This window comes from Triplophysa rosa, linkage group LG5 (assembly GCF_024868665.1).
Source record: "Triplophysa rosa linkage group LG5, Trosa_1v2, whole genome shotgun sequence".
NCBI classification, from domain to species: Eukaryota; Metazoa; Chordata; class Actinopteri; order Cypriniformes; family Nemacheilidae; genus Triplophysa; species Triplophysa rosa.
Window position 1 is genome coordinate 14,580,558 of NC_079894.1, and position 144,042 is coordinate 14,724,599.

The window sequence follows — 144,042 nt, forward strand, 5'->3', positions numbered from 1 at the left end:
TTTCACATACTTTCTCTAAAAGCACATCTACAAAAAGAACAAAGTCGTCCCAAGCATTAAATTAGATTCTGTACACAAAATCAGTCTCAAATCCCTCTGTTGACATTGTTGCAATTGCAGTAAATGATGCTCTTTGTAGATATTTTACGAAAAACCTTAATGACATTCATGTCATCTTAAGAGGTGACTTATGTTTGGTTGCATGCACGATGGGATGAGGATTACAGGTGCACTCACTCATTTTTCTGTTTATGTTGCGCTGGCTACTATAACAGCGTGTAATTTCAATATGACATCTACATGTACTACAGCATAATTCCCTATGCACAGTCATCTATGATTCTTTCTTTCCCCTTTTCTTTTAAAAAGACACCACAGGGCTTTCATTTCTGGTGGTTGCATTGTCCATTGCACTCATTTTTCATTTCCATTTATGAATTAACTTACAAGTTGAAAGTCTCAAAAATGAAACCAGCAAGAGCTCTTTAATCCTTATCCTATTGTGCATGCAACCAAGACACTCCCACGAGTCACTTCTCGTATTTAAAATGGCAGAAACATGAATGCATTGAATGTTTTTGTAAAACATCCACAAAGAACTCTATTTACAGCAATAACCACCCTCGACTTTAAGGTCATCTATTCATATGGATTTAATTTGGCAAGCATTGGGCAGCACCTTTTTTCCAACAAAAACACCTCTTTATGTGGTTGTTGCAATATGGTGGCCATTTGAAGTGATACAAGACTCCAAAAGCAGGACGCCTTCCTCCCCTGAGTCTCAAAACATGCGTGTAGTAGTTCCTGAAGACACAAACAGACATTGTAAGCAGGTAGGCAAGCGAAAGTGTTACTTCTTTAGGGCCTTGGCATATTCTAGCTCTTTAAGCCAAAAACATCAAATCGAAAAAGAACACGAGACCACATTTGTCTAAAACAGCTACGTTATGTTTTGTCAGGAGATTGCTTTTAACAGCACTGAGCATTCCCCACAAAATCAGCAGGTCCTCTGAGAAGACGGGATTTGGACCATGACTTGAGCATCGTTGATTGTAGAAACTCCCACTATGGTGATTTACGTATGTTTATTTTCCTACACAACGAGAGGCTGTGAAAGAGGCAGGAGCCATCTGGAGTAGTCCTCGGATGGGTATTAATTCAGTCTGCCCTGTTAACGAAATGTTATGCCTTTTACTCATGCATCAGAGGTATGGGAAGAGACTCGGCCATGCATGCTGCAGTGTTCTGCCTGACAGCTTAAGACATCGGTTTAATAAAGACTTACAGTCAAGTAAAGGTCTGAAACATCTTTATGTTTGCTGAATGCCATCAAGTGTCTCAAGGTAAGTGACAGCATATAGTTATTTCACAAAATCTATGGCAATTAAACTGTTAATATAAGAATGAACTGTCTTTACTTTAATAATTGGTTATATGAGGAAATGTCAGTGAACAGTCTGACATAACAAAATCTCAATTTAGTCAGTATAATATATATTTTGAAAAGTTGATCATACGTAAAACGGAAGAGTGGCGTTATAAAATATACTGGATTGCTAGCACTTTCAAAAAAATCATACAAAATTCCTATGCATGCAGCCAAATTTTATGTTATTCCACCATGATGTGAGATTCATTTTCCATTGCAAAATATCCTAATTTGTGTGTCTGGTCTTCCATTTTGGATGGTCTTTATGGGGGATTAGGCCTTGAGTTGTTTATCTTGGTAGTCTTTGGAATATCGGGAGTATTCTTAAATCGTTCTAAACCTACAAAAATGAAGATGATATTTAACTCATTTAAGGCAGGCTACTACTTTTTCATTTGTAAATATTTTTTTGCAAGACAATATTAAGAGTTTCGTGTCGTGTGGTGGCATTTGATTCATGCTACTGTTTTGGGGTGTTTAGTCAATACAACTGGGCTATTATATCTACACAATATTTGCATGTTTTTACATGGAGATAATTTGATTAAAAAATAAATTCTGTCATCATTTATTCACCCTTAAGTTGTTCAAGACCTGTATGTGACTCTTTCTTCTGAACACAAAAGGTGACATTTTGAGGAATGTCTCAGTGGTTTTGTGTCCCTACAATGTCATTGAAGCCCAATGTTGTTTGGTTACCAGGTTTGGAGGGTGCCAATAATGTAAATCTCTGGGAAAATATCTGAGGATTACATTCTCTATCTTGTGAAAATTATGAATGCAAATACGGTACAAACTGACTTACGGTCTCTAACCAAAATGTCTATAATTTCCTCAGCAAAATGAATGACGGTTCATACATGCTTCAGTTTCTGTACAATGATGATGTTTACCACATGGCCCTCTACCATTCTGTGAGGTGCCAGCTGCCTCACACATGGGCCAAGAGCAGTTTGACACCAAAAGTCACTGTAGTCCTGCATAATTATGTCGTCATCATTCTCATCATCTTCAAGACAAACTCATTATCATGCCGACACCTCATTATGCTCCATTTGGACTGAGCTATACTCTAAACAGGGAGTCATAAATAACAATGATTACAATAATGAGAGCAGTAATTGCAGGTGCAGTTTCCTTCACGACATTAACAGAGCTCCATGTTCAACACTGACCTGTGATGCGTCTAATGAGAAACGTGAAATAACAAAAGTTTTGTGGAGGTTCACCTCTCCTCTGGATCATATAGTCAATTGGCTGTGAAAGGCATAAAATTGCCTATTGCTTGTCGACGGAAACCAGCATGACGCTGAGTAAGAAGAGGTTAATGTGCTACAAGGGGATTTCGTCCTGTAGCTGAGACCAGAAGTTATGAGCGAGTGCAGAAACATAAAAATTGTCAGCGTTGAAAATAGCTGAAACAGCCCTGGCTGTCAGAATAGTATGCAGACCCAAATAATAGAGTCTTGTTTACCGCCGTGATTTAGGACAGATTGCATTTGTGACTTCATGATGCTTTCACACCAACCGAACACTGACGACACACAGATTTGTGTGAAAGCAACCTGAAGAACCCAGAAACAGGAAGAGGGACGTCTTGACACATCCTCATGACCCTGAAAACGATACATTTATGCTAAATTATCAATGACCGCTTAACTGGCAAACACGACCCAACTCATTAAGGATGTGAAGAAGATGTAGCCCATGAGATGGTGGAACCATGTGGTGTAGCCTATGGTGTACACACAACTCTGTGGAAAATCATGTGGCGGGGATACAGTATTTGGACCAGAGGACTGGGTCTGAATGAACATATGGGAGCTATTTGTTGGGTTAATGATGCATTAGTATGAAAATGTGATTGATGGCAAAGTCATAATTATATGATATAGTAACTGCAGTGCTCAAACACCCAGGGACTTCTGGGAGTATACGTGGCACAGAGCAACATATTCACAAAGCAATTAATCACCGGAAAGGCACGTTGGGCATTGACTATTTACAGTAGGCTGGCCTTACTTTTCAGTACCAGAAGATGGAGGAACTGAATGTGTAAACACTTGATAGAAGCACACTGAAGACTGACACCGTCTACAATGCATACAAATATAACTGGTTGAACTTTTAACTACACAAATAGCATCTAAATACCCATTAGTTAGCAACCAAATAATTGGAGAGTCTGGATAAGCCAGAAAATCAAAGTTCTTTAACATAATCCAATTTTTGAATTTGCATCAACAGATGGTTTCGATGAACATATACAACACTGGAATAAAATACTACAACACTTTCTTACTGCTTATAAGTCCAATGGTGTACATTGTAAAATGTATATACAGCTCTGTACATGACCTATGTCAAACCAAATTTTGGAATCAGTCTCATGTTCTGCAAATGCTTTGCTTCATTTGATTTGTGACAGAGAAACTATGAAATCCCTTTGCTGCCATGATTGTTATAATGCAGGGAAGATATTTGGAAGAATGTCAGTAAACAAACAGATCTCATCCCCCATTTACTGCCATAGTAGGGAAAATAAATACTATGGGAGTCAATGGGGGACGAGATTTGTTTGGTTACTGACATTCTTCCAAATATCTTCCCTGCATATATCTTTCATTTTTGGGTGAACTGTCCCTTTTACACAATGCACCCTTGCTTATGTCCTGGCTTATGTTATACTAAAAGAAAGGACACTCTTTTGTAGCTCTTATTTGTTGTCATTTAGCAGGGAGAATGTTTTTTCAAACATAATGTCCAAAACCTGGTCATGTATGGTGCTAAAATAGCTAGCCCTTAAAGAGAGCCACCTGCATAAGAGCAGACAGAATTAAACCTGTCCCAGTTATTGTCCTTGCCCTCAATACATTTAGCTGCTCTCAAATGGGTTAAAAGTGCAATTTTCAAACATAACTTCAATGCATACATCGTTGAACACTGTGGAGCTTTAAATACTGAAGACAAATTCTGTGAGTTTCCCTCAAAGCCTTTTTGTGTCTTGAAGATCCACTATGTCCTGGCATCACTTTTGGTGCATGAAGTTAAGACTTTAGATATCAAAAATATTTCAAAGAAATCATTTGTAGTCTTCTACAACATAAAAAATGATGAATGCACAACTTTGTCAAGAGGTTTCGTTGACTGGCAGAACATTGAGGCACCCGGTGCATCTTTCTGTTGGACCATTCCCCAGCTAATGGGCAAAACAGCAAGTGTGAGAAGACACTAACATTGGTATGTCATCATGTTTAATTTACTGTACTCTGTGGATATAATTCAACCTTGGAAGATTTATTAGCAAAGAAAAACATATGACGCATATAGGCTCCACTGGGATTTAACATTTTGTTAGACATGGAGATATGTTGATTAAAGAATGTTTAAGAAATTATGAGCAGACATTAGTTAGTTAGTGTGGTTGTCGCATATGGAAATGAAATTACATCAGCCAACCTGCAAAAAGCAATGCAATTCATATCCTGGTACTTATAATAACCATTTTTAGTAGAGCACATATTTTATGACTTGTTTTTTCATGTACCAACAATCTAATCTGAATGAGTATCTTTGTCTTTATACTTCTTTTCTTATTTTTACATATTTTCTTTTCTTTACATTTTTTTCTTTATTATGCCCATGTGGCTAGATTTTTCTCAATGACAACAGGCAAAAGTGGTTTCATAGGCAAAGCAAATAATTTCACTTTTGATTAAAGGCAATTATTTTATTAATTTCAGATGACAACACTATAAACATGTTTAAGTAAACATTGTGTCAATTTTGATTTCATGGTGCTAAATCATATAGTGACCAGCATCTACTTCCCCATTAAACTATTGTCCTACTAATATAACCTTGCCCTCCACATTCAGTCTTCTCAGCATTTCTGTTTTAATTTTGTAGGGATTGGCATGCTTTAGCGTTTAAACCGTTTTTTTTCTGTGATCACCATTTGACTGTGGTAAGAATTAACAATTAGCATTTCATTTGCACATTTCATGTCTTGGGGGTAATTCTTCAAAGGATTTATATTTGTAGAAGGACAGAGGTCTAATATTAAATGGCTATCAATTACTGAACTGAACTTAGATGAGACTTCCTGCTCCTGTATGCCTAATAGTAATTTACTATGGTAAGGAGGTGAAGAATCACTTAATAAGACTATTTCTTATTACTACTTAATGTGCCAGTACCGATTTAAAGCCAATGACAAGGTAATCTGTATGTCTGGCTAGCACCAGGGGGAAATGTGATCTGTCTTGGCGTGGTGCTTGTTTAGATAAGACATGTGGAGTTGGTTATAAAAGGTCTGAGACAAAATGCTCTGCTTTGTAGACAGACAGCGATAGCCGGCTTTGACCTAAAACTGTGCTGCATGAGGATGTACCCTGATATTCACATCCACTGTTGCCATGATGCCATCATAAAAAAACACCAGCTGCCGAAAGTGACTGCTAAAGGAACCTCTAGTCAATTAAATCTAGACCATATACACATCACAATAGGAACAGAATATCCCACCAGTCAGCTGTGTTTCAATTGCAGTATTACCAATGCATTTTAAAAAAGTGCATTATAGTTATCATTTCATCCTTATCATTACAACCAGTGAAGCTCATCAAACAGCATTTGCTATGAATAACTGCACAGCTAGAACAGGGGCTCCTCATTTGATCCCATTTGGAATTGTTATAGTTTTTAAAATGCACACCACACCCACTCACAGGATCTCACGACAGCAAATGATAATCTTAAGTATAACTCATTGTTTTACATATACTATTTAGTCCTTGCTGTTTGCCAGAATCTCACCATCAAGCAGTACAAAATAGTTGAACCTGGAAAAATGTGTCTCGAGACCTGAGCACTGTTTGGATGGAACTAGTTTTTCTGGAGGAGCATAGAGAAATTTGTGTTTCACACACATTATTTTTAATTTTAATGCATTTATAATCTTTCAGGTGGATTTGTTTGTTTCTTTCGCACAAATTCTGTAAAAACTTGTGATTACCTGCTGTTTTTTAGTACTCACAGAAATGTTATCACTTCCAAGTGTGACGTCTCGCTCTTCTCAAAGCGCTTGACCTCATGTGTAGAAATTCTCATGAGCATGCGCATCTACTTGCAGTGTGAATGTATAAAATAAAAAAACAGCCAAATGAAGTAAATATTGACTGCTGTAATGTCAGTGTCATATGTGATACTCGCCTTTATTTCTCCAATCAATGACTTAATGTTATAATTTATAGGTAATCACATAAGTATATTTCAGTGGATAAATTATAAGCAGCTAATTCTATAAAATCATGTGATGAATGTTTTGTTTCATTTTAACAAGATAAAATGACATCAATAAATTATGATAAAATTCAATAAATAACGACCAGACACTCCCTCTCACATCCAATCGGTACATGACTTCGGAGCCGATAGCCTAGTGGGCAGTGCTCTGACATGTGGCTCGGTTGCGCATCGGGCGACCCGGGTTCGACTCCCGTCTCGTGGTCCTTTCCCGAACCCACCCCTTTCTCTCTCCCACTTCGCTTCCTGTCCTCTCTATCAATAAGCTGTACAAAAGTTTTTTTTTTTTAAACTCCTCGTCTCATTTAAATTTAAAAATATACATTACTAGATAAAGGTCATATAAATCTTCAGCATCTCTGGTGACCTTACGTGTGACTGCAACCCCAATGATGAGATCCTCGCTACGCTAGACATAACAGACCAGACTAGAAACACGAGCCTCAACATTTTCAAAGTTTTTTCTCCACTAAGATTAAACTCAGGCCTGTAACTGTAACTATACACACATTTCATGGGACAGTGCCACGTACCGCAGTCGCCACAATTTTCAGTACAATGTTGTATCTGTGACCAAAGTCCAGCAATCAAAACTGGAGATCAAGAGATGCTGAGACTATATGACTTGTGCTTGTGGTACATATGATGCAGTGACAGACACTTCTATTCAGATGAATTCCATGAGAGTATAAAAGCGATTTTGTCATTTACTGTATGTTCACTCTGGGCTGTTGCAGATCATTTGTGGCTATGGTGTTTGTGGTTTTGAATCTGCTCTAATTGGTACTATTGCAGTAAACTCATGTTGCCCAAAGCTTTTTTTACAGAGTCCTGTGATGAAACTGTAGCCGTTTTTGCAATGCTTTTTAACAGTTTCATAACCATTCTCATTAAAATGTTACATTAAATAACGTTTCTCTACATGGAACAAACATTTTTGAACAAACACAAGACCAGATGCTATTGTTCATGGTATAAAACAACGTTTTTTACCCACTTTCATCTCTGCAAATTCAAGGAAACGTGGTACAGGCAGAGTACATGCACAGTTTCTTCAATCGAAAAAATAGCATATTACAAAATCAAGTGGGAATGAACCTGTTCAGAAAGTCGGTAGATTATTCAGTGTTGCACGACTTCGGAGCGAACAGCTCTCTGTTTTTTGTGTGTGAATGAGAGGTTACGTGTCTAGTATCAACAAATGTATCGCTGAGGGAAAGGAATTTATGGTGTGTGTTGCTGTGTTATATGCTTGGACTACTGGAGAGGAATGTGCTGTCTGCTTAAGGTGTCATATGGGGATGCTCTTTGTGATTACAAATGCTTAAAAATACCCCTTTGTGAGAACATCTGCGTTCGGGTCTTTAGTGAGAGCTTACATTTGAACACAAAGAAATATATTTTGAAGAATGTTAGCAACTGAGATTTCTGGGGTGCTCAAAAATAGTCAAAGGTGCCCCAGAACTGTTTGTTTTCAAATTCTTCAAAATATCTTCTTTTGTGTACATCAGAAATCTCAGTTGCTAACATTCGTCCAATTATCTTTCTTTGCGTTCAAGAGAACAAAGAAATGTATGCAGGTTTGCAACAACTTGAGGATGAGTAATTCATGACAGAATTTTCATTTTGGGGCGAACTATCCCTTTAAGACTAATGTGTTAATTCTAGCGAATCTAACCGTGAATGATCACACTATGGCAAAGTTAGCATTACTATTTTGGATGTTTTTTAGATTTTCAGCTCTATATTTTTTTCAATTTGCTGTTGCTACTTCTAACGTAATCGTGGTGAAATATAATATGCGTCTGTAATTTCTGTCTAAATGTTTTAAAAATAACGATAAAACACTTCTTTTACATGTATCACCGATATTAACAGGCAGCATTTATTGGGCAATAAAATGTCTAAAAAATAACAGCAAGCCAATTACACTAATAGTAAAAACAAGTTTAAATCACTAAAACAGACGCGTTTCTTGTGCCATATCAACTCCATAATTAACTTTTCACCCCAGCACAGATCAGAATAAAAAGCGGTCCATTTGCCTTGTTGCTCGAAACCATGAGATGTGTTTCAACAACGCACCAATAAAAATGCTTTCCATAAGATAAGTCAGAAAAGTGCTCGAGAACTCCCCTGGGTTGCGTTTGGAGAGCGTCCAGTCCCACTAACAGCCAGATGCACGGTAGCTCCAAACGGAGACGAGCCGTCAGACTCTCTCACCTGGGCTGCGGGAGCAGGCATACATCATTTTCATGGTGTCTTATGAGCTGTAGCTATATGTCTGGGAAACGCGAGATGCGCTGTGTATTCAGGTTCCGGGGTGAAATACCCTCTAGTGTTGGTTGATATAGTGGGGAGTCAGACAGCAGTTCACAGTTGCTGAACGCATTGGTGTTGAATATGATCAGACGGGATGGAAGACACCGCGCGCCACTAAAATAACGACGCTGTAGTTAAAGGTACTAACGGGATATATCGGTAAGTTCTGGTGTGTTTTATTTAGCCTATCGCTAGAAAATTACAATTTAAACACATTTTTCCTTTTGATTGCATTCTGTGTTGCATAGGCTACTACATCAATGCTTGAAACGCTTGTGATCAATTTGTTTGATGCAATGTCTTAAAAAATGTTTTAACCTCAAAATCTTAATAGTTGCAAACAATGTGGAAAACAATAATAGAAAATGCGTTTTCAGTTATAAGTTTTAACTTGTTTTCTTCACAGGGGCATTTATAAGAGCAACATTTCGGACGGTCTTCGGAGTTACAGTATCGTTTTTGGCACATGGCATTTATTTAAGCGCAAGAGCGATGAACACGGTAGTCTTCAGTAAGTTTGATCACCTGCGCTTTGACGATAGCGCAGAAAGTGTCGAGAGGACCAGCAGGAACTATTTAGAGGTGATCGATGGACAACACACAGATTTACTGTCAAGCCACAACGTGATGGATGACACCGAAGCTGTTAAACACAGGAGAAATGGGTATGTCTGTGATCCATTACAGAAAACTACAACGCATGTGAAATTGATTATGAGCTCCTTGTTCAGCCTCATTTTTAATGCAACCTACATTCAAAGCTTTATTCACGTATTCCACCACTCCATATAGTTGATATATTGAAAACGTTTAAATATAAATATAATATAAACTATTTTTATTGATGTATTTAATATGATGCTGTTGAAAACATTTTATTATATTTATTTATTGTAATAATAATACTATGATGATATGGTTAACTTATGATATTAAAACAATTATGGGGGTGGTACTAGAGCAAAAAACGATGATAAATCAGGTCAATTAAATGGAAACTGTTTGAAAAATAAATGCAACAAAGCAAAACGAAATTGTGAGTATATAATGTAGTTTTTCTAAGGTGGAGATAGGTATATAAAGTAATTTTAATAATTTTTCTATAGAAACCTGCATATACTGTAGGACATTATGCTAACTGTAATCTCTTTTTTATTAAAACACCAAACCGGAGTGGAATAAAGTCCATTAGCAGTTTATTCATCACATCAGTGTATATTTAAGGTTGAAATACTAGGTGTTACGCATACAGTAAGTGAAAACTTGCACTTGGTCCACAGTGACATCTGCTGATTGTTTTGGTGTTGAATATGGTGCCACTTCTGATTGATACAGCATGAGTAAGATTTCACTTGAATACGTATTGATGTTGCTGTTTTCCATCATTTGTTACATTCTTCAACCACTTTGTTTACAACTTCACCAGTCTCCATTTCTGTTCTCGTGTAAAATGTTTGGGTTATATTTTTGCAGTGCAATAATTTGCGTTAATAGCGTGATGAGTGGCATGGTAGTTTTGCTGAAGGTTTGTAGAAACTAAAGCCGCAAAGTAATTGATCCAGATTACATTAAGATAAATGGTTAATCAAGATGTGACTTAAATGTTTACATTTGTGGCCCACTCTTAAATATATAGTTACCTCTTTGGCTCTCCATGGTGTTTTTCATGAGCAGCGGAGGGAAGGTGCGGCACAAACGTCAGGCCCTGCAGGATATGGCTCGACCACTGAAGCAGTGGCTTTATAAGCACAGGGACAACCCGTACCCCACCAAGACTGAGAAGATTCTGCTGGCTTTGGGCTCGCACATGACCCTGGTTCAGGTGAGATCAAAGCGAGCCTTCACTCTTTATAACAGGGTTCCTGCTAGCTGTGACTTATTCACATCAGGGTGAAGTGGTTTAATGGATCAGTGGTTGGGCTTGTGTTTTGAAATAAAAACAACTACAGAATGTAGAAAAAAAAACAATTTAAAATTGAGTTAATGTGAAAAGTACATATACCTCATTCTTGAGTCTCTTGCGAATGTGCATGTTGTGTATAACCTCAACCGAATTCATTCTGCAGCTGCCAATCAGACGTGCATCACAGTTATAGGCCCATTACTCTGTCGTGTTGCATAAACCATCCACTTTGAAAACAGATGTCTCAACATTATGTTATTTGTTGGTACAACTTGAAATTCATTGGTCCATAAATGATGGTAAACCTTCCGGGCCCAGAGAAATCAAATCAGACTCCACAACATCATGTTCCCTCCACCAAGCTCATGGAATGAGGTTTTTGTGTTGGCATGCTGCATTTTGTGCTTTCCAGACATATGGCAGTGTGCAAAATACTCAACCTTTATCTTATCAATCGCTGGATGATTGTCCCAGTAGTGCTGTTGAGGATTCAGGTGGTCTGCAACAAATGTGAAACAGGCAACAATGCACACCAGTTACATTTGCTCTGCGGTTTATGATTGATTCATAAACACATACTGAACAAAGTTATCACATTAAGATTCTTTGATAGGACTTTTTGTAGGACATCCAGTCCTAAATGTAGCAATTGTGCTGAATTTCTTCCATTTGTAAACTATTGTGCTGATTATGGACTGATTGATGGCCAAGTCTGGAAAAATCTTGTGTAACCTGTCCAGTCTCATGAACATCAACAGATTTCGTGAGGCCTGCTGAAATGTATTTTGATTGAGTCATTTTGGACATGAGCAGAGTCCCCTCACGAAAAGCACAGCACTAAATTGTGTTTCTGATATTGCAGAACAGTTCGATGTAAAAATGCTAACTTGGCTCCCAATCTTTATCATCAGGCATCTTAAGTGTCTATTGCTTCAATAATGATATAGTGCTGCTAATTTTGCATGCGTTGTTTGTTAAATAAGACTCTATTTAATATTGCGACATGGATAAAGATCAGATATAATTTTAAAAGCCGTTCATGCAGAAATCCAGCTTATTTCAAAGAATTACTATAAAGTGGGTGACAGCCAGCTCAAAAATAAAAATATGACTATGTATTGCGTCATTGTGACTATTGCATTAAATCATTACCCGTGAGACTGCAATCAAGATAAACCAATTCAACAATTGTGGTTTTGTATTCTTCAGGTCTCGAACTGGTTCGCGAATGCAAGACGTCGGCTCAAGAACACAGTTCGACAGCCTGACCTGAGCTGGGCTCTACGCATTAAACTTTACAACAAATATGTGCAAGGCAATGCAGAGAGACTCAGCATTAGCAGTGATGACACAACATCAGACGGTACAGTGTGGGGGGGTGCTTTACTATTCTCTACATATGTTTCCATATAGTGAACAAAACCGTGAGAAAAAAGTTTGGGAATCATAAAAGTGACCCAAAAATCTAATGTTTAGCTCCTGCAAATTAGGCATTTTCTAAATGCACTGCCTTAACTGGATTTATGAGGTGCATTCTGGGATGCTTTTTAACACACTCTTATGTAAACTGGACACTTGCCGTTTTTCCTTGACTATCTGGTACAACAAAGCCACATTAAACCAATCAACTAAAAAAAAAGATGTTTAAGACATCAGATCATAACAAATATCATTTTCACTGGGAGTGTATGTTTCAACAATGCTAAGTGTATGTAATTTTGGAGTGAAAGTTGTATAAATCTTTGTTTCACAGGTGGTGATAGCCCTTTACTAATGCAGGCCGGTGAATCAGACTTTCCCAGACCGTCACACAAGAGTGTTATTCAGGATAGCCGTGGCAAAGGGGTGGGGCGAAGCACAGACCCCTCTATTTGTGATGACCACGTCTCTCCACCGAAATACAAGAACAGTTTGTTGAACCGCTATCTAAACGATTCGCTTCGCCATGTAATGGCTTCCGAAAAAGTTCTGGACTCTCGAAAGAGGAATCACTCCGGATCATTTAGCTCCAACGAGTATGACGACGATTTCCTCTCACCTTCATCATCAGAAGCTGAAGCAAACTTCACCTACCGTACAGGTAAGAAATGTTACTAAACTTCAGGCTCGGATACTTTGTTCTTATTGTAGAAACATTGTTTGAGTTTCATCAGAAGACATGCATATACGCATGCAAGTCTTTATTTAATAATTTTAGCATTATACTTAAAGGGTTACGACGATGCAAAATGATATATGAACACGACCTTCTCCTGGTCTGTTATTACTCATGCAGCTTAAGTGGTCCAAATTACTTTTCTGATGCAATAAAAAATGAGCAACTGAAATTTCCTCTGTATTTAAGCACTCGTTGCAACATAGACATACTAAGTTTGCTCTGTACTGTTCTAAACGTATAAGTCTTACATGTTGTGTTCATTCCTGTGTGAAGACAATATAACATATCCAATAGACACGCTATAATACAGTACATTCTGTGGGTCTCTTTAGAGTGAATAATTAAGTTGAATGTAAAGTTGTGGTTTCATTCATGGTTTGACCAGTGAATTGAAAGTACTTGGACTCGGTTCTCTTACAGTTTATGAGAACACCTGCTGATGTCCCTTGAAAGCAAATGCTTCCCAAAGTTTCCAAAGTTTAATTTATCATTAACAGAATTCCACCTCAACATTTCAAAATGTCCCTTTTCTCTGTTTGTTTTGCCTCGGTGTCCTTTTGGACAATTTTGGGAAAATTAAGAAAGGTTCTGGATTTTATTAATAATCCAGCAATGCACTAATGCACGACAAAATAAAGCTGTTTGTTTTGCTTTTTGTCAAACAAGCAATCCAGCAACACAATGTTGGCATTTAGAGTGAAACTAATACAAAACGTAACATAGGTCAAAATGCACCGTTAAGAAATTTTGGGGTTTTTTTTGTAAAAAATGTACAAATCAATATTTTATTGATCTTACTGATCTCTCTTGAGATGCTCAAGTTCTTTTTTAAACTTGGTCCCAAATGTTAAAAAAAAACACCCAAACTAACAATTTTACAGTGAACAATTGTTTGCAAGTTTCCAACATGCATTGCAGCTTGAAGAAATTATAATATTTATTCATAATAAGTTCGTTGCTTTACTGTTTAAATGCTTAATTTATGCAAGTGCTGTTTTTCTTACTGCTTTACCTGTCATATGATGTATATTTTACTTTATTAACATTTGTTCATCATCAGAAGCATAATTAAGGTTTGTGTGCTGAGGTCTGTGTGGATCTTATTGCAACATTTGAATTGAATGCATTTGCCTAATATGTTTCCTGTCTGTTCTCACATATACTGTAGATATTGCAACATTAATATCATGTAGTATTATTATATAAGTATTTTCTGCTAATGTCTGCTATTTGTTATATATTTTAGTGAAGGTTGCATGCTGCTTCGATTGTTTGTTTAAGAAACAGACTTCAATAATCTTACAATATTTATCATCTATATACTACATTATTTTATAACTCTATTCTCTCAATGTTTTTCAGCTATTGTCTCAATTATGCGTGTTAGAGCTTTTAGGGGAAAAAATATTGAATTATAGACAAGAATTATTCTATAATATATATAACCAGAATGTATTAAATATCCTGAGCTATAAAAGAGGAACAGTGAGCAGTATTATTTTATTCTAGACAGTACAGCGCTGGAGGTGTACATGTTAGCAGGATAAAGTTGTTAAATAAGCCTACTGAAAACAGAAAAAGCTGTTTGTCACTTCTAAACATGTGACATTGGTCAAATTGATTATTACCTGTAGTACTGTACAAGCAGCACTTGAAGAGTTGAGTGGTTCAGTGAAAAGTGTCTGTGACCTCAACATAAACTTCCCACATCAATCTCATAAAACAAAAATGTCAATATTTTCACATCATAACTCCATTATGCGGTTCAAAATGGCTCATATTTTCAGCCACTGATATCTGTGAGAATGAGGCGCAAAAGATTGTGATAGACTTTTAAAGGAGACAAGAGTATATTTACAAGCCGTTTGACCATTACTGAGGTAACAGCAGGAGGCAGTAAATTCTGTGTTGACTTAGTGTTTTTGTGTGTGAAAATGAGTCGGGCTTCTTCTTGTCTTAGAAGAAAACTGTTGCAGATGCTGTAATGTTGAATACTAATGAAAAATTAAAACCATCATGTGACATGTTAGTTGCCTATGCACGTATTTTAAATATAAACAAATATATGAAGGCATTTAACTTTTCCAGTTTAATTCAATCAATAGCCAACTGTTCAATGAAAATTTGCACAGCCTTATTTATTTATTTTGTTTCATTCATGTGATCTCATTTAGTTAATGTGATTTTGGTTAATAATCTGTTTTTAAATAAAGCAAAAAGATGAGAAGCATTCAGTAGCACACAGGAAACAAGACCAAATGATTTATTAAAGGCTTATTGTAGTTCTTGGCACGGCTGCTGTTTGAGAAATCTGAGATGGAGATGTTTCAGGCAAAGAACACTGAAAAAAGCGTTTTGTGTACTTGTGCTTGTCGTCCAATTTTTCTTCTCATAGCTCCCATAAGAGAGATCTTTGTTTACTTATCTGAATGCTGTGAGCAGAAAAGAGAGGCAGCTTCACCATAACAAGTGGATTTATGTAGATACACAAAACAAAAGATGATATTAATTCCAAAAAGTCCAAACGATGACTGTAAAAATGTATTGTACAGGATGTGTCCTATAAATAAACAAATGTGAAAGATTAATTCATAAATTATTCAAATATCCATCTCAATTTGTTTGAGCTGTGCTCTCCCATCTAACAAAACACGATGTTTTCTGTCATTCATTTTGCATTGATGGTAATGTCAAACATTCTGATAGCTGATATTTATTGTTGGGATGATATAATTATTCTGTATATAATTATTTTAGTAAGCACTGTATTAGCTAAACACAGACTTTTTGCTTGGCAGAATGTCACTGACATTTGAAATGGCATTAGCCAAACAAAATAATAATAAAAAAGTGCAAAAGAAGGTGCAATAATTTAAAAGATTCCAATCAGTCCCAGAGTGGTGGAATAAAGTGTCTGTCTCTGATGCTGAGCAGATATGCTTTTTCCATCTCAAGAGCGCAGAAGAAATGTAATTGCATTTGTTTTGGCTGGAACGCATGAATGTGGCTGTAGGCACGGCATGCAGAACTCCACTTGAGCACAGTAGACACACACTTATTTTACCCATGTACTGCCTACATGGACACAAAAATGCACATTTACACATCAGTTCCGTCAATTTGAGTTGGTCAGCATAAACAATTCATTTCATAGTCAATTAATATGCTGCAAAGCATTTCATTTGCAGCATAACCAATGTGCAGATCAACATCTAAAATGCAACATGTGCTTACAATATAAATGTTCAGTTTGATTCATTTCACCTAACTGTACTATAATGTCTTTTCAGTAACATTGGGCTGTGGTACACGCCAGAGTGAGAGGTAAGACTTATATTGTATTTTATTATATATTGTATAAACTTATTAATACATAATAATAATAATAATGAGAAACTCCCACATAAACCGTTTTCTCTGGCAACAGCTGTGCTAGTAAAGGTTGCGGACGGGGAAACAATGAGGCCTGCTGGAAGGAGCTCCATGCTGCCATGGCTCTGACCAACCTGGCCCAAGGAAAGCAGAATACAACGGCAGGAACCACCAGCTGTATCATCCAGAAGTCTTCCCATATAGCAGAGATTAAGACTGTCAAGGTGCCCATACAACCAAGACATTAGTGGCTAACAGACTGGATGTCGGTCTTGTAATAGGCCATACTCGCTAAAGACTACCTGAACACTTCAGTATAGTACATGCAATAATTTACTTAGTTATCTACAACCGCCTTTTCGGGGAGGACAAATGTTTGTTGACTGACCAGTGTGCCTATTTCTACAATTGTCAAGTGAGAAATGACGAATTTGTAAAGATGGATTTGTTGAGGCTGAACACAGAAGCACAAAACTTTTACTGCAGTTTATGTTGTCATCATTTTTTAAATGTTGTCAGTGACTCAAATGTAATATATTCAAATACATATTCAGTTTTTTTAAGTTAATTTTCATGTTAATTGACACAGGATTGTTGTCATCCTATGACAATGCCATATTTGTGAATTCTTCTGTTTTGTCAAGTATAGAAAAGGAGGTTTTGAATATTCTACACAATGAGTGAATTAAGTTTTTGAAGGTTTTGTCTTTTTGTTTTGAAATGCACTCAAAAAGGTTAAGAGTACCAGTTCACTTTAAATAATAATAAAAAATAATAAGAATTGAAAAAATCCAAAAGCATTTTCTCAATCAGTATTTCTGTAAAAACATCCTTAAGAAAAAATATCTAAATCTATACGTATGCATTACTGTATATGTTTATTTTTCTATATTGTTTTTAAGGATGTTTCAAAAACAAAAAAACAAGGCAAACATTTAAAACTAACAAAGAAAAAAGCATCTTCCTCCGTCTTCTACACAGTGCGCAGCTGCTTGTACTTATAAGGCACTTGCATTCGAGTTACGTACCTGATGGTTCTTTATGATAAGGTTTTTACATATGTCTTACTGGACACATTTAAGGAATAAGAAAGGAAAAAATCTGGATGGTTTTACAAATCTGACCGCATGCTTTGTGTTTTGCTCTCAAGTCTTCTTTCGCTACACCCAAGCTTCAAGAGGACTCAAACATATTTTTCACCTTTCCTTTGGCTTTATCCTGACTTGCAGTCATGCAATGGTCAACTGCTCCTGCTGTATCAACACACAGAGCCCAACACAAATAGAAAAACCCCAAATTCCGAAATTGAGAAGAACCAGGAACAAAGATGTAACTCGGTGGAAATCTGTTGATTTTGATCTTGTTTCAGTTCCAGACATCACAGCAATATTTATATAACAGTTTAATTGGGGGGTTGTGCCATATTAAAGAGTGGAATCCGACTGTCAGTTTATTGTATAGTTGCCCGTTGCGTGAGCTTTAAACAGATCTGTACACATGAAATCAAAATCTTCGTATCAAAGGACCATTACACTTCAACGAACAGGAATTCATAACTTTGCCACTCACGCATGTTTCAGCCTCAAATGGTGGTAGGCAACTTAATAGCCAAATACAGATACAAAGCAATACATCATCTTTAGGTTAATCAAGTAAACAATGACAGCTATAATTTAGAAACTGACCTTAGATTTACTAGACATTAATGTTTAAAACAATTGCATTCATTGTAATTAGCATATTTTATTGTGTATCATTATTATTAATAGAAATGTATATACGAAATATTATATGTATATATTTCACAGCACATCCATAAGAAAAATTAGTTTTCATTGACTACCACTCAGTAATTACCACAGACAACCTCCAGAACATCTATGGTTAAACAGACTTTTACGCTGTGTTTACATGACATAAGACATTTACGCATTTGGCAGACGCTTTTATCCAAAGCAACTTACATTGCATTATACTATACATTTGTTTCTAAGTATGTTTCTAAAAGGGGCGATGAATTAAGACCTCGATTTTAACCTGAGCTTTTGTTATATAAGAGGGAATCGTATGCGAACATCCTGTAAGTGTCAGACCTGAAAACGCCCTTGTTACTGAAACGAAGCGAACGCCAGGTCCTGGAATGCACCTATAGATAGGTTGAACACCGCCTCCACAGAAACATATCAACGACTACTTCTCTAGCCCCGCCGGCTGGTTCGCGCATGACAGTACTGAAGTAACACAAGTTGCGCGGAACCAGATAGAGCGAGCAAGCAATAAACATGCCGTTAAAGATCGCAAAATATTGTGCAGTGCCTGGTTGTGGAAGAACACAGTCGCTGCATAACCTTCCTTCAGATTCCGACATTAGTAATGCGTGGTTGAAGTTCATTTTTAAAGAGGGTTCCAGCTCACGTGGGGAAAACATTACCGCGGATTCCTTTGTGAACAAGGCACAGGTTGACGCTGGATTTGCGGAGAGACTAAAATTAAAAAGCAGTGCTGTGCCGTCAATATTGAGTCCAATAGGAATGGCGCAGCAACTTATGCGAGTACAACATTTTTGTACTATGCGTCACTATTGCTTTGTTAGAGATCGCTTGACATGTCCTGATAATGTGTAACGTAACGTTACGTGTCTAACCAAATTCACAAAAGGCTCCAACTAAGTTTACTAAGCAAACTGCTATCCAATCATAGCAGTGGGCGTTTACTTCCAAGTCTTCATTGCGGAACGCCCATTCAAACCTATCGTTTGTCAAGCCGGCCTCAAAACCCGCGTAGAAAATAGCCTATTACTTATTGATTTTGATGTTTTCGAATGTAAAAACCATGCGAACGTCATAAGTAGACCTCATACAACAGTATAAAACAATAAACAAGCCCAGTTCATCACACCTTTAAGTATTAAAGGAGTCATATTGCACGGCTAAAACGAATATTATTGTTTGTTTTATATGTAACGCAATGTGCATACACCATTTAAAGTTGAAAAACGTTGTATTTCCACATACCGTGCATGTTTGTATCTCCTCTTTGCCCCGCCTCTCTGAAACGCTCAGATTTTTTACAAAGCTCATGGCTCTGAAAAGCGAGGTGTGCTATGATTGGCCAGTTCACCAGTGCGTAGTGATTGGTCAAATACTGCAAGCATTTCATGGAAATATAACGCCTCTTACCATATTCGGAAGATCAGGTTCCAAAGCAATTGTACTGACATACGATACAATGAGATTTACAATTACGCCCATCTTAACTACGTGTAGATTTGGGCGGTCTTAGTCAAATCATGTTACGAAGTTACGTAGATTCGCCGGGGTGTGGTTACACGAGGCGTTTCAGGCAAGTCTGGTTGAGCATTCGCTTTTAGATAGAATGCATCTTTTGTTCCCACACTTTCATTTCTGCAATTTTACGTGTCTAATACATGCATGTGCAACTTATAACACACCAAAAACACAGAAAAACACATACTTCCGCCATATGACCCCTTTAACATAAGACATTTATGCTTAAAAATCTTAAGAGAAGTTTTTAATGGAAAAAAATAAAACAGAACTGTTGCTCTCAGTTATATAATTACTCCTTACCGTCCACTACATTGCAGAAAATGTACTTCATAATTCAAGCACAACAGCCTTTAAAAGAAATAATGCATCTACACAGCTGAGTATGACGCATTCATAAGAGCAACACTGTCCCATCTGAACTCAATACCCATAAACTGTAAGAGGTCTTAATTGTGGTACTGGTTAGTGTTTGGTTTTGTGGTTAAAGAAAGTCACAAGCAATTGTCAGCATGACAAGATACATTTTTCAAACATCTCCATTAGAGGAATGCAAGACAAAAACATCAACACTCAAACTTTATGACCAAGATATGTTATCAAGAAGTTAAATAACCATTGGCCATTCTGACTGGGTACAATAACATACTCTCTACAGATTCATTATGTGAAGTTATACATGCAGCACTAATAAATATTAAGGCATGGTCAAATCTTTGTGATTAAAAAGCATTTACAATACAGAATGTATTTTTGGTGTTCATTCTCACATAATAAGAGAAGCAAATTTCATGGATAGAAGTGACAATGTCTAAACACAGTGGAGTAAAATGGGCAGCCTTGTGATATTCAGAGAAGTTTGAGATCATTAAGGATTATATTACCAAGTAAGTTTAAATGTATGTATTGTAGTCCCAAAACAAACAGCACTGCATTTCAAATAATAATACATAATTTAGTTCAACAGCATCTCATAGACAAATGCCTGTTAAGTTATTTCAGCGTAGATAATTCAGATCAGCCATTGAATATTATATTTATAAAATAATATTTCTAAGACCGTAGGACCGTGCTAAGCAACAATTGAAGAAAAATATCACAAAATTACATAGAAATAAAAATTAGAAAGTTTTAAAATTAGAGTTACAGAAAATATATTAAACAAACTAGCGAAGGGTATGAGAGAAATTTAACATGTAGTAGGACATTTGATAAATATTTTTAGACTGGGAAGACCTTCCTATGTCTCGGCCCCTCTCGGCATGTTAACTAGCCGTAGTTCCAGGCGCTCAGACTGTAATATTAAACCGGACGCATTTTGCATAACAAATGTTTACATATGCTACTGGTAAAGTAGCACTTTAAAACATTAATCACTAAGAATAATATGACATAAAATACTGGGACTCTAAAGACATCAGATATATGACAGGGTGTGCAAACTGCAAAGGTCCCTTTGACCAGCTCTGAGGGAGGAGACCCTTCCTCCTCAGTAGAAGCTCTCATATAGAAACAACAGTTTGTGGTTCTGGAGCAAGGTGAGGATGTTAAACCAGGGAGCAGTAGCCCCCGCAGGCACCCTGATGCTGCTGTTCATGGTCAGACAGCTGAACCCCGTGACCCTGGATGCTGCTCTCCCAGAGCCCAGGCGTCTGCAAGATCTTCTCCACCAGTTCTTCAAAGGCACATTGAACTCCGTCCCGTGTTTTTGCACTAGCCTCTGATAATCACACCACGTGGGTTAGGATGGAAAGAGAGGAGATTACGGAACGTGAGTCATTAAAGCAAGAAATATGAAATGCAGATAAAGCTTAAAGAGTGAGACTTCACAGTCCAAAGATGAATTAATGACACTGACACCATAATCAAAATCTAATAAAAGTCTGAGAAGCTGTGCAGGAACAATATGCCTATTACACCACTAAGTGTCCACGTGCAGTTAAAGATCAGACTCAAACTTTTAAAACATCTGATACATGTGAAAGCAAAATGAATAAGACAGAAAACCTACCGATAAAAAGCATAGAGTGTTTCCGTGCAAACTTCAAGCCTTCATTTCTGTCTACTTCACGATTGTCCTGCAACAGAAAGGTCATTCGTTTAATTCTAGAACTCCAATACAATAATAAAAGAAATGAAGTTACAGAAGACTCCAAATGTCTGCAAATGTTACTATAACATTTTACTTCAAGGTCACATTCTCTAACACCTATGGGTCTGGACACATGTAGAACTTTCCTAATAAGAATACAGGACCGCATTTCTACTTCACTTCATTCATAGACCATGTTGTACAATTACTAATTTGCTTCCATCTGTTTCAATAAGCCAGAAGGAATTTGTTAAAACTTCGTAATGCGTTTTTTCTAGTTAAGAAAAGGTCAAATTATTTACCTTGCCAAAAGGGCAAACCAAACTAGTGGGTGAAGGCATCTGTGGTTTAACAAATGGCAGTGTACAGTAAGATGCTGAAAACATCTTATAGGGTCAGCATCGAAAAGCAGCTAAACTGGTGGCTCAGAAAAATTCATAACTGGGATTAGGTCAATTTTTTTACTCGGCATGCAGCAACGTGTAAGGAAAGCATTAAACAAATGTGGAAAAACTATTGATTTATGTCAAACAGAATTGTTCATGACAAGCTAGCTGCAAGCCGATTAGTCTATTAAAATAAACCCTCACCCTATTACAAACAGCTACCAACCCTGTCTGCTATCAGTTTAGTATATTTACAAAATGAATCAACCAAACCTTGTCGATTTTGTTTCCGACAAGCATTTTCACCAGGTCGTTGCGTGTGCAGTATGTCTCCAGTTCATTCAGCCAGTTCTCAAGCTTTGTAAACGTGTCCCGCTTAGTAACATCATACACTATAAGGAATGAAAACAACAATTTAATTTAACTTTCAAACCCATACTGACATGAACTAGTGTGAAAAAAGTCTACAGGTTTTGAGAGTAAATATACAAAGAAAGCACTAACCCAAAATGACGCCCTGGGCTCCCCTGTAGTAGCTTGGTGTTAAAGTTCTAAACCTCTCCTGACCTGCTGTGTCCTAAAATTGAAAAGATTACAAAGATTCCAGCAGCTTTCCCCTCAGGACACTAATACAAGACTACATCAAATATAGCTACAAAGTGTGTCATAGTGCCATCTAGTGGAATAAGACAAGTGCAAGCAATAGTGTACACTATAGTGTGGACAATTTCAAATATTGAAAGTACATATAAACCACTTACTTAAGCCTATTATTGTACTTACCCATATGGCCAGCTTCGCTCTGTTGCCATCTACTGCAATTGTTTTCACTTTGAAGTCCACACCTAAATAAACACCCCCCAATAATGTACGTTCAATGATGCTCAACAAGAAATACATTTACATTTATCCAGATGCTTTTATACAAAACAATTTAAGTGCATTTAAAGGGATAGTTCACCCAAAATTGAAAATACTTACCCTCATGTAATTTCATACCTGTATAAATTACTTTGTTCTAATGAACACAGAGAAAGATATTTGGAAGAGTGTTAGCAATTTTCAGTTCTGGGACATCATTGACTTCCATACTAGGAAAAATGTAATAGTAGTCAAAGGTGGCCCAGAATGGTTAATTTTCCTGGATTCTTCAAAATATCTCATTTTGTATCAAACAGAACAAATATATATACAGTACATATATTTTTCTACTATGGTAATTAATGATGTCCCAGAACTGAGAATTGCTAACATTCTTCCAAATATATTTCTTTGTGTTCAACAGAACAAAGACATTTATACAGGTTTGAAACAACCTGAGGGTAAGTAAATTATGACTGAATTTTCATTTTTGGGTGACTATCCCTTTAAGGTCCATTTTATCAGTATACACGTTTCATAGAAACAAACCAATGACCTTTGTGCTGCTAACACAAGGCTCTACTATTTCAGCTACTGTGTTATAAATTATTTAAGCTCAGTGGCTTTGAGTATTAACCGATTAAAAACCAAGCTCGATATGTTACCAATTCAATGCGACTAGGCATGGGACGAATACCGGTTTCAAGGTATACCGAGGTTTAAAACAGTTAAGGTTTCAAAACCACTCAAATTTTCTGTATTTTCGGTATGAGCTGTTTACAGAAAAATAAATAATTCAATCATGTAATTCAATGTTTGATGTTTATGTCTAATATATATGACAAAAATATATTTTTTGAAAGAATATTGTAATTTTAAGGCTTTATTTTTATCTGTCACACATGTTCTATATGTTGGTTCAAAATGAAATGTATTGTGTCCAGTTGAAAAGTTGTTTTTTGTATATGCAGATATTTGGAAATATCACATTTTAAATGTTTAAATAGCAACACCGTGAAACCGCGGTGTTTTGTTAATGTAATTATACCGCCAAAATCGCATACCGGCCCATGCCTATATGTGACTTACCAATAGTAGCAGCTAACTCTGGGTCGAAGGTGTCATCTGTAAAGCGCAGGAGTAAACTGTGGAAATAGAGAAATACCAGCACATTAAATGTACAATCACGTCATAAAGTTGTAAAACTGTAATATTTGTAAAAATTGTTAATGACTTGTGAGGAATACTTTCGTTCTGTACCTTTGAATTTCTTTCTAATTTAGTTTGTGACTTTGTAAGTGTTAAACGTCCATGTACAAAAGCCTAGTTAAAGTGTTATAACTGTACAGATACATTATAACTGTACATATATTGTCAGTATATTCAAGCCTAAACTCCACCGAAGGCCTGTTTTGTCTGGAGTGGACTGCCACATAACCAGCCGTTAGCAGAACTGCTATAGAAACAGCTGCCAGCTAACGTTAACATTTTGTTCAGGCCTCATTCCATTTTAAAAGGGATGTGACAACAGAATCGGTATACAGAGTATTTAACACCAACATATTTTTCAAAGCCAAACTAACATATGCAGCTATTATACTCAAGCTTTACTATTCAAATGCTAGCAAACAACAGCTTACAAAGAAACCAACAGGGTTCCGAATACAACGATGAGCTTCAACGTTACCCCAAAACAACTTAAAGAGTTACATTTTGTTTAAGTCTTGAGGCCAAAACGAGTTTTATACGTTAAGTTTGATGACTGGTGGTGTTTTAAACTTTGACCACATGCGACAGTCAGCTTTACTTCAGCCGAGCTCGTGCTTGTTTAAATGCAGATACTGCTAATGCTATTTGACAACTCACTATTCTGTCGGAGACGACTGAAAAATACAAAAAGATACCGTTAACGTTACCTGGATTTACCGACACCGCTCTCTCCGATTATTAAAATCTTTAACGTTGTCAGCACGTCGTCGTCCATGTTCTTGCTGTTTACACTAAACTGGTTCAACTCCCGTTCGCTCAACTTGGCTGTTGCCTATGCTGGAACTTCCGGTTGAGTCGTGACGTCACGAGGATCGCTTTAGATGTTGCGTAAGAGCGTTCAATGAGTTAAAGTTAAAAGTTTAACGAGCTTAAAAGTAAGACACAAGCATAAAGACAGCTATTTGTAATACAACAGTTCACACGTAATAACGTATTTCAACGAACTTGTGTGTTATATAGTTTAAGGGTTTGTTGTCATTTTAGGACGTTAGGACTTTTCTGAGTTTTGGGGCATTTCTTTCTTCATAAAGAAACTGGTTGGGAAAGCAAATAATGGAGGTAAAACTGTAATTGACTGCTTTTGTCAGAAGAAAGACAAAAGTAGACAATGACGGACAGAGACAACTGTAGGCTGAGCTCTGGAGAGCAAATATTCACTGTAGGGATACGTTACCGTTATTGTTTCAGATTGTTGAAGACCTGTGTCAAATTGATGTTAGCCAGAATCTTACAAATCAGATAGATTAAATAATAAACACCATCTAGTTTTTATATTTTTTGAAGGGTAGGTTTGACTAGTTGACATAAGTTAGGTGGAGAAATTGGGATTTTGAAATTGACTTGAACAAAACAATGAAGAGACCATAATTTGTGTAATATTGTTTGAAAGGCATCATGGGTAGATTTTATGTTTGGTTTTAATCGGTAACAAAAATATTCTTTGACAATTTATAACTATTTATAACTGCTCACGGTTCTTGCTTGAATACTATTTTCAACACTGCCATCTAGCGGCACATTCTGCAAACAGCAGCGATTAGTTGAACATTACAGTTGATAAATGGTTGATAAAATGTACATTTGTACAAATTCTAGGCAAAAGTTTGCTACTGATGTAATATAACAGTTTTAGTCACAACATAATTTTTACATTTGTGCTATCCCAAACTATGCAAACACTGAAACTGAGAAAAGAAATGCCTTTAAAGTTTTCACACCAGACAGTTATTGCAGACAATTGCTCTTGTTTCTCTGCCACTAATTGAACCAGGAGACTTTTTTCAAGCCTCATCTAAATTTTGACCAAATGTGTAGTGACACAAATGTGTGAAATATAAATAAAGAATTCTTAACAGTAATTGGTGCCTGATAAAGGATACTACCATGCCAAAATTACGGTTTACAAAATATTGCTAATTATTGTATTGTTTTTTGATAAAATGTATAATTACTATGCAAATAATTGACTGGCTTTAGAATGGTCATCAATTTCTAATGAACACAAATGACTGATGACATGACTGCTCAAAAACATTGATCATTTTTAACACAGACATGTGCTGTCAAATGCACATAGTTATTGTCAAGAATTGTCAATTGATGGGGGAACAGTCATCATTTATATATCTAATTATGCATGAAACAAACCGGTGCTTTTGTGTTGTTCTAGGTGATTGGTACTGGGAGGTGGGCCCATCTATCTGTGGGAGTCTGGGGCCCTGGGGCATGCATCTCCAGCCCTGCCTGTCACACCTGTGAACAGCTGAATGGAAAGAAAGCCTTGATACAGGAGCCATTAAGATGCTTCTATCAATCCAGTAGTTTGTATTGCATTAACAACTTCCACAAAAAAACTAGGTATAGTTACTTTTCTTAAGAACCCCCGATTCAATCTCAACCAATTTTCTAAACAGTGTTTTCATTGTCTGCTACTTCACAGGGATAATTGTCTCTGTGCCTGGATCACTGCTTCAGAAAATTGTTTGCTTTAAGAATAACCTCAACTGTTTGACTATATAGGCCTTAAAGGTAATTCTAGTGCTGATGCATCCCTTATTAGTTACTAAGAAAACAAAAGACCCGAGGTCTGAAGAGATCCTTTGTGTTCTTTATGTTCTCTTGTGAGAACCCTGCAGAAATCTGAGCTGCTGGTTTGTAAATATTCAAATGAGACTCATATAGCTTCAGTGATGGACAGAGGGCTCATCTGTAGATGTTTGTAGAGCTCTGCTGAAGTCATGGTGTCCTGCATCACAAACTGCATAGAAAAACCTATACGAATAGGTTTTGAGAGAATTGGTAAATTCGTCGGGCTTCACCCGTGGTGGTTTGTCAGTCTTCCGCTGGTGATGTCCGCATCTCTCGGAGGAGGATTTTACTTTCTGCAGGACCTGAAATCAAACAATATAGTGGAGCAGTTCACGCCAAAGAATGGACGTGCAAAAGTGGAGAGGCACTTCTTTCAAGAAACTTTTCCACAGACAGACACAGAATTTTCAGTGCTGCGACTAAACACTGATGGGGTCTTCGCATCTGTGATATTTTCTTGTAAAACAAATGTATTCAGCGCTGATGTATTAGAGGAAATCCTACGCATAGATGGAGAAGTTAAAGGCTTTATCGTGAATCATAGCTCAAGGCAGTTGACTTTCTCAGACATATGCGCAACTGTGAACGGAAAGTGTTACCCAAACGCATTGCTTGATGTCTTAAATTATAATGCGAGCAATATTCACTTAGTCAACGTAACATTCCCTATGTTTTGTCAGTCGGAGTTCAACTGTATTTACTTTGGAAATGACATTAGTGAAGTGGATGTGGATGACAATGGAGTTGTTCAAAGTGCCAAAGCAGTGAAACTTGTATATTATTTACAAGAGAACTCTACACTGGGAGACATTTGGCTTCAAGGATTTGTGAACTTGTTCGGTAATTCGACAACCTCCCTCACAGAAGTGAGTATTCTTTAAAACCTCTTTGATAATGTCATGTCAGGTAGATTATATGACCACTACCAAAGCTTTGAAAAATATTTGGATAATTTCACATTTTGGCATCAATCAGAATCAGAAGAGCTTTCTTCTAATTCTGATTGATGCCCAAATATGAAATTATCCAAATGTTTTTCAAAGCTTTGATAATGGTTATTGATGCCAATTTCACATTTTGGCATCAATAACTACATTTAATATTATTAATAGTGAATACTTGATACATTAAATATTTTGTTCATATTAAATGTGTCCTTTCAAATTTTTAGAAACATGTTTAATTTTACATTGTCAGGTGTCCTTTTTCACCTCTATATCAAGACAACAGGAATTTGAGAAGAGCACTGCATCCGTCACTCAGCTTTTTGCAATCACATATTTTCTTGCCATTTCATTTTCAATAATATCTTGTCTGAGGTTTGTACAATGCCTCATATTTTTTATCCTAAAACACTCTTGACATTTTAAGATTTTAAATGTTTTTTAATGCATCGCTATACATTGTTTGACCTCACTCAACAGGCTTGACAATGTCAGGAGTAAAGTGTGGGTGGCATCTCTTGGAGTGTTCTCAACTGCACAAGCAGTGCTGTCCAGTTTTGGGTTGCTACTACTCTTGAATGTGCCCTTTGTTATCACTGTGGCATCATCGCCATTCCTTATTCTTGGTAAGATGACATCTCTACCCTGAAATGTGTTTTTGACCTTATCTGAGGTCACATCCTGTGATTTAAAAATGCTAAACTTTATTCGCAGGGATTGGTATCGATGACATGTTCATCATGATCTCCAGCTGGCAGAGGACCAACGTTCAAGACTCAGTGCCAGATCGCATGGCGCGCACCTACAGAGAAGCAGCCATTTCCATTACGATCACCACCTTGACTGACGTTCTAGCGTTTTACCTCAGCTTCAGCAACCCGTTTGGCTCTGTGCGGTCTTTCTGCCTCTACGCTGGCACGGGCGTGTTCTTCTGCTACCTCTATAACATAACGTTCTTTGGGGCGTGTTTGGCTTTAAATGGTAGGAGGGAGGGGGAAAACCGACATTGGTTGACTTGCATGAAGGTTCCAGAAGAGTACTCAACAGGACAATCTAAAGCGTACACCGTGTGCTGTGTTGGAGGTTCTTATAACCATACCACAGGAACCGAGGAAGTACATCCAATGACGCTGTTTTTCAGAAAGTACTACGGACCGCTTTTGACCACAACTTGGTCTAAAGTAATTGTAATTCTTCTATACCTGACATACGTCGCAGTTAGCGTTTATGGATGTCTGAGGCTTAAGGAGGGCATTGATCTCAAGAATCTAGCGCTTGATGAATCATACGTCGTCCAACACTATGCGGCTGAAAAGACATATTTTGATTATTATGGTCCAAATGTGATGTTAGCTGTCAATGGTACATTTCAATACTGGGATGAGAACGAACAGCAACAACTTGAGTCTTGTATTGTACAATTTCAAGAGCTTGATTTTGTCAAGAACATATCAACATTCTGGCTTCAATCTTTTGAGAAATATGCCAAAGAAACCAGCAAAGACATTAGCTCTGAGGCAGAGTTTAAAACACATCTGAATGAGTTTCTGGACCACCATCCCATGTTCAGACAGGATGTCAACATAACAAATGCTAACATAACTGCTTCACGTCTGTTTCTTCAGACATTCAACATTTCCTCAGAGAAGACCATGCTGAATTCATTACGAGAGACAGCAGAGAACTGCCAGTGGCCGCTGGTGGTCTATCATCCAGCATTTATATATTATGATCAATATACTGTGATCGGTCACATCACCGTTCAGACCATCAGTGTAGCAACAGCAGTCATGCTAGTAATTTCTCTTGTACTAATTCCAAATCCTCTTTGTGCCCTTTGGGTGACTTTTGCCATAGCTTCAGTCATTTTGGGAGTTACGGGCTTTATGGCACTATTAAAGATTAACCTTGATTCCATCTCCATGATAAATCTGGTCATAAGCATTGGTTTCTCTGTGGACTTCTCCGCTCACATCTCGTACATGTTTGTGTCCAGTGCCAAGTCTGATGTGAATGAGAGAGTTGTGGAGGCTCTGACGCACCTGGGCTTTCCTATACTTCAAGGGGCCTTGTCGACGATTGTGGGCGTTGTGGTCCTTTCAGCTTCTACAAGCTACATATTCAGAACGCTCTTCACTATTGTGTTCCTGGTCATTGTGTTTGGGTTATTTCATGGTATTGCTTTTATTCCAGTTTTTCTAACTTTCACTGGATTTTGCCACAAGTTGTGGCAGCACTGATCCAAATGTCTTTGCTTTTTTTCTTACATAAAAGTGTTTTTTACATGAAGATGTTTAATACATGTGTTTGGACACCTATTCACACTTTTAATATATACATTTCATTGCATTAGAGACAAAATATAAAGACCAAGTGTTTTCCATAAACAAATGATGCGAGACACTCTTGCAGAATTTATTTGACTTTTCTTTGCCATTTTTGTAAAAATACGTTTAACTCTGCTTGGTTTTTAGTGTAGGTTTAAAACAACCACAGATGTAATTGATCATGTTAACTAGGCCCATGTTCCACCAATATTTGACAAATAAAACAGCATTTTGTAATTGTGAAATATCTTGCTTAAGAAATACAGTCTTATACTTTTCATTAAATTAAAAGTCCAAATACTTCTATGGCAACTGTGTTGATGTTTAACAAATTTGCATTAATTGATAATAATTATCTCTAATGACGATACTGTCACAAATGAAAATATCAATCATGCCGTTTCAACTGTGGTATAGTTTTCTTTATTTAGTTCAGCTCATGTTAACCCATTCAATATTTAATGTGGAAGAGCATCAAACGAAAAAGCAATTGAAAATTACAAACCAGGGAAAAGTCAGACTAAAATCAATCTATACACTTATATACAATCATACAATGTCCTTGTTTCATTTTATTGATCATTATTATATATTGTATATACACAACTAAAATAAGCTTGGGTAAAATGCAAACATACATGGAGGCAAAGTAAACTCATAAATGTAGAGCTACTGTACATGAATAAATAACACATGTATAGAATAAAGCTGAATAAAACCATTGACTGTGGCCACTGGACCTATCAGATGAATAACAGAACTAATCACGGGGAGGAGTTGTGCACGTTTGGATTAAATGCATTTTCAAATGTGTACAAGTAGCATGTTTAAATGAAAGCTATTATGTAAACCATTAAAGCCAAAATCAACAAGTATTTCAGACTGAAAACACTTCGAGCACAAAATCAGGAATAATTAGTTTTATGAAATGGCCCATAACGACATTTTATGACGCGTGTAAATGATGTAAAAATACTTCTATTTATTTTAACGTAACATTTGCAAATAACATAAGGAGTTCATGTGGCCATTTGAAATATTATCATGGGGACATATTCAGAATACAGAAGGTTCATCTAATGACATAGCAGGATTTATCTGAGTATTTATTGTAACTGAAGGAATTCTGAAGCAGCATTGTTCAAAAGCAGATAATATATGTATTTAACAAAACCTAATTTAAATATTCCAGTACCAAAATGCTTTGAAACATTTCATAGTCCCTCAGTGAGAAAAATACACTAACTTTACAGTTCCCAAAGGCCACCACTAAACAAACTCAACCCGGCTCAGACAAGGTCAACAGCAATATGTTACTGACTTATAGTAAACTGGACTGTCACTTACAGTTTATGGATTTATGCCAAATCAAATTCTGTTCCACTTAAACGCCACATAAAGCAGCATCTACAGTCAATGGTACAGTGAAAAATCGAAATAGATGTTAAAAAAACACACAGATACATCCCATTATCACCCTTTTATGAGTGTGTAAAACAATTTATTTCCCGCAATCCGGCTCAGAAAGACACATTATAATCAATGGGAAATCAAGACCTACCCAGCTCTTTGTTGCATATGTACATTCATGTCTTGAAAGGGTCCATTTTTCTCACTGCATTGTCTGACAGTCTTAGTGAACTCTCATCTGATTTCTAACGTCTTTCCCTCTAAGACCAGCTGGATCTCTTTGGCATCTAGAGTCTCATACTGCAGTAAAGCCTCGGCCAGATTTTTGTGCTCTTTTGCATGAGACTTCAAGAGCCCTTTAGCACGCTCATAGGAATCCTAACACAACACAACACATATTTAAGCTCAAACCTCTAAAGAATATACGATTCAAGCACAAAATGACAGACAGGGTAAACCTAAGCAAATCAGAACTGGTAAATTAATTTTAAAACATTGAGGAAATTAACAGCAAAATTTCAACATTGTGTCAATTAAGCCTTTAATCATTAAAGTGTTACATTAGTCAAGTTTACCTTTAGAAGTGTCCTGACTTCATGTTCAATGGCTGCCTGTGTTTCTGGGCTCTGTTTGGTAAGGTCGACGTATGTCATGACACCCAACTATGACCAAAAAAACTGACAAAAATGAAGAAATCTGTATGTATGGATATCACCTTCATAGCTAATGTTAATATAATCATTTTATTATCAAAATCTATATAACCTATACAAACCACCAAAGCATTCTGGGATACATGCAATCCTGTCTTACAATATGGTCAACAGAATAACTGTCTAAGCTCTAGATGTGAAAATGACTAACTCCTGCGATAGCAGCTTTTATCGTTTTGGTTAATAAATACTCATTATAAACAACAGAATTATTTCATATTTTATGGTCTAATCTGAATGCACAATAATGTCTGACAAAACGAACCTTTTCACTCATGCCAAATCTGGTCACCATCATTTTGGCTATTTTTGTAGCACTGTCAAAATCACTCGAAGCTCCTACGAGCAAATAACAAACCAATTGTCAGCACATAAAATAAAACCAACATTATTTTGAACGACATTACAACACTAGACCAGATATCATAGCAACACACCAGTGGTGATATTCTCATTGCCAAAGATGAGCTCCTCAGCCACTCTGCCGCCCATGCTGACATCCATCTGAGCCAGCAGCTGAGCGCGAGTCTCGCTCCAGCGGTCATTCTCTGGAAGCATTGACACCTACAGAGAACAGATCAGACTACTGTAAATCAAGACCGACTGTCCTAGCAAATTACAGCTGCTGTCCAACATGATTGGGCAGAATTGCTTATTAAGGGCTCAGCAATATATTGAATATTTACATTTATTTGATCACAATACAAAACTTATTTGCTCTACTTGGGCATAATGGTGTCTGGTTTGTTTCGATTTAATACCACCTGTAACAAACAACCAATGTTACTCACATGACCCAAAGTGGGACCTCTTGGCATAATAGTGGCTTTATTTATAGGCATGGCGTCTTTGGTGTAGTATGCAATAATTGCATGTCCTGACTCGTGGTATGCTGTGATCTCTTTATTCCTCTTATCGATCACTGCACTCCTGCGCTCTGGACCTGTGAGCAGAGAAAGTGAATAACACTAATTTATCTCAACCTTCACCCATAACGGGACAAAACTTATGCTTGCTAAATCTATCCTTAAATCCTAAATGTGACTAATTCAGACAGTAAATCTTAATTCATACATGCAAACTAAGAGAGATGCTTTACCCATCAGTATTTTGTCCTTGGCAAACTCCAGCTCCTTCATGGTCACCATGTCCTTGCCATCCACAGCCGCCTTCAGCGCACCTTGATTAACAAGATTCTCCAGCTCAGCACCAGAGAAGCCCACTGTTCCTCTCGCAATGACCTCAGCCTCCACAGCTAGACATCCAGACAAGATGATAGTTCTTATTTAATCAGGGCTGACATGCATTTGCTGTACAATTCCTTTCAGTGTACTTGACAAGAAAATGGCCTAATAAAGATATGTTACGAACGATGCAACGGGTACACTCCAATGCTGGGCCACTCACCTGAGTCCACTTTGATTTTCTTGAGGTACCACTTAAGAATTTCAGTACGGCCCTTCACGTCTGGTCTGGGGACGGTGACCTGCATATCAAAGCGACCTGGCCGGATCAGAGCACTGGAGAACAGGAGAGCATTCAGACCTTCTCACAGTCTCACATTTTAAAGGGTCACCAAACCATTTTACGCAAAACTAAAAACTAACAGAATATTTAAAAAATTGAGTTTACAACAAGCATAAAATGTTTTTACTCTCCCAGACAAATTCTGGTACTTTATCAGAATCTTTTTCTCAGTTACCCTATTAGATACTTTAATACTGGACTTATACTTTAATACTGAATCAATCAATATTAATCAATCATCTCATATTTATTTAATGCGAGATTAAGTGCCCCTTTAATTTCTTTACAGAAGAAAACCACATACTTATCCAAAGCTTCAGGGAAGTTTGTTGCACCAATTATGATGACGCCTTCATTTGGCTTAAACCTGCAAAGGTAAAACAGTAAGTTTATTAAATACAGCAACACTTCTAGGAGTAACAAAATAAAACAATTTCAAGTTACATTGCAGTCATAAGACGTAATATGACTTGTTGTGTATGATTTACCCATCCATCTCAGCTAGAAGCTGATTGATAGTCTGTCTAGAATAGGGGTGCATGGGAGACTCAATCCTCTTGCCTCCAACACTATCCAGCTCATCAATGAAGATGACACAAGGAGCGTTACTTTTTGCCTCTCCTAAAGGAAGTACACATCAGAATCACTTTAATGCAAAGCAGCCTTCATATCTTTAGTAATTCTACTACATTTCCTTACAATTCAGGCAAACAGTCATTGCGCTATGATAGAAAGCTACAATCACACAAAGCTCATCAGATGTGACAGCACCCAAGACTCTTGAGATACTCACTGAAAAGGTTTCTGATTCGACTGGCACCGACCCCAACAAACATCTCATCAAACTCGGAGCCAGACGCATAGTAGAACGGCACATCTGCCTCGCCTGCAACAGCACGGGCCAGCAGCGTCTTTCCTGTACCCGGAGGCCCAACCAACAAAATACCTGCAAAAGAGATCCTTCTGTAAATATCAAGGTATTTGCATTGGAAATGTTTAGATCCATCACATTGCTATTAACGTTATAGAACCAATGTCTGTGTCATGGGATTTTAAGTTTGTTTTCATTGACGTGTAAAACCTGGAAACAGTTTTAAGAAGACAAGTCTTTAAACAAACATGAAGTCTTGCCTTTAGGCAGCTTTCCTCCCAAAACAGTGAACTTCTGTGGGTTGCGGAGAAACTCCACCACCTCCTGTAACTCATTCTTGGCCTCCTCCACTCCCTTCACATGCTCAAAAGTGACATTCTTCATCTGGACAGGGTCCACTGCAGAGTCCAAGCCTGATGTGGTTCGGAATCGCACTGTCCGGAACGGTTACATTACAATTCACACACCAAACACACTCACACACAGAGCACTCTTAAAACCACAATGCAAATAAAAAAACGAGGATCTGATAGTTTAAGATCGAAACCACTACAGAACATTAACTGTAGTTCAACTGTCTATTTTAAACCAACTGACAGCAGGGCTCTAGACTAACACTTGAGAGAGGTGGCACTGGTGCTACCAAGTTATTCAGTTGGTGGCACCAGCCCTTAATTTCATAGCACCAGAGTCGTGGGGTGAGGTAAGAAAAAAGAATCACTAAAACTTCATTAAAATGTATTTAATACATTAATAAATCAATTAGAAATTAATACAAATCATTGTTTATCATGGTTTTCTTCACTCGTCTGCTCTTTCGGTCCTTCGCCTCTTACCCGCGAATTACGTCTTTGGGGCGGGGGCACTGACAGATAAGTGAATGGTTGAAGGAGGGGAGACGAAAATGAGTGACTGAATGCGGCGCTTGCGCAATATAACATAATACGCAAAAATTATATATTGATCAGTTTGGCAGTAAGAAAAACTTGTTGCACTGGCAGGAAAAATAGTTCGCAGTCTAGAGCCCTGTGACAGACATGATACACATCGAGTACACTCAGCACCAGATCAACACCAACCAGACATGCAGATGCACCTATGGAAATTTTACCTGATAAAAAAGGTGTTTTTGAGAGCCCATACAGCCCGACCACCAAGAGCACCAACAGAATCAGCCGTGTCCTCCTCAATGATTCTTTTGAAGATGAACAGTAAAACAAACAAATATTTATACAATGCAAAAAAAAAAAAGACCGAATGATGGTCATACACTAGAAAACATCTTGACTGAATTGTTTTTTGTTGTTAGTTTAATACAACATACCTTGTGTTCTCTGTGTTAGGGCCTGAGCTTTGAGGAAACCTTCTGCAAAACCAGTTTTAAAAGCATCATGCTGACCATCAGGTATATTTTTATTTTTAAGGAGCTTGTCCAAAGTTTCAACATCTGAGCCTTTGTCTCGTGTGAGGAAGCCCTAAAGGCACAAAAACAAAAACTATAATCTAAACATTTTAGAAATAAATATCTTTTTATAAACATATTTGTTTATGTTTTCAAATACATAATGAAACATGTTTTACAGGAAAATCTTATAAAAAAATGACAATTTACCCTCAAGTTTCTTTCTTTGTGACGGAAAAAGAACAGTACGTACATTCTTCAAAATACATTATTTTGTTTTTTAAACAGAGTTTCATACAGTGCAGAAGCAGCAGACTTAAAGTAAACATGTAGGTCATATGTACAACCAGACAGCTGTTATAAAAATAAAATTAAACTCCAGCAGAGTGATTATAAGCCCTTTTCTAGAATACTCAGAATCGAGTATAGCAGTGTGTTGTACAAAAAAGGTTGCTTTATTATTATGTGGGTAACCTTCATAAAGGATGGTGTGAATCCCTCCGGCTCCACTGGACTGTCAAAGCCTCCCTGCAGACGACGTGTTCGGGACTTCAGAGTTTTAAAGCCTCGATTTGGGACAAACACTGAAAAAACAAACATCATCAAACATACACCATCATTTTTCAAATAAGCTGCCCATTTACTATGTGAAAGCTGAATAGTTACAATGAAATCGCACACTTTACATGGCAAATACTTGAGGTCTGTGCACAGTGTTTGGAGCGGTGACTTGTTCTGCCTAGAGAACACAGGAGTACCACCACCCATTCTTGAAAACCCTGATGAAAAGAAAGACAACAATTGGTTAGGTATATTATATACACTACTAGTTAAAAGTCAAAAATGCCTACTCATTTATACTCGTTACTATTTTTTTCACATAACTGTAAAGACATTAAACAGATGGATAAATTTGAATTATTAGTAAGCAACAGCAACAACAACAAAAAGAAAACACTCATTTTAACTTCCAAAAACTTGTCAGCAGCTTTTTTCATCAGTATCCAGTCTAACAAGTTGAATAACAATCGTTTCTTGCATTCAAAAGTTTTGGCTGGTGATACATGACAAAGTGAAAGTTACATTACACAACAGCAACACTAAATGCGAAAGTTGCACAGCTCCACATCCCGCCTAATAATAGACAGAAATGTTATGTATCCATCTCACCATGTTTGTTGAGAAAAAAGGAATCTGATGAGAGATGGGAAGTCCTCCAGATATTGGGTGCAGTCCCCAGGGGTGAAGAAGATTCACTGGGAGTCACACAGGGCAGAAGCCTCTCCACCAGATCATTCAACTGACCGATCCCTATATCTGTTATACCTAAATCCCTCAAGCTCCATGATGGCTTCTCAGTACATCACCACAAATGAAGAGATAACAGAGGAAGGAGAAATGGGAACAATTTTTGCGAGTTGCGACAGCACCTGGAAACATGCTTATGGTTGCATTGTATGCATTCACTTACCTCTGTGCTGTTTTGATCTGGTTCAGGTGTGTTCTCTCTGTGTTTGTGACTAGCTGAAGTATTGCTGCTTACTGAACCCTTCAGAAAGTGCAGGGCATTGATCAGATGACTCAGCTGGACTGTTACCTTAGAAAACAGTAAAAACCAAGTCAATTTAAAATTAAAGTCCTCCATTAGTTTACTTAAAATAATTACCACAATTAATACTTCACAATGTAACAGTTTAATTAGCAGTATGGTGGTCATCTAGCTTCTGTCAGAGCAAAACAATGTGATGTGAAATGCTTCACACGCAGTTACCTAACAGCAGTAACGTTACTGACACCACGGCCCAACAAAGACACTATGAGCACGAATCATACAAATCCCTAATAAACCACAATGGCTGCCCCAGCAACATACCAACACACAAACGAGCACTCTGCAAAAATGGTTATAAAGTATTCGCCCAGGTTCTCAGCCTTTACATGTGTGCTAAAGTTAGACCATGTCAGCTAACCGGCTAGCCACGAATATGTTCGTTAACGAAAGCAAATATTGATAACAGACGAGATTGATTACCTGCGGCTGTAGCGAAGTTGAAAGAGAAAACATTTCTGATTAGGTGATGACAAACGTTTGACGACAAGAGTTTATTGATTTGGCATTACAAGTAATGCCCTCCACTATTGTCCTCTTCAGTTCAACTACTAGCCTCGTTGACACTGCGAAGATTCGTCAACATGACGCTATACAACATCCGGAATGGAGAAAGGCAAAATAAAAGTTCGAACGTTTTAACTAGGTCCTTTCCCAGATATATTTTAATATAGCAATATTTAACAAATTCCGCTGCTTCTCGTTGACTGTCAATAGCTGCTGGAATTGGTTAAAAGCTTTTACACCATGGTCTGTCTGAATACTTGATTCTGCCTGTAATGTAATCACATAGCACAGATGTACACGCACAGATCGCACAGATGCACTGCCAGTGATCACTGAAATACTTCTTGTTGTCAACGTTGGCTCAGTCTGGACTGGGACTAAAAGCGGTCCTGGACTTCTTTGCCAAGACCAGCCCACTGTCAGTTATGTCTTTTTGCATTTGTGTTCAGGGTGGGGTCCCGCTCCATCCGCTCATAATTTCATTAAATCCATTAAAGATTAGCTATATTCTTCAGCAATTTTGGGTAACATTGCTGTTTTTGAGCTTCTGGACTCTCGCAGCTTCACAAGGTGGAGACACGCACAGTGCAGGTAATTCACGCACCTCTACCCTTACGAAAATTTACCATGGTTTTACTACAGTTAAAATGGAAAAACCATGGTTTTACTATAGTTAAAACAAAAAAGCATGGTTACTACATAGATACTGTAGATGGTTATCACAAAATAACCACGGTATTAAAAACCAGTATTTTTGTAAAAACCATAGTAAACAATGGTTACTGTAGTAAAACCATGGTTTTGCCCTAAGTAATCAATGCACCAAAAAAACATGGTTACCACACTTGTACCAAAAAAGCCATGGTTAATTTTCGTAAGGGTATAATTAATAATAAATAATATATTTTATTTTACACAGTGTTGCAGTGATTATTATAAATGATTTATCCGTGCACACCATTTTTGGTGTGCACATGACGTCAGCAACAAAAAAGAGGTAGGACTATACTGACTGTCCAATGCATTTGCCTGCATTTTAGCCCTCGCCTCCAGGCCCAATTTACAACAAACCAATCAAAAAGGGAAGGGCAAAAAGCCCTGCCCTACAGTTTTTCTAATTTCAGATGCTGTTTCACTCGGATACAAGATACGGAAAAGAAGTCAATCGCAACTTCCGTTTCATGGTGACTTTAAGCCATAATAACTAAAAAAGTACAGCTAACTAACACAATAAAACACATAACATAATAAAAAACATGATTTTAGATTTTTTTTAAATGGACATCTCATTTTGGAACTAAACTCTTCATTTGTCCTGTCAACGTAAAAACATTTGTTGAATGAATTTATTAACAATATCACATTGTCAGAGCTTCCTTAACAAATTTTCCTATGTAAGTTCAACAATGTTTACATGCACTTGAAAAATTGGAATTAACTTATTTAAACTGTTATTCAAATTATTATTTATCAAATAATTTATAAACTGGCTTCCTTTCTTGTGTTAATAGGATTAAAAAAACTAGTTTACACATATATTGAAGTTCCTTGAATTAAAAGTTGGGGTAACAAAGGTGAAGTCTAATCAACATAAGACTAGCGAGACCATCAAGACAAGACAGTTGGCAATAACTAGTTTGCCTTGGTTTGATTTTATCATCTATATCAAGTCACATCACAGTTAAGAGAATTTGGCAAGACAACTCCCTGATCATGAAAATGAAGAAGAGTTTTTTTTTTACTAATTATTTGACATTGTACACATATTTAGCATCATATTTAGCATTTAGCAATTTTGCATCGTTGCAAAGCAGTTTACATACATTTAGGCAGTGGTTAGTTGTCACGGTTCTCAGGGTGAGACAGAGACAAGGACAGAGGACCCAAATGCAGACAGCGGGTAAGGGGTTAACACAAACTTTAATAATAACTAAAACTACAAAACAAGGACCCACGTGGGGGAACATAAAACATAGCAACACGGACAGGAACTATTTTCAGTCTAGTTAATAACATTTGACATGAACACTGTAAACTAAACTAACTACGCAACAAGAACTCACCACAAAGACAAACACGACGCAACAGAACAATGATCCAGCACGAGACAGAAGACACAAGGGCATTATAAAGGGGACAAATCAAGAGGAAGCAGGTGCAGGGCATGAACTAATTAACAAACAATAACGAGGAGACGAAAGGGCGGGAACAGAGACGCCACACCGGAGAGTGGAAGACCAACAGGGACAAAACGTCACTCTCCACATAAAACAAGAGGTTCTATCATGGTTCTGCCACTAGGTCAAGAGAAGCAAGACAAGGTGGGGCAGAACCATGACAGAAGCCCCTCCTTAAGGAGCAGCATCCTGATGCTCCTCAAGGAACAAACAAGACTACACAGACTGTGACATAAAACATAACTATACAAACATGACAAAAAATGTGATACATAGAAAAAAAAGTCCAAACAAAGACATGGTGCCGGCACGAAGGCCGGCTGGACAGGACATGGCGCCGGCTGGAAGGCCGGCTGGACAGGACATGGCGCCGGCTGGAAGGCCGGCTGGACAGGACATGGTGCCGGCTGGAAGGCCGGCTGGACAGGACATGGCGCCGGCTGGAAGGCCGGCTGGACAGGACATGGCGCCGGCTGGAAGGCCGGCTGGACAGGACATGGCGCCGGCTGGATGGCCGGCTGGACAGGACATGGCGCCGGCTGGATGGCCGGCTGGACAACACGTGGCGCCGGCTGGATGGCCGGCTGGGAGACCGGCTATCACCGACTGGGCAGGCCTGGATGTCGACACAACAGGACAGGATGTCGGTGGCTGGGCAGCGCTCTCCGGCAGCTGGGCAGCATCTCCGACGGCTGGGCAGCGCTCTCTGGCAGCTGGGCAGCAAACAAGGACAAACACACACAAACAGTCGACTCGACAGGCCTGGGCACCAGCTGGGAGGCCGGCAGGGATCTTCAGCGGGAACAGGACACCGGCGGCCTCAACCCTGGAGGGGAATCCGACGACCTCAACCCTGGAAGGGAGCCCGGAGGTCTCGATCCTGGACGGAGTTCCGGCAGTCTCGACCCCGGAAGGGAGTCCGGCGGTCCCGACTCTGGAATGGAGCCCAGCGGCCTCTACCCTCCAAGGGAGTCCGGCGGATTCAACCCTGGAAGGGAGTCCGGCGGCATCGACCCCTCCCGCTGAGATCCCTCTGTCTGCTGGGTCCAGAATGGCTGGATCATTCTGTCACGGTTCTCAGGGTGAGACACAGAGACAAGGACAGAGGACCCAAATGCAGACAGCGGGTAAGGGGTTAACACAAACTTTAATAACTAAAAATACAAAACAAGGACCCACATGGGGGAACATAACAAAACATAGCAACACGGACAGGAACTAACTAGACTGAAAATAATAACATTTGACATGAACACTGTAAACTAAACTAACTACACAACAAGAACTCACCACAAAGACAAACACGACGCAACAGAACAATGATCCAGCACGAGACAGAAGACACAAGGGCATTATAAAGGGGATAAATCAAGAGTGGACAGGTGCAGGACATGAACTAATTAACAAATAATAACGAGGAGACGAAAGGGCGGGAACAGAGACGCCACACCGGAGAGTGGAAGACCAACAGGGACAAAACGTCACTCTCCACATAAAACAAGAGGTTCTATCATGGTTCTGCCACTAGGTCAAGAAAAGCAAGACAAGGTGGGGCAGAACCATGACATTAGTAAAGTGACATACAGGTAACTAAAACACAATACAAACATGATAACATCAAAAAATGTGATCTGTTTTTTGCAAATAAACTCTTCAAATGTTAACTTGACAGTGTTTTTTAACTGAAATAAGACAGCATTGATGACGTATGTAGCCTTCGAAGTGTGCATCCTTCACACTGTGGGACGCACCTTCAAAGTTCTCAGTGAAGTGCAGAGACCACAACTGTGGGTATTTGGACATAGATTCGGTCTCGCTTCAGAATTCCTGTCTCAGCAAAAAATAAATAAATAATAAAAATAACAACTTAATCTTGCACAGCCACAACAAAAGTCAACATGAATGTTTTGCTTTGTGGCTTACATTAGGTGGGTACCAAATCACACACTTGTGCACTATTCTACGCCATTTTGTAGTATAAATAGTGTGAGTAGTGCGTTCACATTTAAAATCCTCAAAAAAGAAGTGCCCGGATGATGCACTTTTTCAACCGAAAATATGAAGTGTGGAACTGAGGACACTTCACGCACTCAAAGGTCGCAGTTTCGCTTACGTAGCGGAAGGGAGGCGGGGCTATCAGACGCTGCTCGAGCAATACTCTCCTGCAGAGTGATAACGCTTCAATCTGTTGATGACTAAAGTAATGCTGGGCAACTTGAAAACTATATTAATTGTACAATGTTCAAGTTTATTTTTATTTTTTTTGAACTTCAAAGAAATACAAGACATGTTCACATACAGGTAAAACTGAAGTAAACATTTTCATATGCAAAGTATACAATGCATTAAGGATGTAAAAAGTATGTTCCATATCATCACCATAGAACATAGAAAAAAATTGAAATGTACAAAAGTAAAAGAGAAGAAAAAAAGTTAAATAAATAAAAATTAAAACAAACCAAACATGAGGGTAAGAAATTAAATTATACATCACTTACCGTATATAAATTAAACTGAAATCGTCTTAATGGCTTTCTTATTTAAAGAAGGTGAAATAGAATTCAGGTATAACTTAAGATCTTTTCGGAAGATCTTATATAATGGCTTATTATTGGCGAATTTACATTTATGTATGTAAAATTTACAAAGAAAATTTTTTTTAATTAACAATAAAACAAACATTGTTCAAGTCAGATTCATAATATCCCAAAATAATATCCTTAAAAGTTATTGAGAACTCACTCTCAATATTCTCATTAAGAATTGAGCTTATATCTTTCCAAAATTTTCAGTATAATGGCATGACCAAAATAAATGATACACTGTTTCTTTGCCAACTTTACAAAATGAACATCTTGTATCAATATCACTTTTATATTTCAACAAGAAGTGCTTGACGGGGTAACATTTATTAATTATTTTGAATGATGCTTCCTTTACTTTATTAGTAAGAAAATATTTATGTTGCAAAGACCAAATCTTTTTCCAGTTCAAATTTTTGAAAAAACTATTCCAATAATAAATTACACGAGATGCGGAAACAATATCCTGAAGAAAAAGAGATCTTATTTTATAATTTTTAACCTTTTTTTCAGAAAAACATATTTTAGGTTTCTGATGGCTCAGGAAAAGAAGCATTTCTAAGTGGAGATTGATATTTGAATAACATGTTTATATCTGATGGTATCGCTCCCATAACTATAGCAAAGTCATTAGGGGAAACAGGTATGATATGTTAAAAGGAACTCAGACATTAATAAGCCTGTGTTGTTATACAACTGATTAACAAGAATCAATCCATTATGAAACCAATTATCAAAAAACAAAGTTTTGTGTTTATACAGGATATTTTGATTGTTCCAAATAAAAAAAAGATGGGGGGTGAAATTGTGTTTGTATATTAAAGTCCAGGCCAAAAGTACTTGTTGATGGAAATTTGAGAGTTTCACAGGAATCTTTGATATACTTGTAATTGCACATTAACAAAAAATGTATACCTCCAAAGTGTGAAAAAACATATTGTGGAAAAATATACCATATGGAATCTAGATTTTTCAAATATTTATTAAGCCAATTTATTTTGAAAGTATAATTTAAGGAGTTAAAGTATACTAAATTTTTATAAGAGTTTAACATAACCGTTTTTTTTCATATAATGGCACTTATTTTTCCAAACAAAATCCGTTAGAGCTCTGTCAATCAATTTACATGTGGGCTTGTCTACATAAAGAGATTGGGCTGCATAAGAAAGACGAGATAATCCCTCATCTTTTGTAAGAAGAACTCTTAAATTTTTTCTTTGTATTTGTAATAAACGGATTAAAATTTAACTTGCATCTATTTTCCTTCTGAGTTATTTTTATACCTAACGTTAGGTATGTAACAGTGCTTTTGACAGCAATGCCGCAAAGAAACACTACAGCTTTTAACAGGAAGTAATTTGCATTTATTAATATTAAGATTCAAACCCGAAGCTTTCGAGAATAAATGAAGAATATTTAATGCTACCTGGATTTGAGAAATGTCTTCTAAAACAGTGCAAGTTGATTTTTATTCACACGCATTGTGCCGTGCGATTGACGTCATTTGCACTCGTCTGGGAAACCGATATACTTCCGGTTAGTGTAAAACCGTTTAGTATTGCATTTGGGACGATACTACCCTTCTAAACTTCATACAGGTTGAGTGCATAGTGCATAGTTAAAGTGCATAGTGCATAGTATGTCATTATAGTGACACAGCTATTGTGTTTACTCTATAGTTCAGGGACAAGAACAAAATGAAAAAGTAAAATACTTAATAAAAAACATGATCTGCATATATAAACATCTTAACATGTAAACAATTGAGAAATCTACGTGAAAATAAATTCGTGTTAAAAATAGCCGTACACTATACTGAAACGTTCGTTTGGACTCATATCGCTTTAAATCCTGACGTGACGTCAGCTTACGCCACGAGAACTGTTGGATCCCAAACAGTAGTCCCACATCCGTTGCCTCAGCTCTGATTGATAATAATGGCGACGCGTTCATCTCTAGTTGCAGCCCAATGAAATGCCCAAACAGAGCGTTTTTCAGCTATTTTGACTTTTTTTTGCACATGCTTTAAGGTTACCTTTCACGATTAATCACATAACGCTTGGCGAATTGGAAATTTCGAGTCCCTGTTTGTGGAATTATTGGGAAAGCACTAACAAAGGTCTTCCGTGGATATGTGGCTGTTGTTTACCGACGCGTGTGTGTAACGTTATTTGTTTCATCCGTGAGGTAATGCGATTAATTTGACATACATGCATTTATCCAAGAATTGTCTGTAATTAAAGCAGAGACGCTGCACGGGGAGCTTTTGCAGAAGCTTGTAACTTAACGGAGAGCGGCTCGCGCAGCAGACATTATTGCTTCACGCGAAGTTGGACCATCTGTTGAGCGTCTCGAGCTATACTGCAAAGTTACAATGTTTTTTGTAATTTCTTAATAAAGAAGACTGGTATTTTCTTTGAAAAAAATAGAAGTGTTTTCGTTAACGTCTTGTGACGATTTACAACTTTAAGGAGGTTAGCTATAGCCCAATTAGCTAACTAACGTTAGCCTCCGCTAATAGACGGGCCGTTAGAGACCGAAATGTAACGTTTAGCATAATATAATGACACTTAAGTTAATTCTGTTAACTTGGTTTTGTAACGTTACGAGACGGTTTACTTGATAACGTCTGTCACCAACTCACTTGTTGTTGTGGCTCGACCTGGTCTTGCATTGTTTTTAATTGTTCTCTGTTAAAAGTCTGTCGTGTGGCGATTAAATCATTTTAAACAGGCCACCTTTTATGGCTTTATCGATACGTTATCCTTTCCTTGTCGGTCACTGACCCAGATGTAAGAAGGGGCGAGTTAATCAACTTCAAATACTTTATTTACAGAGCTGGCTAGAGGGCTAGCTAAATTCTTTTCTTTCGCGATACTTGCTCGTAAATGACCACCGGCAGGAATAACAGAGTCATGATGGAAGGAGTCGGCGCTCGAGTGATCCGCGGGCCAGACTGGAAGTGGGGTAAACAGGACGGAGGAGAGGGGCACGTCGGCACCGTGAGGAGCTTTGAGAGCCCGGAGGAGGTGGTTGTGGTGTGGGATAACGGCACGGCCGCCAATTACCGCTGCTCAGGAGCGTATGATGTGAGGATCTTGGACAGTGCACCCACAGGTGAGACTTACTTGATACGCCACCAAATTACCGAACATGTATTAGTCATACTTCGTGTGTGTGTACAGTATCGTCTATTCGGATTCATCAGTCTCCCAGACATTTTAGTCAACAAGTTTTTGTATTAAAATGATTGCATAAGCTAATGTTTCTTGTCTGTTGGAACTGGTCACAATTTCTTAAATGTTTTAAAATATTTTGTATAACCTTCACCAGTTCAAATATTTTAAATGGCTCTGCTGTGTGAAATTAATTTCTGTGTAATTATTGAAATAAGGTATGAACATTGCATGCATAAAATGCATTTTAATACCACAGGGCATGGCAACTTTTCAAAACTGTTTGATCTACATTTTTGTGTATATTTGAATGAACACAGCTTATTGACATTTACATAAAGACCATTCACTAATAGATATAAGAACAGTGTGGTGTTTATTTGGCCATTCAAGATTTAAATAAGTGAAGGAAACCACCAACTCTTATACACTCATTTACAACGTTACAGGAATCAAGCATGATGGCACCATGTGTGACACCTGTCGGCAGCAGCCCATCATTGGGATCCGATGGAAATGTGCAGAGTGCACCAACTATGACCTCTGCACTACCTGTTACCATGGTGACAAGCACCACTTGCGCCACAGGTTCTACCGCATCACCACCCCTGGTAGTGAGAGGTGAGTAGGGCTGTGTATCACCAACAACTTCACAATACGATATGCATCCCGATACAAGGCGACGATGCGATACGTATCCCGATACGGGTCCATTTTTATTACATTTATTATATGACAGATTTCGAGCAAAAAATTCTTGCAGAAAATTGCAATTCATAACTACTCATCAAAGCAAAGTAGTTCTGACAAATAAAGTAATTTTGAGAAGAGTATAAAGTTGCAGAAGATCAAGTCCTTATACAGCCCACCACCAGTGCAGGCTGTGTTGGATAGTCAACTGCGCGCCCAATCCAGGACAAGTTTACAAACACGCACAACGTGAGCGCATTACTACGAGTTGCTGTTTGCTGTGACGGATTTCTTGAGGACGAACGATTTGATTTTTGAGACGTTTAAAACGAAACTAACCACGGAGGAGTTCAGGAAACGTCATTTATCTATAATACTTGAGACAGCGCGGGATCATTTCAAATTCGTTCACAGCAAGAACGAACGACATGTGCTCTTGTTAAGTTTTATTTGATGTTACATTTACATGTGTTACGTGAACATGAGGAAAAGTTTCCTTAATACACAATAAAATCATTGTAAGAACGTAATAACACAAGACCTTTCATTTTGCTGTAATGTGTAACACTGTAAAGAATTAAATATATACTTTTTGAGAAGCACAATTTCTGTTGGTTCAAATGAATTCAGATTACAGTCTCTCTATTTAGCACCAATCAATAACAAAGCTTCTCTGTAGACTCTGCCTCTTTTTAAATAAGCAGAACCAAATCTGATCATCAAGTAACTTATTTGTCAGTGTCAGTAATACAGTTATTTTTGGGGAAAATGTGAATAATTGCATTGCAGGCTGATTTAAGGTGTGCCCCTTATTTGTTTGCTTGCGCTCCTAAAATTGAAAGTCAGGGACTACAGTGCTCCTAGTAAAAAAGTTAGTCTGGAGCCCTGACATTATTCCCTCTGTTCCTGAGGTAGCTTCTTTGGGCAGTTATAGAGGCATGCAGCATTTCCTTCAGTGATCTGCTATTGTTGCCAGGAAACAGCCACTCCTTCGCTGGCTGGAGTTAAGAGAGAATACAGAATATAGTATAATGTTGCATCACAGGTCAGTGTGTGGATCGATGTGGGAGACTTGTGTAAGCACAACTAAATGAAGAAATATGGATGCTTGTTTAGGTCTGCGTTGGACTGTGCTTGAGCTTAAAACATGATATTCAAGCTAGCTCACAGATCTTTATTTGGTTGCTGGGCTTTGGGAACGATATACCGTCTGTCATCTACCAGGTGTCTTTAATTGACCAAATGACCACATGTAACTATAGAGATCAGAGTTTAGAAACATATCTGAAATAGTCATAATATCAGAGTAGTCAAAATATAAAATGTAGGTCAGATTTGCAAAGAATCTGTCGGAGGATTTTGCTAACGTAAAACTGTTATGATGATCATAAAAAATGTGTTAATATTATTATTATCTTAAAGATTTTGGGGGCTATTCAGTATATATTATAGTATTTACAGTCTGCCAGCAGGATAGATGTTGGCTCTTTATAAAAAAAGATTGGCCTGAATAATAGTTTTATGCTAGCCTAGTAAACTTTTTACATGAAATACCAAGCTGCTATTTTGTGTCTAGAGTTGCCATCTATTCCCTTTACCGGCTTCAGTAATCTCTTTCATTGTCTCCATATGGTTAGGCTATTAAGAAGTCTCGCAGTTGTTAAGACGTCTCTTGTGGCAGCCATCCATAACTGCCCTCAACATGAGCTGAAAGAAACAATAGGTCAGCTCAACAGCTGGTCCCCTTTCAAATAAGCGTGACTCTATTTCCCCGGTGAGAATGATTCTTGCGGTACAGATGACAAAGACAGTGAAGAAGTCAGGCTTTGCTGTGATGTTGCTGGGTGTTTCCTTTGGCAGCTGCTGTTTTATATTTTGGTTTCCAGCTAATTCTATCTTTTCAAGCCCAAAGGTAGTACATTTGTCAGCTTTTAATGGACTCACAGAACTGTTTGTTTGTTGTCCCCCATTGTATGGATCACGTTTGTCTGGGCTGATGGTCTAGGAAGTCTTGCGTGATAGACATTGTAGTGTTTATATGTTGGCAACCTTGGTTGGCTCTTGTGTCAGAGTTTGGGGCTTTTTGTTCTCAAAGCTGTTTGTGAGATGTAGCATTGCAGGAAGTTATTCTCTGATAAACTGTTTTATCCACCTCAAACTTTATTAATGAGGTCATTGTTTTTTACTTTTCTCATTTATATAATACTACTTACTGTTCCAAAGCAGTAATTTCTCTGCTTCTGATTGCTTGATCTGTTTTTCACTGTGCCTCTAGTAATGTACTTGTATGTGTGTACACAGAGTTCTTCTGGAATCTCGTCGAAAGTCCAAGAAGATCACAGCCCGAGGCATCTTCGCAGGAGGACGGGTAGTTCGGGGAGTGGATTGGCAGTGGGAGGATCAGGATGGTGGGAATGGCAGAAGAGGGAAGGTAATTCCTCAACATGTTCAGCTTTGCTATTTAATTATTACATGAAAAGCGTTCCTCCATAAAGCTGCAGTGTGTAGTGCTCCATCATGTCCACTGGAGCAAAATGTGCAAATGCAAGTCGGTTTTACAAAGATCATTTTCACACACAAATCATCCCCCGTTAATACTTGCTGTCCTTAATATAAAATATGTTGTAAAGGTTGAATGTTACGCTTCATTCATTTCTAACTTCTGAGAGAAGTTGAATGCGCCAAAACAAATTTTGGGTATAAAAATGTGAATAAACACTATGTTTCAGTAAATGACAATACATGTTTTAGTTTTAAAGAAGTTTTTGACAGTTTCCAAAATTCTATTCCAATAGTAAGACTTTTTTTCACGAACTGAGCCTGATTTAAATTGTTAAAGGGATACTTCACCCAAAAATTAAAATTCTGTCATCATTTACAAACCTTCGAGTTGTTCTAAATCTGTATACATTTCTTTGTTATGAGCACACAGAGAAAGGTATTTGGAAGAATGCTTGTAACCAAACAGATCTTGAGTGCGTAAATGATGACAGAATTGAATTTTGGGTGAAGTATCCCCTTAATTGCAACTTTCTTTTAAAGAAGGCACATTTCTAGTTTCACAATCCATAATCTTTATTAAGATGTTTGGGATCCTTTGCTTGCTGAATGATCCTGAGTGTAGTTGTTACTGGTGTGTGGGATATTCAAAAACCAGCCCTCTGCCACTCCTACAGGTGCTTTATCGTCTCTGCATCCTTTACTCTTGCTCTTCTTTAACATCGTTCTCTCTTTCAGGTGACAGAGATCCAGGACTGGAGTGCTTCCAGCCCTCACAGTGCAGCCTACGTCCTCTGGGACAACGGTGCCAAGAACCTTTACAGAGTGGGATTCGAGGGCATGGTGAGCCACCCCCACCACTACGCACACAAAAGACTGCAGTTTGTTTGGCCTTTTGTGTAGCCACCCCCCCGCCTCAAAACACCACACACAGACTTTCTGTCCCGTGAAACAGACTTCTTTACAAAGAACCATGTGCAGGGCAGCCATTGTGAAGGGCAGCTGGATGAGCTATCTACATGATAAAAGACGTCTGTTCCCTCTCTCTGTTTTAACAAGAGGAGAATCATCATGTAGACCAAAGGCAAAGCGATCAGGGGGTGCGGCATGCAGAAAGTGTGCCTCGGCTGTGCATTCATTGGCTGAGAGACTTTCTGCGACGTCTGAATTTCAGCCAATCGTTATGTGGTTGGGCGGCTTTTGTCTGTTTTTGCAATACATCCGGAGGGTGTGCGCAGCCATCTGCCACTGGAATTATTAATTGGATCTGAAAAAAAGAGGATGAAATGCAGATGACTGAATCACAGAGATGACTATTTATGCTGTGTATGCTGTTTAGTTTTAGACTAAAAAGATGCATTACATTTTGTTGTTATGCGGCCAAAGCGTTTGTGAGCAAATTTCTCATAATTAACTGTCTTTTTCTTCTTTAGTCTGATCTAAAATGTGTGCAAGATGCCAAAGGAGGCACGTTTTACAGGGACCACTGTCCAGTATTGGGTAAGCAGTGACATTGTAATAGATTGTCAAAATGTATCAAGTCAGTAGCTTCACAATATGTTTCAGAGAGATATCAAAGTCGCATGGGTTGACCCTCATTCCTCAATTCCACCCTCATTCAGTGACTTCTATGAGATGCGTCCACTAGATGTCAGCACTAGATGGTGTAGAGAGACTGTTTTCAAACTTCAGTAGCATTCCTTTTTAAAAGCTCTTTTGAATCTGGTCCATAATTGACTTTTTGAAATCCCAGCCAATAACACAAGGCTTATTACAAGAATGCCAAACTTAAATGACATCTCAAAACTTTAGATGTATCGCAAAGCTGTAGTCTCAGTTTTTGGTAAATTGCCTTATATATTACTTGCCTTGATTCTGCACCATTTTTCACAGATTGTTTTCCTGAAGGTAATGGAAAAATATGCTGGTTCAGATCACAATTACCATGAAATGTCTCTAGTTGTTCTGTTAAAGAAATTCTGTTTGTCATCTCAACTTTGCCTCTACTGTAATTTTTCTAAAGGTGAGCAAAATGGCAACAGGAACCCAGGAGGTCTGCAGATTGGAGACTTGGTCAACATTGATCTGGATCTGGAGATCGTTCAGTCACTGCAGCATGGGCACGGAGGCTGGACAGATGGCATGTTTGAAACGCTCACCACCACAGGCACCGTTTGTGGCATCGATGAAGATCATGACATTGTCGTGCAGTACCCTAGTGGAAACAGGTCAGCCAGGCAGCACCTCTGCAAAGACAAATGACACGATATGTCATCGGCCAGATATATTATCATCACCTCATAAATTGGGAGTATGTTATTCGTTTTCATTAGTGGAATTATTAATAATAATAGCCATGTGAACATGAATAGCTTATAGTGGAGTACATATTACGAGATCAGGTAAATTGCATTTCATGCAAATGTATGAATGTAAGCAGTCTGCCAAGTTGTAAAGCTGAAGATGAATGAATAACAAAGTTATTGGCTTGGAAAAAAGGGAGTCGACTCTGAATCACGCAAAAGAGTCGTTCCCTAGTCCGATTCGTGGATTTACGTCACTACGTATAGTCACCGCCTACGTTTTGCTAGGACTCTTCACTCTTTTCCCCCAAACACTGTAGCTCGTCAGCCTCATTCGCGATAGACCAATCACAGCAGACTAGACCATCTGACCAATCAGATCAGAGTAGGCTGGCGGAAAGGAGGGGATTAGACGGATGATTCGCCGAAAGAAACATTTGAGAGTCAGTCAAGAAGTAAGGTATAAAAAACTGCCTATAATAACAAAACAATAGTGTTTTTACACCTTGTATGTACATAAACTTGTTGTTGTACACTACATAAACCAAAAAAAGCCTTAAAAATCAAGGAATATTTACTCTTTAAAACGCTATAGTTACTTATAGTAGATGATTCAGAAATGAAATGACCCCTTCACGATGTGACACTATGCATGGATCTTGAAATAATCTCCACAGTGTAAAGTGACATGTTACTTTACGTTTGTTATCCTAACATCAAAATGATTAATCGGAATTACCATTAATATTCATATAAATAAATGACATGAGGATTTAATCTTGTTTATTTCTCATTTAATCTGTCATTAATCTGTTTTTTTCAGTCTCCATTTGTCCTGTTATATTATTATTGATATTCATTGTCAATGTAACACAAACCTCTCAGGAAACAGCTGAACTTGTCACCCTATGATTTTACCTCTATGATCTAACGTGTAATATAACTCAACCTCGTGTATGCCCTAGGTGGACATTTAACCCGGCGGTACTCACCAAGGCAAACGTGGTGCGCAGTGGAGAGGTGGCTGCCGGTGCTGAGGGGGGCACCTCTCAGTTCATGGTGGGAGATCTGGTCCAGATCTGCTATGACATTGATCGTATCAAACTGCTCCAGAGAGGACATGGAGAGTGGGCTGAAGCTATGCTGCCAGTAAGCATCACCTGCTTTATCTGTAGTCATTACAGAGTGCTTATATTTTTATATAGTCTTTTAGATGCTTAGTATTTTCTTTTGGTAAGGGAGATAAATTCTAGTAAAACAAATCAGATCTTATAAAACAAGACTTATGTCAAAATCAAACTTGTCACTTGAATGAGCACCATAGCACCGTGTTCAAGCGCTAGCTGCTAGGATGCAACTGATATTTTTGTTAAAAAAATCCTCAAAAAAAAGAAAAATGTGATTTTTAAGAAATTTGACCCCAGTTTGTACTGAAAATGATATGCTAAAGAACATCGGTTTCAATTACAATACACAGGAGCCCTCTCCAGTGGTCATTATTCAGTAAAAGGACATTTACTCTTCCCAGACGTGTTAAATGTCTCTGTTTTGCCCACAAATAAAATGGCCAGTAAAAGCAGGCATTGATGAGAGCACATCATAATCTATAAAGACCCAGTGTGACTGGGTTTAATAGGGTGATGAGCATTAAATTGCAGCCATTGGCATCCCACTACCAATAGCACAGTTGTTTTATTTTATCTACGGGCTGTTTCAAGCAGCTCTGCCTTCCAGAGCACTGGAAAGCTACGACTGGCTTTGGCCCTGTGCATTGTTTATATTTCTTGGAACACCTCCCTTTTGTTTTCCTCAATGGACAAGTCTTAACAGAATTCCAATAGCTTCAGTTATGAGCAATAGAGATGAGAAATAGCCCTGCAGGCTTGGGAACCTTTGGGTATTCTCTCTTTAAATGAGCCAATCTCAATTTCAAAAGTCAGACCTTACGCTTATAGATTTTTCTCCCTGACCGCCACTTCTGTCTCTTATTCTGTGGTGCTTAGGATGGTGCTGTCAGAGGAACGTTGTACCTGTGCACCAGCACACAAACATACTTGTACACAAACCTCTATGCTAGTGTACCAGTTGTTGCATGATGAACTTGGAGAGAAACAACATAATAAATACAAGCTTGTATCTGCCCTTTTTTAGTTGTTGTGGCTTCCTTTAACTGCAGCTAAAGTGTGCTTTTCAAGGTGGTCATTCACAATTTTTCATACATATAGTGTGATATTACCGAACATATACTGCAAAAATAGTTTAGTGTCTAAACAGTTGGAGGTACATAGTAAAATGAGTCCCCATTTGAAGCTTGTGTATAATTGGATCACTGCTGAGATGCCTGTGTGTTTTTTGTGCAGACCCTTGGAAAGGTGGGTAGAGTGCAGCAGATCTACTCGGACAGTGACCTGAAAGTCGAGGTGTGTGGGACATCCTGGACGTACAATCCAGCTGCTGTCACTAAAGTGGCACCTTCTGGCTCTGCTGTTACCAATGGATCTGGAGGTATTACACATGCACAAGCATGTTAACACGCATGCTCAAGATGATATGACACGAACCGATTTGCCAGTGGGTTGAAATAAAACAATATTTTAAAGTGAAAATTGCATTTTAAAGTCAACCAAGCAATCTATATCTGTGAGTATTGCTGCATTGTGACTGACAAGTGTCCTTCTGTGACCACAGAGCGCCTTTCTCAACTCCTCAAGAAGCTCTTTGAGACTCAGGAGTCTGGAGACATCAATGAAGAGTTGGTGAAGGCCGCTGCTAATGGTGACCTGGCTAAAGTGGAGGACATTCTGAAGAGATCAGATGTAGATGTAAGAGCTCTTGCTGTATTTCTTGCCATTGCCATTGGTTACATCTAAGAGATTTTAACAGTTTAAATTCCAATCTTGGACAATATTCTACACATAATATTGTGACTAATTTGATACTGCTTTCAGCTACCAATAGCTTTTGAAACTGAGTGCAGTCTCAGCCCCATATAACATGTTACCATGTTTAAATCAATTTAGAGATTTTTCCCCCATTTATGCACATTTCCATGTGGGCCTTGAGAAGACCTTGTTTAACCAGATCAATTTAGAAAGAACTAGTTTATTAAGAGTTAAGAAACATATGTAGCCATCAGCACTTTGACTTTGGTTTTACTGTCATGCAGCCTGCAAGCCTTCAGACCCCAGAACTGCTTCTAATTTGTAACAAGTTTCCTTTGTACTGTAGCAGCTTTTTTTCTAGAGTCTCACATATCAGATCAAACGCACAATCAAAGAATGATGGCTGCTCTTATATGTATGAGATTTCCTTTGCTCTGTCTGAAACTCTTTGAAACTGAAACTGAACAGTTTGAGAAAGGTAGAGCTACCTTCCAGCAGCTGAGGCTGGGGTCACTAACATTCTCAAAGTATTGCTCAGATGCATGAAGGAACAAGGCAGCATCAGTTTACCTGGAACCTACTGTTTGTAAAACACTGACAAGTAACACTGTCTTTTTAGCAAATATTGATGTGATTATTTGAAGTTAATTTCATTAGTCATCGTGTCATGTAATTGAATCAATTTAATCGATTGACCATTCTAATTTGTATTTACACTTCATTTGGCAGACATTGCATTCACGGTTTATTTTCCCTGAGAGTCAGATTCATGATCTTGGCATCCCTAGTATCTTGCCCTACTGTTTGAGCTCTATAAATAAAAAAATAAATGAGAAAGAGAGAGAGAGTTTCCGAATGAAGGCGTCTTTACCGGTCGTCGGTAACTTTACTTCAGACGGAAGCGGGCTGTCTGACAGTAGCCCCGCCGCTCGCGACATCCTTTGACATCATACAGTGGTCGCGTGCACACAGTTCCCTGTACTAAACAACTTGTCAAAGTATGTTCTGTAATTCCGGCCACGAGTGCACCTTCTGAGAGACCAGTCAGCTTTTGTGGGCGGAGTTTGGAGGAGTGACGTGAACTGAAATGGTTGTCAGTCAGCATCAGTCAGAATTGCTTGCATTGGATGTTTCTTTTCTTTAAATCATTTTGCAGTGTAGCCTATAATAATCCAACAGTTTTAGTTTATTCATATTTTTAACGTATAGGCCTAATGTTGAATGACACTTTTTAATGAACTGTTTTGTTGTAGGGGTACAGCGTAACTTACATTACATTCTTTTAGCAGTCATATACAGTGAGGGAAATAAGTATTTGATCCCCTGCTGATTTTGTAAGTTTGCCTACTTACAAACAAATGAAGGGTCTATAATTTTTATGGTGGGTTTATTTTAACTGATAGACACAGAATATTAAAAAAAATCAGGGGAAAAAAATGTTATATAAAGGTTATAAATTGATTTGCATTTCAGTCAGTGAAATAAGTATTTGATCCCCAAGCAAAACATAACTTTGTACTTTGTGGAGAAACCCTTGTTGGCAAGCACAGAGGTCAGACATTTCTGATAGTTGGTCACCAGGTTTGCACATGTGTCCGGATACATTTAGTCCACTCCTCTGTCAATCTTTAAGGTTTCTTGGCTGTCGCTCAGCAAATTGGAGTTTTAGCCTCCTTCACAGAGGTTCTATAGGACTAGGGTCTAGAGACTGGCTAGGACATTTAATGTGCTTCTCCTTAAGCCACTATTTGGTTGTCTTGGCAATATGTTTTGCGTCTTTGTCATGTTAAAGGCTCATCCATGACCCATCTTCAGTGACCTAGTTAAGGGGAGGAGGTTCTCGTCCAAGATTTTACGGTACATGGGCCCGTCCCTCAGCCCCTCAATGCGGTGAAGTCATCCTGTATACCTGTAGCAGAGAAAAAGCCCTAAAGCAGAATGTTTCCAACACTGTGCTTCTCTGTAGACATGATGTTCTTGGGCTCATAGTCAGCATTTCTCTCCCTCCAAACACAGGAGTCCATTTTGGTCTCACAGCAGTGCCAGCACTTTCGCCAAAGCCTTTTCTGAATCATTTTTATGTTCATTGTCAAACTTAAGACGAGCCAGGCGGGCCTTCTTGGGCAGGAGGACCTTGCGGGTGCTTCAGGATTTCAGTCTACTGTGGCATAGCGTGTTACCAATGTGTTACCAATGTTTTGCTTGCTAACTGTGTTCCCAACTGTCTTGAAATCATTAACAGGCTTCTTCCGTGTAGTTCTGGGCTGATCTTTAACATTTCTCATGATCATCTTTACCCCATTGGGGAAATATTGCAGGGAGCTCCAGAACAAGGGCATTTGATAGTTATTTTGTATATCTTCTATTTCCAAATAATCACACCAACAGTTGTCTCCTTCTCACCAAGCTTCTGTCTGTAGCCTATTCAAGGTTTGTGCAGGTCTCCAATCTTGTCGCTGACATCCTTTAAAACCTATTTGGTCTGGACCATGGTGTTGGAGAGGTTGAACTGGAAGATACAGATTCTGTTGGCAGGCATCTTTTATATACATAACAAGCTGATTTAGGAGTACTTTCTTAAAGTGACAGGACTAATCTGTGGTCCATATAGGCACATAACCAATCTGTGGAGCCAGAATTCTTGCTAGTTGGTTGGGGATCAAATACTTATTTCACTGACTGAAATGCAAATCAATTTATAACCTTTATATAACATTTTTTTCCCCTGATTTTTTTTAATATTCTGTGTCTATCAGTTAAAATAAACCCACCATAAAAATTATAGACCCTTCATTTGTTTGTAAGTAGGCAAACTTACAAAATCAGCAGGGGATCAAATACTTATTTCCCTCACTGTATAGGCCTAATATAGGCTATTCATGAAGGGAGAGGGCTCAATTTTTTTGTTTTAATTGACTTTTTTTGCTCAATTTTATTTGAAGTTATATTGTATTTTATTGAAAAGCGAGACAAATTATAAAAAGCACATTTTGACCATAGTGAAAAAAATGTCTAATTAAATAGGAGAAATGCAAAAAAAACGTGTTCGGCCTTCGGCCAAGTGTTTCATTTTTATTCGGCTTCGGCCAAGAATTTTCATTTCGGTGCATCCCTATGAAATATCACTGTAATCCAATTATATATTATGTTTTCTAAGGGGTACCAACAAATGTGTCCAGGCCATTTAAGAATATCTTTGTAGAATAAGCAATAATTCATCTCTTTCCACAGCTTCTTTGCTGTATTCTATGACATACCAAAGGCATGCAAGTATACATGATACAATAGCTTTTAATTTCATCACTCTTCAGGAGGAATGAAGCATTATTTCAATGAGCTGTAAGGGTACCAACAAATTTGATCACGTCTGTATGTGTGGAAGACAAAGATATTTGGACAAAAAAAAAACATTCTTCTGTAGTTCATAGAAGGAAATCCTAAAGCTTAGGATTTCTTTTTGATGCTTTCAAAATGCTTTTATAAGTTTTGCCTCTCCAGTGTTGGTGCCAGGGCTGGCCCTGTGCCCTGACGCTCCTCACTGAAGTAATTGCTTAAAGCAGAGAGTGAGGAAGCGTAGTCAGACTGGCTTGGATGACCAGCCAAATGATATGCTAGGCAGGACAAGGCATGTCCTGCAAATACTCCAGCATTAATATTCATGTCCTTACACACCGATGAACTTACCGCAATGCTGCAGATCATACACAGATGCTCATGCATACTTGCGCATTCCCGATCACACACGCTTTTAAAAATGACACCATTGCAAAAGCACAATCAGATGCAGTGAGCCATGTATTTTGTTTCCAGGTGAACGGGCAGTGTGCAGGACACACTGCAATGCAGGCTGCCAGCCAGAATGGCCATGTGGATGTCCTCAGACTGCTGCTGAAACATAATGTAGACCTGGAGGCTGAGGTATGACCTGCATCTCCTTTCATCTTGGATCAATATTGTCTGCTTCTTTTTAAGTTTATTGCACTTAGAGCCAGAGAACCTGTAAGATTCTGTCAGTTGTCTCCGTCTGAAGTTCTTACTATATGTAAACCTCGTGAAGCTGGTTAACCAGCATATAGAAGTTCAGTTCTACGGCTGCCGGCAAGGTGACGATTGGATTAAAGTGGCCGTAACAGTTTCTGCATATCTCATGTTAATCTTGAGTATTTACAGAATAGGATTGCACCCTTCAAATATCCGTAGAGTCTTTAGTTTGATCACATTTATAAAAGACAGATACAGCTGTATGATTATTTCCGAAAACATACGACGTGTGCGAGGGGAGGGCGGACCCATTGCCAACAAAACACAGACCAGTGTTTCCCACAGGATTTTGAGAGACTGTGGCGCTGATGACGTCACACTCTAATTAGCATATTTGTGACATCATCACGTCGTGACTCGTAGTTTTGACACTTGAAATCTGTTTCCCTTCTACTCTGATAACATTATATTTTAACACAACTTAATGCTATTTTCACATATTATCTGTTAAAAAATATTGACTAAGCACGACCCAATAACATATTGTGTTAAATCCAACCAGCTGTTACTTTAACTGCTGCTAAAATCCCGATAAACAAAATCCCCATACATTTACATTGAAGAGCGGATATATGAGGTGATTTTGGCTATATTAGCCTACTTGTTTGTCTCATGCAGCGCATAGCCTTTACTGCCGTTGCTCTTCTCATTAATGTGTTGTTGTGTTATGAGCGCTTTTTTGATTTTAATAGTTTTTTTGTAGATCGCGTATAGAGCAGACAATTCGGTTCAAATTCAGATTCATACGAGAGAATACACTGTTGCTGTTACAGAGTTACAACTACAGCGTGCACACTGCACCGTAGGGAGGGCGAAAGCTTGCACACAGACTCGCAGCAAGCACATCGAGAAAGGGTGTGCTGGAAACTCTGCTTACCTTTCGTCATGATGAACTCAATCAGCCGTCTTCTGTCCATAACATCTGTGACTATTGACGTTTATGCAGAAAGGCAAGTTCATGGAGGAACGCATATTGAAAATACCACCACCTTTTAATTCGTTCACTGTCATGTGTGAGAGGCCCTGTCGAGGCTCTGCACGCAACGAGAGAGAGAGGCGCTAAGTGCTCGCAACTCTACAATGAATTAAGCTTTTTTAAATAGGAAATAAAAAATGCAAATGGGAATCATGAAAAATCTACTCATAGTGTTGATAGTGTGGCAGGCCGCGACAAATAAATCAATATGGGAAACAGACAACACAATAATATGTTGTTATGAGAAGTATAAAAAATGTTTTGGTTCGTTTTGAAACTATGGCGCAACAAATTAGACTAGGGCGGACCCCCATATTCTAATTAATGAATGGGAAACACTGCAGACATATGACTCAGTTTCACTTACCGTGTGCGGTTCATGTCTGGCACCTTTTAGTGCTGGGACCGCTCCATCTATCAGTTTCAGACGATCTCCAAATCCATCGTTATATCCACCGTTTATAAAACATTCCTCACCGATATGCAGTGAACATACAACTCTCTCTCTCTCTCTCTCTCTCTCTCTCTCTCTCTCTCTCTCTCTCTCTCTCTCTCTCTCTCTCTGTCCAATAAGGGACTAAGAAAAGTTGTTACGAAACAAATTTGAAAATTTTTGACAATTTGACCATGTCAAGCATGAGAAGACAGCACGTTTAACATTGTAAAGAAGTCAGAATGCACGAAACACCGTTGCACATCCCCTATAATCTTTGATGTGCACATGTATTTTTAAAAAGATCACCCATTAGAAATGGTTAATTCAATGACATTACCAAACAGACTTTTCAGCTACAGCACATTTTCAATACTGGTCGGGCAAACTGTTGAAATAAAAACCTTTTTTTCATGTGAAGAGCCTTTTTCCCTTCAGCTCTGTATATATCCAGGTTAGTATTGTTTGGGGAGGTTTTAGGCTTGTGTTACTGTAGCGAGAATATTAAACGGAACAGGTTTTTTAATGTTTGTAAAGAAAAGACTCGAGGTACCTCAGAGGCGTATTGACATAAAGGATTCAACTGAACTCCCAATTCCCGTATTATGAGAAAAAGTAACGTTAGCATGCAGTCAGCGCCGCTACTGTTTACTTATGTGCAGAGAGAGAGGGAAAAACAGGGACACTAGGAGTGCAGGCATTGTTATTCCAGCCACGTCAAGGGTTCTCCGCTCACAATCAAGCAGGAATATTTATGTCCTGTCGTCTGATGGTATTTTAGGGGCAGGAAAGAGCCCGTTGCTGCGGAGACGATCATACATGCTGTTGTGAATGCTGTTAGCTTTGACCACAAATCACTTTTTCCTTTTCATTGCTTTTGTTTGGTTGTTTGTTACGAATTGTGTGTGACTGACAGCAAAATAATAGTTAATCTCAGAGAACTGTGAAGGTGAAAAATGGTCAGGTGCGTACCGTGAATGAAAATCTAATTTATTTTTATATTAGTCTATGAAATGCGCTAAAAAAACGCACCCTGTGGAAACCCAGAAACGGAAAATGGTTCAGAGTTACCCAATAATGTCAATTTTATAATGCCCTGTTGAGACAGGATTTGTTTTATATGGGAAGGTGGGCTAATAAATGATTTTAATTCTGCAAAATGTCAGAAATGGCAGTCTTTGGAACAGAACTGGTTTATGATTGTTTTTTTTCCACTGTAATGTCAACAGTTCTGTTCCAGTTTTTCTGAATTTCGAGTTGGTTATGTGTATAAGCTTTGCTTAAATGCGGTAGACACAGCTACTTGCCAATTTCTACAGATTCCATGAAGTTCTATGCGAAGTGACAAACGTTAACTACACACGTGTGGTCGAAAACTAATCCTGTCTGCATAGGGGCTTCCTTAAATGAACTGTTATAGACTGTTGAGGAGTACTTGTTGTTAATAAAATATTGTGATCCAATGGAGAAAAACAGACTTCCACCTTCAGCCAGAGGACAGATTACATTAGGCAGTCTAATTTATGAAAGCAAATCTCTTTTAACCTCTGATTAATTAGGCAGAAGATTTCTATCATTATAAGGCAGTTGCTTCAGTAATGGCTTTGTCCATAAACATTACTCAGCATTTAACTTTTCTAGGCTGGTTGGACTTATAAAAGCATTCAAGCTAGACACTGGAATCAAACTGTGATGCATTTAAATGGAGACGACAGTGATTGACATGTGGCTCCTGCAGGATAAAGACGGAGACAGAGCTGTCCATCACGCAGCCTTTGGGGATGAGGGTTCCGTCATCGAGGTGCTGCATCGAGGCGGGGCTGACCTGAATGCCAGAAACAAGCGCAGACAGACGCCCCTTCACATTGCTGTCAACAAGGGCCACCTACAGGTGGTGAAGACGTTGCTTGACTTTGGCTGCCACCCCAGTCTGCAGGTGATCTGTCTTTGAGTGTTTTCATCAATGATGTTTCAATACTCTTCACATAAAATGTGAAAAACGGGTCAGAAGTGAGAGGAGGCAAAAGTCAAATTCAAACAGGGAAGCAAAAGTTGCTTAATATTTATAAATTTGTATGAATACCTTATGGAGTCAAAATAATTATGAGTGGTTTTATTTTTGCAGCCCTTTTACTAAAATTGAGTCAAATTACTGATTTGTGGCATTTCGCAATTTCATAAACATGCAGTCCTAGAGCTAAATAAACAGCTATAGATTAAACTTCGCCATGGATCTCTTGAATTTATTATCATACTTGTTGAGCATTTATACATTTTAGCATATTTCTGTCCATTCTATTATTGCAGTGCATCACATCGCACCCTCAGAAAAGAGAAACAAGAGTGACAGTGAACATGCCATTTTTTGGCCTTTATCATTCTGTAAATCAGCTTCAAAATGCTGCTATGCATTTATAAACATTGTTTCATGCTTGATAAAAGGAGTTTATAATTTTTTGCTGCCCCCTGCAGGACTCCGAGGGAGACACACCTCTGCATGATGCCATCAGCAAGAAGAGGGATGACATGCTCTCTGTACTGCTGGAAGCTGGTGCTGATGTCACAATTACCAACAACAACGGTTTCAACGCGCTTCACCATGCTGCTCTGCGAGGGAACCCCAGGTGTGCAAAATTTACTCAACCTGTTGTTGTTGTTTTTTCCGAAAAAACATCTTGTTGAATGTTTCATAACTTAAAGTTCGGGTAACGCACTCAGTTTCTGCCAATCTCATATTAATCTTGAGTGCCTATACACTAGTATTGCTTACGTCGTATCTTCGAAGAGTATTCAGTTTTTGATCAAATTTATAAAAGATTGCAGCTGTATGATTATTTCTGGAAAAACACGAGCTGCTAGAGGTGGGACTAGTGGGGAGAGTGGGATGGAACTGTAGCACGAGCAAGCAACACATCATCTTTTCGTGTTTTGTACATTATGAACGTACAAGCCGATTGCCAACAAAACACAGATGTATGACTTAGTTTGACTTACCGCGTGCAGTACACAAGGGTGTCCGCGGATCCTTAAAATGTCTTAAAAAGTCTTAAATTCCATAATGTCAAAATAAGGCCTTAATTAGCATTAAAATGTCTTAAATCCGCGTTTCCAAGGTCTTAGAAATGCAGTCGAACCGACACGTAAAGATTTTATTTTCGTTTTAAAATCATGTACGTCTGTTTGTCACGCAGAACAAAATAGGCGGAACCAACTAACAAATAACACGTTCGCGGGGGGGTTCGTTATGTGAGTGGACTGGACATTAGTGTTGCCAGATTGGGCGGTTTTGAATTTGATTGTGCGGGTAATAATTGGCTTGGGCGGGTGGACAAAATTTGGGTGGATTTGGGATCAGTTTGGCGGGTTTGAAACATGTACATTGTATAGGCTTATTATTTAACAAAACCCAAGTGTGCGTGTACTCCATCCAATTAGTAATCGTGACGTTACTAAACACGCCCACTGACGAGGTCGCAGGCTAGCCCGCAGCTTTTAGCCAATCACGAGTGATACTTTGCCACCGCCAAAGACAGTTTTGCAACCGCCAAAAAAGAAGAAGCATCCAGCGGGAAATATAAACAGTCAATATGCCGAAGTCTAAGTGGGCAAAATATTTAAAAAAAATTCAAGTTACAACCGACACCCTGTTACTGTTCTGCATTTAAAGGTAGACTTAAGATCTGCCTGTCTCTGTCTGTCTGTCTGTCTGTCTCGCTCTTACTTACACACCTGTTTATAATGAGTAAAATGTAGTAATAATAATAGTTAAAATAATAATATTTGAAATATAAAATATAATTTCAATGCACATTGTTTGAACTCGTTATTAACGAATTGAGTATGTGAATGATCTTTAAACTAAATCTACACTGTAAAAGTGCATTGTGTGTGGTGTGAGGGCGGGGCCATGGGCCATAGTCTTATGTTGTCATTTTGTTACTGTGGTTCCGTTGCTGCTGGTGTATGTTGCTAGCCATAGCATGGTACATTAATTGTGGCATTTAAAATAGCTAAATATTGATCAAATTTAACCAAATATTAATCAAATTTTTTGGGCGGTTTTGTGTGCGTTTGAGTGGGTTCTGGACCGTTTTTGAAACCTTCAACTCTATCTGGCAACACTGGTCTTAAAAAGTCTTAAATCTAACTCTCAGAAACCTGCAGATACCCTGAGTACATGTCCGGCATCTTTTAGCACTAGTCTGGAACCGCGGCATCTATCAGTTTCAAACGATCTCCAAATCCAGCGTTATATCCATATACAGTATAACATATAACATCCATCACTGAATTGCAGTTAACAAATAGACGCACCGAAACTTCACTATCGCAAGAGTAACGCAGCGTACACAAACTTGATGGTAAGCGGGTTTCGCTCGTCGGTTGGGTCGTGGGTGGGCTCTTTCGCCTTGCCATGCTTTTCCGGGAGAATGGGCAATAAAAGGTGGTGTCAGTTTAAAATGACCCAGGCTCTTCATTAATAGTAAATAATTGATGATAAATGACATTGATGATCATGAATAATGTAATAATATTGGGCTCGTTTTGGGCTTGTTTTTGGAGCTGCAGTTGCTTATTTGTCTTGCAAGAGTTGGCAACACTGCTGCCCATGAGGCTATCGGCTCCGAGGCAACAGTTTTTTAGATCGTCTCAGACAATCATTTCCATAAACGGTTCCATACATTAATAATAAAATAAAAACAATGTTGAATTAGGAAATGTTCCTGTCATGCAGACTTGCATTTATATGACTATAATTTTAGTGTTTAGTTCATCTCCAAATTTAAAATGATCAATCTTGGCTTTAATCTTTCAGTGGCAACGTTAGGATCCTCTTTATTGACTTTATAGATGAAGAACTGCTCCGAGTCAGTATTTATAGCTGACTTGTACAGGAAAGCCTTGCTTTGGAGCAGAACCTTTTCCTTTACCATCAAAAAGTCTTAAAGATATATCGCTCTCCTCCAACTCACCATTTACTTGTATTTCTCGCATGAGCTCCCACTGCTGCAGTGTTCTGAACAGCACACTGGTCTGCGCCAAAGCTACCTTTAGTCCCAACACATTAAGATAAACTAGCTCTTTGTAGTGACTTGATAGGTTTGAAGGCTTGTGCTGAGCTTTTCTCCCTCTTGTCTTTTGCTGTATAAAAACTGACTTGTAATCCAGTGGAGATTTGCTCCTGATGCTTGGAGTTAAGCCCTGATTGGTTGCGAACCAAATGTAGCTGTCACTTAGTGGGGGTTAGTAAGAATTGGTATGAGGTGTAAAGGTTTATGAGCCAGTTTATATTTTAAAACTAGTGGTGATGTTTTTCTATTAGTTATATTGGTTGTTGATATGGGAGATTATCTGTAAAAACTTTTGGTGGCTATTTTTAAATTAATCATTTAATTTCTTAGAGGATTAGTAGAAAAATCTGGAAGTGTTGTAGGTATTTGAATTGCAGTGTATATCACTTTTTCTTTATCTTTTGTATTCAGATATTTTAACTAGATTTGTTTCTTTTGAGCCATTCAAGTTTTAAGATACATTTATTTATTTTATATTAATTTAAATTTTTACTCTAACATTTGTAGACATTTCTGTTTTTATTTAGAGTAGTGATTTGAATGATTTTAAGGATTTGTACCTGGCATGCAAATAAAAAATCAGCACGACGAATATCTTTAATTCTTTTGACTGGGTAACTCATTAAAGTTGTAGGAACCCTAAACCTAAAATGTTGTTTATCCTTTTTTTTGCTACAGTTCAGTATTATTAGCCATTTAATCATATTTATGTACATGTCTTAATATCCCTGTAAATATTAGAAAAAGTAGGCTTTATTTATCTCCTCTGATAATGTTCGACAGGCTGTTCAAATGGTGCAAGTAGGAGAAATATCTTACAATGAGGAAAAGAGTTTTTCTGTTCTCATGCCTACATGTCCTACTAACGTTCTTAACATAGTGATCTACATCTGTCGTCACGGTCCCAACTGTTACATCCCTGGTGGGCTTCAGTGCTGGCCGGGTGAAAAGTTAAACAGGAATTTCAAACAGTCAGAGAAATCTACAGACTCACTTGCTGTCAGCGAACTGCAGCACTCTGTTATGGTATGTGTATGCGCTCCATTCTTAACATTTTCACCACTAATCCGATTGTCAAAACTCTCAGAAACGTATTTTAAACTCAAATACACAATGACCGTTTGTCTGGGGGTAAAAGTGGAATAAACATCTTTTAATCTCACATGAATGTAGCCATTCCTTTGTTTTATATTCTTTGTACCTGTCTATACATTGTGAGTTTGCACCCTCGGTATGTTGGAAGTGTTTGTCTCTTCTTGTGTGTTTATGACCGTCCCAGGCTGAGAGCAGGACTGGCTCCTCTCAGTGGCTCTCTGGATGGCTGCTGGAAGGCGGTTGTGCTCCAGGACTGTAAACAGTACGATTAATAGCCCATGACTCATAACACACTTCACAAACAGGCCCTGCAGAGGCTACCACTGCACAGCCCCTATTACTACAGTACAAATGGGCCAACCTGTTTCTTAATCGCCTCATGGCGTCCCACCTTAAGACGTGGTGCTGTGTGTCACCACAAAACGGTTGCTATTACGGCTGCTGAGATGAAAGCTTAGCGAATGGGCACATCTACAGTGCATCGAAGGCAGGTACGATCGGAACAGAATTAGATTTTAATGAAAACGATTGGTTAATGAGGTGTTTTATGTGTCCGTTGAGAAATTTGAAAGCAAATGAACAGCGCAGATTATTATGGGCTGTTTGTGCCTCAGTTGATGCCAGATTGTTAGGTGCATTAACGATTTTTTGTAGTTGGTGGTATTAAGTCAGAATTGGTACCGACTTTTTTTGCTACGGTGTAAATCTTTCTTGATTGTGAGGAGCTCGGTGGATTTATTGATAGAAACGTGCTCCTTTTTCTCTGTGGGTAGCTGGCGTGGAATTTTAAACAATGTCCTGCAGTTCGTCTGAAATAGCTTTAAACTGTATTTTTCTAATTGTCTTTACTTATTAGGCTATATTTACTGTTTTCGTATAACTTAAAAACTACATGGAATGTTTTAGAACGTAAAAAAAACGTTTGTCACACTGCTGTGTGATGTGGATATAGGTGCAGCATGACATGGTGCCAGATGAGAGTAATTATGGGAGAAATTATGATGCAGCGGTGCAATCCGAGTGACTGAGAGAAGGATGCTGCTGTGATGCAGAGGAGAGGTTGGTTCACACCACATGCCTGCGCTGCGTCAGGGTGCCAGGGGGCCATAATTGGTGGACTCTCTCTGTGTATGATTTGTTTGTACAACCCCCCACCCTCTAATGCATCTGGCTTTCATCTACACTCCCCTGTACACAAGCAAAGGAGGGTTACCGTAAAGCAGGGGCCTACCGATCCCGCATGTGTCGCAGTGAGCTCATGCTGCAACCCCTCTCCTCCCCTCTCTTTGACTTTCTTGTGCTCTCTCTCTGTTTCCTGTAGTCTTAGATATTCAGATATGTAGATGTCCGTCCACTGTCCTTTTTTTCCCCACAGACAGTCCACTGTCTTTACACCCCCACTACATCACCACATGTTCTTTTTAGCACTTTGTGTCCTTGCCTGCTTTCTGATGGTCGCTGATATTGGTATATTTTAACCTGGGAATTTAACCCATTTTTTTACAAAGCCTTGCAGAAAAGTTACAATCAATGGTCAGTATTTAATAAGAATAGGTTTTTTTGTTAGTTATCAAATTTAATTTCTAAATGCAGAAAAGACATTTCAGTTAATCTTTCTATGCTTGTAAAAAAAAGGCAGTCACAATGCATTATATCAAGGTTTATTGAAAGCAGCTTTGTCAAAGTGTCATGAATTACAATTTCCTGCTGAAGCAAAAGAGACAAGGTTGACTATTCATGTTGTCATCAAAGCATAGCTACAGCTGGTTGAAGGGGACCAAATCCATTGAAGAGGTGATTTGGTTCCATTTTACCAGCTTTAGCAAAGCATTGTGGTTCACTGGTAATGACACCAAGAAGTAACAGCTTATGTGACCCTGTCTTTTGACCTTTGTGAAGCATACATCATTTCATCAGATGAAATTTCCCAGTATGGCTTATAAACTACATTGCATGTCATGGATATGAAACTTTTCGGTTACTCATTCCCTTGTTGTTCCTATCAAACAATTACAATACTGTTTATTAAACTTCAGAAAAGGTTTCCTGTTTGTTTTTTGCTAAAAGAAAGATTGTGCTGTAGTAATAGCAAATGCAGAGATGTGTTCTACCTGAGAGCCTCTGATTTTGACAGTCACAATCGGAGACAGAAGGGTTTTTAGAGACGCACATTTAGCGAAACAAGCCAAGCGGTATTTCACAAGGCGCTGTCTGTTGGTCAGCAGCGAGCCATCCAGAATGCCCTTTTAGCTCTATAGCAGGTGGCTGGCTGAGAGTTTAAGCAAAGGGGTCACTGCTGCTCAATATGGCACTCGTTAAACATGGTTTAGTAAAGTGCTATTTACACCACCTATCCCCCTCCCTGCGTTACACAGGCACTCGCACAGAGCATTCTGGACCAAGTTCGGCCCCCAGATACACTGGCCATAAGAGGGCAAAAGCCATGGATAGCAGCTGAACATTTGATAATGTCAGCATCTGCTGTGGTTGTCACTCAGGCTGGGGATGAGGGCGAGAAAGAGGGAACACAGTCACACTACTGACAGTGGAGACCCATACAGCAAGCAGTGCACAAAAATGGAAAGAGCACAGCCCTACAGAGGACAAACTGGAGTGTCTGACATTCAGAAAAATGGGCCACAAGCTCTCCCAGGCTCCAGTCCTGACCAAAAACCTTTCTCTTTCTTCCCTCAAAATATGTCTTAGTTTTTAATGCGAGAGAGTGAGATGTTCTAAGACAGCAGCTTTATGCATGCTGCATTAAAAAATGTCTGTGACAACTCTGACCTTAATTCATTGGTGAAATATTACTTTAGAGAGAGATGTTGGGTTAGGTTTAAAACTGTTATTATAAATCTGTCCTACCATTCTCTGTCTCGCTAACTGTATCACCTGTTGAGCTGTTAAAAATTAAGCATAACAAATATTGACTAGTAATATTTGTCATGTCTATAGGGTTTAACGTTAAGATGTTGTGACCTGGTGTATGTAAATAGAACAAAAGAGAACATGCTTAGATGTCCTCACCCCAAGGCCTCGTTCACCTTTTGTAGACAACAGTTGCAATCAGCTGACAGGCAGAGCCAATTCTGATCCTGCATTGTCACTTTTCCATGCCCCAATCTGAGTCCACTGTGGGCCACCAAAGCATTTGGCAAGCCTAGCAAACATGAACAATGGTGACAGGAATAGGTTGCAGGGCGAAACAGACAGCCATACTATCTTCGCAGTGAAAGAGAATCAACCTTAGTAACTTGAAGGGGCAAAAAAAAACAACTTACATTTTGTAAAATATGAAAGGATTATGGTATTAATGGTTCAGGATCTAAGTTGCTGCTGGCCATGATTCAAACCCCACACTGCAGTAAATTCTCCAATAATGAAAAGAGCTCCTGTTCCTATGACGATGTCTTGGGTTGTTATTGGTTCTTTTTTACATAGCGGTGACTGATCTCATCCTGTCGCCAAAAAGTGGGCCCAAACCGGCATTCTAGATCTCCATGCTATTAAAATTTTCAGTATTTTAAATGTATGATTGTTACCTAAAGCAAAGAACTAACCAGCATGCAAACTTCTGAATTTAGGGAGGGGCAGTGTGGACTGCTGGTGAAATCACTAAAAGAGCAGCAACTTCCCTCAGAATCCACTGCTGCAGTAAGTTTCTGCACCCCAGTTACAAAAATCATTATGCTGTTTCCATGTAGTTTTCATTGACCTTGTCATTGTACAGATTATATACCGAGGATTAGCACCTGACCAAGAATACATACTTCTTTACATTCCATAGCTGTCATATGTTCATATGGGCACATAAAGAAGTATGTACACCAAGTAGGCAGCCCTAGGCACAGGCGATTATCCTTACCTTCTTCGATTTGATGACTTTTGGTTAGCGCAGCCGTTATATAAACCAAACTGTGTGTTTAATCATCATCTGTAGATCCGCGGCACAGTTACTTTTTTTTAACATCGTCCTGCAGAATGCAGTGTACATAAGGTGACTTGCAGAGAACAGGTCACACTTTTTGTTCCATAATCTAGCCGTTGTCCCAGTAAGCATTGCATGTATTCAGGTTCACACAGTGTTGTGTCTCTTATTGACCTTGGTTGTCCTTGCTAGAGTGATCCATAGGGAATAAAAAGAAAAAAAGTGCAGTATTTTTCTTAAGTTGGTAAAAATATAGCGAGTTGCTTGAGTTTCTTGTTGTCTAAGAAAGTTGAAAAGTTGAAAGTTGTGTCCTGGCCAAGAAATCCATTATTTTTCCTGTTTTAACTTTTTGCCTTGATTTCTCTCCAGTTGTCTGTTGTTTAACCGCATGCCCAGTTGTATGTCAGAGCGGTTGTTGAAGTCTGAAAATGAAGTTGATCCAAGTGGAACAGGAAACTATTGTGAGCAGGATTTGTGCTTTAGCCACGCAGACCAGGCCAGAGGTCACATGCAAGAGCTAATGCCCACTCAGCAATAGTGATGTGGAAAAAGTGTGCTGATTCTCCTTTGTTTTTTCGTTTCTTTTTCACCCATTCTTTTTTCTCTTTCTCTAAACTGACCTGGGTGTGTTTATTCTAGAAGCTGCACTAGAGCTCTGATGCTATGCGCTGGAGATCAATAACTGCTTGCATGGCAGCACGAAATGTTCAGTGGCTCTCTAATGAATCTTTGCTCCAGCTCCACACATTCCACAAGTCAACACCGCCCCAGTCTCATCCCCCTCTGCTTAGGAGCCTATCCAGTACCAGGCCAAAAGGAGAAGGGCAGGGGTGGAAACATAACAGAAGGACACTTACACAGGCTATTCTGGGCAGGGGTGGAAATCCTGCATGAGTTTGTGGTGCTTGATGGAGTTTGATATGATGGTCAAGTTTGACGGGAGCGAGCTATGAATGGTTCAGGCTCTTGTGGCGCCACCAAGATCTAGGGATGAGTGTGTGAGGGGGGGGATGGCACTGCAGCATTACGGCCCTGCCCCTGCCTAGTGATAGGAAAGCATGCAGAGAGACATAAAGAAAGTGGGTTACTACCCCCTGGGTGTTGTGGGTTCAGTGACACACATGCCCATCACCTACTAAACTGCCCTCCCCCTCCACAGAGGATTAATATGCTACCACATCTGTTTTTCCTTCAATCCGATTCAACCCCCCCGCCTGGCCTGAAACTCGTGTCCCGCCGTGACAATGTCCCTCCATCAGCAACTAGCGTACACCTGTCCCCCTACCGTGACAGAACCAGTCCTGAAACACCAAACATGGTTCCAGTAATTCGAGCTGAACACCGGAGAAATAAGTGTTGGCATTTGCAAAAGACGGTGCAAAGCAAGGTGTGGATCCATCCCAATAGAGTTGTATTCCATTTGAAAGTGAAAAGATCCGAGTCAAAAGAAAAAACTTGAATGCAGGGGCTTGACAAAAGCCCCACACACTTTAGGGGCAGTGAGTATCGGTGATCGAGTCCATCTTTGGATATCTTCAGCACTGCAGCCACAAAGAGGTAATGAACCAGAGAGTACTGTGCTGCAGCAGCCTGCTCCCTGACCAGTGCTGGAAAATCAAGGCACGGCAAGAAAGTGAGGCAGACGAGAAAGATGTGGTGACAGAGTTAACTAACGGACAAGCAAATCCATGTGGATGACAGCAACTTTCCACCTTAACCTGCCCGTTCGCCTGTTTCCCCTGCGAGGCGCAACTAGGAAGTGGGACCTCTTACATTTCCCAAGGTGTTCCCACAGAAGTAGTTTTTCCTCATTATGCCGCTGCAGAGCTGTAAATTCCACTCCCTCTTCCCGACCAAAGCACACACCGCATCTGACCGGCTACGCGCTTGACACCCCTGCCCATCCGGAAAAGAGAGCGCAAGAGAAAAAAAAAGCGGAGACGTCAGTGCGGAGCAGCCAGCATGGGGGTGAACTCCCGTCCAGAGGTGGAGAGGCACAGGGAGCATATATTACCTGTCAGCTCAGTTTCCCCAGCTCTCCGCTCCTCCCTCTGTCTTCTTTTCTGTGTGTGAAGAGCCATAATGACCTCCGGAGTACTTCAGCTGCTGCAGCCATCGCACGCCCGACTCGCTGATTCAGCTTCTCTGACGAGGGGGGTTGGGGGGGTTTAGCGAACGAGTGTTGTGGAGAAGGAATAAGAGTGGTGAGGCGGGAGGGGTGGAGCTGGGCGTAGAAAGCGCACTCGCGGCTTACATTTAGGCAGGGATAGACATCACGCTGACACGAGAAGCTGTCGCTGCTGCTCTAAAAACGGGCAGAAAAAACTGCAGCACTTTCACCCCCTCCTCCTCCCCTCCCATCTCTAGCATGTGCATTCTCTGGGAATTCTGTGAAGATGTGTACGACTGCTGGAATTCTCTATAGTTCTCGAGATTGCTCGGGAGTTTATTGCTGCGTTTTATGTTTTTCCGACATTTTGAACGGACAGTTTTATCTGTCTCTACTCTCCCTTGTGCAATTCAATAATGTCATTTTAAGGTTTCCCTTAATCAGCAGATTCAGAAGAGAGAAATAAAATGAGGATTTGTAAAATGAAATCAAACGTGTTGCATATCAATCGCACTTTTAAGTTTAGTGTTGCTAATTTATATCATGCAATAAACTTTTTCTAATAAACAGTTTGCACGGTGCTCTCTTTGAAAACCTGAGGAGGCAGAGAGCTTTTAAACTAATCTGAATGTGTTCAGAATCTCCTCCATAAGGTTTTGTCTCCTGATGGAACAAGATAAACTAAGACTAACTAACCACAGTAGTAGCCAGCTGTTGCACTCTGCGCTTGCACCTCAAAAGAGCTAAATCATTCTGATTTAAAGAACGCTTTAAAAAAAACAGCTCCTCTTCAGTATCTCCCTCACCTCCTTGTGACCATATTTAGTAAACCAGTGCAAAAAATAACCCCCTCCCCCCTGCACCGAGGCAGCTGTCCCCCTATGAGCTCTGGGAAGCTTCCTATCCAAAGATCCACCTATCGATTGTGCGTCCAGCAAGGCAAGTAACTCGCCTGCGTTAGCGCAGCACAGGCTTGCCGGTCTGTTATTTTTAGCACCGCCAAATAAAGTGGTCTCTCATGGTTCCACTTCTGTTTCCCCTCCTCTACTTTACTAACACCCGTCCTCTCTATCTGAACACCCCCGTCGTACTCTTGGTTCTCTTTTAAATCGTGCCGGAACACACTGCATATGGTAGATCTTGCTTTCGCTCGACACTATACTTAGTAACGTACGCAGTTACGTGCGAGAGAAGGGGGGTACGAATTGCACTGGAGGGTTTGTGAAAAATCTGAAAAGTACTAGAGAACATTTTGCATCAAACCTGTTACGTTGGTTGGAGGACGTTAGTTAAACTATTCACAATCACAACTGTCGAACTTGCATCGAGTCCGTTTTATCTCACACAAGGATCTCCCCGAGGGGTTCAATTTTTATTCCTCCCACTTGAGCTTTTCATGCATTTTCGAGAGCCACGTTCAGGCTTCCTGAGGCACAGCAACCAAAATGTTTCATTAGGAGGTCCCGTCGTTCACTGTGGCTGCTGATTTTAGCCAGCAATGTCCTCTGTCATCACACTGCGTTGTCCTCCACCGCTACACCTCTCTACCTGCAGTAACAATGCAACCTCTGCAGTCCACCCACCCCCACACAAAGATAATTACAGTGCTGAAGGCACCGTCTAATCTTTCAAAGTAATGTTTTCACACCATTTAGTGTAATGTTTCTGTTAAATAATGTAAATCTCTAGTTGGAAATTGTCCTGAGGCTTCTTCTCTCCCACCTTCCTTAGCTCGCAGCATTCCTGGGCAAACCTCTGAGGATGAAAAACAATAAAAATAGCTTTCAATAAATTACTAAATCCTCAATCCCATTGATGGATCAACGCTGGGCAAAAGCTTGCACAACCTTTCTTTAATTAAATCCTGTTTATATTGTAAAGTACAATACAATTAATGCGTTCTCAGTCTAATGTATTGGCATTCAAATGCTCCATATTTATGGGTCTTACGGAAATTGACTATTTGCCAGGTGCAATGCACTCGGCTAAGTAATGCATTTGCTTGAGGCCCAAACCTCCATACAGAACGATCGAAAGAGCTACATTTTACAGTTCAAAGTGCTGTTTCATAGGCATGTTAGGCCTATGAAAAAAGGCTTCAGAGAAAACCACCCAAATAAAAAACAATCTTTAGACAACACTAACTTTTAACGTCCCTTGAAATTGTGAGCGGCTGACAAGCTTAGCAATCCCAGAAATCATTTTGATGTGAAGTGAATGGAGGTGCTCATCAGGGTGAATATCAAACGGCTCATTAGTGAGGTGATCTATTGGTCTGGTCAGCTGTTTCTCATGTCAATACTCTCCTGAGTGAAATTCCTCTTACTGTGGGATGCATGCCTTGCACATATCCTACGAAGATTCGCCATCGAATGCCTTGGCTTTCATGAATAAATTGTTGAATGTTTACTTAAGAAGTGAAAGAAAGGCCACTAATTGATGACTTTGTATTTTGTTTCCTGCAGTTATTTGGCAAGCTGTTTTGCATTATACAGTAAAAAATGCTGTCTTACCACACTGAAAAAAATGATACTTTAAACTAACTTAATTAAATTATGGACAGTGGTTCCACACAACAGAAATATGTTATGTCTACTCAAATACTTAATGTATGATGAACTAAACTGAACTGAGTAAACTTAAACAACCATGTCCAAATAATGTCCAAATAACTTGAATCAAATAAGTTCAACCTACTAAAAGTATTTAAGTAGAGATAACATGTTTCCATTATGTGGAACCACTGTCCAGATATTAGCTGTTATTTTTAACACTAAATAAGCTAAACAAAGCTCTTATTGTTCGGAGTTAGCCAGAAACTTTCGGCATACCCCAAGTACTTGCATTTTTATTAAAGCAATTTTAAATCTGGTTAGCAGGTCCTCAACCCAAGCACATGCTCTACACTTGACCACAATGGTAACCCCCAAAAAACATTAACATACCACAAACTCTTTTAAATACAAACATAAAAGAGTATTAAACATGAACAAATATCCCTGTTTCATCATTTTGATAAAAGATGTATAAAATAACATTTTATTGCAACTTTTACTCTCCCTATTCAGCACCGTGCAAAGCATGATGGGTAGTGGAAATCCTGTTCCTAGTTAATAACGCTACTTTAATACAACTAAATTAATTTATGTTGTGTTAACTTGATTTATTTTAGTAAATTGAATAAGCATCAAATATGATTTTGATCTACTTGACTGAAACATGTTAATTTAAAATGTAAACATTAGTTAAGCCAAAGCATTACTGTTTTTAGTCCATTTAACACAATGCAATTGTGTTTGAACATAAAACCTAATACAATGGTGTTAAAACAAAATGAATTGTTTAAATAAAGTGAACAGTATCGTAAAATCATTTTTTTGAGTGCATGCTAAAGTTGGGGATTGTAAAAACACTATGAAATAATCAGATAGCTTTAGATTATGACGGTGTCTCTGAAGAGACAGCCAGTGTCTTCATATGTTGCATTGAGTTAGGGAAATTTATAGAGGAGTTAGAGAGAGGTTTTAGGTCACATCCACACGAAGCCAGAACTTTCCCTATCCAATCTTTTTTGTTCCTTTTCACGGCGTCGTCTCAAGAAATATCCCGCTAAACCGACTCAAAACGATGTAGTATACACGCCAAATCAGTATGTGGCGCTGTAATTCTGCCACAGAGAAGAACTAAAAATGGAGAAGATGATTTGGAGAATGTGCACAAACTTTACGCGCTGGGGTGATGACATCATAGTTTCAAAATAAGGCTGCAGACACGAAAACGCAAGGGTGGCGTTATTTTAGATTTATCCACTCTGGGATAAAAAAAATAGCGGTTTCAGGGTCCCAAAACGCCGGATCCGTGTGGACGAAACGCAGAAACATTTACAGCTGAACGCGTCTCCATGTGGATGGCACCTTAGTTGATTTCGTTTGCTTTCTGCATAATTGACACTGGTCTCTGGTCTTCTTGATCACTGTGTAATTCAGGAATTTCAACTAATCTAACTAAATTTACTCTTTTAATGCTACTTTGCCCAAATTGTTTGGTAATATAATTTACGTTTAATCAGTTACATAACTTAAAATGGTTACTTTTAATGGTTACTGTGGTTATAAATTCTAAAGGGTTAAATACTGAAAAACCTTAGGAATATTTTGTAACTTAAATGCATGTATAAAAAGCATTGGTAAAACATACATCAGGATAATCTGAAATTGATGTCTTACTTTTTTATGCCTTAGGTTTTCATCCCTGGTATTGTGTTGTTGTAAAAACTTGCTAATCTATAAAACTGCAGTCTGCAACTTTTGCCTCTATATCACCATCTTTGTTTGAAACATAGAATTGCATTACATCCCTATTTATATATGGGTTGAAGTCAACTGAGATTTCCTGTGAAATTGTACCCGACATCTCACATAATAAATCATTATCATAAGCTTACTGTTGTGAGTCAGGGTAAGTGAGGGATACAGTTTAGAGCATTGGTTTTTAATGTACTTTTTACCAAAAATAATGTCATCTTTAATAATTTTCCTGTTTGTTATTATTATTAAATTCAAATATGTAAAATCATACTGTCACATGCCCTTAGATTTGCTACCGTTCACTGCAGATGTTGCACAGCTGACATTCCCCCCACGACCTGAGAAGTAGGGTTTAGCTTCCCACTGACAATCGCCGCTTTGCCTGGGCGCACCACCCGTGGGTAATTCTCTGTAGTTTTGAAATGCTTCCTTCCCGCAAGTGCTGAGTTCAGGTACCTCTGTAACGAGATCTCATCAATCACATCAACATCTGACTGGAGAGGGTACAAATGGCCGAATAGTGATAAGTATTGAGTTTTAAGCAGGGCTTTTAATTACTATGGACCTCAGGGTCTGTAGAAAAAGACAAATGACTTTTTTAATGTTATTTGTCTCCAATTAATTTTGGCACAGCTTGTAAGTCCAGGTACGATTGATTATAAACAACAGACCTGTCTGGGGAGCAAGTTTTGACTTCTTATTTGACGTGGTATAGCAACAAGAAAGTAGATAGATGCTTTCAGGTTGCGTTTTTCCTGTCCAGGTTTACGTCATGTGGTAATGTTGGGTTCAGCCTTGAAAAACATGTGTGCTCTGTGTGTTAGGTTAGAAGTTTCTTCCACCCTGTTTTTGTTGCCCTGTTTTCTCTCTTCCTCATTCCCCAGTCCTTTAAGCATTCCGTCATGAAGAGGGTAAAGCTGCTGAGCGGCAGACGGCATAAAAGTGATTTATGGATGGGCCGACCTGAGTGCTGTCGGGGGAAGCCTGTGGCAGCCGGTCTCTCAGCTCTTGGTCATTGTTCCGCTCAGTCCCGCTGTGACTGTAGCAGCTCTCCGCTCTGATCTCTTGCCCCAGCTCCAAATCCCCTTGCACATGTTCTGTAAGCCCCAACAGTAGAAAGACCCCACAATGCTTTTGTGCTTTTTTGTAGCAATGGGATCTGTTTACTTCATATGTAATTTAGTCCCACATGCAAGAGACCGATATTGTTTCTCTAATAACGAAGTTGTTTTGCTTCATAACTGCGTTGAAAGTCATTTTTAAATGGTGTGAAAATTTGGAGTACATATATATACTTGTTTGTTGAGGCATCACATTTTCTAGACTATATTTATGTGTACACAGTCACAAGTTTGTATTCTTTTATGTTTTAAAGACTAGACTAGACTAGAGTAGCTGTATTAATAACTTAAAATATTCATGTGGGTTTCCAAACATTTGAAATCTTGCTATTCCATGCTACTGCAAATCACCATCTGGTGTCATTGCAGCCGAAAATGGAAAATAATTTGAACAATGCGGATTTCCACCCTTTCCCCACATGCGTATGTCCCCCTCCACTAGGGTAAAGGACTGTAATCAATCAAACCAGTCTATCCAAGGACAAACTGACACAGGCCAAACTCCTTTTTGCCCAATCACTGAGCTTTTACTTGTTCTGGGGGTTGGCCAAGTCATGAGTCTGAGCCAATAGTTGGTGTAGTCAGTGTCATAATGGCGGAAGACGTGGCTGACCAATTATTAAAGTAGCAGAACGGGAAAGTTTGTGAGTACTTATTTAGTCTAATTGTAAATTCGTTTGCTTGATACAGCAGTTAAATCTGTATTTGTTTTCCTCATTATTATTTGCTTTGCATCTCATTAAATCCCCTCATCAAAGTTTTCCATTACTGCCATATAGTACTGTTTACAGTTCTGTTTATCTTTTTTAAATGAATGCTTTGTGTATGTTAAGTCCTTTGTGTATCTGCAGAGATGTACAGAGTACACAGAAGCTTCCAAAATCCCTCATTAGTGAATCAGCATTTAATTGAGAAGAATTTTCAACACTTCACCCAAACTGTGAATCAGTTGCATGTACGGTAGACATACTGACCCATGATCTCCAGCTGTTGCATAATTCATTTACGGTTACCAGGGAAACTCATATGGTCATTTGGAGGTCGATGTTTCTGCCTAATACAGACTGGCAGTATGACGAAGACAGAGTGTGATGGAAAGGTTGAACTGTGATGGCCTAGTGATTTAGCTAGCATCTGCACTTCTACAAGGATCTCTTAATGCTATTTTTTATGTTCTCGCAGTTTACAAATAGCTTGCATGTGCCTCATAATACACATTTTTGTGAAGAAATTATTTTGTTAGACGTATCCACGAGGGATGAAAAAACATGATTCACTATTGCATCATGATTCTTTCTCAAACAATTCTGGATTAATAAAGTTAGAAGTTTAAAGGATGTGTTGTGTTTAGCGCAAATGCATAACAATGACAAAACATTTACATACAGATAAATGCCATAAGGTATGTAGCACTGCAAATAGTGTTTGCATTATGTGCACATCACAGTTGCAGTTTTACACAAAATTTTAAAACTGCACAGAGCCAACTTATTCCTACATGTTAGCAGTACTATCCTGTTGGCGAAAACTTGATTCATTGAGGCTTTGGGAATCGATTTGTTATTCCCTGAAAGCCGAAAAGGTTTCCACCACTCATTTCCAGGGCACAAATGCATGTTTTTGCATTTACTTTAGTTATATGTATTCCGTTTCCTTTGCAGGATGCAAACCTGCATTATAAATGCACTTTACGAATGATTAAATCAAATAGTCAGCAATGAATTATACCGCTATTAATGGGCTGTCTTCAAGCACACTCGACTGTATCCGTAACACACACTTATTAGAGTAGCTTTTACACGAGAGAGCCCCATTCCACCCATCTGTCTGCTGGCTTGTTTGTCTAGTCTTCCTTTTCTAGTTGTGTCTGGCGGGCATGAACGTCAGCAGAGCTACTTTGGTGGATTGAATTTGCCCACCTCACGTAAACAGTTTGGAGTGATTTAAAGGCTCAGATTTACAGCAGTGATATATATCAGTGGACGCGTACCATTCCCCCAAGTGAGTGAGAGTCAGCCACCAATCGAGGCACAGGCACAGAGACCATTCTTGCCCCACACAAATAATCATTCTCGGTGGTTTCTCGATGTTTAATTATTTGTTGTGTTTAAAATGATTAACATTTTTATTTTTATTGAATGGCTGCTGTATGGCTCCTCGTGCGTGCATCCCAGATGTTGCTGTTTTTCATTTTTGTTGCCTTGTTCATTTTTAAGACATACAAATCATGTAATTTGTTGCCATGTGAGCACAGTAATATTTCAGTTTTGAAAGAACTGAGTTTTTATCAGTATGCCTCAAGAAAGCGATATTTGATAATTAGGTCATGGATATTACTGTGGCGTCAGGTCCCTCGTTGACTCGGATAATTTGTATGAGAAAGATGTACTGGTGAAGTAAAGCAGCTGAAGGTTTGTAAAGCGATCTGCAGTCCCTCCTCACTCTACTTCTGTGTACATTTACCTGCTTTTAATTCAGAATTCTCATTAACAGCCAATGTAATCACACACTTTTTTATGCTAATTGTATTACAATTTCACATTCGTCCAATAATTTGTCCAATTACAACTTTATATTCATCCAAGACAAATAAAAGGCATTGTGCAAGCTACACTTCATAACAGGCTGCATTCTGGGCTTTAGATGTGCCATTATCTTGATTGTTTTAAATTGCTTCATTTCCTTAATTTTCTCTTTTGTTCTTTTAAAGAGTGGACTATTGTAGCTGTGGGTGTCATTAATAATCCTAGGTTTGGCATGATTTACATAGACCAAAAATTGAAAATGCTGTAATATTTTATTTACCCTCATGTGATTCAAAACCTGTATGTGACTCTTTCTTTAGTGGAACACAAGAAGATATTTAAAAAATGTGTCAGTGGTTTTGTGTTCATACAGTGGACTGCAGTGGAGCCCAATTTGGTTACCACTTTTCTTCAAAATTTTGAGTTCTTTAGAAGAAAGAAAGTCACAGGATTGGAATGACATGAGAGTGAATAAATGTCAAAAGAATTTCGATTTTTGTGTGCGCTCTCTCTTTAAGAAGAGATGCCACAAACGTACGCTAAGTGTTTGTGTGCAAAGTTCTCATTTGAATTAGCTTAAAAAGGGTCAGGGATGGTATTAGAGATTTCTCTACAAACTCTGTATAATCTCAGCTGTTGGAGAACTAGTTAATCATCATGTCCCATCTTTACTTGGCTGATTTTAGAGTTTGCCTGTTGAAGTGTCCTAGTACAGTATGTTAGCATTAGCCCTTCTCAGTTACAGTGAGCTTCAGGCCCATGACAAATTACCATGTGGCTACAGGAGACAACAGGCCTCATTGGTGTGCTCCTGAGGGATCTTTGTATCTCACAGGGTGACCCAGTTTCATTGTGCTTCTCCTTCACCTCTCTTCTCATCCTGTCTTTCTCCATTTCCTCTAGTTCTACATACACCCCATTCTTCATTTGAGTGTTAAGACTGCCACTTTAGGCTCTCACCCTTTTATGGTGACCGGTTTACCCACACCTACAGCAAGTCAATATCAGGACCCAAGAATAAGGTTGCCACCAGTGAGAAGCAATCTGTCTTCCCAGTTTCTTTTTGCTTACAATAGAGTAAATCATCTTCCTGGAAGGAATTACAGGGGGGTGTGCCACAGACTCCTGCATATTTTTAGTGTTCTTTGAACTGCTCAACAAAAAAAAGTTGACTGCAATGCAGTAGTGGCAGCAAGCAGTATTAATATTAATGCCTGCCCATTTCCACTAGTGTGGCAGCCCGCCTGTCAATCTATCTACAATGCATCTGGATAGGCTCGCCAATCACAACGGGCTCTAATCCATCTAACTGTTGCCAACACAAGGGGGCACCAGTCCCAGACTGTTTCCTGTCCACCATTGGCTACTGCTTTCCTGGGAGACATCTCTGCCAATGCAGTCCGTCACCAATACTTGCCTTGTTCCAGGGTGTATCAGTTCTTGTTTAACAGCTTGCCGCACCATGAGATTTTTGGGTGTGAAAACCCGGGAGTGGTTAGTTTTTGTGAACATTTTCTTTCTTGTAATGATTTCTTGGTTCAACACAATTTGTTGTATATGTGTATAACAATGCAATTTTGAGTTTGCAACTGTGTTGAGTTTATCAAACTGACGGCAAATTGCATGTATTAGACTTGAAGCAATGCAGGTGTAAACAGGCGGTGCGATTACATGACGTGTGCACTGCAGTACAGCTGTTTGCTGCACAGATCTCCAAGTGCGTACAGCGCTGCCAATGCTCATATTCCTGTATACGCTCTCTCTCCTACCTAAGAAACTAGAGATCGGCTTTGGGTTTACCAGAATCCACCCTGCAGCAAATGCAGCACTCCAGAGTCTGCCTCATCGCTGAAATTACATTAATCTTTTTTCCTTTGCATGCCCACCATCACTACTTTAAGAACATCTTTAAAACGGTAATATTTGAAAACACTAACCCTGCATTTATTTCTTGAGTGCTTTGAGAAGCCAGCTGAGCTCTGCATTAAGGATTCTGAAACCTCCTTTATTCTTCATGTCAAATTTGACAAGATGGATAGATGAATGTTTGGATAATGTGACCCCTGTGGTGGCTTCTCTGAAGACTTTCAGACATCATGCCTGTCCACTGCTGTTGGGACAAATTTATCGTCATAACTTTTAAACGCGTATTTCTCATTTTTAGGTTTTATACCTTCTGTGTATATCTGCATACAGTCAACATGAAGTCAGAATAATTCTGTATGCACCTTTCTGGACTTATTGTGAATTAATGGTTAAAAAAAAAATATATATATATATATATACACTAAACAAAATTATAAACGCAACGCTTTTGTTTTTGCCCCCATTTTTCATGAGCTGAACTCAAAGATCTGGGGGGGTCCTAAAACCAGTCAGTATCTGGTGTGACCACCATTTGCCTCACGCAGTGCAACACATCTCCTTCGCATAGAGTTGATCAGGTTGTTGATTGTGGCCTGTGGAATGTTGGTCCACTCCTCTTCAATGGCATTGAGCATCCCAAACATGCTCACTGGGTGACATGTCCGGTGAGTATGCTGGCCATGCAAGAACTGCATGTTTTCAGCTTCCAGGAATTGTGTACAGATCCTTGCAACATGGGGCCGTGCATTATCGTGATACAACATGAGGTGATGGTCGTGGATGAATGGCACAACAATGGGCCTCAGGATCTCGTCACGGTATCTCTGTGCATTCAAAATGCCATCAATAAAATGCACCTGTGTTCGTTGTCCATAACATACGTCTGCCCATACCATAACCCCACCGCCACCATGGGCCACTCGATCCACAACGTTGACATCAGCAAACCGCTCACCCACACGACGCCATACACGCTGTCTGTCATCTGCCCTGTACAGTGAAAACCAGGATTCATCCGTGAAGAGAACACCTCTCCAAAGTGCCAGACGCCATCAAATGTGCATTCGCCCACTCAAGTCGGTTACGATGACGAATTGCAGTCAGGTCGAGACCCCGATAAGGACGACGAGCATGCAGATAAGCTTCCCTGAGACGGTTTCTGACAGTTTGTGCAGAAATTCTTTGGTTATGCAAACCGATTGTTGCAGCATGATAATGCACGGCCCCAACATTCCACAGGCCACAATCAACAACCTGATCAACTCTATGCGAAGGAGATGTGTTGCACTGCGTGAGGCAAATGGTGGTCACACCAGATACTGACTGGTTTTCGGACCCCCGGACCCCCAATACAGTAAAATTTTAGAGTGGCCTTTTATTGTGGCCAGCCTAAGGCACACCTGTGCATTAATCATGCGGTTTAATCAGCATCTTGATATGCCACACTTGTGAGGTGGATGGATTATCTCGGCAAAGGAGAAGTGCTCACTAACACAGATTTAGACACATTTGTGAACAATATTTGAGAGAAATAGGCCTTTTGTGTACATAGTAAAAGTCTTAGATCTTTGAGTTCAGCTCATGAAAAATGGGGGCAAAAACAAAAGTGTTGCGTTTATAATTTTGTTCAGTTTATATATAATGTTTCTAAGAATATAGTAAGTAGTAATTGCTTTCTGCTGCCCCCTTGCTTTTCTCTTATCCTTACAACCATGTTATGTCATGACCAACTTTCACAATAGTCGAAATTCTAGTCAATAAAATCCCACCCTACACGTTTTTTTCTGGTTGAGTATCTTATTTCCCTATTTCCGAAAAATGCCATGTTGGTCTCACTGAACAAAAAAGCAATGCACTAAAGCAAAAAGCTTCCTCCTATAAATGTATTCTGTTATTGTTGGAGTGCTCTATTACCTCAGTCTCTTATTTAAACCACTCCATGTGCTCCCTTACTTCATCTCAAACTATTTTCATTTTGCTGGTATTTCAGTCTGTCCTGGAATTAGATTCTCCTCACCAGTTCTCTCATTTCTGGTTTGCTTGTTTTCTGATTTTCAGCGCTCGTCTTTTCAGGGTAAGCTTCTATCCTATTGCGGGTGCTGCATTGATTCTCAACCAGCTCCCTGCTTATGGACACATGCTGTGTTTCGAACTGCTAATCTGAGGTCAAATCCCATGTTTTGCTCCGTGGATCTAGGCAACCACTGGAAAACTGTTTGTCGATTGCTTGTCATCTAACAACATCATCAGAAGCCACTATTTATTGTAGTGATTTGTAAGCTCAATGGTAATTTTGTATTATTATTTATTCCGCAGTGCCATGCGCGTGCTTTTGTCCAAACTGCCACGGCCGTGGATAGTGGACGAGAAGAAAGATGACGGTTACACTGCGCTTCATCTCGCTGCCCTCAACAACCACGTGGAGGTGGCAGAGCTCCTAGTTCATCAGGTCAGCAGTTCTAACACTCACAGTCTGTTCTCACAGTGCGTTACTACAGGAAGGTCCCATCCTGGTAATTTCACGAGGTCATTAAGGGCCCAATAGAGCTGAGAAAGCGCACTTTGTTGGAACCTGCTTCTCATTTTACTAGGTTAATCACATGCACGATGAATCTTAAGGTATAGAGCCAGTCTAGAGAATTGAACGTTTTATTAGTGGTGCTTGTTAGGGCGAGCATCACTTTTACGGTTCATAATTAGGGTTAATGTTTTTTCAAACCCCTAGGTATTTTAATACTTGTCCCACACCATTTATGCTACAGACACGAATGACGCCTCGTATCGAGCAGCTTGATGACGGAGAAGTGCAAATAAATATAGCAATCATATAAAGGCCCAGGAACCACATACTACACCCTAACATCATGACATTGGAGAACAAGTCACATTTTCTTCAGAAAATGCAAGCGTTAATAGTGTTTTAACCTATTATTTTGCCTATTTAATGGTCTCTATAACCTTAAGAAATTGTCTAATATAGTTCAGTATACATTATGAGCTTGTGAACAGTAAAAATTGAAATGGCATTGGTGCACAGTTTCCTGTGATGCAGGGAGAGATTTCTCTCCATGCAAACTATGCTCGATGTGCAAATTTGGCCAAACTGGCTCAGCGCCTCCCCTCCACATGCCACTTTACAGCAGGACACTGGCTCTACGTTATTTCGCGGCACAGTAACCACGTTATTACAACGTTCCAGCAGCGTTGTGAGAATGCAGAGCTGGCTCGGTTCAGCCCTTTGTCGACTACCTGCCATGGTGAGAGAGAGAGACTGACAAAGAAAGGGTTCCCACCGATGACTTTACCCTCAGCCTACGAACCACAGTAGAGCTGCACTGCAGTAGTGCAGAGAAGCTATGTTGCTATGGGGTTTCAGGGAATATCTGAATACAAATCACCATTACGCCCCACTAGCTCACATTTCTTAACACAACCTATGGGAGCGGAAGGCGTGCTCACAAGCAGTGATTTTTCTTCAGTAACTGAAAGGCGATATGAACAGGCTACTTACTTAACAGTAAAAAGAAAGAAAATAATCATTTATATAGAAATATTCGCCATCATATGAATACCAGAAAGATTGCTAACGTTTTATGTTTACTGATTTGAAAACTGTTCTATTTTAAGGCATCCCCCTGCATGAATCTATATTTAGTTTAAGTTTAATGCACTCATGTTCTCCTCATTGTGTGTCAAAGAACAGCAGATTGATTTGTTCTTTGTGTCTCTCTCTCCATAGGGAAATGCCAATCTGGACATACAGAATGTTAACCAGCAGACAGCATTGCACCTCGCCGTCGAACGTCAGCACACCCAGATAGTGCGAGTATGTGTTTCTACATTTATCTGTCCTCTTCCTACCGGCGTTTGATGTCTGCAGCAGTCAGCCACTGATCTGGCTTTCTTTTCAACACAAACACATTGTTGAAGTAATGTTGCTAAGTGCCTCATCTTTAGATTTACATGCAGGAGTTGTGCTGCAGATTTATCCCCTCCAATTGAATTCATTTGGTCCTGAGCAATCTGCTCCGTGCCAGGAGAGGTATATGGAGAGTGGGGGTGGAATAGGGTTATCGACAAAGGCTAAAACGCCATCTTGTGGGCATGTGGGAGCAGAACATCTATCTTCCTTTCTGCAACATTAAATACATTCTGTGCTACTGCCCTTTGGCATCTGTAGCGGTCTTTTGAGAAAGTAAGAACCAAACTAAAATAGCATCAAACACAAGTTAATCTTAAATGTGTCTCGCATAGTATGCCATTGGCCTCATGAAAGGGAAATAAGTTTTGATGCATTTGTAGCAACGTAAATCCTTCTTCACCATCTGGCACATAACCCATTGTTTATTCATTGTCTGCAGTTTAGTCGTAAACATGAATGTTGAAATGCGTCACCTGCTTCAGATGTCATTGCAAGCTTGTACAACTGCATCAGTGAATGTCAGCATCATTAAATGTGCCAGCACTGAACAGATTGGTTGAATTCTGTCCTCTGCATTTTCGTCTAGCTGTTGGTCCGAGCCGAGGCTAAGTTGGACGTGCAAGACAAGGACGGCGACACGCCACTGCACGAGGCCCTGCGTCACCACACTCTGTCCCAACTGCGCCAACTTCAGGACATGCAGGATGTCAGCAAAGTGGAACCCTGGGAGCCCTCCAAAAACACAGTATGTACAGAGAACTATATAAGCAGGATCTCACTCGAGGGCTTTTTGATGAACTGAACATGACGTCAGACATACATTTTTTTTGTGTGCAAGAGTATGACCAGATAGGGAATAGAGACAAAATCAAATCTTGAATGTATATGAAGAGTTTATTTGCAAAAACAGATTCTTGATGTTTTTTCTCATTATCATGTTTTATTGTGTTTTAGTTTTGTGTTAGTTGGCTGTAATTTTTGTAGTTACTTTTACTTAATCAAACCGACCCAAGTTTGATATTTATATTGATATTCATTGAAGTGCATTTACATTATATTTACACGTTTTTATCCAAAGCGACTTACATTGCATTATACTATACATTTGTTTCTGGGTATGTGCAATCCCTGGGATTGAACCCATGACCTTGTTGTCGAACCCATGACCTTGGTATAAAACCAAAAAAAAAACTTCAAAAATGAAATGATCTGTTTTTGCAAATGAACTCCTATTATACAGATTCTTAAATGAATATGTATCGATCCACAACTGTTCACAATCTGAATTTTGTTATTTCTTAATTATTGAAAAAGCTTATGCAGAACATTAGACACATACATGGTACATATAAAAAAAGGCACAGAGCTAATCTAAAGCCGCATATATACATTTGGAAAAGCTTTGCTTACACTGCGGATGTTATGCATACAAACAAACACAAGAGATAAGTTTACCAGCCATAGACAAAAAGGTTTAACAAGCTTTATTTTACAACATCTTGGAGGAAGCAACCAGCCGATGTTGTGCATCATGAACTGTATATTTAAAGGCAAACAGAGCAATGACTGTGAATTCTGCCCTTTTGTATTTTGTGCACAACTCAACACAGACTTTACTGCAGCACAAAACTGTCACCAAATGTATAGAAATGGCAGCGTGATCCACCCTGCTGTCAGGATCTAGGTATTGTTATGCTCAGGCATAACAGATGATTCGTTAATAGATCTTTGATTTATTTTGTTTTCACCGGTTAAGAATTCGCAGGCATTCTGCAAATACAGTGGAAACACAGAGCCTTGTTTTATTTACCAGTGGATTCACTCGTGTCCAAGATCAGCAGCAATATAATCTGGTAGTGTGGATAGTCAGCAGCTGTCAGGATTGCTCTCAAAAGTCTGCATGTTAACAATGATAGATTGTATTCTGGCACAGGTGCCTTTTCCCTCCTGTCTCATGAGTAACCTGCCCAATGAGCCACAGTTCCACTGAAATCACATCAACATCCTGTACCCACTACACAATCCCTTAGGTGAAGCATTCCCTCCTGAAACTCATGAGGAGAAAAAAGACAACAGCATGCAGACAGGATCATTATTGTGACGCTGTCTGCTACGATGATGGCAGTTGAATTACCCAAGCTATCGGCTCCATCAGAGCAGATTTAAAATGCAATGAATACCATGTTTTCAGGTAAACGGTCCCAAGTGTGACAGTACAGCGAGTTGGAGCTTAATACAGAACAGCAGTGAGAAATGCTAGCCAAGAGAGTCATGAAGAGATCTGTTTGAGGCTGTCAAGCACCAACTGTTGAGAGAAGGATGCTTTATGATCCGTTTTCATTTTCATGCAGAGGTAAATGGAATGATTTACTTTCTGCGCTGTGATTTGGCTTGATGCGCACAGGGTTTGATACAATGGCTTCCATTTACACCTAATCACTCGCAGTCTTTAGGGGCACATTGTCACAACCAATTAGTATTAATGCTTCATAAATGGCAGCGAAAAGAAAATCGGGCCATTCTATTTCAACCATTGTCTACACATTCCCTGGATGGAGAGATTTGTGTTTTTAATGAGCAAATCTCGTATGGGCACTTTTTTGCAAGTCACTTTGAAAAGAAAGCTTCTGCCAAGAATATAAATGAAATGGATGGAAATTACATTAAAGCCATAGTTCACCCAAAAATTGTATATTCTGACATTATTAACACGCCCTCTGGTCGTTTCAAACCTGTGTGATTTTCTTCTACAGAACACAAGATAATTTGTTGGTTACAGTAAACCTTTGGGCACCATTGACTTAAATTGGTTTTGTGTCCATACAATAGAAATCAATGGGGACCAATGGTTTTTGGTTACCAACATTCTTCAAAATATCTTTTTTGCAGAAGATCGTCACACAGGTTCAAAATGCTTTGTCACATTAGGTTGGTAAATACGTGTAAAATCTAGCAAAGAGGGTATAACTGTTGTATTTAACCAAAAATCCAGTCCAAGTCTTTACAGCAGTTTTGCTCACCAGCACTTCCGCTGTCACGTCTTAAATTTCACCCATCGCTAATGGTGTTTCTTATTCTTCCCATAATAAACACTGTTCTGTGACTTCCTATCTCGCACACCTTTCATCAGACACACTTCATTAACACATTATGCTGTCAATACGCTCTGGATCAACCGTCTCGCCATAACACCTGACACCAGACAGACTGACGACGTGGGTCTCGTGCATCATAGCTCCACTTATGCCCCACCTCAGACCTTCCCATCAACGCTTCTCCACGACTGTCGTAAATCAAGCGTTGTGTGACAGAGGGCTGCTTCCAGGCCAGCAGTCAGCCATTTATTAACGCAGACAGTGTGACAAATCTCTCCCTTATCAAGCCATCACACTGTTACCACATGCAGGTGGAGAGTCCAGCCCATCCATTTAAAACACTCTCCGAGCCGATTTGCTCTGCTCCGAACTGCTCTGCTTTTTCAACTCAATATGGTCCATAACATTTCATCTGTTCTGATCAATTTATTATAGCAGCATTACATCATGAACTCGTGCCATTTGCTGTATTCGTCACCTCTGGGAGAACCTTCAAGGGATGAATAAGACATTCCTTTATACAGAAGTACATTTCTTGTTATTAAATAGTGCTTGATAACAGCCACCAACAACATTATAATATTATTTAATCATCTTTTGCACAGACAAGCACCACTACCACTTCTTATGCTGCATGTATCAATGTATTTGGTGAAGATAAATACTGTAGGCTTTGTGCTGTGATGATTGCACGGTATGATTAAACTACATCATGAGTGATTTTGGCTTTCTGTAATCCATCTTAATGTACACCGTTTGACTCCTGTTTATGTTTGGTGTTTCTTCCCAGTTAATCATGGGGTTGGGCACTCAGGGAGCTGAAAAGAAGAGTGCAGCTTCTATTGCTTGTTTCCTGGCAGCCAATGGTGCTGACCTCACCATCCGCAACAAGAAAGGCCAGTCTCCACTGGACCTGTGCCCTGACCCCAGCCTCTGCAAGGCCCTGGCTAAATGCCACAAAGAGAAGACCAGGTATATACCTCTAGTCATTTTAGACAAAGGGTGACTACTTAAAAATGTAACATTTCTTTTGGCACAACATAATTCTCAAAGTTCTGATGAGCTTACTATCATTTTTCAATGCGGAGAAATATGAATAGTGACCCTAGATTTTTCCATCTCAGTGGGCAGGTGGGTTCCCGTAGCCCGTCTCTGAGCAGTAATAATGAAACTCTGGAGGAATGCATGGTTTGCTCGGATATGAAGAGAGACACGCTCTTCGGCCCCTGCGGTCACATCGCCACCTGCTCTCTCTGCTCGCCCCGTGTCAAGAAATGTCTCATTTGCAAGGAACAGGTCCAGTCCAGAACTAAGGTACCAGACAAACTCCTCACAACGTTTTGTAATGTGCGCACAGTATACCGTGCCACTAAACCGTTCTGTTCTCTCCACCCGCAGATTGAGGAGTGCGTGGTCTGCTCTGATAAGAAGGCAGCTGTTCTCTTCCAGCCCTGTGGTCACATGTGTGCCTGTGAGAGTAAGTCAACTGTCGCTCTCCTCCCCGTCCTGTTCATGACACCACACCTCTTCCGTCATCACCCCATGTGATTGTATCTCAGACAGCCAAAAAAGCTCATTCTGTCATCTGGCATAGAATATCACATAGCACATGACTGTGATTGAAGACATCTAGGCGTGTGCGTTCGAAGACATAGGACTTCATAGATCATTACTAGAAGGGTTTGTGGCTGAATCTCACTTAACCTGTCTAGAATATGGCTCGGAATATGATTTCAGTTCTAAACAACACTATGGAATTATATTTTGCATAAGGACAGTGAAGATATTTTTAGGACTATGAAAGTGTTTTTAATAATGACATCTTAGCCTAATAACTTCTCCTAAAATGACCGTCTCATTGTCATCACTACATTATTTATGCCTTGTGGTAGGATTTGTTGTACTTTTTTTAAGTTTACACTGGGGGTTGGGAGAGAGCTTAAAATAGGCTTCATTTTCTGTATACAATAAAAAAAAGTCATTTCGCAGAGTTTCATTCTCAGCGCATACATCCATCAAAGGCTTTATTTCTGCATCTTCCTTTAACCTCAAGCTGTAACCTGCTGTTCTATGGGTATTTACTTCATTCTCCGCTGGTCACTGAGCTGGTTCCAGAGGCTAATCGCTTACTGCGTGTTTGTGTCTCCTACAGACTGTGCAAGCCTAATGAAAAAGTGTGTGCAGTGTCGGGCCGTGGTGGAGCTCCGCACTCCCTTCGTTTTGTGCTGTGGAGGGAAAGGTATGGAGGATGCCACTGATGATGAGGACCTTAGTGAGTGAACTTCCACACGTTCCCGTTTTTCAGTTCTCTTCCCTCTCTCCGCCTTGGTTCTCATGTCTCTCTTGTTTTATATTTATGTTGGCCTTGGATGGTGCTTCTCTGTTTCTGTTGCCCACACACGTTTTCTTTCCCATTGTTATGACTAATCTGTTTTTCCCAGATGTGTTTTCATGAGTCGAATCAGACACTGAGCCCCTCCTCTTAATGTATTATAACACCCTGGAATGAGCTTCGTAATCTCCCTGGAATGTCTTCATAATGTGTTACAAAGGGTTTTTAGAAAGGCATTACAAGCGGACGAGTGAGAATGAATCTCTTGGAATTTATTATTCATCAAACATAGAATATTTCTAGAATTGGACACGTCAGAGGGGCTATGCGAAATTGAATTCAGCATTACGATCATTATTTATGATTTGTTATTCACCACTTTTCCTTTCTATGTATGTCATGACACTGTCCATGCTCTTTATGTTGGTTTAGTTTGAGTTCAAAGGGATACTGGTGCAAGTTCACTTTTTACAGTGTTTATTTATAGAGCGGGAGATCTGTTTCTTCTTAGCCTCGCTTAGATGTCCAACACATCCATCCATGTTGACATCTCTGCTGACCCACAGACATGCTCGCAGAGTCCAGTCAACAGAGGAATGTAGCCCTTAACTCTTATCTCGGTCTGTCTTTATAGTGCCTGAGCTCTGTTTGTTGTAAGGCGCCACTTTTCCACACACACAACCGAAACAGCATCTCTAATAGAACTTACACACTCGGTCACCATAGATGGGCTTTTCTCCAGCGAAGCTCAGCCGTTGTATGTGCCACATCTGCTATAGTTTCCACATACAAGAGGTCTGTAACTCTAGAAAGAGAACATGATCAACTTTACAGAGCAGTGTGCTGGCATCGGAAGACTAGTGTCAGTTACACAGATGTATAAATATACACCACTTAAAGGGACAGTTCACCCAAAACAAAACATTCTCACCCTCTAGTTCCAAATCTGTATAAATTTCTCTGCTCTGCTGATGAACACAGAGAAAGATATTTGGAAAAATGCTTGTAACCAAGCAGTTCTTGGCCACCATTCACGACCATAGGAAAAATGACAATGGTAGTCAATAGTTTTTTTCCTTTGCTTTCTTCAAAATATCTTCTTTTCTGTTCAACAGAACAGAGACATTTATAAAGCCGTTTTTCCTACTATGGTGGTGGCCAAGAAGTGTTTGATTACAAGCATTCTTCCAAATATCTTTCTCTGTGTTCATCAGAGCAGAGAAATTTATACAGACTTGGTTCAACTCCAGGGTGACTAAATGATGATAGAATTTTCATTTTAGGTCAACTTTTCCTTTAATTGTACCTAGATTATTGTTTGGAAAATAGGGAAGGAGTTGGGAATTACGTAGTCTTGTTAGCCAACCCCTGACACCAACAAAGTTTGCTTTGGGTAAACAGCCATCGGATTTATTTATTAACTTGTTGGGCTTAAAATTAACCAGTTTGTCAACTACTTTCACACTAAACCATAATAAAAATGTCTTCTTTCAGGCCCCTTTTCATCAATGGCCGCTAAACCTTTTTCCCAATACTGTAGTGAAAATGCATCATTGCAGCAGTGCTTTGCAACCAGCATCTGCTTTCTCCATTTTTGCTAGAATTTGTGGGTGTCTTCATGAATGAGGCCTCCAATCCTGTTTTTTAGACAACCATGTTAACTTGCTCTTCCCTTTGCTCCCTCTAATCAATTTATGACTAGATTATGCCATAGACCAGACTGAATTGGCCCCAAAACCAGCAGCAGGGGTGCTTGCATTACAAAACAATGTGAGTGGTTGCTTCTCAGCAGGGAGCTCTAACTCAGTGGCAGGGGGGTCACAGGATCTTCTCCAGCCCAACAATCTGGCAATAAATTGGTGTAAGTATCTTATTCCTCACCCCCAGTTTTTCCTGCCTCAACTCCTTCCTGCTCCTTTGGGCTCCAAGTCCATCTTTCCGCTCAGCGTACGTCATTCTGTCTGGCCAACACTCGGCCGTCAAGTGAGCTCAGGCCTGCTTGCAGCCTGCTGCGATTCTGTGACGAGTGTTAGCATGGCTTGATTCCCCGTCAGAACGCTCTGTATGCGCCATGTGTCAGAACAGGGACGGAAGTTGAAAGACCTCTCTAATCATGCTACAAATAGTTGAAAGACATTTAGGTTAACAATAAGTTAGAAGGCTTTTGGGTCCGCTGTCACCTACTGCATGATTGGCTGATGACCTGGTGACATAATTCTCAAAGACCTCTGCTTTGCCTTCCAGCCAGTGGAAATATTCCAGGATTGCAAAGGGACAAAGACAACACTAATGTCAATGCAGATGTGCAGAAATTGCAGCAGCAACTGCAGGATATCAAAGAGCAGGTGAGGGTTCTCGATCGATTTTCGTAGTCTTCAGCTGTTTAGCATTATGCAGCAATTACCTGTTTAACATGTCTGCCTTCCACTTAGACCATGTGCCCCGTGTGTCTGGATCGCCTTAAGAATATGATCTTCATGTGCGGCCATGGCACTTGTCAGCTGTGCGGTGACAGAATGAGCGAGTGTCCCATCTGCCGCAAAGCCATCGAGCGTCGGATCCTGCTTTACTAGAGTGGTGAACAAGGCCAAGCCTGTTTTTCAGCTACAGTGTATGCAAGGCTCTAGGTCCCACGCAAGCTAAGAGTCATCAGTGTTCATCTTTTCTGCATTTTGTCTTAAGCATCTGAAAGCAAAAAAAATATTTGCCTGGAAGACTTCAGTAACATATTTTCTGTGCTCTTGGATTATGTTCACCGCAACGAGGAAGTGACTTGCTTTTACTTCTCAACTCTGCTGTTCTGGTCATGCAAGTGTCCACTTTTTCTAATGCGTTTTCGTGAGAAGGTCACCACCACCTGAAAGCCGACTGTAAGGCAACAACTGACACTGTCAAAGTCTGCTAACATTTCCTCTTTTATTATGCCAGTGTATAATGCTTATATGTCCCGATCCAAATAACGGTTGTATCTACGGTACAGCGTAGGTCATGATACAATGCGGTGAAGGTCTAGGACATGACTGAACACTAGACTCTGTCCCTCTGTATCTGCTGATATTATGGAGCAACCCAGCGTTCTGTTCCAAATGTGTTAACACATTCACTTGCTGACAAAGAAATTTGTCGAAACAGTGAAATAAATTAGGTAAACATCCAAATCCAGTTTTTAGCTGTACTGTTAGCATAGCTTTGCATGCTCCTCACTTGAAATGCCGCTTTACAACAGTATATACATTACAATGCTAGAGTATTATTGTCACACCCATGATGAGGGTGACTGTTACAAGAACAGTCCAAGAAGATATGCATATATTCAACAAACATCATAAATCGTTCGTCTTCAGTAATCCTACTTTATGTATCGGGTATTATTACCAGATTTTTTAATATAAATATATTTGAAACTGCCGATTTTGTGCCATTGTTCCAAAATGTAAATTTCATTACCTTTTGGGAATAAGGTACTGTTTATCTAACTAGTTAATTTATGTATTTACACCTTTTTTCAACTAAAATCGATTGAGCTGGAATTAGTAAAGGGGTCTTACCCTAACTAGGCAGCAAGAAAGCCTGACCAAAAAAACATTTGTAGCTGAGGACTATTCAAGTTCAAATAGTATTTCATTTTGCAATTTGGCATCTGCCTGTGTGCTTTTCATCAAGATTTTGAAGACATCTATTGCATTGCTTTTTTCCGTGTGGATGCTTTCCATGTTTCTAACATGGAGAAGGTCTAAAGTTACGTCTTCAGCTTGATGGCTTGTTTCGTTTCAGTGTGACTCCCACTGCAGAAATACATATTTACTGTCAGCAAAAGTAGTTTCATACTTTTTAAAGATTTGTATTATTTTCAGTGACCATTTTAACACTAAAAGCTAGATGCACTAATATACCGTATTTGTAGTATTGTATTACAGTTACTCAAGCGGTCTGGTTTGTACCTTATTTTCAGTATACGAATACTGCCCTGGTTTGAAAAACAAAACTGATGTTTTTTTTCTTTGAATGAACGAATGTTTGATGTGTGCTGTACAACATTTATCTTTATTTTTTCTTTTTGTCCTGTATTGCAGTTTTGCTTCGAGATGCATTGCCGAATAAAGATCTACCAAAATGGATTGCAGTAAATTTGTCATTGTAGTCGTAAGGTGGTAACAGCATATTGATATTACCTTCGTCTTTGACATAGATACCACCGAACCTGATTTTCCTTCCTCAAAACTCTTGATTTAGATGTCACCATAAGATCAACTCAATTTAAACAGCCTTTTATGTTCATCGTTGAATTTTCTTGCATACACATTTTTGCCATTCCCAACCACGTCCCTCCACAATCTAATAGAATAATGGCAGGTAGTCTCTGTTGCGCAGATAGCGAGAGACCGAAGCCTTGCGTATTTGGAATAATCCAATTAGACAAAACGATCCATGGAAGGTGCAGTGTGGTCATGCTCGAATACATTAGAAGATTAAACTTAACTCATCCATAGAGAAAGATATAATGGAAAAAGGCAGCATGACATATCTCTTGAGCCTGGATGCGGTAGTCACTGAGAGCTTCTACGTCCGCCTATCGACAGATTAATTCATAACCGTTGCTTCTCTTTTGGTGACAGAGTGGCCTTTTTTCGGAGGAAGATACATTAGCCAGTTAGCTAGCTCGGATCTTTTTCCCAACAACCTGCAGGTCCTTGACTTTGACACAGTACATTAATGGTGATTTGTAACGTCTGAAAATTCACTCTTGGCTCTTATCTCCTTGTTAATATCCCTCGTGCTGCCGAAGTGTGTTTTGAGCTGTGCTGCATCAGCAAACAAGTCGCCCGAGCATTTTGGACTAAGAACAGAGCTTAATGGGCCGCCTCAAATGATGAGGCTGATTAGAGAAATGGGCCTCGGTAGGATGTGCTGACATTCAGACAGCCATCTGTCTTCCTGACTGCGGCCCTGCAGCCATGCACCACAGAGAAGTGTCTGCTTAGTTTAGACTGTGAAATTGCATTGGCACCTCCAAGATGACATTTATTCTGACTATTATATAGATAGATGGATGGATGAATTGGTTTTATTGTTTCCCAAAGGGAATTCAAAGTTTGTTTGTGTCGGAGTGTGTTGCGAGATTGAAACGCAGCAGGTAAATTGACCTTGAATAAATGTCGCATTGCTTTTAGCTGTGACACTTTACTCGAGTTGCCCTCTAGGCAAGGAGCATTAAGATCGAGCTAAAACTAATATGATTTTTAATTCAGGGTGTTCTTTGAAGATGCCTTTTAATTAAGGGTGTTTTTCTTTGTCTTGGAAAAAAGAAAGAAAAATGGTTCAGTGCCACAGCTTACATCAGAGGCTAATGCATTCGTATTCACTGTATTTGGATGCAAAAGCCACTGGCACAGCTTACCCCAAAGCATCCAAAAACTATTCATTATTAATTTAAGTAAAGGCTTCAGTGATTCATTTAATTATATTTTCTTGAAACGTGTAATGGTTTTGTAAAGTGGTGGCCTAACATAATGCCCTAGGACAATTGATGTCTTTTTACTTTATTCAAATATTTTTAAAGATGTTTTAATGATTTGTAACATGGTGTGCTTTGTGCATAAACTGAAGCTCAGCTTCGGAAGGAATTTACGGAGGCTTGAGACATGTAAAATATCTTTACAGTATCTTTTTAAATTAAAGACAAGATGCAGTGATACATTAATTAAAACAAGTTAATAACTGATAATATCATGCACAGCGTATTTTGGGGGGGGAGTTTGTTGTTTTTCTATGCAATTTGCATATCATCGCTGTCCTTCCCAAACCTCAGATGTCTAAATTCTCAGTTCTTCAGGAAATGTAAAAAAAACGCTGTGCTTTTCATACGATTAATTACTGTGGTGTCACAGTTGACAAGCACTTTTTTAACACTTTCTTAGTTTTCAGATATTTGCAAAACGCAGTGACAAACATACTGTATATGTTGACAAATAATAATGATTTGTCAAAAATGGAAATACAAGGTTTCAGAAGGACAGCAGTGATATTGAAATACAACACATTCCCTCGTATGCTACTGTTGCAAATGTCTTTGTAAAATAAATACTTTTTTTTGCCAAATTTGTTGTTTTCTCCATGTTGTAGCATACTCCTCATAAGTTCATGGTTTACTTCAACCGGTTGGTGATTGGGCAAATATCCCATCTGGATATCATTTACATTGGAACCTCCTATGCAGTAAATGTACCACGCAAAACATTTGATTGAAAAATAGAATAAAAATAGGATGATTTGCCTTTACTAAACATCTGGCCACAATAATGTACAGCTTCCAAGATTGAGGGTGTGAGAGAGTTCCGTAGATCAGGAGATTTGGGAAGCGATTATCCTCCAGGGCATCTAGTTTGTGTCAGGGTGACAGTGAATGCTGGAGGCCATCACTCTGTCCCTGAGTATCAGCCATAGACAGAATGAACGCTGGGCTCTGTCACTCTTTGCTCTGCTATCAGACACATGCAGCGTGTCCCACCGAGAGTGACTGACACCAGACTGTGGGGTACGAGAGCCAGATAGATGACTAACGGCTTCAGGAAGGGAATTGGCCCCTGGGGCCGCCTCTCTTTATCTTTACAGAAATCCCACCTCTGCTATAGACAGCTAACAGACGGAGGTGTCCCTGTGATTGATTGTGATCCCGAAGTGAAAGTATTAGAAGCTACCACAAGGTGGCAGTGCCTACTCTCGCCGCTATTATCATCAAGCCAAACGGGGTTTAATGAAACACTACACTACTTCAGAGTTATTGGCTCCATTTTGGTTTGTTTTAACCATAAATCAGCCTTCCAGATGAAAGTTTTATTTCCAGTACTTGTCTAGCACGTATCTCAGATGCCACACCCACTTCGGGACTGACATTAGTGCTTAATAGTTGCCTTGGAAGACATTGATCTCTGCGTCTGAAGGTCCTCACACGTCACCTTGCTCATAGCAACGGGATATTTATGGTTGGCATTAATCGCAGGCATGAGCAAAGGGCGTTAGATCTGGACAGGCTCTTCTGAGCGTGCTAAAAGCGCAGAGGGCGCAGAGCTGTGAAGTTCGGACCCTAGAGGCACCACCCCACCCGTCACTGTTAAGTCATAAAGAGGCCAGACGCTTTCTTGTGTTTCTGACTCTGCAATTGTTTTATAGACACAGAACTAAAGTGTGGCTTCCTCACCTCTGCTTAAGACACGGAGAGATAAAATAGCTGGGCAGATAGGCTGAATAAACAAGCTGTGTAGTACTGCTGACCTGTACCCCATTCACAGTTTGACCAATGGATTTCGCAAACACCTCGGATGAACAAACTTCTTGAACGGATGAATTCAAGTCAAAGTCTCTGGAATGAAGTTTCTCACTTTGAAACATTTTTAGCCAAATTCATGTTGCGTTTACACATCGAGACATTTGTGTCATTTTTGGAATATGGTTGCTTCAGTTGCAGTCAAATGCAATTTATTTTTATATAATCTGCTAATCTGAATTGTATATCAACTAGCTAAATATATCAAACAGGTTGATAAAGCTTGGTTTATTGCGCACAAGATTACTGTAGTATTTAACATTTTTCATGTAAAAAGGTGACATTCATCTTAACAGTGGAGCTTTTTGTTGGCCCCTTTAAGTTTTATTTCACCCTTTTTTTTGTTATTTCTGCTTTATTGGATTCATAAATCCATAAGGCTGCTGAAGTTGTGTGACTGTCCCGCACACTCATAAATTCAATGGGAGTGTGTTACACACGTTTTGGTTTTCAATGAAATATGACCATATTTTGTTATTTGCATATTGTTTGTCTGACTTTCCCCACCATGATTCATAACTGTTTTTTAGTTTGAGGTTGTTCTGACTAAAAATATATTTTTTTGCATTTTGACTTTGAGGTGTAACATTTTCAAAACCTAAGACACACAAACACTGTACGCGTGCGTCTTTACTATGTTAAAAAAGATATAGGCCTGTTTTGAATGATTCATTTTTGTGTTATCACTTTGAATATGGTGCACAATGCCAAAATCACAGACTGAACTCTCGACAGATGAACCCCCATGCCCTCTGAATAAACATTGTGTTATTTTTGCTGCTAGCAATGCCACTAGAAATCAAACAAAAGTGTTCTTATCAATAGTCCACCATTGGAGCTGGAGCCTCCGGGCCACATTTACAGTGCAAATGTTATCGTTCCAATGACACTTTAAACAGTCTTTATCAATATATAGTCATTCAAGGTTTATGAGCTTTGATAAAAATGCCACTAGCTTAGCAGGGTCATGCTAACCCTCCGTCAGTCCCTCTGTGGTCTTCATGTGCTTCTGATGCTCACCACAACTAAAGATTTGCTGGGGAGACATAACATTTGCTGATTTCATTACAGAAACAAGGAAAACAGAAGCAAAACAAGAAAAGCACATTGACTTCTGACTGGAGGGGTGAGTGATAATGCGCCTCTAGCAAAATCTTATCATTCTATTATCTTTAAAACGCTGGGTTATCATAATTGCTTACTTAATAATTCTATAAAACCCCTTCGAGCTCAACCTTTGCCTGGGCAGTAAACCGGTGGAAGTACTTTTGATTTTCAGATTGGAGATGAACTTATAACGGCAGTGAGCGACTTCCTCTCATCTCTCCACCATTTTTTTAACTTGGTGTACATATTGTATTCACACAGATGATACTTTAGCTGGTGATAAGCTGTGATATACAGTATTTAGAGTCAATCACATGCTGTGTGAACTAGCAGATTCTCTGACACTGTTGTGACATCTCACAGGTATTCATTGATTTTGAGTAGGGATTGTCAATCATTTTGGGGCGGGATTTGTGTTGTGTATACACATGAACGCGAAACATTTTATTTATTTTTCCTGGTTTTAACATTTAACTGCAGAGTTTTACTGAATGTGTGTAGTCCACTTTTTTAAAATGCATTTTGCATGTTTCAAATTAAATATTTTCATCTTTTAATATATTACTGAACATAGTTGGAGTAAAAATGTAAATTTAACAATGAATTTTGCTGCATTTATGCTGCATGATTTAGGAATGTTTCTTGAATAAATAAGTTAACAACATGATAGTGTAGTTTATTAAACACCTTAACATTTATAATGCCCATGCTATGTCCAAATCACACCATTTTAAAATAAAAACTCAAACGTTTAGCTTTATTCAAAACCTGTATATGATTCTTCTGTGGATTGCTAAAGAAGATTTTTTGAGAAACGTCTCTGTGATTGTGTGTCTGTCCATATAATGGAAGCCAATGTTGTTTGGTTACACATGTTTATTCAAATACACAGTATCCTTTGACTTTTCAGACGAAAGCAAGTCATACAAGTTTTTATTATTTAGTGAACTGTAACTTTAAGGTATACCTCTAAAGTCCGTTTTCCATGTAAAGATGGTGGTGAGTGCATGGGGAATGCTGAGTGCTGGGATATTTGTGCATCATCTATTGATTTGGGGTACAACCCCAGGCTGTAAAAAAGAGATAAGATAGTTAGCTATTAACTTTTGTCAGGGGTCACACTACAAGTTTCACATAGATCCACAAAAAAACAGAAGTCATGGACTCTGGAATATTGATTTCTCCTATGGCTCTCTCATTCTCTTACCCAGAGAGAGGAGAAAATGAAAAAACCTGGATCTGAGTTTTCTTCTTCGGCTCTGAGATAATGCCCCTGCATTCCAGTCTACTCCCTTCAAGGTTGCTGGCGTTTGGCTAGCAACACCTGACAGATGCAGTCTTGTTTTTTTTGTTCTTGTCTGAAGGGTCTTTGTATTCCTTCTGGACCCTCTTTTGTGTAAAGAGACCTTGCAGAATTTTCAACAAGTGATTGTTTTGTTTAGAATACTATGTAGCTGAGTTTAGCATGTGTACTGTAGTTTAATTCATTTTTATTTGATTATTAAAATAAATTCGTAAAGTCTAAATTAGTTGACACATTATATAACAAATCAGAAGACTGCATGTCGCAGATATTATTCATGACATTATTAGAACATTTTAAAAATCGCACTCCCTTTTAAAATCGGTTACCCCTGCATTCTTTCCAAGCAAGTGTGCTGCTGTAAATATAGTTTATTGGTGATTCATGAGAAGTTTAGGCAACTCGGTACTAATGTCAAGGTTATTGCACTGCTTGGGAATGAAACATCTGGTCCCAGAGTGCTTCTGGTTTTGCTTGCTGGTCGGCGGTTTATGCAGAAGGACAGAAAAATGGTTGAGAATCAATTTGTCACTTACAGCTGTTGCTGCTTCCAACTCTCATTACGCTTAAAATGTCTGTTTTTACAAGGCCACAATAGCCACATTTAGTTTGATTTAACCTTGCAAAAGATAGCATTATAGTCATTCGTGTCTGCGTTCTATTTAGTTAATGTTATAGATTAGCTATATATTTGTTAGAAAACATCTAACTGTAAACGAAATGCACTTTAACTATAATTCTTGACCTTATTGTGTTTGAGCTCATGCTGATTGATAAGGAAATGAAGCTACTGCATTAGACTTGTGAATGTGTGTGAAGCAACTGCTCAGATAATGTGATTATATGTGACCTAATCCAGGATAAAGACTGAGGTTTAAGAGAATTATATCTCAGGCTCAAAAACTGATGCTCTTAACACTGACCAAGAGAACCTCTGTAGAGATGTCTGCATGTCATTTCTTAACCATTTGTGTGACTTATGATGAGGATCTAAAAACATTTATGTATTTATCTATTTACTATGAACAAGAAAATTGAAAAAAAAATATTTACATTAGTTGGGTTAAGGTTATGCATGTATAGTACAGTAATACTTTATCCAATATACTATTATACGAAGTAAATTAACCTTTTTGGTAATAAATGGACAAAAATCATACAAAGGAGTCATCTTGCTGTATTATTGATAACCACTCTACTGGCCCTGGATTATTTTTAAATTATAATTTTTCTATAGGCCTTTTTTATTTGCGGTTTAAAATTTAACCCCATTTTGAAAAATAAACGACAACAATTTTAAAAACAATTTCACTCAGAGTGTATAATGTCATAATAACAATGTACATATGTCATATATAAGTGACTTATGCATTACAAAATCTCAAAGAAAAACATCTGAGTAAGTAAGAAATAGTCTTCACAGTTGCAACTGGCTACATTTTTTTATTTCGGTGTCTTTATTGATTTTATTTTATAGACTTTTTTCATAGCTATTCAGAAGCCATAGGGTTTAGCTCAATATTTAACCTGCAGCATCTCTGTTACCTTGAATATCTTCTCTCACCATTCACCGAATTGTGATTTATTCAGGTCTAAACATGAATGTTAGTTATAATTTTTGCTTCAAGTAAACTTGAATCTCTTTATCAGAATCTTTGCTATTGTCCCATGCTGGATCAAACTAATCTCAGTGAATTGTCAATAAAGTTATTTCTAGCTCAGCATAGCGACAGATATCTTATTGAATCTTTAACGCTGAACAGAGATTTATCCATACCTGAAGAAACAAAATTTCCCATGTTGTAGTCCTATTGTTCAGTGCTTGCATTTGTGCTGCATATACATCCAAATGCTATTCGGAGGTGCCCTACTTTCATTCAGCACCCCCAATCTGCGCTCATTAAATCTGTATGTATTACAGTATTTACATCAGTGTATCCTCAACATCAAGGTTACAAGTCAACTGAAAGTAAATGCTCTCTTGTACTTTCACTTAACAAACCAATTAGCCGCCCAATAGCAGAACATCAGAACCATTCACTGCAGCAGCAAGAGACTCATGCATTAAAATATTGATAAGGATGGTGAAGTGGCACATTAGGCAGAGATGACCAGGTCGGGGGGAGTGAGTGAGCGTGTGTGTCACAACAGGAGACGGAGCCTGTGGGTCATCAGGAGGTTATCCTGACCCATGTTTGAGCCCCTCTGGTAGTGTTTATCAAAGCACCAAGGCAGGAGTCCGGCAGGCAGGGAAGCAGGGGGGCATTAGGGGGGTGAAAGAGCTTACTGAAGGTGTCTGTCAAGGATGGCGCAGCTCTCCCTCTGCCCGGAGCCACAAGGCCATTATGGGTGAGCAGGGGAGATAGATAGTACTTAATCATGTTCCTCTGACCCTGGACAGGGGTGTGTGTGTGTGTGTGTGTGTGTGTGTGTGTGTGTGTGTGTGTGTGTGTGTGTGTGTGCGTGCGCGCGCGCGCATGGGGCTGAGATTTGAGTGAGGGAGTTCCAGATGACAACTGTTGCGAAGTGCCATAACTTTAGGTATACGAGCAACAGTTGCAGCTAAGCTCTTGTAAAAGTCTTATTTACACCAATAAAATCTCCACTCCCTGTCTGAACGCCCGCCATTGTCGAATCTTTCCACCCCCAACAGCCTCCGAGATTCACTGATCGTTTATGTGTTTGCCTATACGTGCGCATAGGCTTTTATATTTGCCGGCTGATCCCCCCACAGGCTCATGTCAGTTCAACGCTGTAGAGGGGACGCAGATCTGGGGGTTGCGTTAACTATTAACAAGCCCATATAACCGTGTTACTGATTGACACCTCGTGTTCTTGGACGCGCGCTGACCTGGGCCTTGTCCTCTTTGCATGCAGGTGTTGCCTTATCCGTAGAGAATGTTTCAAACATCTTAACAGAATGTTGCCATCCGTTCTGGCTCCTTCAACCTCCTGATCTGGCGCAGGGTCGGCGCAGCCCTTCTGCAGCTGTGGTTGGGGCAGCTCCATACACACGTTGACAGGCGGCCCCTGAGCTTTCTCTGTGCCCAGCTACACACTCATAAATGTGTCTCTTGCAAGAGAGTTGTAAAATGCAAATGTCACAATTCATTTCATTTTGGATATACCAGAAGGATATTTTGAGTAACCCCATGATGTCAAATGTGGGCAACTCCAGCTAAATTAAAACCGATTATTTAGTAATTGTAAAGAAAATAAACATGATGAAAATGACCACTTCTCAGTACAGTTTAGTAAAGTTTTTAGTAAAAAACTATATTATAGTTTCTCTAAGGTGTTTATACGGAAGACTCACGGGATGAAAAGTGCTGTTGGGATAAATCAGTGAAAAAGACAAAGAGGATATATTCAACTATATATAAATATGGTACATGAAATTAAACCTATTTAAATATATATACTGTATATATATATTTGGCTTGGGAAAGGATTGATCGGTTTGCTAAACTATTCAGGTGCTGGTCACCTGCAATTATTTAGCTAAATTTAAATATATGTTTTAATCTTCAAACATGACCTGTTTTCAAGTCCTTAATGAAAGACCAGAGCAGCATCTCGTAGTGTTTGCCCAGGTTGCTTTAGGTGAGCTTTACATTTGCTTATCCAGTGAGCTCTTTGTCTATTGTGGGGGAAAACCTTTACATAATGTGACAACACAATGGTAAGAGGGAGAGTGAGCACTCCGAGCTCGTGCCCTTTGGATTCCGCTGTTGGCTCGGCTTGCAGACCAAAGGTAAACACAGGTACACGGAACTACCACTCGCTACAAACAGGCCAATTGTTCCGATATATGGTGTTTAAAGTGAACAAGGTGAGAACGTCTGCTCAGTGTTTTGTTCCCAACAGCTCTTAACAATTAAGCCAAGTTCCCTGTTTGCTTTTAAAGGTAAAAAGGACCAGGATCATTTGATGCATCTTAGAAATGTGGTGTATATGTTCAAATTAATTTTCTTTTTTGGTTATATATTTAACTATAGAACATGGTTCTATTTTCTATTTAAAAATTTTACAATTTAGAAATTTTGGCAGAAGAATGTTTCCATGCTGAAGCGAAAATCAGAACAAATGAGTATGCTGGCCCTTACAGAAAAGACACACGAAATTCACATGTGCAAAAAACACGTGATCACATGTGAAATGTGTGTTTTTGGAACATTTTGGTGTGAATTCCATGTGAATTCCCACGTGAAACCCATGGGATAACATGTAAAAACCCATGGGATAACATATGCGACATGTCTCTACATGTGATCACATGTTCTTCACATCACCACATGTTGCACATGTCATGGGTTTTTACATGTTATCCCATGGGTTTCACGTGGGAATTCACATGGAATTCACACCAAAATGTTCCAAAAACACACATTTCACATGTGATCACACTTGTTTTTTTGCACATGTTAAACACATGTTGTATACATGTGATCACATGCGAAAAACATGTAAAAAAACGTGAAATTCATGTGTCTTTTCTGTAAGGGGGGGGGGTCTAGTGGTCACATTGAGCTGCGGCGCTCATATGGGTTCTACACGTTTGAATCTTCCTCAAATTTGCTTTTGTTTTTGTAGATGACAAACTTTTCTTTTTATAATTATAATGTGAGCAGTAATAATTTTCATGCAAATTTGAACTTCATACTGCAGGACATTTAAAACTAGTAAGTAAAATATAAAATGTTTATTTTACTAACTAGATATAACATGCATTTTATAAATATTGAAAAGTATAGCACACTCTTATGTACACAAGTTTGAACGAATGTGCTATGTAAATTAATAAAAGACGCTAATTACATTTACCATGTTGTATGTATCAACCTTAACTTATCCTCTTAACAAGTCTAAATCATATTAAAACATTTCCACTAATGATTAGATGTACAAGTTGACGTAAAAGTAAATCCTATCTTTTTAAAGATATCAGCATCTCCGTCTAATTTTTCACATTCGTTGTAGGTCACAACAAAGCAGATTAGACCTCTTGCTGTCTCTAATACTCCAAGTTGTTGCATATCTTGTTTTCGGAATCTCTTTTTTGAAGGTCTGGAGAACCCCTGCTTCTCTCCACAAACTTTACATCTTGTTGTCTTCTCGTTCCCCCGAAACACGAATCTCCAATGAGACCCAGTCTACAGTATCAGACTATCAAAACAAATAGACCTCATAGGTTGGGTAATAATGGAGGGCATCTGATGGGCAGGAGAGATGAAGTCTAGGACACTATAGGGGGTCATTGATGGGGTAGGTGAAGCAGTTCATGCTGGTTCTTCACTTCTCGTTTACTTCTCTGCTCTTGTGGGCACCAGAGCATTGTGATAGACAGGGATCAAACACATTGATTCTGTTTATTTATTGTAAAAATATACAATTTAACATTTCATTTAAATGATCCAATAATTTTAAATGTTATGAACTGGAAATGAATATACCAGAAGGTTGGCATGCAATACCATCATTAATGTAAAACCCAAAACAAAGCGCCTTCACCTTCGTCTTGAAGCATGAATGAAATTTAAGAACTGTGACAGAAAGCAAGATTTATAATGATTGCTTACTTAAATTTTAGTCTGTTTATCACAAAAAGATATGATGGCTTAATATCATGGACTACTTTTGTGCTTCTTTGGAGTCCTGGTCACTTTATGCTTTGTTTTTTATGTAAAAGAGCAGATTACATAAAAATGAAGAATTACTAAATGATCACAGATTTTTTTATTTTGGGGTGTACTATCCCTTTAAGATAATCCGCCTTCCCCTTCTTGAGCTGCGTACACTGGCAAGAATAAAGGATCTGATTCTCAAAACTCTTTTTAAAAATCTTGGTGGAGTTGATGGAGTTCTAAGGGTCTGCAAACGTGCTACAGAGACATTACATGGAAGTGCTGTAAATCTGTGTGCAGCAGAAACGTCTGATCTCCCACGCCTCTCACAATGTTAGCATTATACATACAGCAGATCTGCCTGATACGACTCCCCTTCCGAAGTTCCGCTTCTTCAAGACCTTGGATGCCTTTTCAAAAACAAACACATCAAACCCGATAATACAGCAGTCTGGCCACTTGTATTGAAATATGACGGAACAAGTGCTGAATGAAGAAAAATTAAAAACCAATCAGTCTGGGAGAAATGAGTGACACATTGTTTTTCGATAGTATCACTCTTTTTTCTTTTTTCCTAAGGAGGGAGCGAATGCAGACTCTTATTGCCGCCATGAGTAAATATAGAGGCAAACAGTGAGCCCTTCTCTAACAGTGCCTGGTACAGCACTGGTACAGAAAGAATAAGCACCGTTTGACTGTTTGATGACCTGATAAAAACATAATTGGAGAATGTAGAATTGCAATATGTATTTTCTGCCCAAACAAACTCTGGTCATGCAATAGAAACTGCAGATCCATTGTGTGCGGTCATGGTACGTGCGATGGTACGGTGAGTAGGCAACACCAGGGTTCTGTGATTTTCTGTGAGTACATGCAGGTCGTGAGGACAAGTTTGATTTTTATGGTTGTTAAAGGACAGAAAAACATTTTCATATCATAGTGGCGATGTTTGAGACCTCACTCCATTGGACAAGCATGAGATCTTATCATGACCAACGTGCCCAGCTTTGTTCTGCAAACAAAGAAATAGAATGTGTTACAACAGAAGGGGTTACAACAGTTTCGTGCAGAAATGAAGGATACTGTTAAAGTGACTTTTCTCAACGCCGTTTAATATTTCATCTTAAATGTCATTCAAACTATGAAAAAGCATGTTATTGATAAAATAATGACTGATTTCTGAACGCTCTCCCCTTTACTCATTGGTCAGCTGCCCTCCCCAAACTAGTACTATTGGTTGGGCTCTAACTGAATCCTTGGTGTTTCGAGTCGGACGTCATCACGCAGCCGTGTTATTTGGCAAGTTTAAGAATCACAGTTAGTTTAGATAGTTAGGGTTAGGGTAAGGGTTCCATAAGACTCGAAATACCAAGGATTTAGTGAGAGCCCTATTGGAGGAGCCGAAGCTGATGAGACCAAAGGATCAGTATGAAACAACTTTGGAAAATGATCAGCACACAGATTATTTTTAACAGAAAATAAATTATGCATAATGAAGATAATAAAGTCTCATTGTCATTGACACAACGGAATATTGCAGATCACAGTAACATCAAATAATGTGACGCTAGTGTCCCCGAAAAAGAAATGTTCGATGTGGCCATCTCTCAGGCACCCAGTGATGTAGCAAGTGTCAGAATAGAGCCAGATAACATCCACTGGCACTGAAACAGCTGATTCAGGGAAAACCATAGTCTGTACCACAAAGCTGACCTTCCCCCCCAGACATAACACAGGCACAGCCCAACAGGATGGAGGCTGATTGGACGGCGTATGGAAAAAACAACAGGGCCCAAAGAACACCAGGTTCATCATGTTTTATTTTTGGACAACAGTTTCAGTAGTGGACACAGACACGTAGTGCCTGAAACATATTGATTTCACTCTGTGCTACTCATGAAGGGTTCAAAGGTGAGCCACACACACAGATGTTGGGCAGTGTTCACGCATTCATACTAAAGGGGAAGATGTCCCTGAATTTCCCAGCTCGAGTAAATATAGCTTGTGTCTATAATGGTACATCAGTTATGAATTATGTTGGGTTAAGAAATTGTTTTTTTATTTTGTAAAAATAGCATACTTGTTATCTTAAATATAAGCAGATCTCTCTGAACACAATTATCACTGTATCTGCTGTATACAGAGTACAGACTATCAGAAGCTTTAATCGTTTCTTAAACACTTGAAACGTCTGATGACGAGAGCTCTTATCTGTAATCCCAGCTCATCTCATCTCATGGGTCATCTGATGTGCTTGACTGCTCTCCGCTCTCATTGACTAGAAGCCCATGGTACAGTAAATATATCTTGTAGATTTAGAAGTTATTATAGTTATTCCATTTTTAAAAGTGATCTTGGTCATAGAATGTATTTTCTGTTTGTTTAACACTGTATTTTCTGTACAGATCCTTTAAAACAATGGAAGTTAAAAGCGGTATAGAAATAAATTTGACTACTACCACAGCCCTACACTATGATGTTTCTTTAGCGACTACAAGGTCTGTAAATTTGTTTATTTACCATCTTAAAATTTTCATTGCAAAAAAAAATGCAGTATGTATATACTGTAAATGAACAGCTATGCTTTTTTATTTCAGGAAAGTGATGCACAGATGACCAAGCATCACCTGGACACATCACAGGAAGTTCTATGCCCGACAGTTGCAGGGAATACAGAGAGGACCTACAAGTTCAAAGTCCAAGTATTGTAAATTTATGCAATAAATAAAAATACATGCTAACACAGGGTTCAGCAGAAATACAGTATTCTTTTTTGTACTTCCTCTACAGTTCAGCGCTTAAATAAATGTCATCACTGAGACTAAAAACTGTAAGAGAAATCCCGGAATACATTTGTGACAGTGTTAAATCGCATGACTCCAACTGGGTGTGACCAGAGGCCTGTGAGAAGGTTGTTAACACGTTTACTATTGAAGGCCTCTCCCACACACCCACATATACACACGCACACACACATAACACTCATACAAACAAAGGTTGCTTTTACACCTTGTTTAATCATCCACTATTGCAAACAGAAACATGTATTCCTCTAGCCATCTCTCTAAATACGTGACAGTGTCTGGCTCTAAGTTCAACTGGAGATGATAGTACCAGGCATAAAAATGTGAGCACATCGGTCATAAAGCAAGTAAATAGGTCCCATTTTAATTTACAAATAGGATGGACAGTAAATTACTAAACTGCAGGGAACTTGGTATAAATCAATCTTAAAACCGAAGAAAACACTGTGCTATTGTATTCACTATGTTATGTCATTTGTAGTGACTGTTCTTCCAGTGAAAAGCCAACACCCCATCTTACAATATGTGACCAGACCTAATGAGGTTTTGATCATTTCATCATGATTCATGCGGTAACAACTCTAGCGATGTACAACACAAAGCAAATGGTTAGGCTACAGGAAACATTGCCTGAGGTCTACAATGATGAGCAATTAGCAAATATGACACTGACCAGTCACACACATTCCTCCCTTACTCTGCTTGAGGTGTCTAATTTATCTCGAATAGAGATAAAAAACGAATCTAATGGCACCATTGACATTTGAGATGATATGAGAAATATTTCTGGATTGGTATCAAACTATTATTTTATAATTGGATGTGATTATTAGAAATATTTCTGGATAGGAATCAAACTATTATTTTAAAATGGGATGTGATTATTAATTAACAAATCGATATTTTGAACAGTAATTAGTTTAATGTGTAAAATAGCTATATAATGCAAATGCTTATTTACAAGACAAAACACTAATATATTTAATATGTGCATTTAATCCATGCTGTTTTATCTGTTTAAGAGACTTTATTGTCACAAACATTGATTGTGTTCCTGTTGTGTTCCTTGAATTCGTTTTTACTTTGTGGGGTCAAAGTACACATAAGACAGTCTGATAAAGACTACAGAATGGCTTAGTAAAATAGTGTAAAAATGTAATGAATATTGTGGGAAAGTTGGCTTTCCCGTAAATAACTTAAACTGGGATTTCAATTTAAGTTTTTGAACGTTTATCGACCTGCGACCTGTTTTCGTATACAATGTTTTCCTATAGATAATGAGCTAATAAACAGCAGGCTGTAGAGATAATCTTGATATATTTTGTGACAGTTGTAAACTGTACTTACTTAGCCATACTTACAAAATCTCAAATATTTAATATTTACACGAAAAATAGACTATTGCGTATATCACCGCCGTTTATTTAGGTAATATTTTGTGCTTTGCATCACATTGATAAAGTTGTATGTTCATTTATAAAAACCGTACCTTATTTTAATAATTATTTTGATAACTTGTCATTTAAAAAGAACAAAAAAGCATAAGCATCTCCATTAAGCACATAAACTTAGCAATACAATATTTTTACATTTTGCTTTTTAATTTAAATTGTTGAATTTAAATTGTATTGTTGTTAATAATTGTAAATGTAACAAGTTACTGTTATTACAATATTACTCTAAATTAATATAATTGTTTATTTATTTTAACATAGCTAAAACATTATACAGGCTATCTGTTCATATATTATTGTGGTACATATAGGTTAGTATTAGGCCTAGATTTCATCGTCTAAATAAATGACAATAATTAAAATATCCTAAATTCCAATCTCCTAAATTTGTGATTTGTATTTTTTTAACAAAATTATTTCAAATGATCTCTGGTTGTGAAGAGAGCAGACGATTCAATTTCTCTGTCTATAAGTATCCTTCGATCTCTATTATCAGACAGACACGCATCATTGCAGAGAACAGCTCATCTGTCAAATCACTACAGGACAGACAGCAGACTGACGCCCGGATCATGTATTCACACACTCCTATGGAAATTGTCTGGATTGCGTCCGTAGCCTACTGCAAATGCTCGAATGCAAATTGATTATATTTTTTATTTCTCATTTACATTGCAGGCCTTTTTTCAAGCAAATAAGAAATGAGTGAATTAAAATTGTTATGCTTCAAAAAAATTGAAGTATAGGCTTAACAATAAACAATATAAACGTTGTAAAACGATGTTTTTTTTGCTATCATGTAATCTTTGCATGTAAAATATGCTAAAATTGACTGTTTTGTCAGTCCATAAAACTTTAGAAAATCATTGAAGAAACAATTATAAATTATCATTGTTATTTTTCTGGTTTTTTATTATTGTTATTTTTGCTGTCGTGTTTCTTATTTTAGACGCTAGCATAAAAATGATTTTAACTAAATTGACATCAGAAACACACAAAATACGCTTCTTAAAAATAATTCAGATCATTTTGATGGTTTTCCAATGCATTGGTAAAAGGAGTCAAGAGACCTTTAGAACTTTAGAATGATTAATCCAATTGACATTTTCCAACACCTGATCAGGTCACAATACAATGTATATTCTGCTTGAATGAATTATCACCTGTTCAAAGTGAAGTACTCAGTAATGCCTATTGCCCGCTGAGTGTTTGTGTAGTCCCTTACAATCCTAAATGATGACCCGTCGTCTTAGATGAACTAATTAGCAACGACCCACATTAGCATAGCATAGACAATGCTCAACATCCAATATAAGAGTAGGCTACGGGATTTCATCACTCTGTTTTCGTAATACACTTTATTATATCAGGTTATGTTTCCTTCTCACAAAATACAATTAAAGAGATCATAGGATTATGATTTCTAAAATTAAAAAGCGTTCAATATAAAAAAGCTTCAATAGATTGCATTTGAATTTCAACGAAAACATTCGACCTCGGTATAAAAAATACGTTTGAAACAATGGCTATAGATTACATATGTTTAAGGCGAAGGCCAGTGATTACATAGGCCTATACATTATAAACAATTGATTAATTATTGGTTGTCATTAAATATTTGTTTGCCATAAAAATCCACTTAAGCGTTTAAAAAACGTTCCCTTCAAAACGCATTTAGATACTTTGGTCTTGCATTTTCCACTGAGCATCAAGGACATCAAAACTAAGGTGGAAAGTGAAGAGCAGCACCCCTATCGAGCAGATGTGTTTGCTCAAGCTGGAATCCAATCAGAGTCTCGGAGCAACAGGAGGCGCCTCCTCTCTTAAACATCGTCACGAGTGAAGGGAGAACTTCCATTCCTAATGTTCTCCAAGACCTGCCACCACATAACCGCTGGATCCTGCGCACACCAATGGCAAACCACCAGTAGTAGGTCAGTGACTTTTTCTACCAAACGTTCCGTTTTTCTTTTAAATGTCTTTCCTGTTTCTTGTTAAACATATGTTGGTGCTGACTTCGGTGCCAGCTGACAAGAAATATTTCGGGTATTGTTTTGTTACCCAGCCTCCTTCTCTCTCTCTCCCACTCTTTCTCTTATCTGTTGTGGGTCTTATCAAGTGGTTATCACTTTTCTGCAAAGACATATTACGTTTTGTTTCCTATCTGTTACGCTGTATGTTTTTTATAATTATGATGAGAGTGCATCAAGAAGGAGGACGAGTTCAAGACCGGGATGGATTCAGATCAGTGTAATGCCCTGAATGGGTTGCGTGCGTGCGCGCGCATGTGATTACTTGGAACAGAATCCTGTTCAGTCATTCACGTCAGCTAAACTTTCAATTATAAAACATTTTAACGTTGATGTTATAAGCATGATGTGTTTTGGGTAGGTTGTAGCGGAGCATTACGCGATTTCTAAAGTATACAACTCCATGATAAAAGTGAACACTTTATACGTTTATAAATTCGTATTTTTATATCTGCACAAATGCTAGAAAAATCATAAGTTTTGTTGTAACGGTTTCAGGGAAGTCTTTATGTTTTCAAAGTTATCTGGCATCTGTGTTAATAATTGTTGTCCTGGGGCTCTGAGATCTCTTCTGTGCCACAATTTGACATTTAAGTGTTACCTATTTCATTACATTTTCGTTCCCCGTTGTTTTTATTTTCGTTTACTTATTTAAATTTTTGGAGCTGTTAATGCATTATATCCCACAATCCACCACCCAGAAGTTATTTTAAATTTATGTTCTCATTTTCAGTGCACCCTGCCTCTCCATTTTCCACGAGCTGTGAGATATATAAGGGATCCTGGATGGACCTGGGTGATAATAGCTGGTCTATGGTCAAACGCGAAGTGTCAAGCAGCAACCCAGGGTCTCCGACTGAGCAGAGCTACCTGAACACTGACCGGAGGGACCGGTTGAGATCACCGGCGCCGGCTCACCTGGAGGCGGTGGGAACTCGTCGCGCCGAGGGCAGGCCCTTACACTCCTACGGGCACTTTGGGCATCCCAACAACGCCCTGCCCAATTCAGACGACGTTACACTCTTTACGGACCTAGACCAAAGCAACAAACTCATCATCTCAGGTGGACACACCAGGGAGGCACACAAGGGAGGCCTAATTGTGGATCCCACCGACATGTATCAGACTCTAGCCATCGCCGCGGCCCAGAGTCAGGCCGGGTATAACGACTCCCCATCGGCCGGTTATATGCACTCCAACCCTAATTCGCCTGTATATGTTCCGACATCTCGAGTTGGGACGATGATACCGAGTTTATCGTACCTACAACCCAGCGTGTCATCGCAGCCGAGCCATGCAGTCAGCAGTCATTCGGTCTGGTCACAGTCCGCCCCGGAGAGCCCGTCTTACAGCACTGGAAGTCCACATACATCCAACCGATTCCACTACTCCCCTAGTCCGCCGATGAATAACGGCACATCAAGGGACACCAGCTATACCAATCCACTGACTGTAAACAGTCGAGACCAGTATCCATTACGACCAATAAGTGGATCTTACACCAGTCCATACTCTCCTTATGCATCGCAGCTACCGCAGTTACCGGCGGCGTGGCCAGCAGGACCCTTTGAGAACTCCATGCTTCATTCCCTGCAATCCAGAAGCGCACCACTGTCCATCAGAGGACCAAACGGAGGTAAGTTATTTAACAGTGTTAAACTATCTTTTTTGACTAAAAATAAAAGCACTAGTTCCCCATCCAATTTATATATTTGAAATCGTTTTGCTTGACTTCAATTAAATTACCATACAGTACACACAATTATTCAGTAATACTGTTGCACTGATTATTCTTTATGGGTTAAAATGCAATAATTACATTTTTATTGCTTACATATATATAAATCGTATAAAAGGTATAGCATACATAACCAAATTGTGGTGTAGTTTGTAAAACGTTAGAATCAGTTTAATGCTCATTTGTTAAAAAAATATTCAGTAAGCAAACTCATAAAATTAAATGTTTAAATAAAATAAAATATATGATGTTAATTTTTGTTGGGATCTGTGATATTAATAATATTAAAGCCAGAACTTTGCATTTCAGTTTTCATATTCAACTTTAAAAAGTATAAATTACCAGTATAAATTAAATAACTCAAAATAATCACATAAATTATAGCTATGCAAAAGGAATTGTGTGAATCATATGAATTATGCAGAATTTAGTTAAATACACTAACAGTGAGAATTTTGTTTTGTACATTGTACAGTTTTTATGAGTTAAAAAAATAAGAAAGGAGAGGGGAATCATATTTCAAGCTGGCAGACACATCGCGTCTGTCATTAACGCCATTAGTCTCCTACATGAGTTTCAAGTCGGGCACACAGACGTTGGTGACTGGTGATGGTAAATGTAATGTTGATATAGTCGAACTGTCTGTGTTTCTGTCTCTTAGATTTTCTGGACGATATGGTGGAGAGTCGCGAGTGCGTCAACTGCGGCGCTATGTCCACCCCGCTGTGGAGACGCGACGGCACGGGTCACTTTCTCTGTAACGCCTGCGGTCTGTACAGCAAAATGAATGGACTCAGCCGACCATTAATTAAACCTCAGAAGCGTATGGTGAGCACCGGCTCGACGAGCTACTTAACCACTCAATTTCCTGCCTATTTGTTTCAAACAATAGCCAGAGGTTATCTCGGAACATCTTCACAGGTCTACTCCCATAAAAAACGCTGTTTTATTGGCTATGCAAGTTTACTTACAGGAATTGTCATTAATCGTTTAGGGCACAAAAGAGCATGCATCTTCTTATATAAAATAAATAAATACGTTGACTAATCTGAACGTCGTACAATTATCGGCCATTCAATAAAAATGACATTAGCCTACGAATTTACGCAAACATAAAATAGGCCTATTATTCAATACATTTAACATTTTTCAGCCAATAATTATTTTTGGTTACATGTTTGACAGTTTTTTGTTTCTCATTATTGGTAATTAACTGCGTTGTTAATTCCTCATTTTTCTAAAGTCATCTTCAAGACGGATTGGTCTATCTTGCGCCAACTGCCAAACCAGCACTACAACCCTGTGGCGCAGAAACGCAGAGGGAGAGCCAGTGTGCAACGCGTGTGGACTTTACACAAAATTACACGGGGTATGTTACATCACACCTTCCACACAAAAATTAGGATGACATCTTACATAAAACTAGCAAGCATACTGCATTAAATTCCAAATGTTAATTATTTTTTGGAAAATTACTTGGAAATGTTCTATATTTTGTATAATCAATGCAATAATTCAAAATATGTTTTGGTCAGGTCCCTCGACCCCTTGCCATGAAGAAAGAAGGTATTCAGACAAGGAAAAGAAAACCCAAAACCCTGAGCAAAACAAAGGGATCATCTGGTATGTCATAACACACACTCCACACAACAAGTTTCATTTTGGTAGATTCAAGGTCAAATAACTCATTAAAATGTTTCACAGGAAGCAGTTCTGTCCCCATGACTCCAACTTCCTCCTCGTCCTCTAATTCAGAGGAGTGCACAAAGAACAGTCCTTCATCAACGCAGGTGCCTGTAACATCGGTAAGTTATTGGGATCTTTTCTCTTTTGAAAGGCTACATTTGCCCTACATTAAAGTTCACTCAAGTACTAAAAAGCGATCAATGCGTAGAAAAATGAAATTTCAGCATTAAACAATAGGTCAAATTTTACTGCTAAAAATGCATTATTTATCATAATTTTGAATGCTGTTTAAAAAGTTATACACTTGCATTTCATATAACCTTACACTACTTTAACATTTTAATGAGACATGGGCCTGTGTAGCAAAATGGCAATTTTGTTGCAGTAAAAGACATGTTGCTAACACTCTTGTCTGATCCAGGTCAACTCTTCATCACTGGTGGGCCAAGTTGATGTTCCAGGCACGACAGGCTCCATGGTAAAATACCCAGGCCATGAGAGTCTCTACACGAATGTAGGCTTGACGTCCACAGCTGACGTGGCAACCTCTGTGAGAGGGGACACTTGGTGCCCTATGGCCTTGGCCTGAACCATGGCATTATGGGACGAGAGCCATGTGCCGTCCTTCAGCTCATCTGAGCGTCACTTTGCCGTTGTCCTTAAAATGGCTGGTTCGAGCAGGGTGTGGGGGTTGTCATCCATTTTTGGCGCGCTAACGATCTTTGACCAGATACCTGTTCCAAATACTCCAATGTTTGATTCACCCGTGGAATACTCTGACTGGACGTCCATAATGGAGATTATCAGCACCACTCTGCACTAAAGGACAACACAAGGGAGAGAGTCAGCTTTAAAATGGCTTCAGGCCATACCCGCATGAGCGTTGCTCAAAGGAGTAAGTGGATCAAAAGTTATTCTTTGAAGGTAGATTTGTATAAATTAATGCAAACGGATACTTTGCCCATTTGAAAAGTCAATGTCTTTGTACAGATTGCGCTGATATGAGGAGAATAAAACGGTTGATCTTTTATGAAACTGGAATTGAAGATAAAGTATCAAGGTCTTCTTGTTGATGAATGCCAACATATTTATAAAGCTACTGTTGTTCAGACAATGCATTTATTTGTCAATAAAGATAATGTCAAATAGATTAGAACTGAAGCCTTTTGTTTTTAGCGTGATGTCATCACAGTGTGGATGCCGCTCACTGCACACCTTTATGAAAAAAAAGAAAAAAGAAAAGAAAAAAGCTCTTATCAGATTGAACTGTTTTGTGATGGTTTAATACAGGGTATCAAAGATCACAGGAACTCATGTGAGGCTTGTAGTGTCTTGTTTGATTACACGTTTGATTGAAATGGTCTAATCAAGTAAATTCATTCATAGTTCAGAAAATAATTCTGCACAGTTTTGGATGTGTAGACCTGCATGGGGGAAAAATTCTAATTTGAGTAAAGATTCAATTAAAAATAAAAAAACTACAATAAGCATAAATACAATATATTTCTGTTAGAACAAACAGCACTCAGGATTTTCTTTCTGATGCATTTTTTTTGTTACAAAAACTTTTGCTGCAATACTTGGAGACATAAGACTACCTAAGTTATGACATTAATGTGCAAACATCAATGTTTGCTGTATGCTGTTATTTTTAATTTTTTAATTTTACTTTTAGTAATGTCCATTCTGAATCTTTCTTTCACAATTTATCAAATGATTTAGAAAGAATAATGTGTGTCAGAATTCAGAAGTAGTAAAATATCTAATGAGTTCAGTCCCAACTGTTAATGATTTACTGCATCTGAGATTTAGCTTTGTAATGGGGTTTGAACAAGCACCAGCCATCTTTACAGATTACTACTAAAAACATCAAATTAATTCTGCTTCAGTTAGAGGATTGGTGATTTTTGGACAATTTGACAATCGTATGTCAAAAAGACATTGTGTAAATGACACAAGAAGAATTTTGCTACGGTAATTATTTTCTGTCTTTATAACCTCTACAATTATTTATTTCTGCAATGTAGTGTGTTTCTTAGAGGGTGTTTGTCTATTTTATTTGAATTAACGTATTTGTATTTTATGGTTGTGTTTTCTAGGCATAATATTGATCCCAGAATTATTCTACATCTGAGTTTAACAGATTGACAGTTCATTCAGTTTTTGTCTAATTGAAAATATTTAAAGCAACTGTAGACCAAATTGTCTTGCATCAACACCCCCTCCAGTCTAAGGTTCGTAGTGAGAGATTCTTTGTATTCTTCACATGAATGTTTTTATGAACCACTGGACATAATTTAATTGTACCAAATGTACACAGTGTGTTTTGTCATCAACAGCATCAGTCATACAGCAATGTTCACGCTAATAGTGTTATCAAACCATTGACTCTCCCTGCTGTTTTCCAGTGTACAAAGTATTGAGAAGGACATTATTGTTAGATGTATTTTGTGTTAACTATGTGAACCAAATTCCATTTTTTTCAGATTAGTTCTTTAACACTGGAACAATAAATAAGAGCCATAACTAAACTGGTTGTGTTTTGCCTTTCCTTATTTTCATTTTTTTTATTTAATCTAATTTAGTCAAGTGTTAATCTATTTTTGTTTAACAACAAAACAAACTTACACAGAGTGTATTCACAGGTCAATGTTTCACAAGTCACAAATTATTTTCTTTTTTTTAATTTCATTTATAATAGCTAAATAACTTGTAGGCTACAGCAATCAATGATGAAATTTAACTTTTACAAATGAACTTTTTATACAATTTAAGGTTTTCCCCTTTATAGCAATCTGAAATAACTTATAGTATTCTGTTGCATATATGTAATAAGGTGTAAGCATGCAGTTTAAACAAGTACATTTTTTCTTTCGACAAATAAACCGTAAAAATGTTGGTTAACATTTGGCACAAAAATAAACATTTTAATATATTAATATGTCGAATTTTAGTAATTATGGGTAACAAAAACAAGATGGTGTAGTGACCTCTTCAGCATGTGATCATCCCAGATGAGTTTAAAATCTTGACCAAGCCAAAGTCCAGCCCAAATGAATAATTAGTTTATGTGAACTTTGACATATGAATGTGCTGATCTTTGCCTCAAGGTTGCACTTTGATTTACAACTGATTGATGAGCTCTCAGCTCCAATAGATTGGAGGTCTCTAATGTGACTTTTTGTCTCCTTTTCGGTGCTGGTGAGGCAAAGATAAATGCAACATGTCCTGCTACTGATAAACCATTTACACAACACCTCTTCTGCTTCAGAAATATCTGTCTTAATTGTCTCAGGTGTAGCATATACATCCATTAGAAATGTTGAAATTTGTTCATCCCATTTAACGGTGACACAGCAACTACCTGCTGATACCTTCGTAAAATAATACCATCTGTGTTTCTTTCCTGTACATTGTTTCCTTTCTTTTTCTTTTATTTGTTTGCACCACACACAGCAACACCAGCCCAGACGAGCATTTCTACAGAGCAAACAGTTGCTCCCTATTGCCCTTTTGAACTACACATGCCCTCTTTGCCTCAGAGAGAAGTACCAGCCACAACATAAACCTCTGAAACACACACCATTAATAACAGCTTTGGCATGGCCCAACAGAATTCACTTAAACTGCACTAACGTCACTTTACATTCCATCTGCCTTCTGCTGTCACCTACAGCTCCAGCGCTAATTAAGATTTATCCTAGTGCATTCTGGGTATCTGCCCAGCATGTATGACATATTGCAATGTGGTTTATTGAGCTGGGATCTACAAAGGATTTGAGTAAATTCTTCTCTTTGTGATTACAGTAAGAACGGGGAGTGGCAACCTTTGAAAAGACACTCTGCGCAACAGCGTTTCTAGTGGCATGAGATGGTATTGCAGGCCCAGTCCAATGTGAAGTCCAGGGGTCTTCAACTATTTTTCTTTGAGGGCCAGATTCCAAAAGTATAAATAGGATGCAGGCCAGTTTTTTTACCATATCATCATTTCTTCTGTTATTTATTGCATTTTATTCTTTTTATACTGTTTTTGTTGCTGTTACTTATAGGTCATATAATTGTCATATTTATGAAGGTATTTTGTTAAATTAATGAAAGACAAATTAATAAAAGTCAAAAACGCTAATACATTCAGCACAAAATTAATCCCTGCCACTTGAATGTTAAACTGGTGTCTTATAAAGCGAATCAATTGAAACTGAGCGCTCTTCTTCTCGTCTATCTCTATTTCATCTTCGAGTAAATTCCAATCACATTCATGTGCCCCACGCACTTAGAAGGGCAGATCATTTGAAGAGTAAGTTCTGGAGGGAGATGAACAGCTATTTTTCGTAAATATAGCTGTTCATACATAATGAATGCAGAAAAAATCAGTTTTTCCCTTATCTGAGACAACGGTTCACGTGGTGTAGTACTCTTCCTGCAGTTACTTTCAAGGGCACTAGACAGGGGCGATTCTAGGTTTTCAATATTAGGGGGGCTTAGCCTAATATATACATTATATATAGCCACACTTTAAGCACCACATACTGTATACATTACTAAAATAAATAATTAAAAAAGAATATGCAGAAAAGCATAAAGACAAGTTATTGTTATTTAAATGAATATCACATTAATCTGCAACATTTATAATTCAAAGTGACAACAACAGCCACAAATCCATATAATAAATGTCACAATCAACTGCAGAATCATTATTTAGTAGGAATAACTTGATATGTTTCCCTGCCATTCATTCTGATTAGCACGAGCGCTGTCACTCCTGTGCATGACTGCGTGTTCATCTATTACATCCACAATATGTTTTAAATTAATAATACAAATACTGAAGCGTCTGAAAAATGACAAAGAGCTTCTAGGTACACTTTTGTTTCCTCGGAACTCAGAACAATGAATAACACAGCCGCACCAGGCTGAACTACAGTAACGTAACTCTATCTGCCCGTCGACGTCTTTCCGGGGCTGTCAAAACTATCGTCAACTCTTTATCATTTAGGTACAGAAAAATCAAACAGCACATCATCATGAATGACACATTTCTGTGCGCTACAATATCATCATGATCGTTTTCTAAAGTATGCCGTCATTGGTGTGAAGTGATGTTTTCATTTTGCTGGAGGTAAACAACTAACGTTAGTTAACGAGGGGTGAACGCAGACAAAACTTTTTTTACAGTGGATGGGAAAGGGTCTTGTATCGCTCCCACATCATATTAAGCTGGATTTATAACAAAGAATAGCACAAATGCAGATGTCATGTTAATGCACACACCTTGTAACTTTACTCTGCTTATGACGTTCACTCCAATGTGCTGCTGTGAACTGAAGAATGCGCTAAATAACGCAGCCTATCGCCGTTTTCATAATAAGAGTTTTAAAGGGGACTATAAAGCGATCCCGAATTCTTGTACAGATTACATTATTACTCACAATATTTTAGGGGGGATAAACTAGAACTTCAGGGGGCTTTAGCTCCCCTAAACAGGGCGTAGCAACGCCACTTGCACTAGAAGCGTTTTGGAACGCGACTTCGCGTGCACAAACTCACTGCCTGTGGCTGTGGATTGCCGATTATAACGTTGCAAATAACATAATGGGTTCTTGGACAGACCGATCAAATCGCTTTATAAGACGTCAATCGTTATGAGTCGTGGGAATTACTTTTGTATTGAGTGTAGCTGCGTTTTGGACTTTCAAACATGTGGCGTCTCATGACGTGCATTTCTTAGAGCACACAATTCTTAAAGTCTCTCCACTTATTTGAAATGTTAATGCGGGCCAGCTAAAGATGATTGGTGTGCCGCCAGTTGACTAGCCCTGGTGTAGTCTAAACAGCAGGAGTGAGAACTTTAAAACCACAACATTAGAGGCCTTTAACAACGTAACAGATTCTGTCGGCTTTCTTGGTCTATTTGGGTGATGCTTTTGAAATTTGGCACGTTAATTTTAATGTCATTGGCTACGTTAATAACCATGGATATAAACATGTAATTAATTAGATTCAATTTAGTTAAACAAAATGCTGTTAAAGAACAAAGAAAATTTCTTATGAGGTCTATTAAATCGATGTTTTATTTATTTTTTGTCTATATTTATGTTAGGAGGACATCAGGGCTAGTTTTCACATGCAGAAATCACAAGGTCTATAAACGGTTTCAGCGGCAACAACATAAACATGTGGCCCAAACTTAAATTTCGGTAGACCTCAAAGAATCAATAACTGATGAGAGTACATTTTATTAAATACAATTGATATGCAATAAAATATTAATATAAATGAATATGAATAAATTAATTATAAATAAATTGTTGACAGGACGTTAACTTCGGGCCAGACGCTTGTGTCCAATGAAACAACTATATTTCAATAACTGTTTAAGTTTAAGTTAATAGTCCATAGGTTCTATTTTCCTGTAGAAGTGGATTTATATATTTATTTTATTCAAATTGGTAAAAACTTTTCTAAAGTACAACACGTTTTGTGGGTTCAATAACTTCGAACTCTCTTTTATAATACTGCCTGGATTAAAAAAACTTAAACAATCGTAAAATTAAATGTTGTGGGACATATAGCCTAAGACAGTCACGGATATATGTTCTCACAATACCAAACTTACACTGAATATTTCTGTGTGTAAACCTCACTTGAGCTGTTTAGTTTTGGGACAACACATTCTATTCCTAGAAATAAACTAATTAGCTTTAATAAAAGATTTTCAGATAAGACAAGAGACAAATTACCGACAGAATATTCATGACTAGCATAGTTTGAGAGCATATTTAAAAAAGGAGGATCAAATATTTATAAGACTACAAATGTATGATCCTTGGATAAACCACTGGATAAAAGATTTTGTGTCTCCTTGGAGCACCAGATGACAAACACAAACATGTTTGATTGTTCATTTGTGTTTGTGCTTGCTCAGTTTCATGTAAAGCACAATTTCTATTAAAAATATTTAGTTTAATTCTATTCTATTATGTCTGGGGTTAACACCTAATGTTGGTTTGATTCCAGAGCCTGTGATGTTCTGCTCTGTATTTGGACAGTGAGTAAAAGGGTCAGTGTCACCCTCTCTTCTCTGGGATGGAGTTGAAAGTCCACCCTGAGCCAGAGTAAACATGGAGGAGGTCTTAGAACCAAATGAGAGTAGAGCCTTAGGGTTGTTTGAAAAGGGTAAAGAATGGTTTTCCCCGGGGTGAGTTACCCAGCAGATCTCAGTAAGACACGGTCTGCGGTCTCCGGAAGAGATGGGATCAGTGACGCGGCCTTTGAGGATTCCTGGTAAAATTCAGCCCATTTTCCAACTGATCTTTCCCGACACAAATGGGCATGGCATTCTGAAAAAAGGAAATCCTAATACTTCCCAAGGAATACTTTTAAGGAATATATTTCTTAGAATACTGAAGTAATGATAACACTGGAATCAGTAGGCAGCTCAGGGTTATGGTTGGTTGCTAGGGAATTGCTATGAGATTGCTAGGTTATTGTGAGTATGACAAAGAGTAACTGATTGTTTTATCTATCATTTTATCTATCTTTATCTATCTGTTAAAATGCTCAATAAACCAAGTTAATTCAAACATAACAGTTGAGAAACTATTTGCACTGATGCACATTAATGGTACATGTTTGTTGTGAATACAGGTTGGCTGAATTATTAATAACAGAGCAGCTAGCTACCAAATCACAATTAAACAAACAATAGACTTTAAAGGGATAGTTCACACAAAAATAAAGATTCTGTCATAATTTAATTTAACCTGTTTATGGCTCTTTGTTCAGTGAACCACATAAGAAGATATCTTGAGAAATGTCTTACACAATTGAAATTGTCCATACAATGAAAGTCAATGGGGTCTCATGTAGTCTGGGTACCAACGTTTTTCAAAACATCTTGTTGTACAGGTTTAGAATAGAATAGAATAGAATAGAACTTTATTGTCATTGTTTAGGGAACAATGAAATACAGTTTAGCAGCTCTTCACGATTGTACAGTTATAGAAATAAAATGTATACAGTTGAATGTCAGACCAGCCAAGACCTACATACAGTACATAAACAAAGGTATATATACAGTACACACAATAATATAAAAATATAAATCCTCTGAGGTAGTGCAGTGACAGTGCAAGTAAAGCAATAGTGCAGCAGAGTAATATAGTAGGAGAGGGTTATTGCACCTTTATAGGAGTTTTTATTGCACATTTTAGTGTGGTTGGGAGTGTATAAGTGATTATGTATTTAAGCATCTAACTGCTTGGGGATTGAAACTGTTTTTAAGTCCATTGGTTTTGGTTTTTATAAGTCTGTACCTTCTCCCAGAAGGTAAGGGGGAGTACAGATGATGTCCAGGGTGAGCAGGGTATTTTGATGTGCAGTTGGCCTTCTTCTGAAGTCGGCCAGTGTAGATGTCATGGAGTATGGGCAGTGACATACCAGTCACACGCTCAGCTGCCCTCACTACCCTCCGAAGGGGTCATATGACACGGCTAAAATGAATATTATCGTTTGTTTAGATGTAATGCAATGTCTATACACGATTTAAGGTTCAAAAACTGTATTTTCCACATACCGTGCATGTTTGTATCTCCTCTTTGCCCCGCCTCTCTGAAACGCTCAGATTTTTTAAAAAGCTCATCTCTCTGAAAAGCGAGGTGTGCTATGATTGGCCAGTTAACCAGTGCGTAGTGATTGGTCGAATACTGCAAGCGTGTTATGGAAATGTAACGCCTCTTAACATCAGGTTCCAAAGCAATTGTACTGACAGGTACGCCCACCTTACTTGCGTATACATTTGGGTGGTCTTAGTCAACTCATACCATGAACTGATGTGTATTTGTGGGGGTGTGGTTACACTAGGCGTTTCAGGCAGGTCTGGGTGAGCATTCGCTTTTAGATAGAATTCATCTTTTGTTCCTACACTTTAATTTTCACAATTTTACGTGTCTAATACATGCATGGGCAACTTATAACACACCAAAGACACAGAAAAATGCCATATGACCCCTTTAAAGCATTGATTTGGTTAAATGTGTTTCTGTTTGCATCAAAGTGATTGATTGAAGAAGGTGCAGAAAGCCAAGACATCAGTTTTGTTTTTAGTGTTGGGGAAGGAAAATTAATATTAGCATAGAAAGAACTTGGTATACAGTGGAACATGAGGGAAGGGCAAAAGTACAGGTATTAGTCATAACTGACAACTGACTCATGCATGGCCTCCAATAATGATTTGGAGGATGTTACACTCGCACTTCCACAAGCTCTGTTTGCTTTGTTTGCTCTGTTTGTCTTTTGAAGTCAAAGCCCATCCGTTTTTAGAAAGGCACTTTCTATTCAAAACATCACCTTTTATTAGTTCTACATCTATTCATTTTTATTACTAAGCAAAGTAGCCAGATTCACAAAACTGTTCTTACGAGAAAATAGAAGATTGTTCTTAAGATAAATTATAGGAAGCTCGTTCGAATGTTCCTTCTTAAGAAGTTATCAAATATTTTCTTAAGAACATCTTCATTTTTTTTCATAAGAATAAAATGATTCTCAATCTTGAGAAAAAAGAACTGTTTTAAGATTTTTCTTGGGAATACAAAACAATCCTGACTAATTTCTTAAATTAGAAATCAAGAAAAAATGTGGCAGTTAAGAAGAATTTTCTCCTTAAGAATGTTTTGTGAATCCGCCCCAAGTTTCTTAAATGTGCTCTTGACTAACCCAAACCATCACATGTTACATGATTCTTTTTGTTTTTGTGAGCAGATTTGGATAGACTGAAGTCGTGTTCATTTGTTTTCATTTGTTTCTTTTGATTTAACAATCTAGACACTGATACAATCATATGTCAACATACAAACTGCAAACAAATTTGAGAGTCCGATTCACTCCTTCCTATAGTGGTCCTTTACTGTTATTTTCCCCGGTTTCCTTTTCACCTTTTTTCCCTCTATTTCAGAACCATGTCTTCGAGCCGCCCACTAAATCACGAAGCTGATTTAAGTATTTTCTCCAAGTACTCCAGACATAATCCAAGTTTTTGCAGGAGTTCACAGCTAGGTCACTGCTATCGCTCCTCTCCCACTAGCTCAACAGTCATCTCACATCCAAGAGGCTTGGAGCTGGGTTCAACACATTGGTCTATGGGAAACTGTGCTCGCCGCCAATTGCAATACTTCCCGGCGTATTTCTGTCAGAGCTCAAGTCTTTTCAAAACAACACAATCACTGAACTCATTGGAGCCCCATTTGAATCAATTACCTATGTGTCAACAAAACCAAATTCTAATCATTCTTAACAGGGCCAGTGGATTGTTGTCATATGTCTAAGCAGGAGAAAATGAGCTAGATTAATCAATTGAAATTGAAATTTATTTATTTATTAAATGTATTTAATCATTGTGTGTGCGTGTGTTCATCAGATGTTGACCTGTCATGTCTTTTCATGACTATACAGTCTAAATATGGGGTTTTGTTAGTTACTGGTTAGAGTTAGTTTTGTCAAATGTAAACAGGAGCATCGGAACCACTAAAATGTTTTTTGGGGGGTATTTTGTGAATTACATTATTATGATCTTTACTCATACATTTACAATACTACCAGTCACAATAAAGCAGCCTTGCTTATGACAATAGAGGGGTCTGTGTGTTTGAGAGTATAAAGTTGTTCTGGAACGGCCCCTTTTAAAACATCAGCAGTCCCCTGGGATCCAATAGAACACTGATAACAAGACAAGGAACCAGAGTAAATCGGGAATGACGTAAGGCAGGATACGGCACCGAGGAACACTCGAGGAAGATAAAATGGAAAACCTGAGGACTTCAGAGTATGGTCAATCTGAACTATGTGAACAACAGATACAACTGTCGTCTGACTGTAATGGCTAAACTTCTTTTCAAACCTTTGTTGCCTGCAACATTTTATTTTTATGACATGATAAAAAATACTCATTTATCCATTGCATTTCAGCAGGGCCCCTGTTTCATAGATGTGTGAACATTTTCGTACTGAGTCAGACAAAAATACAGTCTTTTCCTGGATCCTTGTAGAGAATGACCAGGCAGACCTCTTGGCCAAGGCTGCCTATTAATTACCCACAGGACTTTAAAACTTCCTGTTTTCCCCTCCTTAATTAAGCTAATCTGCCCTGAACTTTAAAGAGAGGAAATACCTAGAAATAGTTTCCAATTTTCAGTGCATTCAATTATTTTGTGCTGAGCGGCAGATTGCATCAAATCGTGTCAACGTGGAGATCAACAGCTCGATCGTGGGGGAAATGATGTCTGTCATTTCTTCCTTTGCCATGAAGGGTAATGTGGGAATTTTTGAGAGGGAACAGCGCCTGCTGTGGGCATGGCCAGTGCCCAGGCTGTACGTGCTCAAGGTCAGGGCCATCAGACATCAATCTTTGACCGTTATGTTTATTATCATTACTTGCACTTACTTACTGTGCGTAGAGAAGAATTGTTGACTTATGCTCCCTGTTACTTTCTTCCTTCTTCTTTACAATGTCTGACACTGTCACTGAACTCCAGAATATGAGTTGGCTGCCGATTTAAGGATTTCTTATGGAAAAAGAGGGACTTTTGTGGATGAGAGAATTTCGACCAAATGGACGCTGTGTTTTCTTGCTCAGGCTTGAACACCAGCATGAGTATAGCTGTTAGTAGGCATACACATAGTAGCACCTCCCCCCTTTATCTGGAAAAAGACTCAGTATTTGCCCTCCCTCCCGCTCCAACACTATTCTAATAATCACACTTAACCAAAAGTCAATTCTTTTTATCAATACGTTATATTTGCTGTTATAACAGATTTTTCACCTATTCAATTTAAAGGTCCAGTGTATTAAATTTAGCGGCACCTAGTGGTGAGGTTGTGAATTGCAACCAACCCTCCCTTTTGAAACACTATTGTGACCTGTGGTGTATGTAGGTAGAAATAGCTCATTCTAAGGTAATAAAACATAACACTGCACAATGTAAGGTCTTTACACATCTCTGAAGACATCGCTACATAGCATGTATATTATTTTGCATTTCTGCCAATAGATCCTACGAAAAATTACACATTGGAACTTTAAGCTCACATCCTTTTAATAATTTTTTTACAACCTTATTTTCGGCTTAAACAATGCAATGTTTTTTTCCCATTACCATAAATTCAATAAACGTTCAGGATGCAAGCGAGAAGTTTGTACAGATAAGAAACTGTTTTTTTTTTTAATGGAGCTCAGTGAAATATCATAAAGGTTGGAACATAATGTTCATGACTCATTACAATAACACAACAGTAGCAGTCACCTATGTCAACTTGATTTGGCCAGCCACATTATGATCCAGATCACAGTTGTCATTAGTTCCACATTAATATCTGGATATAGTCCAGTGGGATTGGGAGTTAACCTGAAAGACAAATACAAGTCGATATCAGAATGGATTCCATAACAACAGCTGTATAAGACTCAACACTCCAGAGTTTGCTGCAGTTGACACACCTCAAGATTTCATCTTGCTTTCTTATGACAGATTTAGCATCTCCGTAAAACAGTCCAAGTCATGCTTTAGTTTCTATGCTCTTATACAAGTATTGTGTGCGACTTTCTGTGTCTATCTCAGATCTCATCCCTGTTGTAGTGTAGTTTTACTTTCTCAGTTGTGATGTAGTAATGTTGCTTTTTTTTTTTTAGATAATATAGCTTTTCAAACGCAAAGCTATTTAATTGATCATGACACATAGCCCCTGTGTATCACAGCTATGTTGAACCTGCTTGCCCCTTACATTAAACAGGCGGGTTATCAGATCACTAACATTTATTTAACCCTTTTCTCCTGTGGAGAGCTGAAGGGGAGAATGAAGGGGGGTTTGCCCTGCTTCTCCACAGTTACAGTTCCCCTTAAACACACCTCCCACCTCATGCAAATACACACTACACAAACAAAAACAGCACTAGATCACTGAACATGTATCCACTCTACACTCCCGAGGCAAAATCTTTATATGTACAAAGACTCAATAGCATAACATAAAATAAACAGCATGTTAAATCCTATAGTTTGATCACATGTTCCTAACAGACATTTTACAATATAGGTCCAGTCACATTCAAACCGAAAGCTGATTTCACCACAATGAGGATTTTTATATGTCTTTATATCGGCCTGTTCTGGAGTTACTGTGGCAGTCGTGGCCTAATGGTTAGAGACTTGGACTGTGACCAGAAGGTTGCCGGTTTGATTCTCAGGGCTGGCGGGTAACTACTGAGGTGCCCTTGAGCAAGGCACCTTACCCCCACTTGCTCCCCGGGCGCTGCAGTGATAGCTGCCCACTGCTCCGGGTGTACGTGTGTTCACCACTTGCTGTGCGTGTGCTCACTACTCACTGGATGGGTTAAATGCAGACGTCACGTTTTGGGTATGGGTCACCATACCTGACAAATAAGTTACTTTTCACTGTAGAGCTGTACACTCCCACGTATCTCGAGATGGGACCTGATTCATCACTAACAAGCAAAAAAATTAGTCAGTATGACTAAAACAAAATGTGTTTTGAGAAGACAGTACTTCAGAGCACAGCTTTTCAATGTGCTGCTATTTTATAATGGACAAAGATTAGAAAAATACTCTACATCTGAGAGTATCTCAAGCATCATACATATGCTTACAGTCTTTCACAGAATAAAATCACCTGTGACCATGTTCTAAACATTATAGTATAGAGTTGAAATTGGTTAAATCAACATTATAAATGAATAATTTGGGGTCAAGATTTGAATGGTTATGGCCAACTTGACCCCTGCTGGTAGATTGCCATTAGGTTTCAAAAAACATCATTTTTGGCAAACTTTTAGAGAAATTATTGGTATAATAGATATTTTCATAACTTTCAAGTAATCTCTTTTGGACAACTTGTGCTTATTAAAACTGTGAGGAAATCAACACTGCCATTTTCCATGTTCTTTCAGTAAAAGTGTCAGAAATGTAAACATAAACAATATTTTTTCTCTGTGAATTGTATTCACATTAAACTTAAACAAAGAAAATATATTTTCCCATATATTAACTGACAGTATCGCTGCTGTCCTTCTGAAACCTTGTATCTCCATGTTAATTATTATTAGTCACCCTTTATGTTTGTCACTGGGTTTTGCAAATATATATATAAAAAGTGCTTGTCAACCTTGACAACACAATATTTAATATTTAATAATATTGTGTTTTCCCATTCCCTGACATCTGGAGTCTCAGAAGGACAGTGACGATACATAATGTAGGCTATATGTGAAAATATACGGATTTCAATTATATACATTACAATTTACATTTACATTTATACGTTTGACAATCAATATTTTTTTGGGACTTCAAGGTATAGAAAAAGTAATTGATCATCATTTTTATATGATTTGCACTTTATTGATTTTTTTTATTTATGGACAAAAGTGGTATGAACAATCATGTACTTGACATATAAACAACCCACAACAAAAAAATGCATACAACTAAACACTCAATAACTGATCATCATTTAAAAAAAATACATGCTTTAGGATTTAATGCTTTTGTTTTACGCTTTCTGCATTCGGAAAGAATTTGTCCCCGCATCTCTACCTAATATGTGTCTTTGGCAAAGACACACATGTCTCATACCTTCCACTCTGTGTCCTCTTCTGTATGTTTGGCTCTGCTCCTAAACACCTGTCACTCTGCTGTAGCACTGCCGTCCCCGTGTGAGGTCCTCATTCACAGTCTATTGAACGCTCTCTCAAGCAGAACACTTCAGCAGATCCCCCTGCCCTCCCGTCCTTTATGGCTCACTTCCAGGCTTTTACTGCGGTCTACCCAGGTCCATAGAACATCAATGATTTGTTTATAATTAGCCCTGGCACCTCTTCGCTACTTAGAGGGTGCTTGTTTTTAAAGAAGGGCCAGAGGGTCGTTTGATGGATTGGTTGAAGGTGGTTGTGCAGAACCCAAGCTAGAGGGTCCCGGGCTGTGGCGTAGCCGCATTCCTCGCGAGTGGCTGACAGCGATTTTAACCAGGAGGGTGTTCATCGGGGACTGCTTGACCGAGCCCTGTGTGAGATCACTCATTAGAGCATGCAGGAGAAGACTACCTGAGGGGAACGACGGTGCCCAAGCCTGGCAGCCAGGAACGCTGGATGATCAATTGATACAAGACGCTGTTTATATCAAGATGTGTGAGGTATAAATACACTTTGTGTGGTCCCTTGAGTTTACATGGCGTATGGGGTAACGTACATCTTAGCACCATCCTCTGATTGTTTACCAGCCAGGACAATATCCATGGGAACTTTGCACACAAGCCACTTGCTTTGTAAATGAACCCACCTCTGGACGATTAATCTTTCAGTATTTGGGACGTTTAACAGGATGATGTTTGGAGCATGTCACATGAGATGGTAAATGGCATTAAATACATCATGTGAGATTTACAGAGCTAAACTCAGTTGCAATATGTTATTGTGTCATATTGCATAGTGAAGTCTGTGGAGGCATAATAACTTCATATAGACTCCCTTTGTTGCAACTTTGTCAGACTAGACGCCATGATGTCTATGCTTAATTTATTCTTCCCCTCATTCTAAGTATGACACGGTTTTCGCTGTACCTATGAGCCAGTTTTAGTGCTGTATCAATATACTACACAAATGCCAATGATGATGATAAATCATCTACCTGTGTCTACAAACGCAGGTAGACAATCTTGCCTGGGCAACTCCGGAGCATATTCCTGCATTTTGGATTGGCGTGTAATTTGCATTTCTGTTTATTTTGCAGTATTTCATGAGTCAAAGAGGCTCTGTTTGATTCAGGAACAAGTTTAACCACTGTGGTCTATTAGACTATCTGTATAAAATGCCAAAGTGAGGCGATGCCATGTGTTTGTTGCATCTCACGTTTCACCTGTAGGTGACCCCTTTACCTGTAGATGCCCTCTAACTCTCTTTGATCTAGCAAGACTGTGTGTGTACAGTAGAGGTCACAGACACACACACCCTCACACTTCTGTGTGACGCAGTGTCGCACACAACAGTTCATTTTCCGGTGATGTCTGACGCTTAATCAGGGATTAAACATTAAAGCGCGGCAAGTGTGAGGTAAATAAGTTGAGGTTGTGTTTGAACACCTATGCAGCGGATATAGTGTCAATACTGGCCTTTCTTAACCTGCCATCTAATGTTTGCCCTCTTCCAAGATCTGAGTGCAGCGTGTGACTAGACAGAGGTGTGTAAGCAATGTCCAAGATTATAGTGAACACTTTCAAGAACCCTCATTTCGCACCGAGAGTTGAATTGCTGGTGGTTACATTCTGTTACTTATTGGGCATACAGGTCAAAAATGTATAAAGATGTCAAAAGACTTGCTCAAGGTGTAAAAAGTCAACTAAGTTATTTGTAAAATATTTGAAGAGTTTGGTTCCAAAATGAGATAACTGAATTTTCAAAAAATATGTTTTTTTAATTGTGCATTCCAGTTAATATCAATCAAACTGCAGTTGGTTTGTTTTGATTTAAGCCATAATAACTAAAAGAATACACCTAACTAACACAATAAAACAATAAAAACATGATAACATAATAAAAAACATGATTTTTGAAAACATTTGGAATCTCATTCTGGAACCAAACACTCTTCATTTGTATTAATTAGATTTTTAAACAATAAAACATGAAGTAATGTATCAACATTGTCCTCACGCTGAATGCATGGGAGTGTACAGATCCTAATAATTATCATTAGCCTATTTTTAAAGGTTTAATTAAAAGTAAAAAAGTATATAAATAACTTTTATTGACTTTAATTGATGTTAAAGAGGATGGACAAGGGTTCCTGTTTTATTGTCACATTACACTTTTGTTGAAACTTCTCCAGGCTGACATTTTTCATGAGGCTTCATTCTTCCTTACCATAACAGGAATACTGGAGTGAATGGCAGTCTGTATGTCTTTGAGTTCCATTTTTAAGTTTTTTTTTATTATTATTTTATAATATGATAAAATGAAGAGTTTATTTCCAAAAAGAGATAACTCCGTTTCAACATTTTTTCAAATTTATATTGAAATTTTAAATTATTTTTTTATTGTGCATTCCAATTAATACCAATCAAACTGCAGTTGGTTTGTTTTGATTTAAGCCATAATAACTAAAAGAATACACCTAACTAACACAATAAAAACATGATAACATAGAACAAAAAAGTGATCTCTTTTTGGAAATAAACTTCAAATATTATTTTATTATATACAGTATACTGTATATGTATATGTTTATTAGATCTTAACGGGTCTAAACACAAAGCAACTGAGGGTTACCTCATTGACTTTTAAACGAGACAAAATGAAAACCGGAAATGTGTTCATGAAAAAGAAATAAGAATCAGATTTTGTTTCTACAATTCTCAACAGGTTACTTTCCTTTCAATATAGCCTCTAGTCTTGTAAAGCCAGTTTTGTTTCAAGATTTTCACAATGACAAACCCAAGAGAGAAACACTGAAAATTCCCATAACATTTCATACTCAGGTTTCATGTGTTCTGTTATTATAGAATAAACTTAACAAAACACTCTCATAAGAGCTTTGTAATTCATTATCAAAATTAGGATTGAGACATGAGTTGTAAATCTCTCCTTTAACACACTCATTTGTCACAATGGCAATTACAAAATTAAAGACTGTTCATTTTCTCACAGTAATGTACAAAGAATGAGTAGCCATGAGATATATACCTCACCGATCAGTCGAGAAGTTGTATGAGCATGGCTTCTGGTCCTCATTCCATCACAAAACCATTAGTGGCGCATGCATCCTGCAACGGTTAGGTCGCCCTTTTTAAATAGTCTTATTATAAGACTTATTGTGAATACATTTTAACTGCTTGTTTCAGGATGAAGTAAAGGAACTTGTTGATGGTGTTAAACAATTGTAGATTTACTCTTGTGGACTCTAAACACTTTCAGGCTGTGTGTCATTTGTCAGATGCTGGTGGAATGTTGCCGAGGCAACATTGATTTACAACAGCCCTAAGCAGTGGATCCAAACATATTATCCAGATCTAATACCTATATACAAACATATAACATTCACTAGTTTTCATAATTAAATAATTAGTACAGAAGAAAGGAGAATATATGTTTACAGCTTGTCATGGAGGAGATGGTCTAGAGACCCTGCTTGGCTTTGAGACCCTCCCATCACCCGGGGCAAAAGTTGGATTTTGGATGCTGGAAAATAGCTAAATTATCACATCATGCTACATAATTCTAAAACCTTTTTATCACAGTATCAGAGGAGTTACATAAAGGCCTGTGAAATTAGTCTTCAGGAACATGGTTCATGTGAACGGTGGTTTAAAGAACCCTGACCACGCCAAGCTGTTGTCAAGTTCTAACAAATGAACTTTTTAGTAAATAACACTAGTGTAAAAAGAATGAAGGAATGTTTCTAGTAAGGCAGCACTATACTCTACCGTGACAAATGTGCATATAAGGACAAATTGAGTATTAACATTTGTTTTGAAACCATTCTGCTCTCATTTTTTCTGATAAGTCTTGAAAAAACACATTAAATGGACTGATCTTTTCCATGTCACTCTTTTAAAGGGTGGGAGACTTGGTGAAGTAATACTATTCAGGCAAGCAGCCCAGGAGAATTTTAAGTGAGCACATTCATTAAGCTGGAAGTTAAAAATGGTAGTTAAGAAGCATGTCTGAGAGCAGAAAATACATTTGAAAGGCTATATGTATAGGAATTGTGATGGCTGTTACTACTGTGCATTATGCATGGTCAAGAAATTCAATACCTAATGTATATTACTGTTATGCCTCCCTGTAAAGATTTAGTTTAGTCTTTTTTGCTGTGAAGTGGGCTGGGCTTGTGCATTGATCTTAAAAACAATCCACACACCCCTGAACTGTGAGAGTTTTCCAAACCGTAAAAGCTGTGCAATTGCCAGCTGTTGATTTGTTTTTATATTGGACTTATTTTACAATTTCCCTCATTTCATTTCAATTTGTTCATTTCCCATGTTCTTTAAATTACTCTTGCAACCATCAGGGATGAGTCAATAAACTCCTTCAGAACAGAGTTCAGCTCTCAAAGATAATACAATTTAACAGAGCTTCGCTCTTGCTTATCATTCGTTGAATGGGATTTTGTTCCAGATGGTCAAAAGATCAACTGAAATAGAGCCACCTCTGATAAAACTTCTATTTTAGTTGCACTGTTGTCTTGGAACGCACCTTTTTTGGCTTCAAGATGAACTCCTCCTGAACTAAATCGCAAGGCAGGATAAGGTCCCTCAGTGCCTGAAATAAACTCTCTCAGGCAGATGTAACTGCTGAAAGCCCAATTAGGTGCACATCAAAGCAGCGCTTTCAATACTTCCCGTTGGCATTTCAAGTTGCGCCAGCGCTTTCATCTCGTCCTGTGTCCCAACTGGTCTCAGCTCATAGACAGAGTCAGGAAGTCATCGGGAACGCCTGGCACGTTAATGTTCCAGGGACGTCGTGGCTGGCTGCGCTGAGCATGCCAGCGGCCCGGGAAGATGATCCAAAGTCTCCACCAGATCTGCTGGAGTCTTCACCACTGAAATCAAAGGTCAAGATGTGTTTCATTAGACTAAACTTACATTGGAATTCATAATAAAAAAAACTTAATATGTATTACATAATAAAAAAATATGTATTCATTCTCATAGAATATACCAGTAAGGCTGACAGTATATACAGTATTAAAATGCCACGCACGCACCCTTCCGGTTCTTTGGTTTTTTGCTAAAAATAAAAAAATCTGGATTGCTATATCTTTGTACATTTATTTAAAAAGCAAAATCTATATTTAATATATATATAGTTTTCTTTCCTTATGACTCTTGTGTTTTATCAGCTTATGAAAGCAGCAGCTTCCTCTGGTCAGACTAGCAGCGGCAGCCATGAGAAAATGCTGATGTGGGGTGTTTTGGAAAGTGCTCCGGCGTCGCTGTCACACGTCTCCATCCATTAGCCCGGCCGAGCGAGGGGAAATGATGCGGCCTGCCATTCTCTCTCCGCGCCGAAGAGAGATTGCGAGGTCGGAGGAGGTGTTAGGGAGCCTTTGCGGTGCTGCGGCAAAGGAAAGCGTTGGCTCCAAGGGGCTTCCCTCCTCCCCGTGGGGCCGTGATAGGCTGGGTGGCAGGAGGGTGGGTCGGAGGATGAGGCTTCAGCCGTGGGGGGAGGGCGGCGGCTGCGGCGGGCTCCCTTCTGCCCTCTCGCTGACAGGATCTGGTCAGTGTCCTGCTGCGGAGGGTCACGGCCCAGCTTACGAACACAAACTTATCTCCAGTGCATCTGCCGGGCCGCCTGCGCAGTCAGCCTGTCTCCATAGCAGGCTGCGCTCTCTTTCCTGCAGGGGAGGTGGGGGGATACTTTTTCGTTGAGGAGGGTGACAGAGAAAGAGAGAAAGAGAGGTCTTAGGGGAGGAAGGGGGGATAGAATGGGAAACTGAGGATCTGGGCCCTGCCAAGTCACTGAGCTACATGGAAAACACGAGCTGCCTCCAGGGTAACAGGCCTACTTCTGAATTTCGACAAATAAAAATAACTCCGCCGACCAGACCCAGCCATTCCTCAAGCGTCGTACGCTTTTTTCTTTCTGACAGACAGAATTCCCAGAAGTGGAGAAAACTCTACAACCTGGACTGTCTTTGAGGGTTGCTAATTCAGTCTTCTCATACATGCGAAGAAACGTAATAATTCTATTTTGCCCAAATTATTTATCATTCTTTCCTTCATAGATGATGATGACCTTTGAGCGACCAATGGTGCAGCTCAACTCTGGCCCTTCTGGTGACTTATTTCATCATTTGAGCAGCGTATGATTAAATTCTCATGACCTAATGCATTGTAGAATGCTTTGGAACTGGAGTTATTGTTTTTTTCTTTATTTTTTTCCCCTCATTCTACTCCCACCCTTTTCTCAGCAGAGCAAGGGAACGCTGTCTGTGTCTGCCCGGGAGAAAATGACAACTTCATTAGAAGTGCATGGAGAGGGAGAAAACAAATGATTGTAAGCAGTGCTGATGGAGTGTAGCTCAGTTGGTAGAGCATTGCGCTAACAACGCAAGGTTGTGGGTTCCATCCCAGGGAACCCACACTGATGAAAGACATGTATAGACTAAAATGCACTGTAAGTCGCTTTGGATAATAGCTTCTGCCAAATGTGTAAATGTATGTTAACCCTAACTAAGATGAGAGAGCGTTAGGAGATGATGTATGGCTGTCTGATAGGACGAGCTCTGGGAGAGGCGTGACATAGGCTCTTTCTATGTAGTTTAGTTTTAGGTTTTAATGGCTGGTTTTGGGAAAAACATTTAACAACATATGAGCTATATTGGTCATGAAGATCAAACGTTACTCTTGAGATGATACTTATATTATGAAATGTTTATCCTCTTAAAGGTGGAAGAGAGAAAGAAGGCGTTTATCTTTCCTAGTACTGATGTTTTCTTTATTTATTAAATACATTAACATTTATTTGCCTTTTTTGTGAAAACAACGCTGCCGTTGTTCTAAAAACCTGTCTGGTTTTCTTTTCTGTGTTGATGACGTATTTCCTCTTAAAACAGGAAGTCGGGATGCCCAAAATATTGTATTAAAAGATAGTTCACCAAAAAATTACATTTCTGTCCCTTCGAGTTGTTCCAAATCTGTATCAATTTCTTTGTTCTGATCAACACAGAGAAAGATCTTTGGAAGAATGCTTGTAATCAAACAGTTCTTAGACCATATTGACTAACATGGTTTATTATGTTACTTTATATTTTTTTGTTCTGTTGAACACAAATGAAGATATTTTGAAGAATGTAGAACAGCAATTCATTCTGGAGCACTTTTGACCACCATTGTCATTTTTCCTACTACAGTGGGGTCCAAGAACTGTTATTTTACAAGCATTCGTCCAAATATCTTTCTCTTTTTTCAACCAAACCAAGAAATGTATGCAGGTTTGGAACAACTAGAGAGTGAGTAATTCATGTCAGTATTTTCATTTTTGGTGAACTATCCCTTAAGGAGAGGGAATTCTCATTGAAGACTATTTTAATGTAGAAATCTATAGAACAAAATTGCATAGTGCACTTTTTTTCTTAAAAAGAAATTCTGTACATTTGAATGTATTTATGAATGCTTGAATATAAATTACATAAGAACTTTCCTTTGACTAAAATCAGACTAAATAGAACGACATGTCTGAAACACTAAAAAGCTGAAAATTTAAGGAGTTGACTGATTACGAATGACCTATTTTGTGATTATGTTCGTTAACTATTCATATTCATTCTTGGATTTGTCAAAATTTTCTGTAAGAATCCTCTTGTTTAAATTGAAAACAGTAAACTTCAAAACTAGCACAGATTTGTTCGGCATGTTTCTGATTTGCTCCATAACTTTAAATTTACATTTTAGTGACTAAAATAATCCAGAATACAATAAATACAAGAACATATTTTCCAGCACATTTGTTGGCACCACAAGAAAGACATTCTGACTTCAGTTTATCTTTTTTAAGTGAATAGTTATAGTAATCCATTCTGATTTCTTCAGTATTTTTATATATTAATTCTTGTAAATGTTTTGTTTGATTCCTTTCTGTCCACTTATAACATTTAACATACAAATTTAATTCTACTTTTTACATTGATCTAATTCATGACTTATGCCATCAACCTTTTCGAGGGTGAATAACCTGGATTTCGCTGTACGGGGCTCAGGAATGCCACAAATAGGGTAGGAAAGGTCATTTGTTTCATGTTTCACGATGTGAAATACAATTTGGATAAGGCTGAGGATCAGGCTGTCAGAAAAGACCACTAAGTACAGACAGTCCTGCATTTCACAAAGCCCCTCGGACAAGACACTGCAGACCACGCCATAAAACCTGTAGCACACCACTCATTGTTCATCTACTGTATGTATGAATCCACAAATCAATTCTCTCATTACCGAACACCACGAGAAAACAAATCTGAAGTACGGTAGGTCTCTCTATAGAACAGGACTGCAGCATGCATTCGACTTGATTCAACTTTATGATGTCATATGATGTCACATCAGGTGATCATGACAGTGCAGCATGTGATGCTGAATATAGTGAACACTTGAAATATAAGTCTGTTCAAACATTTTACAATACTGCACATGAGCAACAATTCATTAAAACAATGAACACAGCTCCAGAATCTACATTCAGTACATTTTGTTTGTTTAGGGGTGGTTTCCCGCACATGGATTAGTTTAAGCTTAGCTAAATTGGGACATTTAAGTAAATTTCAAGATGTCTTACAAACAAGCATCACAGTTGTGCATCTTGAGACAAAACAATGGCAATGCTGTATTTTAAATTGTGTCAGTGCAAGCTGTTTTCAGTTTAGACAGCTTTAACATTTACTTTAGTCTAGGACTAGTCTTAAAGGTAAATTCATCCCAAAATCAAATTTGTGTGATTTTGTACTCACCTACATGACGTTAAACATGTTTTGAGACCTCCCGGCATCTTCGGAGCACAAATAAAGATATTTAGGTGACATCCGAGAGATTTCCAGGCCTCCTCATAGACATCATGGCTATAGTTGTTGTCAAGGTCTAGAAAAGTACAAAAGACATCGTTAAATTGGTCTATCCGTTCAAAGTGTCTCAATTGAATTTTTTTGAAGTGACGAGAATGCTTTATGTGCGAAAAACAAACCAAAATAACGACTTTAATCGATATATTCTCCTCTGTCTTGTCAGTCTATGGTGCGGGTTCACGAGAGCACTTCGACGCATGCGCATTCGGTTTGTCCGGTTGGGCAAAAAAGTCTTCCTCAATATCGAAATCATCAGACATTTTACGAAGATCAGCTTATATACAGCGTGCGTCTTCTTGTAAACACAGAGTTGCGCTTCCGGGTTGTCAGTCAGAACGCCGGTGTCTGCCCCCACCGAATGCACATGCGTCGAAGTGCTCTCGTGAACCAGCACCATTGATACACTGACATGACAGTGGAGAATACATAGATTAAAGTCTTTATTTTGGTTTGTTTTTCGCACACAAAGCATTCTCGTCGCTTCAAAAAATAATTATTGAGCCACTATGAGCAGATGGACCAATTTAACGATGTCTTTAGTACTTTTCTGGACCTTGACAACAACTATAACCATACTGTCTATGAGGAGGCCTGGAAATCTCTCGGATGTCACCTAATTATCTTTATTTGTGCTCCGAAGACGCCGGGAGGTTTAACGTCATGTGGGTGAGTAAAAAATCACACAAATTTGATTTTGGGATGAACTTACCCTTTAAACCCTGTATGGGAAAACCACCCCTTAATGTTTACTTTTACGCATTTGTGACATTTTTATCCAAAGCCATCAGTTCTTTTTTTCTCTGGAAATCAAACGAATGATTTTGCTGTTGCTAACGCCACGCTCTAGCAGTTGAGGAACACCCACACCAAGTAGTCAGTATAATGGATTTCTTATTGTTCTAACTGCGTATCAGTGGGCTTCGTGAATTATTGTGGCCATTAAACATGACTTGATCTAATTTGGGGAAGCTTTAATAAAAACGTCAGACCACTTCACAGTTTATGACTCATCACGGTGATTTACATCTCCACTCACACATTAAACGTGTATGTTAAGACTCCTTACCTGCTAACATTTCAAAAAACTGAGCACAGGGTTTCCAGCACACATTCCCTAAACGCTCTTCATTTGTAAAAAAATACGCATTGTGTGCCATGATGACGGGGGAGAGACAGAGATGAAATACAAGGAGCTCAAGCCCAGCGTACATTCTGTCCTGACTGCCTCCTCTCGAGGCCGGTCGGGGCGTGTGTTGCACAGTTTCCACCTCTGTTCGTTCCAGCAGGTACCAGGCACGGTGAGAGGCTTCAGCCCGGCAGCGCTGACCCGAGACGCCCTCAGCTAGTAGTGATGGATTATCTCCTCCTCCAGCTCTGGGCCAGAACCGTGAGCTGTTATGGGCTGAGCCCACACATTCCTATTCATCAGTATTGTGCAATAAATGCATACATGTGCACAAACACTGAGAGAGAATAACACAGTGACCTGATATATGTTTATACTGCAGAGGCTCTGTAATAAATGGCGCACAGTGGGTTTGGGATTTTCATTAGTGGTTTGATACAGACTTTATAGGTTTAATGCTCTTGTGCAAACTACTGTAATAAAGATAATGTATTTCATTGAAATTGCAAATTAAAGACAGTTTCATCCAACGCTGGCACCTGGCTCAAAGTTAACTTCCGGTCTGTGTTTGGTTGTAACAATTTATTTCATATTTATTTCATATCAATATTCATTTACGTTCATATTAATACTTTATTATTATTGATTCTTTGCGGAGGTCTACCAGAAATTAAGTTTGGGCCACATAACGTTTGTTTACAGTATGTTGTTGCCGCTATATAATTCAATTTTTTTCCATAATGCTAGATGTATGGAATTTGGGCTGCGTTTCCCAAAAGCATCGTAAGCCTATGTTGATCGTAGCTTCATTGGTGACAATGGACTTAAGGTTACGATGCTTTTGGAAAACGCAGCCCTGATAATTTTATTAAGTCGGATCTGTTAGTGTTACACACTTAAGTTTGGAAAGAATATTATTGTGATAATAGCCATAGACACTAATTAGAGTCAAAGCAGGTTAAGATCACAAGATATCATACAGAGATGTAAATAAATTAATCATTGATACTTCACAGTGTTTGTAGCAAAGGTCTACATGACATAAATTAAATTAAACATGATCTTTTATGAAGCAGTTGCCAAATTCACCTGCCTATCCCTTTAATGGAAAAAAACTGTAAACAAATTTGGCTTTTATAGACTGTTTCATCGGATACACTGGTCTGGCCCGAAGTTAACTTCTGGTCTGTGTCTGTTGATCGCTCTGGCTAGTAGCTAATACAACGATTTATATTTTATATTATAATTTCTATCAATATTTTATTGTATATTCATTTTATTAAATAAACAATTTGTTGAATGAGTTGTGTAACTTTGAGGCATTTAAGTTTAGCCAAGTAATGGTTCTTCTACTGGTAGACATACTTTTAACTTGCTAGCTTATATCATTTACTTGTTATTTCTTTTGTCTGTTATCAGAAATAATCTACAGGGACTCTATTCTCTGCGGATGTGTACCGGAAGTTAAGTTAGGGCCAAAAAGTGTGCATGCGCCGTTATGTTTCTTTGTGTTGTTGCTTTGAAACTGTCTATACACGCCTGTAATAATGTTGACACTCCTTCCAAACTTTATATAATTTGCAAGACCTGTCACAGACACAGATTTTACACATCATACCAAGACCTTCTACCGGTTCTGGAATGCACAGGCTCTTCCTCTTCACATGCTGACCCATAATATGCTTCTTCCTCTAGTGTTGGACCGCTGTACTTGCCAGCTCACTGTATAGGCTGCTGTTACAGTAAGCTTAGAGTCTATAGACTGACCTTCCCTCTGAACCTGCTGCTGCTGTTTCACCTCACACTTCCCCCATAAATCCTCCACAATGTTTCCTCTCAGCCACACAAATGTGGCCCCATTTGTGGCCTTTCATTGTTTCATCCAGTTGACCCCATCCTGCCAGGCTTCTTGATACCTGAAATCAAAATATTCTCTATAAATCATAACAGTTTTTCTGCAAAGGCTCTAACTGTGTTTTCTTTCCTTCAGAAGAGGTTTCAATTGAATGTGATGTGTTTTTGTTCTACAAATGTCATCGCGCGTTTACATATTTCAAATTAACGGATGGTAGATGTCGTTTTCTTGAATACTGAGAGAAAGCGGATGCCAAAATGTCTTTTCTAATGGCGATGCATTGGATAAACAACTTAAGCCAACATGACAACTTGCACTTGCAGAGCAAGTGGAATTAAATATGGTTTCATCTTTGTCAAAGTAGCACTTTATTGCAGGACTTTTTTTAGCCCAGTCAGACAATGCGTGCCAACATGTGTCTCCCACCACTGTTAAAGCTCTCTGCTGCTGACTCTCTTTAAATGAATACAAATGAATGTTTTCATTTTGAGCTGAACAGAAAAGTATGTTATCTCAGGCTTGCTTTCCTCTGCACAAGAGTAGAGAAAACAAACACTCAAAACCTTTTCAAAAATGCAATCCCATTATGACGAAATTGTTTTAAGGTTGTGCGTAAGAGTGATGGTGTGATTATTACAGTCAGTCTGACAGGTTTAAAGGTGCCTCAGAGGTCACAGCTTCACATGATTCATATATTTCATATATATTTCACTGAGTGAGAATTGTCATGTCTCAGTTTGTTTTGATAAATAATACAGCGTTTTATAGCAATTCTATAATTGTGAAATTATTACGTCTTTACTTACAGAATTTGTTTAATAGATATTTTAAAGATAAATGTGAACATTTAGAGAAACTTGGCAGTTTGCTTTCTAAAATGATAATTTCATTTCGGTGGAATTCTGACTCATGCCAGAAACAGTTAAGATGTGTGTGTATCAAGGGGAAGGGCTAAA

At 38.7% G+C, this 144,042-nt stretch overlaps 6 protein-coding genes across 12 annotated transcripts; 4 read left to right on the top strand and 2 right to left on the bottom strand.

The window, feature by feature from the left end:
* Positions 1 to 9,085: 9,085 nt before the first annotated feature.
* On the top strand, positions 9,086 to 17,227 carry mkxb (mohawk homeobox b). Of its 2 annotated transcripts, none has more exons than XM_057334545.1 (7): positions 9,086 to 9,217; positions 9,465 to 9,723; positions 10,733 to 10,880; positions 12,171 to 12,324; positions 12,715 to 13,041; positions 16,410 to 16,443; positions 16,547 to 17,227. In XM_057334545.1, exons 2-7 carry the CDS (start codon positions 9,551 to 9,553, stop codon positions 16,737 to 16,739), a joined length of 1,029 nt encoding a protein of 342 aa, XP_057190528.1. In that variant the 5' UTR covers positions 9,086 to 9,217; positions 9,465 to 9,550; the 3' UTR covers positions 16,740 to 17,227. The 2 variants fall into 2 exon arrangements, with proteins under 2 accessions (XP_057190528.1, XP_057190527.1); XM_057334544.1 differs by having other exon boundaries at positions 9,089 to 9,198.
* Positions 17,228 to 20,008: 2,781 nt separating this feature from the next.
* rab18b (RAB18B, member RAS oncogene family) lies at positions 20,009 to 25,180 on the bottom strand. Its single transcript, XM_057334125.1, has 7 exons — positions 25,034 to 25,180; positions 24,207 to 24,262; positions 23,040 to 23,101; positions 22,761 to 22,833; positions 22,530 to 22,648; positions 21,790 to 21,856; positions 20,009 to 21,498 (listed from the first exon to the last, which is right to left on the bottom strand). Exons 1-7 carry the CDS (start codon positions 25,099 to 25,101, stop codon positions 21,326 to 21,328), a joined length of 618 nt encoding a protein of 205 aa, XP_057190108.1. The 5' UTR covers positions 25,102 to 25,180; the 3' UTR covers positions 20,009 to 21,325.
* A 1,944-nt stretch (positions 25,181 to 27,124) lies between these two features.
* On the top strand, positions 27,125 to 30,159 carry LOC130555010 (patched domain-containing protein 3). Its single transcript, XM_057334998.1, has 4 exons — positions 27,125 to 27,841; positions 28,173 to 28,294; positions 28,400 to 28,545; positions 28,634 to 30,159. Exons 1-4 carry the CDS (start codon positions 27,125 to 27,127, stop codon positions 30,157 to 30,159), a joined length of 2,511 nt encoding a protein of 836 aa, XP_057190981.1.
* A 470-nt stretch (positions 30,160 to 30,629) lies between these two features.
* Positions 30,630 to 38,353, bottom strand: yme1l1b (YME1-like 1b). 3 transcript variants are annotated; one of them, XM_057334827.1, is made up of 18 exons: positions 38,202 to 38,353; positions 37,641 to 37,766; positions 37,340 to 37,520; positions 36,856 to 36,948; positions 36,644 to 36,753; positions 36,092 to 36,242; positions 35,879 to 35,962; positions 35,028 to 35,201; positions 34,690 to 34,842; positions 34,385 to 34,517; positions 34,201 to 34,263; positions 33,777 to 33,889; positions 33,469 to 33,624; positions 33,161 to 33,312; positions 32,807 to 32,933; positions 32,635 to 32,708; positions 32,232 to 32,318; positions 30,630 to 32,034 (listed from the first exon to the last, which is right to left on the bottom strand). In XM_057334827.1, the coding sequence occupies exons 1-18, from the start codon at positions 38,232 to 38,234 to the stop codon at positions 31,891 to 31,893; spliced, it is 2,154 nt and encodes a 717-aa protein (XP_057190810.1). In that variant the 5' UTR covers positions 38,235 to 38,353; the 3' UTR covers positions 30,630 to 31,890. The 3 variants fall into 3 exon arrangements, with proteins under 3 accessions (XP_057190810.1, XP_057190812.1, XP_057190811.1); XM_057334828.1 differs by lacking the exon at positions 30,630 to 32,034 and having other exon boundaries at positions 32,231 to 32,333; XM_057334829.1 differs by lacking the exons at positions 37,641 to 37,766; positions 38,202 to 38,353 and having other exon boundaries at positions 36,849 to 36,948; positions 37,340 to 37,454.
* Positions 38,354 to 44,944: 6,591 nt separating this feature from the next.
* Positions 44,945 to 95,535, top strand: mib1 (MIB E3 ubiquitin protein ligase 1). Of its 4 annotated transcripts, none has more exons than XM_057333833.1 (22): positions 44,945 to 46,161; positions 46,670 to 46,841; positions 49,212 to 49,341; positions 50,148 to 50,252; positions 50,843 to 50,909; positions 51,433 to 51,637; positions 52,678 to 52,861; positions 54,073 to 54,217; positions 54,401 to 54,534; positions 58,405 to 58,512; positions 61,783 to 61,980; positions 62,517 to 62,668; positions 84,385 to 84,517; positions 85,808 to 85,894; positions 86,577 to 86,735; positions 89,876 to 90,057; positions 90,210 to 90,399; positions 90,484 to 90,562; positions 91,238 to 91,357; positions 93,120 to 93,278; positions 93,662 to 93,762; positions 93,850 to 95,535. In XM_057333833.1, exons 1-22 carry the CDS (start codon positions 45,933 to 45,935, stop codon positions 93,988 to 93,990), a joined length of 3,180 nt encoding a protein of 1,059 aa, XP_057189816.1. In that variant the 5' UTR covers positions 44,945 to 45,932; the 3' UTR covers positions 93,991 to 95,535. The 4 variants fall into 4 exon arrangements, with proteins under 4 accessions (XP_057189816.1, XP_057189817.1, XP_057189818.1 ...); XM_057333834.1 differs by having other exon boundaries at positions 91,238 to 91,324; XM_057333835.1 differs by lacking the exon at positions 93,120 to 93,278.
* Positions 95,536 to 112,903: 17,368 nt separating this feature from the next.
* On the top strand, positions 112,904 to 117,692 carry gata6 (GATA binding protein 6). The gene is made up of 7 exons (XM_057334526.1): positions 112,904 to 112,967; positions 113,797 to 114,699; positions 115,463 to 115,629; positions 116,045 to 116,170; positions 116,337 to 116,424; positions 116,506 to 116,606; positions 116,909 to 117,692. Exons 2-7 carry the CDS (start codon positions 113,850 to 113,852, stop codon positions 117,074 to 117,076), a joined length of 1,500 nt encoding a protein of 499 aa, XP_057190509.1. The 5' UTR covers positions 112,904 to 112,967; positions 113,797 to 113,849; the 3' UTR covers positions 117,077 to 117,692.
* Positions 117,693 to 144,042: the final 26,350 nt, after the last annotated feature.

Excerpts from the sequence above, each read along its gene's own strand:
- mkxb (XM_057334545.1), top strand. The coding sequence starts at position 9,551 with ATGAACACGGTAGTCTTCAGTAAGTTTGATCACCTGCGCTTTGACGAT. Across the intron at positions 13,042-16,409 it reads AAACTTCACCTACCGTACAG|TAACATTGGGCTGTGGTACA; the intron begins GTAAGAAATGTT and ends ATGTCTTTTCAG. Across the intron at positions 16,444-16,546 it reads GGTACACGCCAGAGTGAGAG|CTGTGCTAGTAAAGGTTGCG; the intron begins GTAAGACTTATA and ends CTCTGGCAACAG.
- rab18b (XM_057334125.1), bottom strand. The coding sequence starts at position 25,101 with ATGGACGACGACGTGCTGACAACGTTAAAGATTTTAATAATCGGAGAG. Across the intron at positions 23,102-24,206 it reads AGAGTTAGCTGCTACTATTG|GTGTGGACTTCAAAGTGAAA; the intron begins GTAAGTCACATA and ends GTGTTTATTTAG. Across the intron at positions 22,649-22,760 it reads AGCCCAGGGCGTCATTTTGG|TGTATGATGTTACTAAGCGG; the intron begins GTTAGTGCTTTC and ends CATTCCTTATAG.
- LOC130555010 (XM_057334998.1), top strand. The coding sequence starts at position 27,125 with ATGGTGTCCTGCATCACAAACTGCATAGAAAAACCTATACGAATAGGT. Across the intron at positions 27,842-28,172 it reads CGACAACCTCCCTCACAGAA|GTGTCCTTTTTCACCTCTAT; the intron begins GTGAGTATTCTT and ends TTACATTGTCAG. Across the intron at positions 28,295-28,399 it reads TCAATAATATCTTGTCTGAG|GCTTGACAATGTCAGGAGTA; the intron begins GTTTGTACAATG and ends CTCACTCAACAG.
- yme1l1b (XM_057334827.1), bottom strand. The coding sequence starts at position 38,234 with ATGTTTTCTCTTTCAACTTCGCTACAGCCGCAG. Across the intron at positions 37,521-37,640 it reads CAGATCAAAACAGCACAGAG|CCATCATGGAGCTTGAGGGA; the intron begins GTAAGTGAATGC and ends TGTACTGAGAAG. Across the intron at positions 35,202-35,878 it reads AAAAACACCTTTTTTATCAG|TGCGATTCCGAACCACATCA; the intron begins GTAAAATTTCCA and ends CGTTCCGGACAG.
- mib1 (XM_057333833.1), top strand. The coding sequence starts at position 45,933 with ATGACCACCGGCAGGAATAACAGAGTCATGATGGAAGGAGTCGGCGCT. Across the intron at positions 50,910-51,432 it reads GGACCACTGTCCAGTATTGG|GTGAGCAAAATGGCAACAGG; the intron begins GTAAGCAGTGAC and ends ATTTTTCTAAAG. Across the intron at positions 84,518-85,807 it reads CAGAGCTCCTAGTTCATCAG|GGAAATGCCAATCTGGACAT; the intron begins GTCAGCAGTTCT and ends CTCTCTCCATAG.
- gata6 (XM_057334526.1), top strand. The coding sequence starts at position 113,850 with ATGGACCTGGGTGATAATAGCTGGTCTATGGTCAAACGCGAAGTGTCA. Across the intron at positions 114,700-115,462 it reads CATCAGAGGACCAAACGGAG|ATTTTCTGGACGATATGGTG; the intron begins GTAAGTTATTTA and ends TCTGTCTCTTAG. Across the intron at positions 116,607-116,908 it reads CGCAGGTGCCTGTAACATCG|GTCAACTCTTCATCACTGGT; the intron begins GTAAGTTATTGG and ends TGTCTGATCCAG.